Source organism: Diabrotica virgifera, chromosome 7 (genome assembly GCF_917563875.1).
Source record: "Diabrotica virgifera virgifera chromosome 7, PGI_DIABVI_V3a".
Taxonomy (NCBI): domain Eukaryota; kingdom Metazoa; phylum Arthropoda; class Insecta; order Coleoptera; family Chrysomelidae; genus Diabrotica; species Diabrotica virgifera.
Genome location: NC_065449.1, coordinates 24339507 through 24458727, shown reverse-complemented (window position 1 = coordinate 24458727; position 119221 = coordinate 24339507). Strand labels below are relative to the sequence as shown.

At 32.8% G+C, this 119221-nt stretch overlaps 1 protein-coding gene across 1 annotated transcript; it reads right to left on the bottom strand.

The window, feature by feature from the left end:
- Window positions 1–3144: 3144 nt before the first annotated feature.
- LOC114324796 (serine protease gd) lies at window positions 3145–86448 on the bottom strand. The gene is made up of 8 exons (XM_028272644.2): window positions 86147–86448; window positions 61914–62133; window positions 54184–54340; window positions 46731–47031; window positions 26889–27154; window positions 20051–20245; window positions 17882–18133; window positions 3145–3884 (listed from the first exon to the last, which is right to left on the bottom strand). The coding sequence occupies exons 2-8, from the start codon at window positions 62121–62123 to the stop codon at window positions 3685–3687; spliced, it is 1581 nt and encodes a 526-aa protein (XP_028128445.1). The 5' UTR covers window positions 62124–62133; window positions 86147–86448; the 3' UTR covers window positions 3145–3684.
- Window positions 86449–119221: the final 32773 nt, after the last annotated feature.

Genomic DNA, 119221 nt, shown 5'->3' with positions numbered 1-119221 from the left:
ACGTCCGATGTGGAAGTAGAAACCATAATAAAGTTATTTTTTCAAGTAAATTGTGGCTTATTTCCCCATTAAAATAGTTACAATAATTACAAAAATGCCACAAAGAAATAGCTTTTTCACAAACAAATAAGTATTTTGTTTTATTATATTTATTGTTTTTATTATTTACTTCAACTTAAGATTATAACTTAATTCTTGTTTTCTATTTTGTTTTTATTTATCTTTTGTCTTGATGTTTTTATTTATTTACATTCAATATTAATCTGTTTTCTTGTATAATCTACTTCGCAATAATTATGTGATATATTGGACTTAAAATGAATTCAAAAATTTTTTGTAATTGGGCAACAATGTCAACTTAGATCTCTGATGTAGATAATGAAGAGCAACGGTATCTACAGTTGGAAAAATGAAAGAATAGGGCTTTTCATTGATTGTCATTTGTTTCGAGCTTCTGTCATGTGTCACATAATATTAATATATCTACGTCACATGTCTTTGGTTTGTATTATTGTATATACCAATAACGTATGTCGTAGATGTATTAATATTATGTGACACATGACAAAAGCTCGAAACAAATGACTGTGAATGAAAAGCCCTATACGCTGTGAGCTTCGCTGGTGTCGCTCCTAGCGGATTACTAATCAACTTTCACTGGTAATTTTTAAATTTATTATTTAATTGTTATCGCTTATTATTTACAACGCAAAAAAGTAATTAAATTATAATCGATTTTTTTAAGATTTTGCTAATCATTTTGACGTTCTATTAATAAAATATGAATTTCTTACTTCGTATACTTTCACAATTATCGTGTATATGGCGGTAAGATTAATATATTAATTTATAATTAGATATTACGGAACATTAAAAAAACTTAAATTCAGTATTTAAAACGTAAGTGTATTTAAGGTAAAAATATATAACACAGCTTTCACAAACTAATATTTTTTATAATTAATGTTTTTAATTTTAATTTTAAATTAATCACTTTGACATTTATGTCAAATTTCCAGTAATCGTTTACAGACTTGTCACTAGTGGCGCTCGCGAATTTGTAAATATTCCTTCTACGTACAAGCTCACAGCGTATACCCATGAACGATCACATCAATCACTTATTTTGTATTTGCTATCTTTTTCTATTTTAGAACAAATAGAAAATGATATAAAAACCTTAAAAATAAAAAACTGGAGAAAAAAAGCACGAAACAGATCAGAGTGGAGAAGAATCCTGGAACAGGCCAAGACCCAGAAAGGGCTGTCGAGCCAATGATGATGATGATGATGATCTTTTTCTATAACAAACGTTTGTGATTTATAGAAAAAGACAGCAAATACAAAATAAGTGATTGATGTGATCGTTCATGGTTATAGGGCTTTTCATTCAGTCATTTGTTTCGAGCTTCTGTCATGTGTCACATAATATTAATATATCTACGTCATACGTTATTGATATAACCAATGATACAAACCAAAGACGTATGACGTAGATATATTAATATATGTGACACATGACAGAAGCTCGAAACAAATAACAATGAACAAAGCCCTATAGGGCTTTTCATCGATTGTCAATTGTTTCGAGCTTCTATCATATGTTATATAATCTGTGTATAATATTAATACAACACGGATTATAAGACATATGACAGAAGCTCGAAACAAATGACTGTAAATGAAAAGCCCTATTCTTTAATTTTTCCAACTGTATATTAGTAATTGTATTATTAATCGGGTTAAGCATATTACCTGTGTGATATAAGCTATTGGAACAGCACAGTCTCTCAAACGAACAGTTGAAAGTGAAGTTCTGTCAATATCTTTTTCTAAAAAATGTTTTGAACATACTGCTCTATTAACAAATCTGATCAATACTTCATGCCTTCTTCGCAGGATCTTCTGGAAAGCTAAAAATACAAAATATATGCATTACTGAGCATTATTAACAAATTTTAGTTTTAAATAAAAAATATGATTAATGAACTCACAAAATATTATACAAAGCAGCTTAGAAATTGTTTATTAGTATAGTCGTTTCCCTAGACACAACTGGCTAGTGATTTTAGTAGGTAATTTTTTTGTTTTTGGCCAATTTTGCCAAAATTACTAACTATTTAGTTATTATTTTTTTGCCAATTTTACCAAATTGTCAAAATTATTTACTAAAATCACTAGCCAGTTGTGTCTGAGACTAAGTTTAGCGAACCGACTATACTATTCATACTGTGTATTCATTAGTTGGTACTATTATAGTGTGTGGTCTACCATCCTGTTTATAAACGCATACATTAGCAAAAACGCAAAAAAAAATTTAATTTTACAAATAATCCGTTTGTTATTATCTCTATTTACTATTTTAGTTAGGAATAAGCAAGTTTGTGGCTTATTCGCAATTATTAAAATAATAAATGGATATTTTCTGAAATAGGGGCATGCCTTTGTTTACATATTTGCATACAAACCTTTGAATGAAACGTTATTCCTGCAGATTTTTTATCTACATTGCTTCTGCTACTCCAACTGATTTTATGCACTATGTTAATAATACTATTAAGGTTATTATAAAAGTATCCGAATGAAAAAAATATTCTTAAAAAGCACAAATAAAAACAAACAACGATCACGCACGGCAAGGTGGCCAAGGCCAAGCCAAGATGCATGCCAACAAGATGGCCGAAGCCCGAAGCGCCGAAGTGAGGTCATTCGTCGTTTTTAGTCACGTGATGCCCTCTCTAAGCACCATGCACAAATACATGCGTCGTGAATTTGAAAATGAACATACAGGAACATTGGTAGTATGTTCACAGAATGTCTTATGGTAACATTCCAGGAATAATTTAATCAGATGTTCACCGAATGTTCCCTAAATGTCCAGGACATTCAAATATTGATAGAACTTTGGTAGTACATTCCTGGAATGTTGTGTGTTGTTAGGGATCGTTCCACTAAGATGTTCGTTGCCCTCTGTTGTTATTTCTTGTTGTTTTTATCATCGCATTTTTAAATTTTCTCATTCTTCTTCTATTGTTTCTGTTATTTCATGTGCATTGTCGTAAACAAAGTCATGTTAATTTCCAACGCTCAGAACGGACAAGGCACGTGAAGAAGAAGATATGGATGGTATAAAATAAAAAGCAGTACGTTCTAAAATATTTATTAAATCTAATATCGACGCACTCTTACCTTAACCTAAAAATAAATACATTTATTGTACAAAAATGTACTGCCTGAAAAACATTGTAATGCCATCGGTGTTTTGGTTGATTATCTACTATTTGGACCACAAATTTTGACAAAGATTTAAGAGATTTTAAAATACATTTTGTTGATTGATTTTATCGATTGTCAAAACTTATATTCCATATGTATAATAAAATCGTTTTTCAAAATATTTTTTTGAAAATAGCTCTATAGCTATTCTAGTATAGTCCTAGTTGAATTTAAGCTGGGTAATATTTACTTATATGATCATATCATCAAAAAATTACATTTCGTCATACAATGCAACATATTGCATTACTTACGAAGTAATATTCTATAAGAAATTCTAAATAAATGACACGTTCTATTGTAGCCTCATTTCTTACAAAAACAGAGGCAAAAACTCAACATACAGCCTGCAAATAATAAATGTCCAAAGTATTCTATAGATCACAGTTTATCTAGACTACACTCAGTTTACGTCAAGTGGTCTCTTATCCAATCCAGGAATTTGGCAACATCACAAAACACTGAGTATCTGTTTGACAAATCACATACTCCGTCTTTGTCTGGAATAGCCGATGCTATACCTCTTAGATAGTATGCTCCGTCCATGGATATGAAGAATCCTGCACCAGTGTCTCCTGTGCAGGGACCTGTCAGTGTTTCGCCGCTTTCTAAATGAAAAAAAAATATGTTAATAAGTTACGTAAAACGCCAAAAATCTGGAAACATAATAGTTATTTATGTAACAAGTGCACTAATTAGGTTTTTATGCTGAGGGAGCCAATTTGTGTTATGTAGGATGGTATGATGAGTTGTGTATAGTTGTGTCGGTATGGGTAGGTTTATGAAATATGGAGAACTGATGTTGAATTTGTTTTTAAGTCTGAGAATTTTTAATTCTAGAATATATAGGGATTTATTCTGTTCTGCTCCTATTGTAAATTGAATGTGAATATGGAGTGAATTAATATAAGCTAAGTATTGATCAAGTCGCCCGTTGACAGCCTACCATAGCATATTCCATAGATTAACCGAAGTTGGCATGTCAAAAAATAACATCATTTAATATCATTAAACAAAGAGCAGTAAACACTGGATACAAGAAACAAAAACTGCGTAAGAAAGCCGTGAAATTATTCTTTCCACCACCAGAGAAACAATCCAGTACCTTCTGCAGGCAAAATGTCAACTAAAATAGCCAAGTACATAAAAAAAAGAATAACACAAGCCTTCATGAGAGAAACAACTCCAGCAAATATATTACGAACAAGTAATATAGTAATAAGAATAGTATATATAAAGTACACGGGTACCTCGTCAAAATAGCCCGTTGAAAAAGCTCCAACAAAATAGCCCCGACATAATATCCCGCACAAAAAACAGCTCCGACAAAATAGCCTGCAGACAAAATGGCCGCGAAACAATAGCTAGCCCACAAAATAGCCCCGACAAAATAGTCCCGACAAAAAAGCCTCCTTCAGAATTCATCATGAAATAACCCTAACAACACAAAACATTCCAGGAATGTACTATCAAAGTTCTATTAATGTTTGAATGTACTGGACATTCAAGGAACATTCGGTGAATATCTGATTAAGTTATTCGTGGAATGCTACCACAAGACATTCTATGAACATACTACCAATGTCCTATATTTTAAGAGAGGCCATTTACTATTCAATTTGCATTCATTTTCATATTTGCTGCGCGTGTATATGTATTTAGGCAATCCAAACCACGTGACTTCTGGTTCTGGTTGGCACATGTTGGCATGGCATACAGGTTACAGAGGTTATGTTTGTAATATCATTTCATTTCATCATTTCACTGTTTATCGTCATATTTTGGATTCATTTGGATTTCGTTTGCTGCATTTTGTGAACTTTATAAACTGTACCACACTGCAAAGTGATTATTTAAGGAAATTATTATTGTAGACACCAGATGTTTAGAGAAAGGTAGGGCAAACAATGTTTATCAATGTTCATTTTTCTCTGACATTTATCAATATTGATGAATTTTGCAAGCAATAACATTATTTATTTTATTGTTTTAGATATTTATTGAAGCTGAAAATAATTGGGGATTTAGATCCATATACAATTCAGTCAGAATTGGATTTTACCATAAAGTGCATTCCACCAAATTACTATTATAGATATTATAGATGAAAGCATAGAAGAGCCTTCAGGCACATAAATATTTTACAGCTGGATTTGTTTTTAAAGTTGGAGTAAAGTTGGAAGTCACAAGCAACAACTTCGTAAGTACCTACAAGAATATTGAGGAAATCCAGCTCCTGGATACTACTGGGCAAACTAGAAGATTGAAGAGGACAAAGCCTTTTGAACTAGTTTGAGTGATAGTGAAAAGCAGAGCATAATGCTTGTGTGCATGTGTATGTTAGAATAGTGCGGTTAGAAAAGCAGAGCATAGTGCTTGTGTGCCCGTTAGATTAGATAAGAGACGCTATGGGTAAGCTCTTCATTTTAAGGAACAGTAGTAATTTAGGTTAAATTAAAATTGCTCATTGGTCAGAGTTATGACATTGTAATTCTAATGAACAATTCAATACACTGAATCGTCATCGTAGTGATGATTATGGAAAAAAAATATATGACAAGATTTTGTGCAATAAAAATGTTTATATTTATCAAGGATGTATTATTTGGTATGGCTACATATACAGTCGGAAAAATGAAAGAATACCCATGAATGAACATATAAAACACGCTGTATTTTCCTGTCACCGTGTCACAAAGAAAATTGTCCAGTGCAAGTAACAATAATTATTACATGTACTTGTGCTGACCAGTTTCTTGTGTGACACAGTGACAGGAAAATACAGCGTGTTTTATATGTTCGTTCATGGGTATTCTTTCATTTTTCCTACTGTACTTCTGGTATATCGTCGGTGATGTGACAATACCTCCTATCTGCTTTTTCATGAATTTTGTAGGAGATGAAAAACTTGTTTGGGCCACCTCGTGTTGTCATATATTTTTTGATTTGTTTTGTAGTAAATTCAACTATCTATTTACTACAAAACAAGTCAAAACCTACGTATGAAAACAGGAGGTGACCGTAAAAAATATTTTTCGTCTTCTGCAAAACTCATGAAAAAACATATAGGAGGTATTGTCACATCACTGACGATATATTTCAGAGAATGTCTAAAAAATATACTTTGAATGTCCTAAGAACATTCATGGAATGTTTCAACAAGACATTCAGTCTAAACAATATACTGTGAATGTTCAAAGAACATTCGTAGACATTCATGGAATGTTCCAACAAGACATTCAAGGAATGTTTAAAATGCTGACACAGCACTTTCCTGGGACTTTCCAGGGACGTTCGTGTGATTTTGGGGACATTCCAGGAATGTTTTCAATGTCCTGTGTGTACCTTCTAGGAACATTACTGGAATGTTTTGTGTTATTAGGGAATCCCTTAAAAATACATTTTTTCGGAAATGGTATCTAATTATCCTCTATTCAGATGTTTATCTTAACTACATTAAATAAAAATGGTCTTTTCAGAGAACTCGAACCCTGTGTCTTCTGTTAGGAAAAACCAGGAAAAAAATCCTGGTTTTTCCTCGTGATTTACTATGGAATCACTAACACGAGAATTTTACTGTTACCACTGCGTGTGGTTGTCTTTTTAAAGACGGATCACATGCTATGATTTTTTTGTGACGGATATTATTAAGTTTAAGTTGATTTCATGCAGTCGAATGAACTATATCTTTCAATAAAGTCGTCCCAGGAACGCAACTCTTAAATATTGGCAATATATTTTTAAAGTCTTCTACTTTAAAATGTATAATATATGTCTGAATGGCCGATAGGAATGAGTCAGATTAAATTAAATTATTAGAAGAATTTTTTTTTACTAAGCAACAACATTTTTGTTTAATTTATTAATATTTTGTATTTTGACAACGACGTCCGAAGTGGAAGTCGAAACGTTAATAAAATCATTTTTTAAGTTAAATTGTGGCTTATTTCCCAATTATAATAGTGATTTATAAAATAAATGGTACTCCATTAAAAGGTAAACCGTTTTATTGGGGGTGTTTTCGCCGGGGATGTTTTAGCCGGGGCTATTTTGTGTGCGATCTATTTTGACTGGGCTTTTTTGGCAGGGCTGATTTGACCGGGCCATTTTTACGGGTCACGAAAGTACACAGAGGTGTATAAATACATATACTTAAATGTGGTGACTGCTGCCCAAAAACTTACATTGGTCAAACTGATAGAACCTTTAACAAACGTATAGCAGAACACAAATAGCTTTCAATAGTGTAAAAAAAACTACCTACGCACTTTACCTTCTAGGTCATAATTAGGTATTATTTTAATGACCAATTTCAAGTTATCCTAATTCATAATAAAGGTCTTAAGGTATCCTTATTAGTACCTATGGAAATTAACAAATTAAAAAAATACAGACATAACTAGTGTTGGAAAATCCTGAGAATGAAAAATGAAAAATCGGAGAATATTCTCGAGAGAATTCTCGAGAATATTCTCGATATGGAGAATTTTCTGAGAATGAACCCCATGACGCACTTAAGAATATTGTTGGAGATGAAAATAGTGTTTTAAAAATCATGATCTTATATACAAAATTATGAGACGAAACAACAGTGTTCTTTCCCAGCAAACAGACCGACGTGTTAATTACGTGAATTTTGGGTACATTTGTCACCAATATACGTAAATTGATAACGTGAATTTCACGTGAAAATTTGGTTGGAATGTCACATTGAAAATACGTCTTTAAATTACGTGAATAACTCGTCTTCAATAGACGTGTGATTTACCTTAAATAGCAATAAAATGTTTCGGGAAATTCACCTTGCAAATACGTGTTGATTAACGTATCTTTTAGGGAATGTATATATTAGTATTCACGTGAAAGATACGTCCCCGGTTCACGTAAATAATTCGACCTTAATTAACTTATGAATCACGTAGTTATTATCCTCATAGTATGATATAAATAAAACAAGCATATAAAGTATTAACAATGTATTTATTTAGTAGAATTTAGAGACTTTAAAACATTTGTCCTGTATAATTATTATACAAGATAATGAACCAAAAATGGCACCGACCTAAAGACACATTAAAAAATTTGCCAACACAAAACACAACACAGGTCACTTTTAATTTCGAGGAGGACACTTCGACACTTTCTTGTTTTTTCTAATTGCATCATGGCACTTCAACCCTCGAGCAGTGAGGTAAACGTTAATACGAAAGACATTACTATAAATAAACCCGCCTAAAATAAAACGAGGGAAATAAAGCTCTTCACGTTTCACTTTTTGTTTTGTTGTGAGAAATGTGAGAAGCCAGAGAAGCTGATATTAGAGGTAATGATCATCGATTATAAAAATCGATTATTTTTAAATTACAGTTAAACTATTCTACTTATTTTAAATTAGTATTACGAATTTTCTTTTTGTTTTTAAATTTCTTCTACTATTAACTAATTGGTCTTACTAAAAATCTATTTCAATACCAGAATAATATAAAAAAAATAATCCTATCGAAACGTATCTATTATTCGATAAATCGATTAATTTAGTTTTCGAACCAACTTTGTTAGTCACGTGATGGTATTTAAAGGAGGAGACGGAGGAGAAAGGCATCCCTCCGACACACAAGAATCTCTCAAATGTTCCTGTTCATCTTCCGGCCACGTACTCTACCGAAAGCCCAAACACAAAAAGATTCATTTATCGTCTGCTCTAATGCAAACATGCATTGACGAACTCCCGGTAGAGTACGAAAACATCCTCGAGGCTACCCCGTTAGCCTTCCGTACCCACCTATAACATATCCTCTTCCCTACCCCGAACAGGGAGAAGTTGGTTTTTTGCGGTTTCCCAACTTCATTGCACAATTATACCTGTTCGTCCCAAGAAAATAGCCGCAACTATTTTCACCACTCGAACGCTCACTGTCCACGCTGCGCTCAAAAGCCACCTCCTGACCGCCGACGAGGGACGCAGGTTCGCCTGTCGTAGAGATGCATCAAGTCAAACTAGTTTGATTTTATTCAACAAACTTGACTTGACTTGAAAATCAAACTTTTTTTGTAAAAAAGTTTGACTTGACTTGATTTCGATATCTTTAGGTTTGACTTGAAATCAAACTTCTTCAAACAGTTTGAAGTTTGAATATCATATTGGCAACGTAATTATTTCCAATTCTAATTGAGAGCGTACGGATTTTGTTGTGACTTATTTGGATAGGTCTGAATCTGTATTCTGCTACTCCGCAAATTAGTTTGTAGTTCATATTTTTTAGACGTCCATATTTGGCTTGTTTATTACGTTCGTTTTGAAGTGTGTGGCTTTGGAAGATAATATCTGAATTTGGATATTTTTCGGTTCAGAATAAGTACCAGAACAAATTAAAGAAGAAGACGAAGAAGAAAAAGAAGAAGAAGAAGAAGAAGAAGAAGAAGAAGAAGAAGAAGAAGAAGAAGAAGAAAAAGAAGAAGACAAATTGAGTCTGATATTGAAAGTATTTCCACTGCAAAAATTAATAGAAACAATCTATAGTCGAAGCAGTATTAATTAAGAAAAATAAATATACTGATTTATTTGATGTTGTGGCAGGTGATTTCAAAGCAATGAAAATTGAAAAGTGCATACATACTTCTATTATATAAAAATAAAGAACAGCGTTATAAAACCACAAATAGTGAACTAATTATTTAAAAGGACTACGTTATGCATAACTCGATCAAGCGCCATTTCTTTAAAATCGAGATAACAGCGGATTCTGGTGACACATAGCTAAAACTATCTTGGAAAAATCCCTGTTATTGTCACGTTAACGGTTACTAAGAAAAACAAAAATAAACCAAGCGACATTCTGTATATTAAGGGATTTTAGTTTTGCATAACAAGACTATATTCATAACTGCCATTCATAATTGCCATATCCATAACTGCCATTCATAACAGTTTCGCAATTGTAGACTAATATAAGCGCCCACTTTGGTCTGTTTATGCTAAACTAAGCGTTTGTCCAGAATAACAGTTTTGTCCCTATTAATGTACATTAATTTTGAAGTTTCCGTCAAAAAATGATGGATTTTTTTTAAAGTGAAAATGTTGTGTTTATTTATAATTAAATTGAAAAATACAAATAATCTATATAAAATCTTTATATTATGTCTAACGTGCTATGTACTAAGAATATAGTATAAGTCATAAAATGGACCTTTCGGGATTCTTCTATATTTTGAATTTTGAATGTTTATTAATCATTTCTGTACTAAGAGTATAAATCAATAGCCTGTTTTTCATGTATAAATATTGATTTTATTCCAACAGTACAACTTTTAATTTCAAAAGTCTGCTTTGTAGGTGCAGGTCAACTTATACTGTTAGTACCTACTGCTTTCACTTTACGCAGCTTGACTTTAGTACACACCACATGTTACGATTCTCTGTTAGATTCTGGGGCGTTAGTATTGAAAAAATGTAGATAATCCAAATTTGACCATAAAATTTCAAGGAATTAACATGCTTAAAAAGGGGTTGGTAGGAAAACAGATTTTTGAGGTTCTTTGTTTTCTTGCTTTTTAACTTTCCTAAACCTTTTTTTATGACTTTCGTCCTGTCGTTGAAGACGGTGCCGGTGCGGTGTTTATTGTTATGGGTTATAAAAGCAGAAAATTATAAAAATATGTAGCTAGATCCCATTTTAACCAAAAACTGTTCATTTAGTATTTTTTTTATTTAATTTTGTTGTGCGTGCTTAAAATAATTTACTGTGAAAATGTCAGTGTTCTATTGTACATGATTTTTAAAAATGAGTAGAGGGAAACAAATACTAAAATTATTGGAACTAAAGGATGATTTATATGGCACTCAATGTATTATTAAATTTCTTATCTTAGTTGGCAACTGACATGTCTATCTCAACAAAAAAATATATAAAAAAATAATAAAATAGAGGTAAATACCCTTTTAAATATACCTTTGTAAAAGGTATATTTAAAAGACCCTAATAATAATTACTTTATTAATTGGACAATGAAGAAAAATGTGGTCTAGATCTTCTTCCTCTCCACACTCACAGTATGGATGTGTTTTAATGTTGATTCGATGTAAATGAGTTCCAAATATACCATGTCCTGTTCTCATTCTTATTATGTTCGTTAAGTGTCTTTTATCAATATATGGAAACTTTTTAAACCATGGTGTATCCATGTTACATCACAAAACAAAACGTTTTCGGATTACCAAGTAATCCATCATCAGTGTTAAGCCAATGACATGCATGCGTGAGCCACCAAAAAGTTATGGGTAAAAACCCTTTAAAAGGTATAGTTTAGACACTATACCTTTTAATATGTGAGGTTCATACCTCTCATATCACATCCACGTGGGTTAGAGTCCTCTGTTGCCCTGGGTAATATTCAGGAATATTTGCAATATCCAACTATTTTAAACATAATATGTAGTATAATATAAGATCTTATACCTTTTAAAGGGTTTTTACCCATAACTTTTTGGTGGCTCACGCATGCATGTTATGGGCTTAACACTGATGATGGATTACTTGTTAATCCCAAAACGTTTTGTTTTGTGATGTAACCCTTATTAGGGTCTTTTAAATATACCTTTTACAAGGGATCCTGTATTTTTTGTGATTTATGGTATACAGCCATCTACAGGAATTTTATTTTCCTCGTGGATTGTTAAAAAAATATATCTACGAAATAAATTATTTTTCAAACTCTTTCAAACTAGTTTGACAAACAGTTTGAATTTTCAAACCTGTGCGATTGACCAGTTTGACTTGACTTGAATTATTTGTCAGAAGGATTGACTTGAGTTTGACTTGAAATTAAGTCAAACTCAAGTCAAGTTCAAACATTCAAGTCAAACTTGTGCAACTCTAGCCTGTCGTTGTACAAGGGTTTCTAGGGAGACTGGTCGAGAGCAAAGCACGGACAGTACACGTAAATGTCTATATGGAACCAACAACAATCCATCAAACTTTCTTCTGTTGACTTTTTAGCCTTCTGGACACCACCGTCCGGCACAACCCAGGAATCCAAAAAACACCAGGATACGACACTTGCCCCAGTGTGTTTTTCGGACTGTTTGCTTTTGCTGCCACATTTTACATTCACTTCAAACCCTGAAGAGGACTAAATCCTAAACGGGGACACTCATTGAACGCATTTCTACATAGCAATTTATTCTATACACGCAAATCAAACAATGAGAAGAAGGAGAAAGGCTTGGTAGTACTTCATCACCGCGCGCGATTTGAAAATAAGACTCAATATCATTTTAGCTCCTTTGATATTTTTAAAGAAAAAAATAGCTTCAAATCAAGGTTGGATTGAAATAGTTATGCTAAATGATCTTAAAAGCGAAATCATAAACTTTTTGTTTAAATATTGGTATTATTTACATTACTTTTACGTGAAATATATCTAATTTTTCGACGTCCATAAAATACAATGAGTAAAATTCAAGCGATACGTATTTAACCAACACCGTTGTAAAATTTTGTTTCCAAAATATTTCTCAAAATTAAACCAAAGGAAGTTATTTCTGTTTCGTGATTATTACGTGAAATAAACGTACCTTTGCGATGTAACCAAAATTCACAAATATTATAAAAAACATGTACTATATTCGTCATTATGATTTTATATTATTCTAATGTCAAACATGTATAAAGAAAGCACTAATATATTAGGTGAATGATTTGGCACTGTAATACGTTTTTTTCCCGTCATAAATTAGTTACGTATTCATACGAGTTACGTATTCGTTTAAATTTGCCGTAAATTTAACGTAATTATCACGTAATTGGGCTCAAGTCTGTTTGCTGGGTTGTATATAAAAAATACAAAAACAACAGACAACACAAAATTTCTTTGATAAAAAAATGAAATTTTCTTCTTACCAGCAAATAATCGATGTGGTATGATAAAAGATGAGACCTCAGATTCAGAATCTGTTTCTATCATTAGCTCATCCTAGTCATCTCCAATCTGCATTTCAATGTACTGATGCGTTGTGTAATTTTGTTTTTCACGAGTGGCCAGCTCAGTCATGGATTGGTCTACGTTTAACAATTTTAAATTGTGAGCAATAAAAGTTACCTTACGAGCCCGTTCAGCAGTGAGCCGGTTTCATTTAGAGGAGTGGATAAAAAAACCATAAGTACTGAAACTTATTTCAGTCGCTGCACTGGATGAAGGCATGCTTAATATATCAACTATATAATATACTTAATATATTTTATTTAATTTTGTTCCGAAACATGTACCTTTTCACCAAATGATTAAGTCTAGTTTTTCAATTGGGGTGTAATGCTAGTTCGCCTCCATGTGGTGCACCCTGGGTAACGCTAAATGAACTAGCAAAAATTTGGCGGCAGACGAACGAAAAACAAAAACAATATCCTGCCAACATCACAGATCACAAACAGAAATCTTATCTATACGTAAATATACGATGGGAACAAATAAAGGTTCTTCTCAGAACCAACTGACTAGAGATCTCGGACCGTGTATCCGAGTCTGTCACCTTAACATCGAGGGCATAAGCCAGGCAAAATGCCAAGTGTTGCAAAAAATCCTACACGATAACGACATTGACCTGGTTGCCATACAAGAGACCCATACTGAAGACAAAGTCCAGCTTGATTTAAGGGGAAAGATACCTGGCTACGATTTACTGGGAGCCACCTATGATAAACATTACGGCGTCGCAACCTACATTCGCTGCAATATAGAAAATGGTTTCCTACTTTCTGCTTCCAATGAAAATAATATACATGAAGTAGTCACCAAGATTGGAGATATTACCGTAGTTAACATATACAAACCTCCAGCCACTACATGGAACCCAGAAGTGCTAAAGACTCATCCACATCCTACTATATACATCGGCGACTTCAACAGCCACCACGAAATGTGGAAGTACACCACGAATGATGAAAATGGGGAGGCACTAGTAGAATGGTCCGAAGAGCAAAACACATACCTAGTTTTTAATGCCAAAGACAGAGGAACATTTAAATCAGCTGCATGGAGAAAAGAATATAACCCAGACCTATGTTTTGTCTCAAAAGATACCAATGACAGACCACTAACAACTGCGAGAAGTGTCCTTGCAGACTTCCCACATACTCAACATCGTCCGGTGCTTATCACCATCGGAATATCAATTCCAATAATTAGATCATATCTTCGACCCAGGTGGAATCTTAGAAAAGCAAACTGGAAGAAGTTCTCTGAACAACTAGACCGGACCTTGAGCTGGGTCCCTCCAACCAGCAAACATTATGAGAGGTTTGTGGGCGCAGTAATAAGCACTGCCAAGAAAACCATCCCTAGGGGGTATCGCAAAGAATATGTGCCTGGATGGACTGAAACATGTGAAGACTTATACACGAAGTTTCTCGAAAGTGGTGACCGAGAAATAGCCGATGAGCTTTTACACAACATCGATACAGCTAGACGCCAAAAATGGATAAAGACTGTCGAAAACCTTGACTTCAAAAAATCAAGCCGGCAGGCATGGTCCTTGTTGCGGAAAATTTGAGGAGCTAACCAGCTGGAATCCAGAGAGTCTAAAATGTCTCCTAACAAGGTTGCCTCCCATATAGTATCTCTATCCAGAGCTCCACGAGATCGAACACATACTACCAACGTGAAAAGAGACTTAAGGGCATTAAAACAAATGAACAGAACGAACTCCGAATATTCAGCAAGAATACTTATTTCTGAAATCACACGTGCGCTGAAAGAAATGAAATCAGGTAAAGCACCTGGCTTTGATGGTATCCATCCAGAGTTCTTGATACACAGTGGTGCATACACGAAACAGTGGCTTGCAATGTTCTTTAATGATATACTTCAGTCAGGTAACATTCCTTTCTCACTTAAGCGAACAAAGATAATTGCAATTCCGAAACCGGGCAAATCAAACGATAAGCCAGAAAACTACCGCCCCATAGCTCTACTCAGCATGGTATATAAACTATTAGAAAAGCTTCTCCTCAACAGAATTAGTCACAGGATACTAGAAAATGTCCCCATTGAACAAGCTGGCTTCCGCCCTCATCGAAGCTGTACGGACCAAGTGCTGTCATTAACAACTTTTATAGAAGCTAGTTTTCAAAAGAAACAAAAAGTTTGGAGACAGGGATTAATATATAAACTGGCCCGCATTATCCCCTGCAGAAAGATAATTAACCTCATTGACAACATGCTGACCAACAGAGCCTTCCAGGTTATAATGGGAAAGGAGACGAGTAGACAGATGAAACTTAACAATGGTCTTCCACAGGGTTCTGTCCTTGCCCCTTTACTTTTCAGCATCTATATTGCTGACATGCCTGAAACCGAATCTCGGAAGTTTGGATATGCTGACGACTGGACCCTTGCAACAAGCCAGCAATCTTTAGAAACTACAGAAATCACTCTCACGAATGACTTATCCATCCTCAGCGAATACCTTAAGAAATGGAGACTACAGCCAAGTACTACAAAAACTGAAGTTGGCTTTTCATCTAAACAACAAGTTGGCAAACAGAGAATTGCGAGTGTATTTTAATAACAAGCTGTTAAAACACAATAAATACCCGAAATACCTTGGGGTTACTCTAGACAGAACGCTCACATTCAGAGAACACCTGACTAAAACAGCAGCAAAATTGAAAACACGCAACAATATAATACAGAAAACTCTGCGGCACTACATGGGGGTCCACAGCATCAACATTAAGATCCACTGCTCTTGGCCTGATATATCCGGTGGCAGAATACTGTGCTCCAGTGTGGCTAAATAGCAGGCATACCCACCTGGTCGACACCCAACTAAACCGTACTATGCGTATGATAACAGGCACAATTAAGCCCACCCCTACAATGTGGCTACCTACCCTTAGTAATATAGCACCACCCAACCTACGCCGCGAACATGCATTGGTTAAAGAATATAACAAAATAATGGACAGTCGCCAGCTTCTAGTCCACAACGACATCCCCGATATTCTTGGAAACCGTCTCCGATCCAGGTTACCCCCTCTACAATCTGCTCAAGCGCTGCAGCAATCCAACTTTGACTTAAATACCCGATGGAGAGAAGATTGGGAAAGTAGGACAGATCCGCATTACCATAGTCTACCGGACATCATAGGGAAACCTGGCGAATTTGAACGTCCCCGTAAGATTTGGGCAGCCCTTAATCGAATTCGAACAAACTGTGGAAGATGCGCCGACTCCCTCCACAGATGGGGTAAACTCCCCTCGCCTTCTTGTGACTGCGGCGCTGCAAGACAGACGATCAGTCACATTGTTCAGGACTGCCCACGCAGAGCATACACAGGCGACCCTATAGACTTTGTAATGGCAACCGAAGGGTCAATCGAATATATAAAAAAAATTGGACATCTGTTTGTGATGCATTGTATAATGCATAAATCTAAATATATTCTGTGATATACTTAAGCCATACGCTAAATAAAAAAATAAATAGTTTTTCAATTGATTTTACAACATAATATGGTTTTCCAAAAAATCCCTTCTTAGACTGATAAAGTGCCAAATCTGCCATTATTTCAGCCCACTCATCATCATATTTTAAAGTTGCTAAATTATCTACAAACTTAGTTTCCTCAACTTGTTCTTCTCTGCTTAAATTATAGCGGTACCAAAGTTATTTGAAATTCCGACCCAGTTTACATTTGTACCACTTTCGTTGCACCCTGTATATCATGATCGTTGGGACCGCGTTATTGCGTGGAATTGAATTTGTGAGTTGTTTTCGTTCTCACAGTGATCGAGTCGATAAATTATTATTTCCTCGCATGATGTGTGTTTTTGTTGATCGTACATTTCTTAGGATTTTTAATGGTGAATTGGATGATCCGATATTGTTTTGTATACGTTACCTTTTGCCATCAAATAATTTTAATGGTTTTTCCAGACTGAAGTCTGAAGTTTTGTTGATAGATAGTACCCATTGGAATCGGATTACTGTCATACCGACTTTCAAGCTGTGGGAAGTGTTTATGTTAACTCATAAGTGTTTGGCGATAATAGCTCAGATAGCACACGTGTTGAATTTGTTAATTTAGCAATTTTCTGTGGGAAACGCGAAAGCTTTGGCTGATGTCGTTTTGTAATTTGGATTCGTCAAGAAGAGGATTTATGAGTTCAGAGGGTGTGGCTAAAAGTATGTTAGGCAACATCTTATTGGCAAGGATTAAATTTATTGAGTGTTTTGAATCTGCAATTGGTTATTGAGTTCTGTTAGAGAGTTCTGTGGTAGAGGTCATCGAGTAGAGTTCAGGAGAGAGCTATCTTGCCGGGCCTCGGGTCGCAAATGCGGTTACCGGCAAACATAGAGTGAAGTTCCAGTTAAGTTTGTGTAATTTTGTGGCAGAAGTTTTTGTGTTTGAGTTTGTTCCAATATGGCTTTAGCAATCTGCAGGCCACTGCGTTCAGCTGTTCCTAAGCGAACGCGATGTTTTTGTACCACTATTGGTAGGTACCATATTTCCTTTGATGCAAGCAGAAGTCAAGAAGTTTTCTTTTACGATAGCTGGTACTAGTTTACATGTTAACAAATTTAATTATTTTTGCCTAAATTACTTACTTGTGCAGAACGTTCTATCTGACGTTACGTCTTGGAATCCCAGGGGACTTGTCAAACATTCGCTTTGAGCTACAATGGGCATGTCCGCTCGTTTTGCTCTCAAAACATGCTTCAAACCTTCTTGGGGAGAGTTCTCGTCTTGGCCGAAACCTGCTATTACTCCCATTTTATTGACCAGAGGATAGAGATCTGTGTTGTCTGTTTTCCATAGACATACTGGACTTAGGACATTGGAAAATTGTACTGGACGATCTGAAATATAAATTAAAATATAAAACGAATTTCGTAAAATTGAAAAACTTAAATCTATTCGAAAAGTTGTTTATATTTACACTGTGTGTCCAATACCAAATATTCAGAATTAATATCCGATATTGAACAATACATTTTTATCACCCCGTACATCACACGAACCAATTTGTTATCATATTTAAACATGTGCGGGATATTTCATTTGTTTAATTGTTGCAATTTATAAACAATATTTTGGAAATGGACATAATTTTAGCTGACTATTAAAAACCTTTGTTCTTTTGTCGTGTGGACTATGACCCAATTCATGTTGCCAACAAGAGATAATACATTTCAGAATCATTCTCAAGAATCACTTCAACCAGGCCAGAAGTGCCTTTAACTTTATTCACTAAAATCAATATGTAGCATCAAATAGAGTCTTCAAATAATTCGCGTACAAGCAACATACCAGTACATCAAACTGTCTCTCGGGGTTGTAGGGTTTACTACCCTGGTGTCACTCGATATCAATAAAATTGGTAAGTGCTATTGGTGTTTAAATAAACTGAAGATCATCCTCCACTGAGCCCGAAGATTATACACTCTGGCTAGAAATATTTGTGGGACTTTTCAAAAAAACTTTTCATTTCTGTAGATATACTGATTCATATAACATTTATTACCAAAAATCGACATAAAGAAGTTAAAGTATTTTTACTCTAGCAATTTTATTCCACTGTTTAACAAATCCAGATCCTAAGTTTATAATATGAAAGATACACAACACAGAAAAATTCAGATGATATGATGAAGCTAAAAAGGCATGACAGACTTAGTACCTAGTAATTGGCTCATACGTCATACGTGCCTTCTGAAGATGAAAAACCAAGGTAATGGATTTTAACGACAAATTATTGATGAACCTCTTAGAGAATATTGGTGCTAGATTCAATTAGGTGGCTTAAATTCTAAAATCACACGAAAAGTTAATAGCGGACGGTTTATTTTGAGAAGAAAAAAAAAACAACAACGGTGAAAGGTTAATCTAAAAGATACTAATTTTCTGTGATTATATGGACTTAAAGATAATCGATGGATACTATCAGCACAATGATACCTATAAACTCACGTGAATCCAATTAATGAGAAATTGAAAGTCAATTATCGTCTACTTAGTATGCAAGAAAAACTCCAAAAGAAAGATTAGTAACGTTAGGATCTATCGAGGAGCTGAGTGTGGATCAGATCACCATTTGCTTAATGCGTCACTACTATTTACATTTACAGAAATAAATAGTAAGTTAACTTATTGTTTTTCTTGTAGCCAACCGTTTCCACTACCATTTTCTTTAAGGTCTCTTTATACTTGTTCCACAGTTCCTCAACAGTAGTTTCCTCTATGTCACCGACCGTTCTCCAATTGTTCTGCATTCGCTCTCTGAATTCATTCTGTATGTTATTTCCATCTCTGATCCAGTGCAGTATTTTTCTCTATTCGGTGTTTTCTTTGCTGCTGCTCGCAGTTTAACGGTAAATTTTGCTCTCACTAACATATGGTCGGACTCTACATCCGACCCTCTCATCTTACATCTAATAGTGATTTCCTCCATGGTCTATTTATTGTAATGTGTTCTATTTGGTTTTGTATTTCCCCTCCTGGAGAAATTCACGTTATCTTGTGTATGCGCTTGTATGGATACTTTCGCCTATCTAAGTTGTTTTGGGCACAGAAGTCAGTAAAATTTCAGTAAGATTTCACAGCTAAATTTCTTTCCTATTTGGCAAATATCTCTGACTCTCTATAAACTCACCATCTCTGTTGCTTGTATTCTGGTCTCACTCTTTATTTGCGCATCTCAAAGACAAAATGAATTTTGTTATACAATATTATGTGTCATGTTAGTTTATAATTAATTCAAGTTGATTATTACTTACCAACTGAAATAATAGCAATGTCCCCATGAGCAGACTTTGAATTTTGCATAAAGGACGGATGTACATCCACTCGCCTAGCTTTCCTCGTTACAGCTCCATTACTGTTCCAGTTATCTAAGTTGTTGGTACCCATTACTAAGAATATTTCTTCGGTTTTTACCACTTGAACTTTATAGTACTGAACGCAACGAGCAGCTAAAAACAAAAGGAAATAGAATAATTGTTTGTATGTTATATTAAATAATGTTTAAGTTTCTGACAAGATTCTGAAAATGACTGACCAAAATAGACCATAAAACTCACAGGAAGGAATAGAGCTAGAGACAGGAGCAAATTCATTCAACGAACAACATTAGCAATATTGAAAGGAAGCTTTTAATGCTAAAATAAGTAGAAATGTTTGTAATAGCTTTTTAAGTAGATATTAGTTAGGCCAAGTACCAAGTACCTACCTAATGAGTAAAATTTATAGGGTATTTGTTACAAGTATACCTACTTACTTAGGTACCCAGTTTTTTCTGCGAAGTTTTAGAAATACAGTCAATACATATGTAATTGATAATATTTTTCATCAATTTAAAAAAGAATGCAAGTAAAGTGTGAAAGTGAGAAATATATTAGAAAACTAATTGCAAAAGCATAGACACGGGTCGAAACTAGCATTAGCATTCATTAACCTAAGAGCAGTATTTGACACGATAGAAAGACAAATTACAGGGAAATGCTTGGGGAAAAGCACTTAAAAAGAGGTAAAAGAAAGAGTACAACAAGTGACAGGGAAAAGATCGGAAGAATTTAATTGGAAGAGAGGTATTAAAAAGAAGATAGTCTCAGTTCTTTGCTATTCATAATAGTAATGAACAAATTGATAATAAATATGGAAAACAACTGTGAAAACAACTACAGATAATAATAGGATAGCATAGCTTACAACCGATAAAAATAGAGCCTTTAATGTATGTGGACGACACGTGGTACTAATAGCAGATTCCTAGAATATAATGCAGAAACTAGGAAATAGTTATAACTTATGAATACCTATACTTGGAAAATATAATTACTGAGACAGAAAAGTAGACTGAGAAATATCAAATAGAGCTAATATCTCAAATAAGTTATACTATGCGTTAGCCCTAATATAGTCCAGAGAAATAAGATTTTTCTCGTGACACATCCCCCTCCAGGCCCAAAACAAATTTTTTGAGTAGTATGGACATCTAGAATAATAACCTATATATTTCCTGCAGCCGATTTTGATGATATACATATTTATAAACGAATAAAGATAAAAAACGGAAAATTTTCGCTTTTTTCGTCTATTACTAAAAAGTAAAGCATTCTAAACAAATTTAAGAATAAGAAACACATAAATCATATAAAAAACTTCAATATGGCGTTCACTGAATAATATGTCTATCCTTATTGGTTGCTTAAAAAATAATAAATCATAAATTTTGAATCACTTAAACCTATTTGTAGTACCATCAATTCTCCTTGTAGTGAATTATAAAAATTTTTATTAAATATTATATAACCATTTGCAAATAATAATGACACATTTATAAAAAATACACAACATTTTCTAAAAATATTATCAAATATTGAATTTAATCCAAATATTTTAGTAAGTTTTGACATAAACAGTTTATTTACAAATGTGCCATTAGATAAAACTTTTAACATAATCAAAACGAAATTAGAGAATGATAATATATTGACAACTAGGACCAGACTAAATATATCAGCTATAATGGAGTTATTGATATTATGTACCAATAATACCTATTTTCAACTAAATAATGAATTCTATAAACAAAATTTTGGTCTAGCAATGGGCTCTTTTATCTCCATTATTGGCTAATATATTTATGGAGGATTTCGAAACTAATATCATTTCTAAACAAAATTTAAAACCCACAGTATGGTGGATATATGTAGATGCTGTGTTTTCAATATGGCCTCATAGATCAGAATTGTTGGATACATTCCTAAATATTGTAAACGATCAAGAAGAGACAATAAAATTTACAATGGAAAAGGAATATAATAACACTCTGCCTTTCCTCGATGTTTTAGTCTCAAAGAAGGATACTGGATATGAAACTCATGTGTATAGGAAACCAACACACACCAAGACTTCCGTGCTAAGCCTAAAGGCGGGAACTGATCTTTTAACGAAAATGAGATTTTTGTATTTTTAGGTAGAATGCGGTATTTAGTATATATTTATAAAGTCTTTGGAGTTGTAGAAGCATTATATTTTAAATAAAATTGCAATTTTGTTAGCGGTATCTACACTTTTCAGTTAAAATACTAAGCCATTTGGCGGAAAATGTTAAATACCTATGGGCCTAGCACGGCAGAACAGATATCTCAATTACAAATCAAATTACAACATCAACGTTAAAAAGGGAATCATTAAATCCTTATTAGATAGAGCCAAAATTACTTGTTCTAACGAAAATTCATTTTTAGAAGAAAAATATTTGTTAACATCTGTTTTATTAAAAACTAAAATACCTTGTGAATGCGAACAATTTTATTTAGGTGAAACATCAATACCATTAGACGTTAGAATAAGTGAACATCAAACTTATATTAAAAATAGAGAATTTGATAGATCTCAAATATGTCAACATGCATGGGATAATGAACATAGAGTTCAGTGGAGAGATTCAAGTATAGTCCTAAAAGAAACAGATAGTAAAAAGAGAAAAGTGAAAGAAGCGGCTCTAATTATGCTAAATGAAAACAATTGTGTCGCAAATTCCTCGGTAGAATGCAGTAGGATGTGGTTACCCATACTAAAAGAGGAAGTCAATAGAAAGAAAATACCACGATTAGTAAGTCATTAACATATCGAGTTAGTACATATTTTATATTTTAGTATTATTTATATAATATCTATGTATTATTAATATTATTTATAACTTAAAAAACATTTATATACCTACATTAAAGTCAGAATTTGGTATTAGTTTTGAGAGTAAACTAAATGTAAGCCCAAATACTTACGATGTCGGGATAGTATCACGAGGTTTTTCCTGGTTTTCCCTCGCGATTTACTATGGAATCTCTAGCGCGAGAATTTTACTGCCATCGTTGCATTTGGTTGTCTTTTTAAAGACAGATCACATGCTATGATTTTTATGGGGGATATTTTTGAGTTGGGGTTGATTTCATGTAATCGAATGAACTATCCTTTAGTAAAGTCGTCCCAGGAACGCAACTCATTAATATTGGCAATATCATTTTAAAGTCTTCTACTTTAAAATGTATAATACATGCCTGAATTGCCGATATAAATGAGTCAGATTAAATAAATTATTAGAAGAATTTTTTACTAAGCAACAACATTTTTGTTTATTTAGTATTATTTTGTATTTTTACAACGACACCCGACTTGAGCGTCGAAACGTTAATAAATTCATTTTTTTAGTAAAATTGTGGCTTATTTCCCATCGAAAATACTTAATCATAAATTTTGAGTTAATATAAGTATTCATAACTTATGTAAAAATTAACTTAGAACCTTCTTATTACACGGAATGCCGAGATCTCTGGTATTTAAATCATATCCTAAACAAAGCAATTGGTAAAATAGTTTAAAAGTTATTTAATTTGTTTGTCCCAAATTCATTTTTTTGCAACACTGTAAGTCAGAAAATTATGAGGTTACAGTAATACTTCGGACATGACAAAAAGTAATTTTTCTACAACCACTATTCAAAGTGCACTTTTCTGCACGGTTTTATGTTAGCAAACTTGATATTTTCTCACAGTATAAGATATTTGACATTAGTGTGCAGAAAAGTGACGTTTCTGTGCCGCAAAGTGACGTTTCTGTGCCGCAAAGTTCTTTTCTGCACAGTTGACTACCTCATTCTGAGTAACGTTATATTCTGTTTACATCCGTGAACTACCGCATTCTGAGTAACGTTATATTCTGTTTACATCCGTGGTTAAACTTTAGACAAATATATAACCTATAAGACAATTATTATATTTAACTATAGCATAGAAACTAAATTATGGATGTTACAACTGTTTTATTTTACAATTTTATTCTTATTAAATATTTTATAATTATCAAATAACCAATAAGGATTTAGCAACCTGTGCAAGAGACGTCGAATGAAGTAGGTTTTGTGTAAATCCGTGACTGCATAAATATAATGTCGATAATGTGTAATAATTGTTTAAATTTAAACAAATTAAGGCAGTGCATTAATTTTTTAACTGACTTCTGTGCAATTTATTTAGGTATAAGGAATTTAAATTGATTAGTAGGTATTAATTAAATACAGTTTAAAATTTATCACATAGGTACCTATTATAATTAATCGTCGTTTGGAAATTGTGATTTTTATTTTTAGGAAAAACTGTGCTTGTAGAAAAAGTATAGTGTGAAACACGTGCAGAAAGGTAATTTCTCACTCGTTTGAATTGCGGCACTCGCTTGCGCTCGTACCGCAACTTTTCAAACTCGTGAGAAATTAGTACCTTTCTGCACTTGTTGCACAATATACTATTAAAACAGTGTAAAATTATTTTGCAGAAACATGTCGATTTTTTGCTTACTTATAAACAATTAGAATAACTTTTTAACCGTTACCCGTAGACAAATTATTTTTTCATATTTAGAAAGACTGAATTTTTATACTCATTTAGAAAGAAAACAATTGTCCTAGGACAATTAGGGAGAAAGTTAGCCCCCCCCCCACTTTTTTAATTCACATATTCTTGCAAAATAATTTTGCAGTATTTAGAATTATTTTTTTTTTCATTTTCTTTAATTAAATTAATAGTGTAAATCTTCTTCTTTTATAAACTATCCAAAGTATAACTGTAACTTCATCATATTCTGACTTATATTGTTACAAAAAAATGAATTTGGGAAAAACAAATTAAATAAATTTAAAACTATTTTACCAATTGCTTTGAAATTTAGGGTATGATTTAAGCACTAGAAGTCTCAGCATTCCGTGTAATAACAAGGTTTTAAGTTAATTTTTACATAAGTGATGAATATTTATAAAAATTCAAAATTTATGATTTATTTTGCAATTTTCTAAGCAACCAATAAGGATATACATATAAAGCAAACGCCATATTGAAGTTTTTTATACGATTTATGAGTCTCTTCTCTCAAAGTTTAAACTGCTTAACTTTTTGGTAATAGACGAAAAAAACGAAAATTTACCGTTTTTGATTTTATTTTTTTTATAATTATGTATATCATCAAAATCGGCTGCAGGAAACATATAGGTTATTATTATAGATGTCCATACTACTCAAAAAATTTGGTTTCGGCCTGGAGGGGGTTGTGTCACTAACGGGATATTTTTTTCCTTATTTCTCTGAACTAATATTGGGAAAAAGAGAACTTACATGAGAAACAAGGATAAAAATAACATAACAGTGTTATTAAGATATATTAAATAACAGATAAGTGAAAATTGGACAATTCTGAAAAAACATAAGAGAAGCATAAATTTAATGGAAATGAAACACGTACAAAGATTAGTTTAAATAAAAAATCGGATAAGTTAAGCAACGAGACTATTAGGATATAACCAATTAAGAACCAATAATGAATAAAATAGAAAGAGGAAAATAAACTGGTTTGGGCATTTGATGAAGATGCAACCCAATAAAATTACAGGAAATGTCCATGAAGCAAAGGACATCGTGAAAAAGAAAAAGAGAAAGACCAAGTACAAAATAAAATGGTTACAGCAGATAGTAGAGGCGGGAAAAGTTAAACAAAAATCACTCGAGAAATTGAAAATAATGGTAGAAAATAGAAAAGAATGGAAGATATGGATTGAATGCTAGTCCAAATCCGACACCATAACCCAGGCAACCAAATAACGTTTACAAAACGTTGAAAAGACGTCATAATTATCACCAACCCAAGTCAGTTTATCACGTTTCTTCGACGTCGAAAGTCACGTGAATTTGTCCTACCATAATTGACGTCATTTTTATCACTTTTTAAATACGTGATATCAAAAACGTTTTTATGTCGTTTTTTTTCAGATTTATTTTTCATTTTATGGTTTTAAAAATACAAAATAATTATTCATATAGGCATTGTTAGTATTGCAATTTTTTCATTTAACTGTTTTAAATTTAGCCCATAGGCTAAAAGTAAAACCAAATAGAATGCTCTCTAAAATGTATAGAATTACAATACTTTCAATGCAACAAATTATAGAATTTTCACTTTTTATATAGGTATACATACTGTGTCAAAACTGAAACAACATATAAACTAATAAATAATTTATTACAAATTATTTAGCATATCATAATTTAAAAATATATCCACTAAATCAAAAACAATCATATAACCTCAAAATTCCAAGAAGATTTCAAGAAGAATTAGGTACTGCATTAAACTAACTTACTTGAGCAAAAACAAATAAAAATCTCTTAATTGACACGTTTCTTCAACTAAATATATAAATGAAAAGTCTTATATTACCACACAAAGCACGTAAACAATAAATGAAAAATTTCTTAATTTTATATTAATAACCATAACGGTATAAACGAAATTGTTTGGAGTCAATATAAGATTTAAGCTCCTCCTAATTTTGTAACGTAGGACTTAAGACTGTCTGAAATGAAAACGTTTTTTAAACATATTTTAACGTCATTAATCTTACGTATTTAAAATCACCTTTAAAAGACGTATATACGACGTAATATTCAAACACGTGTAAATATTCAACGAAAAACTGATACTTCCTCGACGTTATTGACGTCACTTGGTTGCCTGTAAACAGGGTAAAAGAAAGGAGAAAAAGAAATAAAGTATGAAATATATTACCTGTGAGAACATGTTTATCTGAAATCAAAGTGGCGGAGCATTTGTAGTCATATTTGGATCCCCTCTTCCAGAAGAAAGCGACCAGCCAAGGGTATTGTCCAATTTCAGTGTCAGTAGCTCCTAATATAAAGGGTACTAATTCGTTTTTCTTTTGTTCGTTACTTGCCACTCCGCATTTGAAATCGCTATTGAAAGATGGAGATGTAAATGTTGCCGGTGGGGATGGACTGGTAAATGGTAATGTGGTAAAGAGGTTGTCGATAAGTCTGAAAATGTACAGAATTGGTCAATTTGCTGTCAGAGTTTTTGTTCTTCTTTCACATAAATAGCTGCTTGTTCAGTTTGTTCAGTTAATTTCTTTTAGACAAGTAAAAACGGCGGGAACGTTGGAAAAAAAATTCCCATGAGATTTTTTTGCATAATCACGTTCGTGAGATACCCCAGAATAAGGTTCAAGAAGTCGCCCACGCGAAAAGTGGTCCAAATGCGTTTTAACAATTTTATTAATAAAATTAAAAAAATCAGTATTTTCGAGACTGGCAAATTTTTTTTAGGTTTTTTGAACCATTCTAGACAAAAAAGGTCTCCTGTAAGTTTTCTCTAAAATTGATCTTTTTCGAGCTATAAGCAATTTAAAATTTGAAAAACGCGAAAATGGCCATTTTTAAGACAATAACTCGGTTAAAAATTATTATTATGAAAGTAGAAAGTGATCAAAACGAAGTTTAAAGCCCCCTACATCACCCTGTAGAAATTTGTATCATTCATTTATTGCTAAGCTATTAGTTGTAATTATTAACAATGAGCGATAAGATCGTATTGACGCGGCAGTAAATGTGAGTGCGAGTAAGATGCACTATTGGACTGCCGGAATGACATCTCTCTTGCACTCATAATTGACAGCCACCTAATACGTGCATGGCGCTCATTATTATTACTTAAAAATAACAGCTTAGTAATAAAATAATGACAAAAATTTCTTCAGGATCTTGGAAGGGGGGTTTTAAACTTTTATTTAGTCACTTTCTGACTTTCATAGTAATAACTTTTAACCGACTTATTAAGCCTTGATAATCGCCATTTTTCGTTTTATTCAATTTTAAATTGCTTATAACTCGAAAAGGGTCAACTTTAGAGAAACATTATAAGAGACCTTTTTTTGTCCAGAAAGGCCCAAGAAACAAAAAAAATTATCAGGGCCAAAAATATTAATTTTTGCAATTTGACTAAAAAAAATTGTTAAAAAAAATTTGGACCACATTTTACGTGGGCGACTTCTTGAACCTTATTCTGGGATGTCTGACGAATGTGATTATCCAAAAAAATCTCATCGGAATCTTTTTTCTAACGAACCCGCCGTTTTCGCCTTGTTTAATTATTAATTATTATAAAATTAATATCAAAGAACAGACTGGATTTTATTCGCTATTGGAATAATTGGATTAATTGTCTATAACTAATAAAAACTATTTTTGTTTGTACTTTTTGTATTTACAAACCATAAACATCTTATGGAAAATATAATGTCACTCAAATTCAATAAAATTTACATGAATAAATTCTTCTCGAAATTACGTTCATTTCATATGATAGCGTCAACTCTGAATTTTGGTTAATAACGGCCACTCATAAATATTATTACCCTTCGGATGACCAAGCGGGGGAAATTTGGACCCCAGCGTATGTTTTTCTTTAATAAATTCAAAAGTATTTTCAATTTTTAATTCATTATTTTTTTTATTTGACTTTAATATCATTCTAGATATCCTCATATTTTGAAATAAAAAAATTCCCTATATTTTACGAATAAAAAATATATTCTGAAGTTGATGTTTAGTAAAATACCGTCTATTATGTGTAATTCCAAGTAGTTTTACGCTAATGACGTCGACTTTGCAAAGTAACAAGACACTTACTCAACATACACACTACACATGACACTAATACTCATGTTGTGACTGGCTGAATGACAAAGTCCATGCCATAACAAAAGAAAAACAAAAAAAACTTCATTTTATTGTTAATTGTCATTTTTGACCTGGGGTCATTTCCCCCCCCCCCCCTTGTCATCCGTGTAATATAAAAAGATTGGTCATCGGAAGGTTAATAGTCGGTATTGAAAACAGCTTTACCAACGTGAGCTAAGCCGATTAGAGGAACTACATATACATTTTGGTGCGTCTGACCAAATTTTACCTACTTCATTATCTATAAGAGTAAGTCTCTGAATTAATATCTGCAGAAAGACTTACAAAGTGCCGATTCACAAAATTTCTTTTTTCTCTCTACTCACGTACATAAGTACCCATTTGATTTTATATTTAATTATATCAATTTACGTCGTTGTTACTCAAAATTCAGAGTTAGCTCAATGATATGAAATTATTTTAATTTCTAGACGAATCTATTCATGTAAATTTTATTGCATTGTGACATTATATTTTCCATAAGATGTGTGCTGTGACCTTTTAGTCTAGGAGCTAGTGAACCCTCCGACTAACGGTCTTCCTGTAATTCTAGAAATTTGTATAGTGATAATTCATAGCACACCAAGGCTAAAAACCATGACCTGGCAGGCATCAGCCCTGCACGTGTATCTACCAGGTGAATCGAAAAGTGCATAGTTTACGGTAAAATAAACTTTCTCCTGTAAGGTTTAAATTTAAGTATGTGTTTGAGTAAGTCATTTAGAAGAAATGTGTACAATGACAGGCGATTCTGAACAGCATAAGACCTTGCCAGGCGAGGGGAAAGATTAGAGTTTTTTCCTAAAATTATTTTTTTTGCATCGAACAAAGTTTTTTTAGAGTTTTTAGATCATTCCAAACAGAAAAGGTCTTTAGTGACTTTCCTCTTAGGTTAATAGTTTTTGACATATAAGCGATTAAAAATTAAAAAATTGCGAAATCGGCCATTTTTATCCCTGAATCGGACATCTAACTAAAAATTTCAATGTTGCTATCACACAACCCCTACTCTCATTTAAAAAAATCATCGATTACGTCATCACGCCCAGATGGATGACGTCACTAGTATTATATATATGCCAAAAAGTTCTAATTTAAAAATAAAAATCGACCTATCTGAGAATTTCTCTTCAAATTTGCCCAATATCGAGATAATAAATTTATGCAAACTCAAACGTCCTCACTTATACTACAGTGTCGTGCCTGCTTGATTAGCAATTAAAAAACAAAGGGGATTTCGATATTGTATTGCAAAAAACTCTTCGGGATTTCATCAGTCGATGTTTAAAGAATATTTACCTACCTTGGAAACATTGAAATTTTCAGTTTAATGTCCGATTCAGAATTAAAAATGGCCGATTTCGCAATTTTTAAAATTGAATCGCGTATATGTCAAAATCTATTAACCTAAAAGAAAAGTCACTAAAGACCTTTTCTGTTTGGAATGATTCAAAAAATCTAAAAAAGCTTTGTTCGATAAAAAAAATTATTTTAGGAAGAACCCCTAATCTTTCCCCTCGTCTGGCAAGGTCTTATGCTGTTCATAATCGCCTGTCATTGTACACATTTCTTCTAAATGACTTACTCAAACACATACTTAAATTTAAACCTTACAGGAGAAAGTTTATTTTACCCCTAAACTTTGCACTTTTCGATTCACCTGGTAGATACACGTGCAGGGCTGATGCCTGCCAAGTCATGGTTTTAAACCTTGGTGTACTATGAATTATCATTATACAAATTTCTAGCCTTACAGGAAGACCGTTAGTCGGAGGGTTCACTAGCTCTTAGACTATTTATAAGTATGTATATTTTTTCAAAGCTTAATACTATTTAAATTTGTAGTTCCAAATTCATGGCAGGTTAATTTTCAAACTTTCCTCAAACGGTTAAACTTTTCATTGGCCTTAAATAATGGAAATAAATACTTCTTATAAAATTCTAATTCATAACTGCTTTAAAAAACTGAAACAAACAACTAGTTATGGTTACTTCTTCTAATATTCACACTACTTTTCCAAACGAAATATATATAGTAAAATTTTTTGTATACCAAAAAAACGATTGGGACACTAGCGGCAATTTTATAATTTAAAGGCACTTTATGATAGGTCAATTATGTCAATTAAGATGATAACAGGATTATAGCGCCTCACGCTCTCCAGCCCAACTAAAACTATACTAGATTTACAATCAAGATGCAGTAGAAATAAACAAACCAAGACACGTTAAATGTCACTCCCGAATCATAATTTACAATATATAAACTTTGGAAATAATGATTTGCGATTTACAATGTATACAGGGTGTAACGAAAATACAGGTCATAAATTAAATCACATTCTGGGACCAAAAATCGTTCGAATGAACCTAACTTACCTTAGTACAAATATGCACATAAAAAAAGTTACAGCCCTTTGAAGTTACAAAATAAAAACAGGCAGAAACATCTTAAAAAAGAATTATAGTGAAATTTGTGCACCCCATAAAAATTTTATGGGGGTTTTGTTCCTTTAAACCCCCCCAAACTTTTGTGTACGTTCCAATTAAATTATTATTGTGCTACCGTTAGTTAAATTCAATATTTCTAAAACTTTTTTGCCTCTTAGTATTTTTTCGATAAGGCAGTTTTTATCGAGTTGCAGCTTCTTTTTTAATATGTTTACATACAAATTTTATGATGGTTTTGTTCCTTTAGACCCCCCAAATATTTGTGTATGTTCCAATTAAACTATTACTGCGGTACCATTATTTAAACACAGTGTTTTTAAAATTTTTTGCCTCTGTATTTTTTCGATAAGGCGCCTTTTATCGAGATGTGGTTTCTTTTTTAATATGGTTCAAAATATACCTAAAAATGTAAATCATAAATAAATTTTCATATTATTACCAAGTCTCCATAATCGTACTTAGCCATATACAAAAATATGCCGTGCATTTGACAAATATTCAAAAAATCTCGGTAAAAACTAACTTTTCGAAAAAGTACTAAGAGGCAAAAATGTTTTTAAAATATTGTGTTTAACTAATGGTACTACAATAATAATTAAATTGGAACGTACACAAAAGTTTGGGGGGGGGGGTTTAAAGAAACAAAACCCCCATAAAATTTTTATGGAGTGTCCAAATTTCACTAAAATTTTTTCTTAAGATACTACTACCATAAGAATGCCACATGTATATTTTCAATAAAAGATCTGTAATAGTTTTCGATATATTGGAAAAAATCGATTTTCATTTTGTAACTTCAAACTTTTTTTATGTGCATATTTGTACTAAGGTAAGTTAGGTTCAATCGAACTAAACTGCGCGTCATAGAAAACGGGCACCCTAAGAAATGGGTCATATTTAATGTCGCGTATCTCCTAAACCTGTTGTCCGATTTAAATGATTTTTTGAATATGTTATAGCCCTATTCTTTGTCAATATCTCTGTAATAATATTTTTGCTAAACAGGTAAATTTTAATTGTATACAGGGTGTACGAATCAAACTGTGTTTTTTTCTCAAAGTTTGCAACACCCTGTGGAATATTCTAGCATTTATAAAATACTGAAATTAATACCCAACTATAGCCTCAGGTTTTCTTAACATTCTGTTTTTTGATTCATTCGCTTATGTTGGATAATACAAAAGTTATGTACTGTAACAACTAGCCATGTTCTTCATCAGTACAGGGTGTTATAAGTCTAAGGGGTTTTAGGGACTAAATAAGTTCGACAAACTTTAAGGGCTAATTCTGCATTAAAAATAATGACAGTTTGCTTTATAATCATATATCCGCAAAAACTTCGTTTTCGAGATACGGGATGTTAAATTTTTTCTTACAAACTGATGATTTATTTATTGCTTTAAAACGGGTTGAGATATGCAAATGAAATTTGGTAGGTTTTAAGAGATGGTTATTGCGCATTTTTTGACATTCAACTAAGAATTTTATATTCACTATTGGAGCGCATACGGGTAATATGACCGATCATATTATCCGTATGCACGCCAGTGGTGAATAAAAAATTCTTAACTGCATGTAAAAAAATGTTCAAAAATTACGTCTTAAAACCCACCAAATTTCATTTGCATATCTCAACCGGTTTTATAGCAATAAATAAATCGTCAGTTTGTAAGAAAAAATTCAACATTCTGTATGTCGGAAACGAGCCATTTGCGGACATATGTTTATAAAGCAACCGGTCGTTATGTTTTTATGCAGAATTACCCCTTAAAGTTTGTCGTACTTCTTTAGAAACACCCTGTACTGATAAAGAGCATGCCTAGTTGTTAAAGAACATAACTTTTGTATTATCCAACATAAGCAAATGAATCAAAAAACAGAATGTTAAGAAAACCTGAGGCTATAGCTGGGTTTTACCTGGGGATAGTTGAGGGACTAGTTGAGGGATATTGACAAAGAATAGGGCTATAACATATTCAAAAAATCACTTAAATCGGATAACAGGTTTAGGAGATACGCGACATCAAAAATAACCCATTTTTTAGGGTGCCCGTTTTCTATGACGCGCAGTTTATTTTTGGTCCCAGAATATGTGATTCAATTTATGACTTGTATTTTTGTTACACCCTGTATACATTGTAAATTATGATTCGGGAGTGCTCCTAGTAGCATTTAACGTGTCTTGGTTTGTTTATTTCTACTGCATCTTGATTGTAAATTTAGTATATGTCGCATCAGCGTGCTATCAGAAGCTGTAGGATGGTGTAGACCATTGGAGGGAATTAGAGTGGTTACTCATCTACTCTGATCCCTCCCCCTTGCTCCAATGAATTGTAACACCTACATGCCATTTTTAAGGGGTGTAGGTACATGTCTCATAGGCTGGGATCGATTCAATTGCTTGCTTGTATTCTCTTTTAGAGAACATTCCTATTGGTATATCTACAAATTATGAGATCTATAAAACAAAAAATTGTATGACCTGTATTTCTTTTTGGTTACATAGTGCGTTACATAAATGCGTTATATACATAATATTGAATGATAATAAAGTGTGAGAAAAGATAGCTGGGAAGAAAATCATTTATAGTCCAAGTAATGAAGCTTAAAATAGGAAAAAACCTCGCAATTTTTACAGAATGGATCGATTTGCTTGAAAATTTGAGAATAAGTAGTGGATAGTCCAAGGATCAAAATCTATATGATGCCAAAAGGCGCTTTTACCATGGGGGTGGTTGCCACCCCATGTCGGGGGTGAAAATTTTTTATTATGTTTTGACCGCAAAAGTTGGTAAAAACATTCATTCTAAGCAAAAAATGTTCTATATATTTTTTGGATAAAATTAATAGTTTTCTATTTATTCTCTATCGAAAGTGTTAGTTTTATATTAAAAAAATTAATGTTTTTAATCAGTTTTCTGCAAATAACTCAAAAAGTTTTTGTTTTATCAAAACAACTTTGCTAAACATAAATGTACCTTTTGAAAAAACCGTATCAACAAAACCGTTTTTTTTTAAATTTTCTTTAAGACCAATAGTAATCGAGCTATACTCTATTATATGTTAGGTCTTCTTCGGCAAATGCTAAATATTGTAGTTTCAAAGTCAAAAGACGGGAAAAATATGCATTTTTCGAGGATCACTTGTTTAAACTATTTTGAAGTATTTAAAAATATCTATCTTCAGAAATAAAAAAAAGTCTTTAGCTCAAAAATTAGGTGGCTTATAATGAAAAGAATGTCAGACCCCATATTTTTCAGAGAAAAAGTGATTGAAAGCAAACCCCTAATCACCACCCTGATTAAAATTAGTCATTGACCTTATTTCGTCTTCTTTGCGTATGTATTATTAATAGGTTCTAGAAGTTTAACTGGTTTAGAATAATTAGTTTTTTAAAAAATGGAGTCAAAGCAAATATCGAATTTTTGAAGCTTGTTAAAAAATTCCCTTTTCTTCAGAATAGAAAGATTATCATCAGAGATACAAAGAATATTTAAATATAAAATTGTAGCTTATTTAATTCCCAAGAATTTGGTTTGCAAAAATTTTCTCTACGGTAAAAATTGAGTGAGCTATTGACAATTAAAACTTCTAATAATATGCAAAAATCACCTTTACCAACCCTTTCAAAGTCACCACTTTTTGCGACTGAGGATTTTAAAAGGATTTGGTATTAATAGTCTTATAGATCTTGTAAAAACTTACAAAATTATTTTTTAACAAACTTTCCAAGATAAAAATTAAAAAGGTTACGGTTAAAAAATCAATATATTTATTTCAAAAAAAAAACAAGAATGTGTGTTTACTTTGTACGCACGTAAGAAGTTATACTTCTACTACATATTATGTGATTTTTAAGACAATACCAAAAATTTAAAAAAATAAAAGAATAAAACGCACACAAACACATTGAAAAATGCCACAAAGAAAAAATGATTTCTGAACGATAATAATTGTTGGCAAAAATTTTAAATACGCATTTTCTGAAAAAAAATTATATAACAAATATACTTACAATCATAACATGCATAAAAAAATAAAACTTACATCGGGAATTGAACCCTTGAATTTCGTGCCGCTTTGACTCGTAACCGAAGCGTAGACTCACTCGTCCAATCCCACATTATTTATCATGTGGAAAAATACGGTAACTGAACGTTTTACTGTTCGACAGTTGTTTTGAAAATTAAATTATGTAGTTTTTTGTGGAAGAAAATATAAAAATATAACAAAACAGTAAGAAAACAATATATTATATGAAGATTGGTAGAACTTTTGTTGGTAATCAAATTAAGTATGCAAATCAAAGCATTACATACCTACTAGATAAATAAATCTACGCCAAAAAATCATAATTTAAAAATAAAAATCGAACCTAATTTGGGATTTCTCTCTAAAATCCGCATTCTTGAGAAAATAAATGTATGTATTTCAACCTAATCCAAATGTATAATTACAATATGATTATAATAAAAACTATTTGCCAAATTAGAACGAGTTTTTCTTGTCCAAAATATAGGTATATGAAAACTATTTAAAAAGACAGTATAACTATTAACTAACTTTTGTTTGTTGTTTCTTTTCACACAAATTTTAAAACGCAACAACCATAAATAATCTAACTACAGCTGTGCCACAGCCGCCATATTGAATAATTTTTGACATGTCATTTGAACATCCAATCAGAACAAAGTTACAATGCGCATGCGCCCGGTCGCTAGGTTTTCCCATATAAAAATTTACCCTCTATCGCCGGTAAAGAAGTATAACTTCAAAAAGAAAGAAATCCAATTGGAAGCATAATAATGTAAGCTAGCTTTGCTTTTAGTCATTGCCCTTATTAATTCTTCTTTATTTATGTATTATTAATAGATTTTAAAAGTTTGACTGGCTTAGAATGATTAGTTTTTAAAAAACTAGAGTTAAAAGTGAATAACGACTTTTTGTAGTTTGGTAAAAAATGCCATTTTCTTCAAAATAGAAAGATTAGCATCAGATATACGAAAAATTGTTTTTATATGAAATTGTAGGTTATTTAATTCCCAAGAACTTGGTTTGAAAAAATTTTTTCTACGGCAAAAATTGAGTGAATGGTAAATGAGTATATATCGAAAATCACTGATTTTTTCTGTATAAAACTAACACTTTCGATGGCGAATAAAACGAAAAGTAATAATTTTATCAAAAAAATGTATAGAACATTTTTTGCTTAGAATGAATGTTTTTATCAACTTTTGCAGTCAAAATATAATAAAAAATTTCCACCCCTAAGATGGGGTGGCAACCGACCCCATGGTAAAAGCGCCTTTCGGCATCATATAGATTTTGATCCTTGAACTATCCACTACTTGTTCTCAAATTTTCAAGCAAATCGATCCATTCTGTAAAAATTGCGAGGTGAAATGCTTCGGTTCCTGGACTATTAGTCAAAGGTTTAATTAACTGTTTCTACTGTGACTTATGAATTAAAATATATAGTTCTGTGGCTTGGTTCTAAAAGGGCCAATGTCAAATTTTTGTTTCTTTGTACAGCTTTCTTTTGAATTTAATATTGACCAAACAAAATGCAAAACATTGAAATTGGCCATTTTAGCACCAAGTCACATAATGTGGCTTAATGCTAAAAGGGCCAGTGTCAATTTTTTGCATTTTATTTGATCAATATTAAATTCAAAAGAAAGCTGTACAAAAAAACAAGAATTTGACATTGGCCCTTTAAGCCCAGCCGCACACCAAAGAAACATGAAACGAAAAACATGAAACATGAAACGAAAAACGTGTTTCATGAACCTAAAACACTGCTAAACAAATCTCAAAGTCCTCCTACCAATGAAACGAGTGTGATTCATGCCCATGACACATTTTTATTTTCGGAGAGTTTCATAAATGGCCGTCATGTCGAGAGGATGGATAGGTCAAGAATGCCAAAGAAGATACTATTAAGAAAACCAGTTGGGACAAGGAGACGAGGTAGACCAAGAAAAAGATGGCACGAAAAGTTTCAAGAAGATATAGGATCGATGGAAATTACAGACTGGAAAGAGAAAGCGAAAAACAGGATACAGTGGAGAAACATAGTGCAGCAATTTTTACATAGACATTAAATCAAATTATATAATAAATATAAGACATTAGTATATATTGTCATTTGTATTATGTAAAATTGTTATTGTTAAGTTGTAAAGCCCTAGGCCTCCAAGGCCTGTAGAGCACGTTAAATAAATAAATTCATAAATGGCCGGACGTTTATTTGTTTAGCACTGTTTATTTCCATGAAACGTAATTTACGTTTCATGTTTCTTTGGTGTGCGGCTGGGCTTATAACCAAGCCACAGATTTATTTTAGATAATCTATCGTCAAGTTAAATCTTTAACTATGTAAATAATGAAAAGCTTTCTGTTTGGCTTTTTATCACTTTTAGGCACATTTTAACAATCATGTTTGGAAAAGTTTATATGAAACAATCTTTTCATACTATATCCACCCACAATTATTATAAACAGAAGTATGGTTATGTTAATTGACAATATTAATAAAATAAAAAGTTAGAACTTTACCAATAATTATAAACATTCTATTTTTAAACACATCTTTATTATAAAGGGTGATTCATTTAGAGGTATGTACTTTTTTGGTGAGGATTTGTTGGGAGATCGTGCATGAATCGTATCACCTGACGTTGTATTTTTATTCAGTATTGTTTGGCAAACCAAAAATGGTTAAACACTGGCCGGATAGAAGACAAGGAAAAATACAGAAACGGCTTCAAAAAATTTAAACAGGACGTATGGCAGATAAAAAATGATTCATGGGAAAAGAAATGTAATGAGTTGAAAACATATATAGGTGGTAGGAGAAGTAGAGAATCGTGGAGGTTTATCAAAACATTGAGATCAGATACAACAGAAAATGTAAGGCTTGACAACATAACAACAAATACATGGGAACAGCATTATAAATCCTTGCTGACTGAAGACCGCCCACAATACATACAAGAAGAATCAAGCCCAGTAATAGTAGAAGGTGAAGAAATAACAATAACAACAGAAATGGTACAGAAAGCTATCTCACAATTAAAAAATGGTCGGGCACCTGGCCCTGACAATGTTCCCGCAGAACTAATAAAATCAGGTTCAAAGAAATTAATCCGAATGATCACAGAATTCCTTCACAGAATTATTAACGGAGAACAAGTTCCAAAAAGCTGGAAAGAGGGCTGGATCTCTTCAATACACAAAAAGGGAAGTAAAAGTGATGTCAACAATTATAGGGGAATAACTTTAACAAGTACAATGAGCCGTTTATATGGCAGACTACTGAAAACCATTATTTGCGAAGAATATCAACCCTATGAATCCGAAGAACAGTGTGGTTTCAGGGCCGGCCGATCTACGATTGATAATATATTCTGTCTAACACAGGTTATGGAAAAAAGACTAGAACGTGGGCAAGACACACATATACTTTTTGTCGACCTAACGAAAGCATATGACACAGTGCCCGTGAAAAAATTGTGGGAGGTTTTGGACAATACACACATATCTGCAACTGTCATCAAAGCCACACAATGCCTCTATAAAGATTCTATGTCAAGGGTAAAGAGAGGTAACCATCTGTCATCTAGCTTCCAAGTAACAAAAGGCCTTAAACAAGGGTGCTGCTTATCTCCCATTCTTTTCAATATATATACCGACGGTGCTCTCAGACTTTGGAAGCAGAAATGCAGTGGTATGGGTATACCAATCGGAGACATAACATTATACACTTTGAATTACGCAGACGACCAGGTGGTAGTTGCCCAAGATAAGGAAGACTTAGAATATATGACCAGAAAATTGATGGAAGAATACAGGAAATGGGGTTTAGAGGTAAACATAAGGAAAACACAATATCTACACATCGGTAACCAAATACAACAGGAGGGCCTAGATCTTGACGGAAGTGACTACATCAGGGGTTGTACAGAGTATATATATCTAGGGATTAAATTAACAAATAGTGGAAGAACGGAACCCACTATAGATGATAGAGTGACGAAGGCTAGAAAGGTTACTAGAGCCCTAAACCCTGTCTTATGGCAACATAACATAAATTATTTAAATACAAAAATGAGGATGTACGACGCTATTCTGAAACCAATTTTAACGTATGGCTCCGAAGTGTGGCAAATGACAAAAAATCCGAAAATAAGCTGCTTACTACTGAAATGGATTTTTTCAGAAGATCTGCCAGAATATCGAGATGGGACCATGTTCGAAATGAACAGATCAGAGAAAAAGTAGGTAAGCAGAAAACAATAGTGGACGAGGAACGAAACCAACTTACTTGGTATGGACACGTCCAACGAATGGGAGATGAAAGATTACCAAAAATTACAATGAGATGGATACCGCCAGAAAAACGGAAAAGAGGAAGGCCACCGACCTCCTGGAAACAAGGAATTACAAAAGCCATGTCAGAAAGAAATCTTCAAGAAAATGACTGGCTAGATCGACAGGCTTGGCGATTGGGTACCGGAAGGCGTAGAACGCTATAGAACCGGTTATATATATTGTTTGACATTTAACCCTAGAAAGACGTAACTCGGTACATCGTCTAGAAATTATTTAGCTGTATTACGAAAATAGGCGTTCAATCAGGAATGTGCTTCGTGCGCTTAGAGCAAAAAAAATGTTTTAGGATGAGGCCCGTTTTTTACTTAATGAGGATGTGAATAAACAAAATGCCCGTATTTGGGTTGATGAGCAACCCAAATAGGTTCAACAGTTGCCAACACATTCAGAAAAAACCACTGTTTGGTGTGGTGCCGGTGTCATTGTCGGCGTCGGTCCATGTCTTGGACCGGCCAGAATGTTACTGTGAATGGAGACCATTATCGCGCCATGATAACGGACTATTTGGTACCAGAAATTGAAGTTCGTAGTTTAAGTGACACCAGGGTTGCCAGATGAAATTTCAGAATATCCCTAGACGGGGGCTTCAATTTCCCCTAGAAATCCCTAAATCGTATTAATTCGACCTAAAAAAGAAGAAATTGACAGATGACAGCTGTCAATTTAATTTAGAACCTATTAAACACTATGTTTAATCCACTTTAATCATTGATTAGGTAATGTTTTAATGTTTACTTAGGAATATTTATGTCAGGGAACAATAAATAATGACAATAATAATAATATTTGAACAAAAAGATATTTAATAACAACAAAAATGGCGCCAGCACAGTTTAATAAATCCCTAGATTTCAAAAAAAAATCCCTCCAGAGCTCCAAAAGCTTCAAAAAATCCCTAGATTCGGGGAAAATCCCTAGACATGGTAACCCTGAGTGACACTTGGTTCCAAAAATATGGCGCCAACTGCCAGACACCCCGTGAAAGCATGGCTTTACTGAGAAAACGGCTCGGTGATCAATTTATTTCACGCTTTGGACCAGTGACTTGGCCGCCTATATCCTGTGACATCACACGTCTAGTCGTTTTCCTCTGGGACTATCTCAAGTCCAAAGTCTACATGAATAAACCGGCTACAATTGAGGCATTGGAGGCCAGTATTACTCGAGTCATTGGTCAAATACCAATCTAAAAGCTCGAACGCGTCATCGAGAATTAGACCTTCAGAATGGACCGTCTTAACCGCAGTAATGGTCAACATCTGAAAGAAATTATATTTAAGAAGTAATTGTAAAGAATGTTTCTTTTTTACGACAATAAAGATTTTCAAACCCCCTCTGTGGCTCAGTGGTAAGAACGCCTAACCTTTGGATCGAAAGTTCCGAATGGTAGTGAGTTCGAATCTCACCAGGGTCAGGAATTTTTTCATTTATTATAAATTAATAAATGAAAATAGTTTCTGTCCTTGTGGGATCGGTACTCACCGGAGGGACCGCAGACGTTCGGATACAATTAGCGTCTCTGTGCAAAGACAATGACGTCGACTTTGCAAAGTAACAAGACACTTACTCAACAAACACACTACACATTACGAGGGTTTAGTATCAAACAACGTTAACTACAAAAACATAAAGTGGCAGGAAATGCGAAAAACTGTTTTGAAACGTAATATCGGCCAACAAATTTGTGATTACGGAGGCAAAATACATTACAATAGAAATCTGTAAATTTATATAGTATTATTATGGTTTCTTTGACATATGGTAAAAATTATTACAGGATATTGTTATTCTACAGAGAAAAAATAGAATTTTTTTCTAATAATGACCTGATAACGCTTTTTGATATTACCGATATATATTTTTTGTAACCGTTAACGTCGCACCTGATAATAATAGTTTTACTACAGGGTTAGCACTGCTGGGTGAAAATGTAAAAATGTAATTTCCCTAAAATGTTGAGAAAATTTCACTGATATTTCCCCTTTTTTTTCAGGATATCCTTTAACTTAAATTCGCTGATATTTTCAAAATTTCAGGATATCCAATGCAGCACTAACCCTGTATTATAAAAAGTGTTATAAGTGTATTTAAATAAAAAACTTTACTTTTCTAATAACATACAAATATTAAACTTATGAAATGTCTAAATACTTATAGGTACCATCTTTAAACGTCTTCATCTTCTGAAACATTTTCATTATGATCATCACCTCATCCTTGAAGATTCCAGTAAACGAAGTGATATTGGTCTTTAATTTTTGCTCACAGAGTTTTACTAAACCTTTTAACTTTTTATTATTAATCGTTAACGGTTTGTCATATTTTCTTCTTGGCACAAGTTTGTTAATTGAAAATGTTAATTGAAAAAGTTGCTTTCTCTGTATTTTTAATTTCGTAAAGTTGTCTGATTTAAAATTATATTTGAAATAACTGTGTGCAGTGTCTTGTTTTATAATATGTATATTGTAGCCAAACTATGTTCAACCATTTGACAACATTTCCTTCAATTTCAGTTTTTTTATTTTTAATCATTTGAATTTGAAGTTCTTTAAAATTCAAAATGTCTTCCTGATCTATTTCAACTACTTCGTACTTTGATTTCTTTAAAGCCATTTTAATCACTGTACATATACCATCCCGATGGATCATAAATTTCCAAGCCTTTACTCGCGTTTTCGATGTGGGCATGGACCATATCACGTTCCATTTGGGAATATCCGGGCTCAAAAAATAACTGGTCGATTTTTGAATTATTTATTGTTTCAACAACAAACAGAAACATTTTGGCCCGAACAACTTTCAGACATAAAAGCGAAGTCTTTCCCAGTAACTTCACTTTTCATTGTATTTGTAAGGCAAGAGGCTACCTCAGAAGATCCACGACCCGCTAGTGCTTCGCGTCATACAGAGTTTTGTGCTACGGATGGACATTTTTCTGTTAAACACTGACAAAATCAAAATATTAAATAATTACGACAAATATATGCGTAACCGGCAATAAGAAAATAACATATATGTTTTCTTTTAACTTCGGCAAAACTAAAAAATGTAATGAGTAATCGGATTATTGTAATCATGTAATGAGTAATCAGATGGTAGAATCAAACAATATCGAAAATAAACAAATGTGTTTAGCTATCCAGTATCAAAATGACGTTTTTCAAACAAATACGAATTATAATAATAACGCTGTCTACAATTACAGCTTAAAATATTAGTGTCAATAAACGTTAACAGTCGATAACTGTTTTTGATGTATCACGAAATTCACTGTGAAATAACGTTATCACCTCTTAGACGTTTTTGACATGAACAATTTTTTCACAATTGGTAGTTAACATTTAATGTATTTTGTAACCTGCTGCAGATAGAGATACAGGTTTTTGTTACTAAATGAAGTCGAAAACGGTGAACTCGATTATAGATATATCTCAGTTTCACAAAAAATGTAGATAACGTTGTTTGACACTAAACCCTCGATTACACCTGAGTTAGTGATAAATTATACAATTACGTAGCTAAAGGTTCTAGTCATAAACCAAGGCCAGAATCAGAGTAAAAAAAAGATTTTCAAATAAAATTCATTTTTTTCATAGTTTCTTCTTTTTTAAAAAAGTACCTTTAAATGAATCACCCTTTATAAAAACATTTTAAAAGAATCATCAATGATTTTTTTGAAAAATCATCTAGGCCTGGATCCCGCGTACCAAAAAAAAGTTGATTATTAGCAAGCTGAAAATTTGTTAATAGCTTAATGGTGTCTAGTCGGACAACCTTTAATGTACGGGAACACTGGAACAGGGGAAGTTTTAATTGTGGAGCAGGTTAAAAATTTGGAACGTCAGACTGCGAAAACGTCCCATGTATTTTGTCAAACAGAACTTCCAATTGATTTGTTACACTTTTATTAAACTCTCATGCAAGAATCAGATTGCTATTTATCACCAACATAATTCCTGTCATTTGACATGTTCTACGTGTTCCACTTATTCAAATGCTCAGTTGGTGCTAAATACCAGTCTGATTTTTGCATGAGAGTTTAATGGAAGGGTAACAAATTAATTGGAAGTTCTGTCCGACAGAATACATGGAACGTTTTTGTAGTCTGCCGCTTAAAATTTTTAACCGGTTCCATAATTAAAACTTTCCCTGTTCCAGTGTTTCCATACATCGAAGTCTGTCCGACAAGACACCGTTAAGCTATTAACAAATTTTCAGCTTGCTATTAATCAACTTTTTTCGTACGCGGGATCCAGGCCTAATTATTGTCATTTGATTTAATAAAGATTTGTTTAAAAATTGAACGTGTGAGGTTAGAATGTAAATAAAAACTTAAAATTATTAACATTTATCACAACAAAAAAAGTTTTGAATTCACTGTGTACTTGGCGTGCAATCTTCTCCTTTTGACATCATAACCCTGGATGGGTCTTTGCCTATCTGGCTATGTCTTTCCATTCAGACCTCTCTTGTACCGTCTCTTCCATTGTCTTACATTCATAGTTTTAATTCAGTTTCCATGTCATCCAACCTTCTCTTTCTGGGCCTTTTGTCTTTCTATCGGCTTGAGTTGTAAAATTTTCTTTCTTTGTTATTTTTCTATCTTCTTTTCCCTGGACATGTCTCAGCCATGACAGAGTCTTTGACATTTCACAAATCTGACAATATCATTAATTCCATTAAAAACTTCCATTATTGCATTGTAAATCCAGTTTTTAGATCAATTGAAATTTTAATCAAAAACTACTCAGGCGTATAAACTAGGGATGGCGGTTTTTGACAAAACACCGGTTTTCGGTTATACCGGTTTTTTTTGCTTACGGTTTAACCTGGCGGTTATAACCGGCCAAAAATAACCGGTTTTTGGAAAAACTGGTTTTCGGTTTTTTTTAATCCAATAGGTTACAAAGTTACATTTACAATACACTTTAGTTTGCGATACTCCATTCGACTCGATATCAATATGATCAAAATTAGTACTAAGGAAAGAACATGTATTACTTTTAACACGTTTGTATATTTGTAGAATAGGTACATTTTAACTCATTTAAAGGATCCCCCAAACCAACGCGAAACTTTCGCAACCGCAACCTACGCGGTATCGCGGCGAATCGATAGGCACGGCGGATTATGAACGTGTTCAGACCACTTTGCGCGGAATCCGCAACGGTCGCGGCAGAACAGCGTTCCTTTCATGAAACGCTGCATGCACGGTTTTTTCCGCTACCGTTGTAGTTTCGCGTGTTTTAAAATGGGTGTTACAGAAAAACTCATTGAAATTGTTAAACAATATCCTATAATATATGATTTAACGGACGAAGATTATAAAAATATAAGAAAAAAGGATAAAGTCTGGAATAGTATAGGGTCAGAATTAGGAGAAAATGATAAGTTTTCATTATATATTATAATATTATTATAAATTTGCGTGCATAGAGATTACGCCCACTTAAAAATTTGGTCATTTTTGATGTCTTGTATTTCCTAAACCTGTTGGCCGATTTAAAAATATAATTTGTTCACATTTGTATGGTGAATAGTCGCGTCGGCTTCCGCGTCAATATGGGGAACCCTTGTCCGCTACTGCTTCGCCTGCGAATGTTCCGCTACGGAAAATTCGCGTCGCAAAACTTTCGCGTCGGTTTGGGGGATCCTTAATACTTCCTGTAAGTATGAGTGTATCGTTTTGAAAACGTAGCGAAATTCTTGGAGATTCGTATTCGTAATCAGTAATTCGATATTCATAGTCAGTCAGAGCATTATTTTTGGTAATCAGAAAAAGTCATTCACCGAATTCACCCACTTTCAATGTCAAGAGTTAAGTGTGAAAAATAGATGATGTTTGCGTCTAATTCAACCAGATCACTTCTTATGTAAATATTATGATTAAAAATACCCTTTCAAGGAAATATTATAATAAAACTTAATAATTGTTTCTGGCTGATGTGAGATTGCACTTTCAGTTTGCTTCTGTATTTTATAAAATAAAATAAAATTTCAATTATGGTTTTGTTTAGAATAAATACTTGAGAAAAATAATTATGATTGGGATCCAAAATAATACCTAACCTAATCCTAATCACCGTAAAAACCTAATAACCGGTTTTAACTTTAAAAAGAAAAAACCGGTTATAATCGGGACAAAAAACAACCGGTAAAACCGGTTATTGCGAAGTAAAAAAACCGGTTTTAGGTTTAAACCGGTAGGTTTTTCCCATCCCTAAGTATAAACTGTATGACATTTGAGAAACAACCATATCAATAATTTTCTCCTATCCCTGTTTATTGCCTAACTCTCTTTTGAAGAAACATTCTACGATTTTCGATGTGCAATAAAGCTGATCATCCCTAGATAACAGCCCAGTATAATTGAGCATAATTGCCGTTCCGGCGACCTAATGAAGAACAGCATTGTTTAGTATTCGAAACCGGTCGCCCAGGTTAAAATAAATTGATTATCTTATAATTATTTCTTTAACCTTGTTAAATAGGATGTGTACCAGAAAATACAAAACTTTTCCCTAGATGCATTAAAAATGTTTAATAGGTACATACACGGACATATAATCACAAAAAAAGCATGAATCATTGACTGATAATAATAAAAGACACAAGATGTATAACAGAGTAAGCTTATTTGATATCCATTGTTTTTTCATCTAAAAATGAAAACTTCTAATATTTTTTGACATTTTATGTAGGAAAAATGAGCCATTCTATTATATAGATATAGGTATTAAATTCTTTTTTAAGACGCTTGCTAAACTTGCAAAATTTGCGCTAAAATATTTACGGACATTTTTGCTTACCTCATTTTTATATCAATATAAAAATTTATCAAATTTGCTATGCGTTTATACTACCTTAGTTGAATCCATTTCTACCGTTCCAAAATACCCACATAACGTGTAATTCCCACCTCTACGTTCTACCTCACAGTCATAATTTTAACATACATACCTCTGATTATTAAGCATGTGCATAAAAAAATAGAATTTTATCAGTTTTATAGTAAAATATTTCGATATACTTCTGATCAATTAGACCCGGATCAGCATCAGTAGGGTTAGGACCGGGAGGTCGTTGGTCCAGAGTAGGTGTCACCCATGAGTCAGGCTGCCGTACTGGAATCTCAGGCTGTGTTGGAATGTAGATGGATGGAGTCGGCTTTGGTCGAGGTGGAGTTGCTTTTTCATTTGGCCTTTTGACAGGAATATCGTCATCTGAAGAATCTGGCTTAGTTTCCTTTTTGTAGAAGCCCTTTTCTCTTCGAGAAAACTGGAAGCTGATTTGCGACCAAACGTTAGTTATTCCGGGTTCTCCTGGTATTACTAAAAGTAAAAAATGAAGAATATATTAAACTTACTAAGGAAGTAAAACTTCACTTGTAGGTAGATGGTATATAGAATTTATTAAAATTTTTTTTACCTAAAAAGGTCGAAATTGAATTTACGTGGGTACATAACTAGTACAAAAAACACAAACGTTTTCGGACCAATCAGTCCATCATTAAAATTAAATTAAAATTTTAATTTTATTTTCACATAAAATATAAAACCATTTAGTACTTTAATCTCAGTTATCTTACACCATAGTAATTTACTCTTAATTTTGTTTTCTTTTCCCCGTCTAATTTACATGAATTCAGGCAACCAGTTATACTCTTAATTCTACTTTGTGATTTTTAATTAACTTAAATTGCATATCATAACAGTAAAACTCCATATTTATTCAATAATTCTTTTACCTTATATTTATCATTTAATAAATTTCCTTTTATTTTTCTTTAGTTTTTTCTTTATTCTTTTCTTCCATTTTTATAATATAAAGTAACTGTATACACATAAAATTCCCTACCTAGAAGGTCTTGTCAATATTCTTTTAATGTCATATTTCAGTCTGTCAGTTTGAAGCCAAGATGAAGACTCCATTATAGTCTCATTACATTTTTATATTATTTTAACATTCGCTTTTTATTTTAACATTTTAACTTGGCCTTTTTATACAGTGGTTTACTTATTTTAGGTTTTCAACCTGATGATGGACTGATTGGTCCGAAAACGTTTGTGTTTTCTGTACTAGTGATGTACCCACTTCAATTCAATTTGGATCTTTTTAGATCAAAAATTTTTTAATAAATTTTATATACCATCAACCTACATATGAAGTTTTACTTCCTTAGTAAGTTTTTTATTATGGTATACAGCCAATGAGAGGAATCTTTTCCTTTTAATTTTGAAGAATATATTATTATTACAATAGATTATTATGTTGGTTAGTTAAATGTTGGTTAAAGCATTGAGATACAAAGAGATTATTTTATCAAATCTTTAAAAAGGGTAAACCCTGTAGTTGTAGTTGCCTGTATTCCTTCGTTAAGACAACGTATAATGAAGTAAACACTTCTGTTGTATATAGGTATATGAATTAATTAAAAAATTCCTTAAAACTTATCCACAAGGTAGTGCAAAATTACAAAGCACAAAAGGTTTTCTGTCAAAACTGACCATCATCAGTGTGAACCTGGAAACAAGTAAACCACTTAAATTTAAAAGCAAAATGACGAAATTTTGACAGTTGAAATAATAGAAAATGTGGTTACTTACGTCCAGTGTATAAGTATATGAAACTAGCCACTTCATTCATTGTAAAAACCTCTAAATTACATTATTGATATATGTATTTAACATTGTAAAGTAGTCGACATTAAGTCGATGTATTAAGATTAATGGAATACCATATGGATTATTTTCTCATTAAGTGTAAATTGTAAAGGGTGTCTAAATATGCTTTATGGATTACTCGAAGGCTTTTGACAATGTAAGACCTGACCAACTAATAGAAATTCTCCAAAACATAGGAATTGATGATAACGACATCCTAATTGTGACAAGTCTACTGGAATCAGATAGCCAGGGTAAAAGTTGTTAATTGTGTTCTATCCCCTCTCCTTTTAATATTCGCTCCGAACCAACTTAAAAAACTGCATCACTGGATGAATCAAACGGAGGCATAAACATCAATGAAGAATTGACAAACGATATTCGATATGCAGACGATACAGATACTTGCAGTATTACCTGCAGTATTGATGAACTTTAGCATCTTATGGACAGGGTACAAAGAGCGAGTAAAGAAAGAGCACTTAACTACAAAAAGAGGTTCCTATTTAAAATCTCAAAGTTGCCCCCATCCATACCCTATGGACTGGGTATGGGAGTCGTGTTTGGTGCCTTTAGATGGATTGTTCTTCTCCTTTAAGTGTCATCTCCGCGACGAAGGTTGGCAGCTGCTCTGAACAGTTCCTTGCGCTGCATCCAAAGCATTTCCTCAGATTCTTCAACCAGGAAACGCGTCTTCTTTCTACACTCCTCCTACCTCTATTTTTTCTTGAATTATGATGAGTATCAAGATGTTATATTTTTCGCCCCTCATCACATGTACGAGTTATTACAATTTCCCCTTCCTCTGCCTATTCTCCTTAACACTTCTATATTCGTGACTGTAGGTTTGTTCTAGTTTTCTAGGTATCAGTTTAAAACGGTTTGAAACCATCAGCGAATAGTCGACCAGGCAGCGCGAGTAGAGGGGATAGAAGTAGCACTGGTGACTGTATTATGTTCTCTCACTGACCAACTGTTTGCTGACGGTTTCTGACTAGTTTGACTATTTGCTAGAACAAACCTTATATCTACCCATGAAATCCTTCACACTTTTCTAAATGTCCACATTTTAAACGCGTTAATTCGATTAATTCGATTTAATTCGATTAATTCGAAGAAGATAGATTATTTCAAAGTATAAAACATACGTTTTCAGTTTTTTTTTATTGATTTTGCCAGATATTCGATCGTCCTGCTTCTTTTGGCACACCCTATATATTTCTCTTCACATAAAACTCTATCGTATCACATTTCTAAAGTTGATTGACTTTTAAAATTAGAGGAAAAAAACATTGATAACTTGAACGAAATGTATTTATTAAACAATACGATTTCAAAATACATTTCATGTATAAATTAATGAGAATTTAATGGATGTTATTTTAAATGCTAATCAATATTTTTGAAAATATACGAAGAAATTAAATTCCTGTAGATAGCTGTATACCATAAATCACAAAAAATAGTTAAGTTCCTTTGTAAAAGGTATATTTATAAAAAATCCCTAAAAACGGCTACATCTAAGAGCATTTTCGGAATAATGATACCATCATCAGTGCTTCATACAGGTCATATTACATGTTTGAGCCACTAAAATATGTGGGTAAAAACTCTTTAGTTGTTATAAAATTTATAATTGTTTACATTATATTATAAAAATATGTGTGATGTATAAAATTCAAGAATAAAAGACCGCTAAACGCCGTAAAAATGAGTGGCGCATACAACATTCCAGCTACAAAAGATCTGATATGAATATTACGTGGCGCTAAAGTGTATTTTCATTTTGATGCAAAATAAAATTTTAGTTTTATTTTAGAAGATTTTTCCATAATATTTGCTAAATTTGAAGTAAAACGCGCCAAAAAAATAGTAACTTTGATACAGTTTGAATTTTGAAACTCTTTTGTTGCTCGTTTACGTTAAATTTAGCAAGTATTATGGAAAAATCTTCTAAAATAAAACTAAAATTTTATTTTGCATCAAAATGAAAATATATTTTTGCGCCACGTAATATTCATATCAGATCTCTTGTATGCAACCTAAAGACCAACTGGGAGCTATTCCGACAAAAACTTGATGAGAACATTGAACTAAACGTTCCACTCAAGACACCACAGAACATTGATGAAGCCGTCGCAAATCTAACAAAAGGAATTCAAACAGCAGCCTGGCACGCAACTCCCAATGTTGCCGATAATAAATCCAAAGGTGATAATCCAATTATTGTAAAAGAAAAAATCATAGAGAAACGAAGACTTCGTAAAAAGTGACAAAACAATAGAACTGAAATCAATAAAAGGAATTATAACAGAGCAGCATCTGAATTAAAAAGACTACTACACGCAATAAGGAATCAGAACGTACAAGAGTACCTCGAAAAACTAACACCTACGGAAGCAACAGATTATTCTCTATGGCGTGCTACACGAAAAATGAAAAGACCAATACAACAAATACCTCCGCTTAGAGACTCTGCGGGAACATGGGCCAGAAGTATTAATGAAAAAGCAAAGGCCTTTGCTGAACACCTAAGCAACGTCTTTAAACCTTACAACATGGACCAAAACGACGAAGATAATAATGAAATCTTAAATTTTCTTGATATACCTTTTCAAATGGATCTTCCAATAAAAAAATTTAAACCTAAAGAAATCCGAATGGTAATTATGAATGAAATCAATCCAAAAAAGGCTCCTGGATATGACCTCGTCACTGGAAAAATCCTGCAAAACGTAACTAAGAAAACAATCATGGCAATAACACATATATTTAATGCAATACTTACGTATGCACATTTTCCCAATCAGTGGAAAGTAGCAGAGATCATAATGTTACAAAAACCAGGAAAAGACCCCAAAGAACTGAACTCATATAGACCCATTAGTCTCTTACCTATATTATCTAAGCTATTTGAAAAAAATGTTTCTACGTCGATTAGAACCAATAATAGAAGAAACAAGATTAATTCCAAAACATCAATTTGGTTTTCGTAGCAAACATGGAACAATAGAGCAAACACATCGTATAGTCAAACAAATCAGCAATGATCTAGAAAACAAGAGGTACTGTAGTGCAGCTTTTCTAGATATCAGCCAAGCATTCGACAAAGTGTGGCATACAGGACTCCTCCATAAGCTGAAGAAAAATCTTCCGTATCAATATTATTTAATTATAAAATCGTATCTGACAGATCGCTTTTCATTAGTAAAACAACAAGATGCTCGCTCAGAACTATTTAAAATAAAATCCGGCGTCCCATAAGGTAGTGTACTTGGTCCCTTACTATACCTGTTATTTACTGCTGACCTACCTACAACTAGATCGACAACAGTCGCAACATTCGCGGATGACACAGGTATTATCGCATCTCACACAGACCCCCAAAGAGCTTCGCATAACTTACAAGTCCACTTAAATAAAATAGAAAAATGGTTAAAAAAATGGAAACTAAGAGCTAATGAAACAAAATCGACCCACATGACATTTACCATGCGAAGAGAGAGCTGTCCACCAGTATACATAAACAACAAACAATTATTACAAGTATATACAACCAAATACCTGGGCATACATCTAGATAAAAGACTAACATGGAGAAAACACATATTCACCAAAAGAAAGCAACTTGGACTCAAACTTCAACAAATGTACTGGATTCTGGGTAGACATTCAAAACTGTCAATTGAAAATAAATTAGTGGTATACAAAGCCATACTTAAACCCATATGGACCTATGGCATACAGCTATGGGGCTCAGCCAGCAACTCTAGCTTGGAAATTATACAACGTTTTCAAAATAAGGCATTAAGAACCATAGTAAACGCTCCATGGTACGTCCCCAACGCAGTAATAGAGAGAGACCTGAAAGTTCCCAGCATCAAAGAAGAAATCAGCAAATACAGTGAAAAGTATGAAGAAAGACTTAGTGCGCATCCAAATGATTTCGCGAGTGAATTATTAAACACGGAGGGTGAAGTTCGCAGACTTAAGCGTTATAAACCAACTGACTTACCAAATAGATTTTTAGATAAATTAGAACTATTTTAAGTTTTACTTTATTTTACTAGTAGTACTATCTATACATTTGTTGATAATTTAGAAAGGAAAGTTTTCATTAGAATTCTTACCTACATGTCATAGCCTAAGAAAGTCATAACTTTAACTAACTGATTGTTCCTAACGGAACAGATTGTTAAATAAATTGGAGTAAAAAAAAAGATCTCTTGTAGCTGGAATATTGTATGCGCCACTTATTTTTACGGCGTTTAGCGGTTTTTTATTCTTGTATCAGGAGTTTTTCAAAGTTTTTTTATAAATTAAATGTATGAAGTTGAATGCAATTTTTCTCGATTACACGTTAAGCTTTATAAATGGTCGCCTTTGTCGCATTATCTCCCAAATAATCTAGTGTCCATCGAATGTACACTAGATTTTTTTCTATTCGAAATAGACTGAAAAAAATTATTGGGATGGCCGGTTAATGAACTCGGATGGCCCGTTGCCAGATCAAATTTAGCGTCGTAACCACTACAACTACATAAACGGAATAATCGTTAATTTTATTATACTTTTGTAGCTTAATAACTTCTAAACGGCTTAACCGATCTTGATCACTAAACATGAGTTTGAAACGTATTGACAAGTAGTATCTGATGGATCTAATGTCAAGTATGATAACTGAAGCTATTACAGGAATTATTGAGCTTGAAAAACCGTTTTTCCCATAGGAAATAGATTTGATCATACTTATGAAGCCTATAACTTAAAAATTCGAATTTTCCCGTATATGAGGTATACACCGTCAGATTCGTCTAGATTCCTTCTGCAAACGCTCAGTTATCTGCGCAATTCGTAGGTTGAAATTTTGAGCAATTGTCGAAAAACCAAAATTTTCAAAGTATAGTTTTTCAGTTTTTCGGCGATACTGAGCCGTGTGTATGTCTGATCCTGACGGCTTAAACATCATTTGAAAGCTAAACTCAACATTATTGATTTGGTGTATTTGCGGTTCTCCTGTCTCTTTGTGAACCGAAGATATATACCCCCAAAAATATACCGTTTTGTACTTACCAAGTCCTATAGTTGGCTGATGAATGGTCAAAAGTCACAAACTACACCAGTTCTAAATCGGCCCTGACTCCCTCTTCAAACACAGAAAAAAAATTCAGATCGGTTTAACTTTTCCAGCCACATACACACATATCCTCTATCCACAAACATTTTCCCTTTTTTAAATAGAAATTGAGTCATATTTCTGAGCTCGGTAACTTTTGAATGGTATAACCGGTTTTCACAATTAGACATGCGTTGGAAAGATAATGATCAGTACTATTAAAAGCCGCAAAGGTCGGACTTAAATTTATTTTCGAAGTTTTTGAGAGTTTTGGGGACGAGAACTGCCGTTCTCTGGTAATTCCTGGACTTAACTATCAGGCATCACATAACTCTTCCCATGTGGGTTGCAATGTCCAGAGGGTAGACCTCACATAACGGACTTATTAACGTTCATTATCATCATCAGTAGCTATAATAACTTGTTAACGTTGCTAACTTTGTTAACGTTGCTACTTGAAGTCCGTTATTTGAGGTCTACCCTCTAGACATTTTTATAATATAATGTAAACAATTTAAAATTTTATAACAACTAAATGTTTTTCCCACATATCTTGGTAACACAAACATTGTAATGTGATCTGTACTAAGCACTGATGATGGAATCATTATTCCAAAAACGTGGTAAAATATACTACGATGGTCAAATCTTGGATGAGTGGTTACAATAACTGAAGAAAATATGATAGTTTCTGAAAGACTTACCTGGTTCAGCAGGACCACTACAGTATATTCTATCGTTATATGTGAGTCCAGTTATTTTAGGTATAACGTTGGTAAATGGAAAAAATATGTTGTATATAACGTGCGACGTACCATCGTTTAGTTCATTTAGTTCAGTTAATCTTTCCAGTCTTAGTTTCTGCAAAAAAGTTAAGTTAAATAATTGAGGGGGTTAGAGGTAAAAGGGTTTAAGTGCACTTTTTTAAAATTTTACTCTAAGTAATTTAACTCTTAACTCTAACTAATTTAAGCATATTTCGCCCTACAGTCGCCATCTATCGCCATTATATTTAGTTCACTGAAAACAATTGCAGTTTGCTTTGGTAGTAAACAGGTTTAACCATGCGCTTGAACCGTTTCACCACAAAACTATTTTTAGTACTCTGTAAAAACAAATAGTAATAAACGGGTTTAGGTGCGCTTGAACCATTTTAGCACAAAACTATTTTTAGTATTCTGTAGTGTGTAAACACATGTTAATACAGGATTATATTCGAGTAAATAAATATTAGATTTATGACCAATTTTGAAGACTAATTAAGTATTATGCAACTTGCCAGTTGTAGTTACACTGTGGATAACAGCTGGGACAAAAATGATTAGTAATGTAGGATTGTAAATAGTTTACCTTATATTTTAAATTCCCCTGTATATCATTTTTCTTAATTATTAGTACGAGAACGGGATAAGGGTCTCACATATGGACGTTGGCCCAGATGTGCAGAACGAATTGGGGATTACGGCGACGGTAGCGGACTACTTTTAACTTTATAGTTTTAGTTTATTGTAAAAAGACGGCGGCGGGTCGGTACATACTTTGAACCAATTTTAATTGGGTTCTTTCACAGGAAAAAGGAGATTAGCCTAAGAGGGTTGGTTTTAGCGTAGGGAACTAGAACGAATACAGGCGGTCGATTTTACCAGCATAAACGCGACGGACGTGCTCTTAGGGTTAATAAGACGTAAAAAGACGAATTAAGACGGGTATTATATTGATTAGACGCAAATTATCTATAAATACATTTCTTTTTTGTAAGAATAAGAACACGTAAGATTTTAGTCGCAATTACACAACACTATTACATTTCGTCAATTTAATAGTATCAATAATTTAGTCATCTATTTTATTAATTAAAACTGTTAAACATCAAACGGACTTTTATTACGATTGTCTTTAAAGAAAACCTACAGTAATATATAGTTAATATCTGCACTTGAACCGATTTACCAGTACCATTTATCAACACCATGTACCGATTCAAGTACATTTTTTTAAAATTGAAAAAAAAGGAAGGAGTAGTGGTAGGAAGAGTAGTAATATACCCTTATATTTTTATCATTTTATGGTACAATGTACAGGGTGTCCCAAATTGGTATGTTTTGCAGTGTATACCGAAAACTAGAGGAGATAGAAAAAAAGTAGTTAGGATGTCATGACTTCTTTTTTCGTTAAAGTAACGATTGCCCAATCAAATCATCAATAGCTCCTTACATTATCGAGATACTGGGCGATTATTAAAAAATGTCGAAAACGACAGGGTTACAGATCTTTTTTATTAAGAAAAATTTTAAAAAACTTTATAGGAACTTTTGATAGATATATTACGGACGGATTCAGTGGCGTACAAAAAATTTTTTTAGGGGGTCTCGCTAAGGAAATATAAACCATACTTATGTTTTTTTAAATGGGACACTCTGTATATTTTGAAATTTTTTGTTTACCTTTTTAATTCTCTTTCATCTGATATGACATATCATATATCTATGTTCAGTTGTTGGAGCTACCGTGCAAATAAGTTGTTTATAGTTAACGTCAGGTTAAAGGCACTTAAAAATAACACACTCGGTAACATATTTTAACATTTTAATACTAGGGTACCAATTCTTGACATTTTTAAATAAAATCAATCAACTTAAAAAAATAGGAATAACGAATTTACCAACAACAAAAAACTACTTAACTACAAGAATTAATTTTAGAAAAATAATAACATTAACATAAACCAACAAACAACAATAATAAACAACGTAACAACTATAATTAATTTTACAAAAATATGAAAATCATAATAAATTTTCAAAATACTCCCCGTTTTGTTGTAATAATAATTGACACCTTTTTCTTACAGATCTTACACAATTGAGTATATGCAGTGCATATTATGCACTGGTTTTATTTTTCTAAATGCTTGATGAATGCTTTGCAATAATTCTTCCTTTGTATTAAATTCAGTTTTATAAATGTTGTTTTTTAAAATCCTCAAATAAAAAAATCAGGAGGATATAGTTCTGGTGAACGAGGGGGCCACCTAATAGGACCATAAGTTCCAATCCACCGATTATGAAATTTTTCATTTAAATAATTTCCAACGAATTCTGCATTATGGGCAGGTTCTCCATCTTGTCGCCAAAATGTATTCCGATCAGCCAAATATTACTCATCAGAAATGTTATTTAAATTAGTTTCAAAGATGTTAGTTTATCGTCAAATAGGTGATAAACTAATTTATTATGCTTGACAAAACAACTAACGTTAAAACCGAATCTGCCTTGCCTCCTGGTCCCTTGAACTAAGTGGGAATTTGAGTCATTCCAATATTGTTCATTGTGTCGGTTAAATATTCCTGCACTGGATATGCGAGCTTCATCGCTAAATATTACCTTTGAATAAAAATTTGGATTTTCATTACATTGTTCTGTATACCATTCTGCAAATTGTATCCTTCTCAAATAATCGTTAGGATATCAATATCGTGTCAATTATTATTACAACAAAACGGGGAGTATTTTGAACATTTATTATAATTTTCATATTTTTGTAAAATGAATTATAGTTGTTACGTTGTTTATTATTGTTGTTTCTTGGTTTATGTTAATGTTATTATTTTTGTAAAATTAATTCTTGTAGTTAAGTAGTTTTTGTTGTTGGTAAATTCGTTATTCCTATTTTTTAAGTTGATTGATTTTATTTTTGCTAAATAAAAATGTCAAGGATTGGTACCCTAGTATTAAAATGTTAAAATACGTTACCGAGTATTTTATTTTTAAGTGCCTTTAACCTGACGTCAAGTATAAACAATTTATTTGCACGGTAGTTCGAACAACTCAAAATAGATATATGATATGTCATATCAGATGAAAGAGAATTAAAAAGGTAAAGGAAAAATGTCAAAATATACAGGGTGTCCCATTTAAAAAAACATAAGTATGGTTTATATTTCCTTAACGAGACCCCCTAAAAAAGTTTTTTGTAGGCCACTGAATCCGTCCATAATGTATCTATCAAAAGTTCCTATAAAGTTTTTTAAAATTTTTCTTAATAAAGAAGATCTGTAACCCTGTCGTTTTCGACATTTTTCAATAATCGCCCAGTATCTCGATAATGTGAGGAGCTATTGATGATTTGATTGGGCAATCGTTACTTTAACGAAAAAAGAAGTCATGACATTTCAACTACTTTTTTTCTATCTCCTCTAGTTTTCGATATACACTGCAAAACATACCAATTTGGGACACCCTGTACACTAGACATATTTTAGTTTAGTGACTCCTAGAATTTGTAAAACTTAAACAACTTTGAAGCTGATTATCTCAGAACTATCAAAACTGCACTTAAACCCTTTTACATCTGGCCCTCTCAATTATGACGAGATTGTTTGGACTTTAAAATATTAATATCATAAAATTATATCGATACAATTCCAAAATTATAAATCAGTCATTCCCTTACGTACTTTTCAGTCTCCCCAGACCCCATCAGAGGGGTTACATGATCAACTCTGAATCGAAACGAAACCAAACTGTCTATTTAAGGCAAGCGTCCACAGACCCGCATCGTACGCATCGGACGTATCGTACGCAACGGATTTTAGTTTGCCTTGTACAGAAACTTATGTAACCGCGTCCACTGATCCGCATCGTACGGATCGCATTATCGATTGTCAAACTAAAATCCGTTGCGTACGATGCGTACGATGCGGGTCTGTGGACGCTTGACTTTAAGCCGAATTTAAGAGAATAAATCAAATTTTTCTGAAATATTTACGATATACAGTGTGGCGCAAATTTGCTACATTACAATCATATCATCAGGGGTCGTATTTTCGAATTAAATCGAATATTTTCGCATACGGGTTAACTCGAATGAAAAATTTCGTATACCAACGTGAATGTGTATTTTTGAACGTCCTTCGAACACTGCAAATTCGAATAACATTGAACTTATTTGTCATCTGAAGAGTCGCAATGTTGCCATACTTTTTTTGTATATTTCTTGTATAATTTCAATCAATGGTAGGTATATCGCAGTATTAAAAATAAAATGTTATATTTGTTAGATATACTGGGGTATAATGTACAAGAATAAGATTGTATAAGAACGTTTAATATATAAAGATAACGACTTATGGTCTGAACAAATTATAAAAAATGCCATTTTTTGGGAAAAGTTGTTTAGCAGTTATTTTAAGTGCAATTGAATCTTAAGAGTGCATAGGAATATTAGTAATATCGATTTGCAAAGTCCGCAGAAAGTGTGCTATTTTGTTTAATATTATTTTTGTATCCAGTATTTACACTGAGATTTTACTATTTATTTTTCAAAACTTTACTTCAAAGCGATTTTTTAAATGCACCTTTATATAATGTGATAGTATGAAAAATTGAGGATATGGCAACGGTGTCATATGTCAAATTTGGAGCTTAGATCCAATGATAAAATGCGTACATAAAGTAAGGTTAGGTTATATTTTCAAGGCATAATCGTACAACATGTTCTTTCTTTCTATTAACCTTTAACTACACGCGCTGGCGTACTTTGTACGCCAGATATAAGAATTCTACTGGAAATATATTTAAAAATTTAATTTTTGACCTTGCTTATTTTTCTTACCTATCACTGGAATGTGCTTTACAATTTGGTTTTAGTTTCGTTATAATCGGCGTGCTGGAAAGATCGTAATTTACATTTTATTATTTGTTGTTTCCGGTGGTGGACAATATACCCCAGGATTATATTACTATAAGTCGTAATATAAGTACATATTTTAATTGTTTTTTAGTCATTATGGCAAAAAATATATTTTTCTTTGTAAACAATACTTTTTCTCCTGTAAAAAATCACATTTAAAAAAATTTTTTATTAGTAATTTTATTTATCATGGAATCCAGTTATTCCATGATTCCAGTTATAAAACCCAATTGGCTTACTTAAAAGGAACTCCAAGTATCCACTGATGCCGAATAAGGTTTGTAACAAACAACTAAGTGTATTTTTTCAAAAAAAATTAAACAAATCCGCTGTTTTTAAGTGTATTTTCTTGTGGCGTACAAAGTACGCCACGCGTGTAGTTATGTTATAACTTGATGCGCGGGTAGTTAAAGGTTAAAGAATTATTTAAACCAGCCATTGAAAATAAATTTCAATGTAAAAATATTGTAGACAACAACACAATTAACACTATCAGCTAAAACTATCATGACAGCTGAAATAACCTTGAAATGACAACAATAATTCGTATACGAGCATCACGATTCGAATGGTTCATACCCATTCGAGTCGTCGTATACGAAAAAATTCGTACACGAAGTATTCGAAAATACAAGACACCGGATTTCAAGCGAAATTCTTCTAATTTCGTATGCGAAATATGCACGAATGAATTCGAAAATAGGACCCCAGTTCTGAGACGGTGGAGGAAGTTTTTTAAAAACTTAAGTACCTACTTACGAAAGAATGAATAAGTTTTCCGAGGCTTCAACAATTTGCAAGCAATACGGATGCTGAGACTAAGGAAGATGAGGGAATTTTACAGCGCGGTAAAGTTCCAACGAGAATGGTTCCCTTCTTACTCCAATCAGAGTAAACATGTAAATCAAAAATGAATAACCATTTTCAATTTCGTTGCAAAACGAAAATACAGCCAAACCATATTCTAGTCCAATCAGAGAGTGCAGCAAGCACCCCTACCTACAAAGCTTAAAAGCAAGTAAAGCGGCGGGATCTCTTAATGACACAATCTGGAAGAAAAAACACTTAACACGAGACACAAAAGCAAGAATCTATAAAGCAGCAATTAGACCTATATTGACTTACACGGCGAAGACAAGACCTGACACATCTAAAACGAGACAACTACTAGAAACAACAGAGATGAAAATACTCCGACGAATATTAGGGAAAAGTCTGTTGGATAAGGAGAGAAGCGAAAATATAAGAAGATCATGCAATGTAGAAGACATAAATGGATGGGTGACAAAACGGAAACAGGAGTGGAAAGAACACGTTAGTAGAATGGCAGAGGATAGGATAGTACGAATAGCACGAGATAAGTCACCAAATGGACGAAGAAGTATTGGCAGACCAAGAAAAGAAACAGGCTTTAAAGCCTACATTAAAGAAGGAAGAAGAAGAAGAAAGTACCTACCTACGAAAGTAAATATCTTTGGGACATTATCTTTTTGTGGAGCTGCTCATTGCATATTAATTACATAATTTATTTACTCCAGCTTATTCACAAATCCCAACGTGTAATGTAATGTTTTGATTTATTAATTTATTAACTGCATTATTAGTAAAAAAAGATCTAAAAAAGATGTCTAACGATAATCTAAAAAAAGATTTTTTCTAATTTTATTTTACGCAACAATGCAATAATGATTATAAATTTTATTTGTGAATCATGAGGTTTTTCCCATCACTAAGATTTGTGTCTCGCAGTGGTGTCTCTACCATTTATTGCTACTGCAAAATTATTTTAGTCATATTGCGGAAAACACTTTTTAGAATCAATAGAAAAACAAGAAATAACTATTTTTCTGTAGAATTCACATATCTTTAACTTGTTCTCTCCGATAATAGTTTATTCATGTTTATCTGATTCGAATTGATTAACATAAGGACTAGTATGTATAATCACAATGTGGTAAAACCGCAATGGTATGTGTAATACAGTACACTACTGTAATGTTTGTGGTTAGATATCTCTCCTACAAAATATGTCGCAATATTTGTTTATTTATAATGTCCTGTGAAATATCATGTTCTTGATGAATGATTATCAACCATAACTGTTGCGAATAATGAATGGATCATTATCATCAATGGTGCTACAGCCCTATGAAAGAGCCTCGACGTCCCCAAGTCTATTACGCCAGTCAGTCCTATCCATTGCCAACCGTTGCCAGTTTGCTGCGCCTATTTTTCTCCCATCCTCATCCACACCATCCTTCCATCTGAGTTTTGGACTACCCCTATTTCTACTACACACAGGTTGTCCTGCTAGATGTCCTGCCCATCTTAGTCTTATTCTTATAAAAGATTAATGGATATTATCAGCAATATTTGTAGTGCATTGGGGTTCTTAAAAATTGTCTTGTCAATTGACTTTTGACGTTTTATAATCGGATGTCGTTGTCAAAATACAAAATATTATCAAATTAAACAAAAATTATATTGCTTAGTAAAAAATTTGTCTAATAATTTATTTAATCTGACTCATTTATATTTATTTTTTACACTAAGCAACAACATTTTTGTTTAATTTAGTAATATTTTGTATTTTGACAACGACATCCGATTTGGGCGTCGAAAAGTTAATAAAATAATTTTTTTAGTTAAATTGTGGCTTATTTCCCATTCAGAATAGTTGATAACAATAATTAAAATATGCATAAATAAATGTAGAATAGAAAAAAAAATAAAAAATGCTTACCGGTTGGGTAAAACTTCCCAAGAAAGATGCATTTACACTAAATACTAACAACTCGGCGTTATCGTATGGTATTTGCGCTTCTCCGTATATTCTTCCTTGTGGATCTTTGTAGTACTGAAACATATTAGGGCATGGATTGGGAGGAACTCTTATACTCAGTATCACTGGCAGACAAATCAGTAGAACAACAAGCCCATATTTGTGCTTCATCTTGAATTATCTGAAAGTAAAATACTTATTATAAACAAAAAGTTTCTAGCTTTTAAAATAAACAACAGTGCTGTTGGGTGGACCGAGTACCTTAACAGTAACTGGTCCCAAGCCCGAAAAAACGCAGAGGGAATCTTCAGCAAGGTTAGAACCCTACTGATGGACTATAAATACTTTGATCATATAGATATGTTATGACTATATATAGTTATGACTTGTATCATATAGTTATGACTTGTAAAAACGGATTCAACGATGACGACAAATGCGAGAAAATTAAAAACGAAAAATGTTCTTCGAATCGGTATGTGAAACGTAGAATCAAAAATAAACAAGAAATAACGAAATAAGAACTTCCGAAAAATATTGATATCGGTGCGCTTTAAAAATTATGTTAGATAATCAAACGTTCCACAATGGTGTTGCGAAAGAAACCAGAGCCAAAGAAGGAGTCCCGCTATTAGTACACCAGATATTTCCAAATCTAATAGAAGACTGTAAATATGTCACAGAAAGAATAGTTCGCATAATAGATTAAACTAGACGTCAAGGCAATCTAAGGACAGATAACGCTAGAAACAACAAACAAAGAAATAAAAATACCCAAAAGAATAATAGGGCAGTCAATGAGGATTTTCCACCCCCTCTCGGGGGTGGAAAATTTTTTGGTTAAAATAACCACGGAAGTGGCTAGTGAACCTTATTCTAAGCAAAAACTGTTTTATAATTTATCTTTTGAAAACTTAATACTTTTCGAGTTATTCGTGGTTGAAAATTGGCCATTTTCATTGAAAAATGACACTTTTTCGGATGGTTTTCTGCGAATCCCTTAAAAACTATGCTTCTAACAAAAAAACTATTTCAAATATTTTTGTCGCTTATAAAAAAAAAACAAAGAGAATCGTTCCTTCACAAATCTTCTAGTTGTAATACAAAAAGAGATATGGTGGGTGAGAAGAGGTTGTTTTTTGGTGAAAGCTCAAATCGGTGTATTCAACTTGAAATAATAGAGAAACGGTCGATATAAGGTGTATAATACTACCAATACCTTTTAGAGCACAGTGGAACCTCGATAACTCCGATTAATAGGGACCGCGGCCGATCTGGGTAATCCAAATTCCGGGTTAGCCGGAGAATATAGTAAAAATTAATAAAACACGGTATACTTGTAGATAAACTCCGTTATAATTGAAATAACATGAAATATATATATGCACAGTACCTACACATCTGAATTACTAAAAACACGCAAACACAAACCTAAGCAAACGGAAACGAACAATACAAGACTATACTACACACAATACAGTCAAAATCGGAACGATGTTATGTTATTTAAGAACAGTGAAAACTAAGACCATTGTTTAAAAAAGAATTTTTTAAATAATCTGTTAGTCTTTTTTAAACAATGCTAAGACAGTTTGAAATAAATAAAGGAATGCTACAACAGGTGCCTGTTGTTTCCGATAAACGGAGACAATGAATGTCACTCTACTCTGCCACCGTGTGCCATGAGGCATTTTTACTATCGTATAAGAAGTTCAAATTACACAAATACACATTATCTCTCAAATATTAAATTACATACATTTTTATTTTTGAAATGTTTGTCTGATGAAAATCGGTCCGGGTTAGCAGGACTTCCGGGTTATCAGGGGCCGACTTATCGGGGTTTCACTGCACTTGAAAAGAACTTTAAAATGAGCAATATTAAATGTCAATTACATTCAACCTAAGCGAGATATGCTGCAAAATATTGATGACTAATGTATTTTAAGAAAAAATGGGAAGTATATTTTAACCCCTAATCCATCAGAATTTAAATACATCGTTTTCCTTTTACAATACTCTTTATTATAGTGTTATTTCTATGTTAAAAAAGTTGTACTGGTTTAAAATGAATGGTTTTTGAAAAAAATAAGGTAAAATTATAGAGCGCAGTTTTAAATTTTCTTAAAAATCTTCCTTTTTGTCCATGTAGCTCGAAAATGATAAATAGGGTTTTTTTAGATAAAATTTTTTTTTATATTTCATCATTACTGTATCTCTTATTGTTTTCAAGTTACAGGGAGAAAAAGGCAGCTTTTTAAGAAAATTTAAAAATCGCTTTATAATTTGATCTTAATTTTTTTTTCAAAAACCATTCATCTTAAACCCGTCCAACATTTTGAACATATAAATAACACTATAATAAAAGGCATAGTAGAAGGAAAACGATGCATTAAAATTCTGGTGGATGAGGGGTTAAATATACTTCTCATTTTTTCTTAAAATACATTAGTCATCAATTATTTTGAAGCATATCTCGCTTAGTTTGAACGTAATCGACATTTAATATTATCAATTTTAAAGGACTTTTTAAGCACTACAAAAGGTATTGCTAGCATTATACACCTACAATCGACCGTTTCTCTGTTATTTCAAGTTGAATACACCGATTTGCGCATGCACAAAAAAAACAAACTCTTCTCACCTACCATATCTCTTTTTGTATTATAACTAGAAGACTTACGACGAAACGAATCTCTTTGTTTTCTTATAAGCTACAAAAATGTTTTATATAGATTTTTTAGTGAGATGCATAGTTTTTAAGGTATTCGCAAAAAATAGTTCGAAAAGGTGTCATTGTTTAACGAAAATGGAAAATTTTCAACCACGAATAACTCAAAAAGTATCGAGTTTTCAAAAAATATATAGAACAGTTTTTGCTTAGAATTAGGTTATATAGCCACTTCCGTGGTTATTTTAACCGAAAAATTTTCCACTTACGAGAAGGAGTGGGAACCACCCCCAAGATAAAAGCACACATCGGCATATGGTAGACTTTGAATTAGAAGATAAGTAGAGGCTATTCCCATAATGTCATTAAAATCTATGCAGTAGAATAGAATTCGGAGGTAATATCCTATTCTTACTCCCATTGACTGGCGTATAATACGAATTTATAAGGCCAGTATAAAGCAGATAATGACGTATGCATCAGAAACAACACCCGGCATAGACAAAACACACATAATGCTGGAAACAGCAGAAATAAGAAGAACCGCAGGAAACACATTGATAGGCAGAATAAGGACTGATGATATCAGGACAAAATGTACTGGTACAGGGTATAAACGAATGGATACTAAAAATAAAAAAGAATGGAACAAGCATACAAGTAAAAAGGTGGATGCAAATGTCGTTAAGATAGCAACGGACAAATCACCAAGGAGTAGAAGTATTGGCCGATAGCGAAAGAGATGGAGTGACAATCATTCATAGAGGCAACAACCCGCCAATGAACAAGAAAAATTGCTTATATTAGAGCAAAAAGAGATGGCATGATTGAGAGGTCGGGAGGCTTGTCCCCGAGGCAGTTTGGTTTCTGTAAAGGGAGAAGCACGATTGATGCAATCGTGAGTGTATTCGACGCATTGCGCAATAGAGGGGATGAACACCGTTGGGCGGCCCTGTTGTTGTTCGATGTTAGGAATGCATTCAATATGCTGCAGTGGAACGAGGTAATGAAGGCAATGGAGGAGAGAGAGTGTCCTGGATACCTGATGAACGTGGTAGCGGAGTATCTGTCTAAAAGAAGAATTATGGTGGAGAAAGGCACGATCGTGGATGTGACGGCAGGTGTTCCCCAGGGATCTGTCTTGGGCCCGACGCTATGGAATCTAGCATATGACGGGATTCTGAACTGTGAATATGGAGAGGGTACATCTCCCTTCGCATTTGCAGGCGATCTCGCTGTGCTGGTAGTGGCACGGGACGAGCCAGATCTTAAATACCGGGTACGGAAAGCAGGCGACGTCGTGAAGAAATGGATGACACAGCATGGACTGAAACTCGCGGCAGAGAAGACCGAGGCCATCATTCTGAAGGGGAAAAGGAACAGGCAAAGTGTGGAGCTACAATGTGCAGGAGCGTGTCTAACACCCAAGAAACACGTAAAGTACCTAGGAGTGACGTTGCACCAGAATGGAAAATGGGGGGAGCACGTGCAGGTGGTGACCCGGAAGGCTGCAAACAGTGCGGCTGCGTTGGGGAGGGTGATGCCCAACATTGGAGGACCCAAATCCGAAAGGAGGAGGGCCTTGCACGGTGTTGTGCAGTCGATCGTCCTCTATGCAGCCCCAGTCTGGAGTGAGGCGGTGGGGATACGGGCCTACAGGGGGCTCATTACACGAGTGGACAGAACAAGTCTGCTGCGAGTGGCATGCGCCTACAGGACTGTGTCTGCCGCAGCCTTGTGGGCCATCACTGGATGTGTTCCGCTGCATGTGTTGGTAGTAGAAAGAAAAGAACTGTATGAGAGAAGAGACCTTGAGCTTACTATGGCCGAGAGAAGACAGGAAAGAGAAAGGTCAATTAAAAGATGGCAGCAAGAATGGAACAACATGGAGCATGTGGCACAGTGGACAAAGATGTTGCTTCCTAACTTAAAAGATTGGATGGACTGTGGTCATAGGCGACTGGACTATTTCCTGACGCAGGTGCTCACAGGACACGGGTGTTTTAGAGCCTACCTCTCTAGGTTTGGAAAGGCTGACACTGACGAATGTCTATACTACAGACACCCGGACACTCTTACACATACCATGCTAGAGTGCAACAGATGGATAGCAGAAAGAAATAGAATGGAAAGAGAGACAGGTGTGAATTTTTTGACAGTGCGAGAAATTATTGAGAGAATGATTGAAAATAAAACTGGTTGGACTAGCATACACAACTATATCCGTGTAGTGATTAAGAAGAAAGAAGAGGAGGAAAAACTGCTGTCCCAACGATAGGGGTGAGAGGGAAATATATGGCGAGTAGAAGGCAGAGGGAATAAGTTTTGACGATAGGCGAATAAGTGAGATATATTGTATGAGACAGACTGTGGGAAAGAAGCTCCAATTAAAAAAAAAGCCCAATTTTGGGACCAAAAAAAGGGGGAACGGGGAAAATGAAGGGCTTCCTTGCTTACAGTCTGTGGATAAATGAAGATAAATTGCTTCGGAAGCGATGTCGACCTTGCAGCGGCCATTCCGTTTTCGGAGCGCTGGATGACAGAGGAGGGTCTGGTTTAGCAGGTAGGCATTCGGCGTAGCCTCGGCGACGAGAGAGCGTTTTAAAGCACCTCGGGAACTATCGCTGGTACTACGAATAATGAATCCTGCACTAAGGTCAGTCAGGCGGCGTTCTGGACTGAGGTGTCTTTTGAAGATTCCATATCCCCCTCTTTAAAGACGAAAAAAAAATAAAAAAAAGAGCAAAAACAGATGAACCAATCTGCAGCGCTATTCTGTGGATCCACACAGTGGCTTAAATAGGCGATTTTGTAGCACTGGTGACAGTGGATCCTCTCCACTATTATGGCGTCCATTACAAAATCATTGTTTAAGCCACTTTGTGGATCCACAGAGTAGCACTGCAAAGTGTCTGTTTTTGCGCTATAGGAAGAAGAAGCAGAAGAACAGAAGAATATAAATTCTGTTATCAGAAACTTTAGTTATTTAAACCAGTGTTTCAGGTTTTATTGAGGTATTTCTTAAAAAAGAATTCAGTGTTTTTTTTTAAATTTTAGTTTTTTAAAAATACCAAAACTTTCTAAAATAAAAATTTATTTATGGTTACAGCAATTTTATTTATGGATTTACGACTTGCACAACAGTTGAAATCTAAAAAAGACCGGTCACAAGCAGTTTTATTGTATTAATGTTATTTCTTTGTGGGTTTTACATTATACACAGTGGCGTACTGAGCATGGTTCCGCGGGTTCCGTGGAACCATGGCCCGGGCCCCACAGGGGCCCGCTCTAGCGCCCTTTTTGCTTCTTTTGTTTCTAACTTGATATGGACATTTTGAACCACACAAGTACCTACATAGTACACACTAGGAAATCTAACTGCTTAATAAATTTTAATTTTTGTCTAGGTATCTATAAATAAAAACGAAGAATACCTACCAATATCAAAATCAAAAAATTTAAAAAACAATATTTATTAAGAAACACAGGGACTGGATAAGTCCGGAATTGGATGAAATAAGCAACTTTTTTTCTATACCATTTTTTCACTAAGTCAATACTTTTCGAGTTATTTGCGAGTGAAAATGTTTATTTTTCAACAAAAAACCACGTTGCAGGCGGTTTTTCGCAAATCACTCAAAAAGTAAGTATTTTATCAAAAAATAGTTATTTATGATATAAGTGTTAAAAGTACACGTTTAAGGCACGCATGTGAAAGTTGGCAGAATGAGCGAAGCGAATTCTGCAATTCACATGAGTGCTTTAAAAATGTACTTTTTAACACGTATATCATACAATATTTTTTCTACAAACGTCTTATATATCAACAATTATAATTTGTTCATTCTCAATTACAGGACAATATCTACAAAAACTTTTACTTGGACTTAACTGACATTCCATTTTTAAATTTTTCTTGACATTACATCAAAACTTCCTATACTGTCAATACGTAAATCATAACAAATATAGAATAACATCTTACTTTTATTGTTGTATATTCTAACAAATTTTAATAGTTTTTTTTCTATAAACGTGTTACAAATAATGCAATAATACAGTTTAAATTAAATTTTAACGCTCGTATGGAGTGCTAAAAATTGCATTTTTAACACGGTTGTAGAAAAATATTATTAGCAAAAATATAGGTTATAAAAAATGAAAAAAAAAATGGTGTATGTATAAGGTCTGTAGACCCAGTTGAAGCACAGTTGTAGCTAATGAAAAGTGAGTTCTTACTAGTCAAATTCCAAATCGAATATTTCAACGTGAAATAACCAAAAATCAAGCATTTTTCGGGGAAAACTCGAATTTTTTAAAGTATTTGAAAAAGGCTTTATTTTTGTTTTTTAAAAAAGTCTCTAACATCAAAAGTAAGTAACTTACGATCAAAAGAATGTTGGTTCATTTTTTTGTTGGTAAAAAAAAATTGTGAAAATCACTTCCAATTAGCATCAAAAATTAAATTAATCGTTACCGCTTCAGAAATTACTTTTTATTTTTTAATGAACATTAAATTTTAATGTTTATTAAAAACTTTGATATACAATGTGTGTTTTATTGGGCGAGCGGGCCCGCATCCCAACTGGAACCAGGGCCAGCTGATCTATCAGTACGCCACTGATTATACGGGGTAGACGGACGAAACGAAATAGAGGCATTATTTGAAACTACATTTTTGAAAAACTAAAAAACAAAGTATTTTTTGAAAAAACTGTAAAAAATCAAAAATATGTATATACACAGCAACCGTAACAACTAAATCTACGGGCTGGTGTTTTTGGTGATCAATTGATGAGACTATTGCTTTTACCTGGCAATTTGACTAGAGAAATGTTTTACAATCACTGGAAGATATATTTGACTTGACTAATATTACTGAAAATGATCAACAAGGTGATAAAGATCTTATTTGACCCTCATTCCCATTAAAAAATGTTGGATTGATTGTCACCCTGGCTTAGGATTGAACGTAAAATAATCAAAAATACCGGGAAAGGGTGTGCCCCTTTAGAAATAACAAATTTACCTGTGGCTGGGTTTTCAAAAAATGTTAAAGTTCCTGATTTTCAATAAAGATAGGTTATTTATAATATTCTTCTTCTATTTATTTTATTAGTAGAGTAGGGTACACTTAGCATCAAAATTAACGCACCATCTTAAAAATGGGACATTTTTGATGTCTCGTATTTCCTAAACTTGTGGTCCGATTTTAGTGATTTTTTTAATACGTTATAGCTTTATTCTTCAATAATAAGGATGTAATAACATTGTTGCTAAACAGATAGGTGTCATTGTATACCGGGTGTAACAATGATAGTGTGTTTTTTCCTCAATGTTTGGAACACCCTGTGTAATATTCTAGCGCATATAAAATATTGAAATTAAAACTCCACTGTAGCCTTAGGTTTTCTTAACATTTTGCTTTTTGATTTACTCGCTTATGTTGGATAATAAAAAAGTTAGGTACTTTAACATCTAGGTTTCTAAATCAGTGTGACAAACTTTAAGGGGTAATTCAGCATAAAAAAATAATGGCCGTTTGCTTTATAAATATATGTCCGCAAATGCTTCGTTTTCGAGATACGGGATGTTGAATTTTTTCTTACAAACTGACGATTTATTTATTGCTCTAAAACCGGTTGAGATATGCAAATGAAATTTGGTAGATTTTAAGAGGTATATACATATTGCGCATTATTTGACATACAACTAAGAATTTTATATTCACTATTATATAATTTTATATACAACATAAGCGAATGAGTCAAACAGCAAAATGTTAAAAAAGCCTAAGGCTACAGTGGAGTTTTAATTTCAATATTATAAATACGCTAGAATATTCCACAGGGTGTTCCAAACTTTGCGGAAAAAACATACTATCATTGTTACACGCGGTATACAATGACACTTATAAGTTTAGCAACAATATTATCACATCGAGATTTTTGAAGAATAAATCCATAACATATTCAAAAAATCACTAAAATCGGACATCACGTTTAGGAAATACGAGACATCAAAAATGTTCCATTTTTAAGGTGGTGCGTTAATTTTGATGCTTAGTGTATATAGGTATATAGGAATTCAGCTTGTTGGTATGATTTTTAGAGTTCAAATCTTTGATGATCACTCTACTACTATTAAACTATTTTTGAATATAATATTCTACCATATTCATAATATATCACAATATTTGGTTTTAATTTAAATACCAATAACAATATATTGTGATTCACATTTCACATCTATCACGTTTAGTACTAATGTCCAAGAATATTATTCTTGGTTAAAATATTCAAAATTCAAAATATATATGAGTCATATACACATAAAGAAATTAATATTCTTCGAGATGTTTTTTAATATGTTTTATATTTAGAAAAATTAGAAATGTCAAAACAAATCGTTTGAAATTCTTCGAGATCTTACGATCTTACGTAAAGAAGATGGAATAATTTACTATGTCTGAAAAATATTAAAAAGGGGATTTACTTCCTTAGAATTTACTGTTTAAACGAAGATGTGCATAATTTCAAGTTAGGTCTAATTTTTGACTTTTCTGTAAACATTTGTTTACTACTTTATTGTAGATTATTTGTCATCCAAAATGGTGCCAAAATGTCATTTGTCATCCAGGTTTTTCTGGATAACAAGGTTTCCCTTATAACCATTGTTTTAAAATTGTACCTCTAAAATTATAATTATAAAAATATAATTTCAGAAATGACGTTAAATAAAATAGGAGAAAGAACGTAACCTTGACGCACCCCATTTCTGTATTTCAGCATATTCAGACAAAGCATCTTTTATTCTTATATTGGCGTTTTGTTTAGAGTTTAAATTTTAAATAGTCAAAATGCTGTACAAAAAGTTTTTAAAACATATTATGAAAGCAAATTAAGCGAATAATCAAAACATAAGAAATTATTTTCAAATTATAACTCAGGGTAGCATGTAATTTTCAGGTATTGTTAGTTTTGGAAAGGTCTACAAGATTAAAGTCCCCTTTATCTAAAATCTACAAAAAAATATATGAAAGGTAGTTTCAAAGGTTAAAAACCAGACACTAGTTAGTTCAATATCCTTTACATTATAAATAGATAAAGATAAGAAGGAATAATTAAACTCATACAAACATATACAAATCACCAAACAACGATTTTCCCAAGACAGTCTTTCATACAGATATTAAACAACTTATTTTGATACATTTGGTAATAACAATATGTAATAATGCAATAATGTCCTGCAACACGGCAAGTTCTAAAATTATCTTTGCACGATTCATACTGCAAATACAAAATAAAATAATGCTACAATATAGAATAATGCTATAAAATAATGCTAAATAATATTGTGGGTACACGGTGGTCGCTCGATGAGAAAATATCTCAGGTGAAGCGCACTGATTGAAACAATCGGGCCATACTAAGTCAGCTGAACCACTATCTAAATAGACGAGTCTATTCGATTGTAGAGGAAGGATAATTAGGAGACTAGAAGGAACTACAACATGTGTAATCTACCAGGGAGAAAGTTGCGAGCAATATTCTGGAACGGCGAGAGAAAATCTCATGACCAATGCCGGGTTATAAAAACTGAAGCCATGTGCATTGGAGGGACAAAGTAATCTATTACATTATACGATGGGGTAGGAATTAAACACTGTGATGAATACAAGGACCTAGGCATGAAGATAACTCAATATGGAATAATCGAAGCTGCTATAAAAGACGGAAATATACCGGTGGACAGCGGCGGTTTCTCCATTGGTTCACTTGTGCAGTGAACACCCAATCAAATTTCATTAAAATACATATTTTTAAAAATCTCATAAATATCATTAAAATATTTTTTCTTAAATCTCATAAATATCATGGTATCATTAAAATATAACTCTATTTATTAATCACATAATTTATTTGCACAACACCGCTACGCTAGATGCACGTGGAAGGTGCAGAATTCAAATTGAACCCAGCCACTATACAGTAACCCTATAGAAGAACGAGAGCTTTTAAATCCGTGAACCAGCGATTCTCCTATCTTAAAACATTGTGGGTTTGTGCACTGCACACAGAGACCGGGGCGGAGGGTTTCGATTCACAGTTTGGCATTTTCTATTGTGGGAATTTATTAAATACAATATTGGTAGGTAGTTTTTTTTAGGATGGAGCCTTATTCAGTGAAGTTTATAAAAGAAAATGCAAATAGTTTTGAAAATCGACTCCTTATAAAAAGAATGGACTAACTTGGCCGGAGATAAACTTGGTACAAGAATGTGCAATAAGAAACAAAAAGTTTAAACATTGTGTTAAAGTTGAACAATATAGAAAAACTTCGTGATTATCCGGGTGTGATAAACTACATTCTTTATTTTGTTTTCCATGTTTAGTGTTTTCAAAGAATAAAACTATAAAATCAATGAGAAAATCCCAATAGTTGGCTGTATACCATAGTTTAAAAAACTTATACAGAAGTAAAAACTTCAAATTGTATTCTGGTAAAAAATCGTTTATTTAAAAACTATCTAAAAGTCATCCACATGGATTGCAAAACGTTTTCGTTCTAATCAGAACATCTTCAGTGCATTCCGCAAAGTAGTTGTTACTAGCACACCAATGAAGGTGGTAACTTCATAATATATGGCTTACATTATAAATTTTAATAAAATATTGTGATTACTAGTCGATGTTAAAAGATTAAATTATGTATGTGCCTAAAGAGCAACATGCTTCCTTGCTCGAAAAAACTAGGTACTTGCCATTTCAATTATTGGTGACGTCATGCATTTGGTCTGTGCTAATCGAAATGCCAAGTATCTAGTTTTTTCGAGCAAGGAAGCATGTTGCTCTTTAGGCACATACATAATTAATTTAATCTTTTAACATCGACTAGTAGTCACAATATTTTATTAAAATTTATAATGTAAGCCATATATTATGAAGTTACCACCTTCATTGGTGTGTTAGTTACAACTACTTTGCGGAATGCACTGAAGATGTTCTGATTAGAACGAAAACGTTTTGCAATCCATGTGTATGACTTTTAGATAGTTTTTAAATAAACGATTTTATACCAGAATACAATTTGAAGTTTTTACTTCTGTATAAGTTTAATAGAACTATAATTTCAATCTCGGTCTTGGGATGCCGTTAAAATAAACGGATTTTTAAACAGTTTTGACAAAGCCACTTCAATATTCGTAACTTCTGCGTCCACCTTCACCACCGAAGAAGCGCCATCATTCAGTAGGTATCTGCACAAAACAAAAAAAGTGTGTGACATCCTGACTAATCGGGTCAAAGATAGGTTTCATTTTACAGAACATCTTTTGGCGAGGCCCCAAAAATTTTTCGCCTGTGGCGCTTATTCACCGTTTGTATAATTACATTCTTTCATTGAACACCCTCCTTAAATTACTACGAGCCGCCACTGCCGGTGGAAAAGACATATCCAAGATGAACGGCATTATGTGGGTCCAAGTAATATCTATAACGAACAAGTAGCTCATATACAATACCATTTAAAAGTGTAATCATCTCTCTCTCTCCTGTTGTTTCCCCATTACTGCGGATCGTGATTTCTTTCAATATTCCTAACAATGTTTCTCCATTGGTCTCTATCTTCAGCTGCTCTAAGAGCTTCGCAGAATGAGTTTCCAGCTGAATGCTTTATTTGGTCAGACCATCTAGTTGGTGATCGTCCTCTTGATGTTCTCCCCGGAACGTTTCCAGAAACAATTAATCTCTCCAAACTGTCGTCACCTCTGCGAACCACGTGACCAAAGAATTGCAGAATTCGTTGCAGACAAATTGTGGACAGCCTTTTTTTAATATTGAGTTGGTTTAGAATGGAAACGTTTGTCCTATGAGCTGTCCAAGGTATGCGCAGCATTCTTCTCCAGCACCACATCTCAAAGGCATCAATTTTTTGGCGCTCGCATGTGCGAAGAGTCCAAGTCTCTGCTCCGTATAGAAATATTGAGAATACAAGGGCATTCAGGTAAACATATATGGCAGTAAAATTTGGCCAATGAAACACAGAACAGAGAAAATATTGCTAGGAACAGAAATGGACTTCTTTTTGGAACAGAAGAGAGCGGATACCAAATGAGAGAATACGAGAAATGATGGAAGTCACGCATACAATAATTGATGACATAAAAAGAAACAACTAATATGGTACGGCCATGTACAGAGAATGCCAGATGACAAGATTCCTAAATAGATTTTGACATGGACACCAAACGGAAAAAGGAAAAGAGGAAGGTCAAGAAGAAGCTGGTAGGAGGGAATTGAAAAAGAACTAGAAGAAAGAGAAATCCCTCCAGGACTATGGTTAAAGAGAGAAAAATGGCGGTTAGAAGTTGGAAGGCGTCGGAGAATGCTGTAAAGTAAACCGATAGTACTAATAGCACGTAGTAGTTGTCTTTTTAGTTTTGCATATAGCCATAAAAACAAAAAATATATAGACTTAAAGTACTTTATTGCTTTTCAAAATATGTCCCACCAAGAGATACACTTTTGCGTACGTTCAAAAAAATTGGTAAAACAGTTATTCCAGTCTTCAGCTGACACCTGCAAAATGGCTGTTTTAAAGGTATCGATGGGTTCTTCTGGCGACTGGAATCGCCGCCCACGCATTGAATTCTTGATTTTTGGGAACTTGAAGAAGTCGTTGGGACTTAGGTCGGGGCTATACGGTGGATGGTTTAACAATTAGATGTTTTGAAGATCCAAAAACTCGATTGTCTTTTGGGCAGTGTGAGCACTTGCATTGTCATGATGTAGGATGATTCGCCGTTGTGTGTTGCTTTCTGGAGTTTCGCGATAATTTCTGGTAAACAAACGGTTATTTACCAATCAGAAGTAACCGTTCTTCGATCTTCTAGAGCAATTATTGCCACATGACCAGATTTTGACACAAAAGTTGCGACCATTTTCTTTGACACACTTCGAGGACGGATCACTTTTGTTGGTTTTTCCTCATCTTGAAACACCCATACAGCGGATTGGCGTTTACTTTCCGGTTGGTAGGAGTAAATCCAAGATTCATTGCCACTAACAATACTATAAACGTTTTTTGAGCTTCCTCTGTTAAACCGTTCCAATGTTTTACGACACAAATTGACGCGAGCCGCTTTTTGCTCTTATGTGAGCAAATGAGGGATCCAACGGGAATCCAACTTCCTAACACCAAGTTCTTCATGCAGGATCTGTTGGATCGAAGTCTTTGAAATGCCCAATGATGCCTCTATCTCCCGGTATGTTACACGGCGGTCATCCTTAATTAACTGACGAACCGCATCAATGTTTTGCAGCGTGATTGATGTTTTCGGTGGACCTGGCCTGGATTCGTCGCTGAGACTGGAGCGACCACATCGAAATTCTCAATACCAGCGGGAAATAGTTGACTGGTGTGATGCTTCATTCCCAAACACAGAAACCATTTCAGCGTGACATTGCTGTTGGGATAATCCTCTTCGAAAATTGTAAAAAATTATTGCTCGAAAATGTTCTCGGGTAAGATCCATTTTTCGACTGATTTGCTAATTTCAAAAATTAACTGTATCTACACGACTTGTTGTATTGCAATGAAATTCTGGATTTATGTCAACAAAAGATTGAGGTTACATTTGTGTCGGAAGATTTTAGTGGTCGCGCCCTCTAAGCGGCTATATGCAAAACTTAAAAGAAAGCCACTATAAGTGAAAAATAACAGTGAAAGTTTAGTCTTTTGCGTATTTTATTTATTAGATATCAATTTGGATATCACCAAATTGATCAAGAGCAGTTTGTTGTAGATGCCTGTATAAAAAAGTGTCACGCAAAAGTCTTTAGTCCTGTCGCGAGGGGGGTACAACGGTCTCCTTAATTCAGATGGACTTACCCAAGTTTTTTTATGTATTTTGACCCGTAGAACACGAAGTTTTTGGGTAACAGTTGATCCGGATGTCGATAAGTTTGTTATAAACAAAGAACTTGAGGAATCACATAACAGCGATTTTTCTCAAAACAAAACATTGTTTTGTATTTTTCGGGTCATTCTAAGCAAAAAATGTCTTTACAAGTTTTTTCGTAGGATGCATAATTTTAGAGATAAACGCGGTTGAACTTTCCAAAAATCGAAAAAGTGCAATTTTTGAACCCGAATAATTTTTTATTAAAAAATAAAATAGCAATTTTGCTTACTGCATTTGAAAGTTCAAGTCAAATTCTATCGATTTTGATTATTTGCATTGCTAAAAATTAAGTTTTAATTTGTTAAACAAAGCCATAAACACATAGTGTTTCCCGTGCCCAATGCATGCGTTTTAATATACGTAATCCACGTAGAAATTAATTGTATGTATGCGCGCCTACTCGTTCGACTTCAAATGAGAAATACATTGAAAACATCATTCAATCACTGTGTGTTCATAGCTTTGTTTAACAATAAAAAAAATTAATTTTTAGCCATGAAGGTAATCAAAACCGATAGAATTTGAATTGAACTTTCAAATGCGGTAAGCAGAATTGCTACTTTATTTTTTAATCAAAAGTTATTCGGGTTCAAAACTTGCAATTTTTCGATTTTTTGAAAGTTCAACCGCGTTTATGTCGAAAACTATGCATCCTACGAAAAAACTTGTAAAGACATTTTTTGGTTAGAATGACCCGAAAAATACAAAACAATGTTTTGTTTTGCGAAAAATCGCTGTTATGTGATTCCTCAAGTTCTTTGTTTATAACAATCTTATCGACATCCGGATCGACTGTTACCCAAAAAATTCGTGTTCTACGGGTCAAAATACATAAAAAAAAACTTGGGTAAGTCCATCTGAATTAAGGAGGCCGTTGTACCCCCACTGGCGACAGGACTACTTCTTATTTGCTAATTTCTCAGGTCTATATTCCCATTCCTATATCATTAATATGAATTAAAATAGGTTTATAATATGAACTTTAATACAGTAAAAAATTGTAACCAGTATTTAAAACATAAACAATTCTGTATTAATTATATTATTATCCCTATAGCTAATTGGTTCCCACCAGCATCACTGACGTATTTGTGACGTCGTTAATTTTTTTAAAATAACTTGATTTGACTAGCCTACTGGTTCAAGGAAGCAATCATCGTCGGCTCTTCGTTTACATTTTTTCACGAACATGAACTTAATCGTGTTTTACCATTGAAATGTAAACAAAACATTGTTATTCTGAACGAGATTCCCGCATATGATTGGATCAGTTTAACGCTTTCAGGAGAAATTCCACTTAAAGAGAATACCTTTTTTGGATTACCTATTTTGAATAATATATGCGGAGGATCTTCTTATTCTGATGTCGAGAGCCTGGGCCGGGTACTGAAAAATTGTACTCGGGTACAAAGTACCGGGTACTTTTCATATTTGAGGAACAAGTACATAGTAACGAGTACAGTGCCCAAGAAAAGTACTCAGAGAACAATACTCAAAGTATAATTACCCGAATTTCTCGAGTACTTATTTCGAGTACATTCGAATATAGAACCCGAAAAAAGGTAAGAAGGTAATAATTATCTCTGAATCTCTAAGCATACCTATTTATGAGTCATGAAAATATAAAATAACGTACAATTTCAAATGACATAAAAAAACAAGAATATTAAAAATTAATAATCTGTATAACACCACTCACACTGACTGTTCAATTTTATTGGCATTAAAGATAACTAATTTTTCAAAGTTTTGATCAGTTAAAGCATTTCTTCGAGTGCTATTAATTATTATAGCATAAGAGGATAGGCCTTCTACAGGCGCAGAAGAAGGCACGCATGTATTATATCTTATAAAAACTTTTTGAAGTTATACTTCTTTACCGGCGATATGAGGGTGAATTTTTATTCAGCACAGCTGTAGTTAGATTATTTATGTTTGTTGCCTTTTAAAATTTGTGTGAAAAGAAACAACAAACAAAAGTTAGTTAATAGTTATACTGCCTCTTTAAATAGTTTTCATATACCTATATTTTTGGACTTTTGGACAAGGAAAACTCATTCTAATTTGGTAAGTAGTTTTTATTATAATCATATTGTAATTATACATTTGGATTAGGTTGAAATACATACATTTATTTTCTCAAGAATGGGGATTTTACAGAGAAATCCCAAATTAGGTCCGATTTTTATTTTTAAATTATGATTTTTTGGCGTAGATTTATTTATCTAGTAGGTATGTAATGCTTTGATTTACATACTTAATTTGATTACCAACAAAAGTTCTACCAATCTTCATCTAATATATTGTTTTCTTACTGTTTTGTTATATTTTAATATTTTCTTCCACAAAATTTAAACTACATAATTTAATTATATTCAAAACAACTGTCAAACACTAAAACGTTCAGTTACCCTATTTTTCCACATGATAAATAATGTGGAATTGGACGAGTGAGTCTAGGCTTCGATTACGAATCAAAGCGCCACGAAATTCACGGGTTCGATTCCCGATGCAAGTTTTTATTTTTTTATTTTTTTATGCATTTTATGATTGTAAGTATATTTGTTATATAATTTTTTTTTTTCAGAAAATGCGTATTTAAAATTTTTGCCAACAATTATTATCGTTCAAAAACCATTTTTTCTTTGTGGCATTTTTCAATGTGTTTGTGTGCGTTTTATTCTTTTATTTTTTAAATTTTTGGTATTGTCGATGTATAACTTCTTACGTGCGTACAAAGTACACACACATTATTTTTTAATTATAGGAAATTCATTTAACGAACTCAAACAACTTTTTTGCCGTCTAGAAATTAAACAAGTTCTAGTTCTATTTTGAGTGTTTTGATTGTTTCATTTTCAAACGATTGAGACTGATGAGATTGGTTTCTTGTGTCTTGTTTAGGTGGATACTCTGGTTTATTGAAATCGAGAAAGCCATCTGGGGTGGTATCACTTGAATCTCACTTAAAGTTAGTTTTACAGCAACGTTAATTACTATATTTTTCAAAGAGTACATAGAAAATTCTGCACTTTTTAAGACATTACCAACGCACTTTAAACTTGGGATGGACAATTGCAGATATAATCGCCTCTTCCGATGACAAATTACGTAGGTATTTCAGAGAATCTTTTCTCCAAGCTCTGTATAAATATTTTTCAGAAAAAGTTCACCGCCAGAACCCAGTGTTTGAAGCTGTAACTTCTCCCATTTATTCCTCAAAGATAGCAGACTTGTAAGTAAGTACCCGTAATAGACAAATTCTTCTCCTTGCAGAACATTGAGGGTTATAGCGAGAGGTTTCAAGACCATACAGTACTCCTCTAAGTACAGCAACTCGGTCTCTCTAAATTTTTTTATACCAAGCCTCTGAAAAGGAGACGGTAGCTTTTCTTTTTCACTTAAAATTTGGGAAACCGAGTCATAATAAAAGTTCCATCTTGTTACAGCTAGATAACTTAATAACTTTTGACGAATGGACTGATACTTAAAACGGCGTTTTTTCGTGTAGCTATTACTCGGAAAATGTAATCGTATAATAAACGTGGGTACCGGGTATTTTATCCCATATGGGACGGGTACGAGTACCGAGTACTTTATTGAAAATGTACTCGGGGACTGGGTATTGAGTACCCACAATATACTTAGGGTACAAAATTCGGGTACTTGTACCCGGGTATTGCCCAGCTCTGCTGGTGTCTTACGTTTCCAAAGTGTAAACATTCATTTTCCGTTTTCGTTGTTTGTGTGTAAATGGGCATCAGCAAAGCGCATTGGCAATGGAATCCATTCTTTACCGTCTCTGTCAGTACATCCATAACCAAACTAAACAGATAGGAAATCACTGAATTGCCTTGTTGCAAACCAACCGTCACTGGAAAACTTTTGGTCCATCCGACGTGTAAGTCCTTACTTTGGTTTACTCTACCTCATACATAATCTTTACGAACCTTACATACGTCTCAACAACCCATTTCTCCTTCATATATCTCTATAGCACTTGTCTAGGAACTAAGTGTACGCATTCTCAAGATCTATAAATACCAAATATAACTCTCTTTTCGTCTCGCCGTAGTTCTCCATCAACTGACTTAAAGCAAAAAAGACATATCTTGTCATTTAGGACAATTCCTTATTGTTCCTATTTTTCTTTGTTATAAAAATATAATGTCATAATATTATGACTGAAATCTATTGCAATAATTATCTTTCAACGTCACAAACTATGGTCCTATTTCCTAGCATTAACCCAAACTCTTCTATCGATGTCTTTCTCCTTAACATTCGTTCTACAGTTCTCTCCCAAATTTCAATTGTGCCGACATAAAAGCTTTATCCCTCTATAGTTCTGAACAATTTACAATCCTGAATGCCATTTTGGTGCCCATTGCCGTCAGCTTTAATACATTTTGTAATTGCACTTTCTTCTTTGTCTTCACATCTTGGAAGTTGTGTTACGACTTCTAGATCATCTTGTAATGAAGCTTCTTCAAATTGTAAATCTGGCCTCAACTTCTTCCATGATTTTGTAATTAAAGTCTAAGGGCTGTTGTCCCAGGCCTCAGCCACCCAATAAATGAGATCTTTTACGGTGATTTTTTTCAAGTTGTCAGTAGTGGACGGCATTCCTCGCCTTCTAATACAGTCCGTACCAAATTTTTTCTATAGTACAGTTTTATAAACTGCAAAATACCCTGGTCCATGGGTTGCAATGAGGTGGTCATATTTGGTGGTAGGAAAACAGCTTTTCCACTTCCGTGTTGAATATCGAAACGGATGAAACAAATTGTTTTTCAAACCATTCCTTAAAAAATGCACTACTATTCATCTATGCTTTCCAGGCTAACTTTCGGATAATCCGAACCGGCTGTCCCCCAATTAGTTCGGATTTGCGGGGTTCTACTGTATACATACTGGTCTTCAGTTTTGATGTAACCACAAACAAATTCCATGCCACTGCAAAGTCAACACACAAACAATTTATATTGTTGCCTCTCATTCTACTGACTGTTTTTTCGTTTTTTGTTTATATAGGAAATTAAACAGAATTAGTAAAGATCTATCATCATATACCATAAACGTAGAACTAATGTTTATAGAAATTATAAATTACAATATAATTTTGTTTACAATAATAATCGATGTTATAATTATATTTTACGATGAACAAAGAATTTTTTTGATAATTAACATATTTTAAATAAAGGTGCGCAAATAGCACAAGGTAAAATCAAATTTAAATTCCTTGGTTTTGACTAAGTACCCAAGCTATTCCTCCAATTATATCATATATTTTTGCAATCAAAAAATGATTTTTGGAACTACCAAAAGTTAATAAAATAGTTATTTATGAAACAGTTCGTGAAATATGCTTTTTGCGAACGCACGCGATTTTTAGAGCACGAGCGACAACGGAGCGAGTGCTATACATCGCGTAAGTTCGCAAAAAGTACTTCACGCACAGTTTCATACAATATTTTATCTACGATAAACAAATAAAAAAAGCTGTAACTCTTCGTCACTGGAATTCATTTCTATCCTACAATTTTTAGAACTTCGACATTTAAAAATTCTAACTACTTTCAAACCAAAAAACTGTCAAAACTTTTGTTGTAATTCATTGCTCATATGGTCATCACCATGACAACGCGAAAGTTAAGGATTGTCACCATGACAACTCGAAAGTTACAAACAGTGCGAAAAAGTAAATCCCATTTAAAATACATTGTTACTTCACGCACACTTTAAATCCTTCACGCACTGCTATCTATAATGACAGTTTTCACAAACTAAAACTTATACATAATATGACATAGAGTAGATAAAGATTCATTTTGTAAGTGTTAAAGCACATATCGGTCTTGAACATAATGAGAATGTTGATATTCTGGCGAAGAAAGTGTAAAAATTTTGCCTAATAAACTTCCTGTAAGTTTTTGTGATGCAGTCTCTTATATTAAAATGAAATATCTCACAATTTGGAATGAATATTGGTTACATCATACTTATCCCTACCCTTCTAGGTACTGTAGTATACAAAAGAAAATACCGAATAGAACGTGGTTCCAGCTATATAATTATTCAAGAAAATACATCATCACAACTTTAACACATCTTCGTTTTGGTCACGCCTGTTATCCTACACACCTGATTTAGATCATATTTTTTTTTTGAATGCAGAAATATAAGAATAAAACAGATTGATTTATTCAGCAGCTACATAAACTTAAGATACCGGCTCTCTTTAAATCAGTATCTTAGCTAATGGGCAAGAGAGTATTTATAACACATCAGTGATAACTCTTATAATTGATGTTTCTGTCAAGTACCAAAATAGTTTTGTAGTGTCAAGTATTAAAAGTATATTATGTGGGTATATGTGTATGTATGTATATGTTTATTGTATATAGAGAAAAAAATGTGGTGAGCAACTTGGACATAGCAAGGCAGCTTTCGAATTGAGTAGGAAGCCGCGGAAGACAACAACAGATAAAAAACTTGCTATGGAACTTTGAGGACCTCACCGTCTTGTTTATTATTCTTATATTATTGTTATTGTTGGTAAATTTTTGTAAATCGTTTTTGAACACACCTATGATGTTGAAAGGAAGCTATAATTAGCTATAATCAGCTTAGTACCATCTTTTTAATTTCAGTACTTAAATTACATCTCAACTGAACTAACCTTCGTTATTGATATTTTTTGGAATTTATGGTCTTTAAATTTTTATTCTTTTTGATGTATTAGTCATGTTGTGACTGGCTGATTGACATATAGTTCATGCCATTAAAAAATCAAAAAGAGAAGAAAGAATGTAACGTCTTCTGACTGATAAGTACACTGAAAAGTCCCATATCCTATGTTAATGCAAAGTGGATATGGATTAGGTTTGGGGAAAGGTTTGGTAAACGGAGAGATTTTGTTTAACCTTCGGATGGCCAAGGGAGGTAAATTTTGACCCCAATGTATGTTTTTATTTAATAAATTCAGAAATATTTTCAATTTTAAACTCATAATTTTTTTATTTATCATTATAGATACCCTCATATTTTGTAATAAAAAAAATTCCCCATATTTTACGAAAATTTTTTTTTTTTTTGAATTTGGGGTCAAAGACGAACTCCCTTGGCCTTCCATGTTCCAATTTTATATTAAGTAAATACCGTCTATTATGTGGAATTGTTTGTAAGAAACATTCCAATATTGAAAAAAAGTTGTTTGTTAAACCTGTGGCGACGTAAATTAGTGTATATTTCAAAATTTCTTTAGTTCTATGTTCAGAATGATGATTCCTGTTTTGGTTCAGTTGTGATTGAAATAATGTTTTACTAATGTTTATCTATCATTTATTGATATAATACTAATATTAAAATTACGAACACATTATTTTATTTCTTCAAACAACTTATTTCTTTTGTCAATTTTCATTTTTGACTTGGGGTAATTTTTTACCTCCGTTGGTCATCCGTGTAACAAAAAAAGTTGGTCATCGGAAGGTTAAAAAAACAATAAAATCCTTTATAAAAGGTATATATTTAAAATCCCTAAAAAGGGCTACATCACAGAACTAGTTTTCGAGTGGTTGACCAATCATCATCAGTGCTTACCTAAAATGAATATAACCTGGTAAAATAATGCAAAGATTTTGAAATTTTGACTACGATTACGAAAAGTTGTAGGTTATACTCACGTGAAATTTACATGCTAACCATTAAGATATATTTTTACAAAATCTGTGGGTCATAGCCCTTTATAAGTGATCCGTCAAGGAAACATCGGTTAAAAATGCTAACTTAAGCATGGATGTTACAAATATTTCGTTAATACGCCCCAGGTACCATCTGAGCTATGGTTGGACCTGTTCACATAGTGGCAGTATGGCAGCAAGTGACAATGAAATAGATGGAGACTCCTGAACGATGACATGACAGAAGTGACAGTACCACAGGAAGTTGAAAAATTAAATATTTAAAGTCTATGATGTACAGCTAGTTAAAATAAGAAATTATGTAACAACACTCACTCCATTGTGAAAAATAATCATTAAATGCTGCCATACTGTCACTATGTGAACAAGTCCAAACATATCTCAGATGTTACCTGGGGCGTATTAACGAAATATTTCTAACATCCATGCTTAAGTTAGCATTTTTAACCGATGTTTCCTTGACGGATCACTTGGTAAAGGGCTATGACCCACATATATTTATAAAAATATATCTTGGTGGTTAGCATGTAAATTTCACGTGAGTATAACCTACAACTTTTCGTAACCGTAGTCAAAATTTCAAAATCTTTGCATTATTTTACCAGGTTATATTTATTTTAGGTAAGCACTGATGATCGGTTAACCAATCGAAAACAAGTTTTGTGATGTAGCCCTTTTTAGGTATTTTAATATGCCTTTTATAAAGGATTTTATTGTTTTTTGTATTACATGGTATACAGCCAACTACCGGAAAACTTTTTCCTTGTGAATTTTTAGATTTTGTTTAGTTTCATTTTGCTCATAAAAAATGTATTCCTTATATTATAAAAGGTCTTTGATGAAATCAAGTACGAATAACGGTTAGAATGTTAAAAAAACATCGATTCCAATGATACAAACACAATGCTTGAACTCTATTGGAACCAAAATGCATTTATTAGCACGAAGATGAGGGAAACTGAGACCATAAAAAACAAAAGAGCAGTTAGACAATTCGGTATACTATCGTCATGATTATTCATCAACCTGAATTCAGAAGAGGTCTTTTCGTGAGCCCTGGATGAAGCAGAAGAGGGTATTCAAGTGAACGGAAGTATTGTTAATAACATGCGATACGGTATTAATTGCCGAAAGCGAACGATGACTAGAATATCCGTTGAATAAGGTAGTGGCCGCTGGTAACAAATATTTACATTTAATGCAAAGATAACAAAATCTCCAAACATAAACACATTGGTAAATAACAAACTAATTGAGCAAGTTGAAAAGTTTAAATATCTAGGATGCTGGATACATAAGACCATTGGCTTGGAACAAGAAGTAAAATTTAGAATAGAACAGGCCAGAAACTCATTTCTAAATACCAAACAAGTTTTGACAACCGAGATATTGGAGTAAAAAAAAACTATGTAATCACAGATAAAATTACTTCTGCCTCGAGTACCTTCTCCTATGGAAGATCGGCAATAATTTTAGAAAAGTCTTCTATGTTTCGGTCTCTCTCAGCAAATCTTTCGACACTAGCCGTCCAATCTCGTATGCTTGTAAGCAGAAACATTATCTTCATCCTGTTCTATGTCATGTCTATGTCAGGCTATGTCAGGTAACAGACATTACAGACCAGCCCTCCAAACCTTAACAAGGAAAGCCCAAAATATAGAGAAATCTGCAGAGTCAACGCCAACTATCAGAGAAGGCATCTAAAGAAGAATTTTTCTTTTTTCCTTTGTTTATAAATGATACAAGATAATCATAGTTATTAAATCATCTTTATAATTTCAACGGTCTCAAAAATTAAGAAAAAAGCAGTTATAATAACTAAAAATAAAAATAAACACAGTCTTACCTCTTTTATGTATATTATTCTTGTTTAATATGTGTACCTATAACTTCACACCTTCAAATGTTTCTTTATACTAATCACCATTAAACTATCCGAAACTGCTCATTAGAATAATTTGTATTCCTTAATTATCTGATTAAATATTTACTATTGTTCAAACTTGATTTAGCAAGATACCACTAACCTCTAACCTCAAAACAGTTTGCTTCGCGAATATAAATAAAAATAAAAAATGCTCAAAACCGCGAACTAAAACGCAGTAGGTTGTTGATGTTGAAACTGTGAAAGAACTGTCGGACTAACTGGAACTGACTTTACTGAACACTAAATTAGTAAAATAAGTACTTATAGCACAGGAAATGTGGCAAATGACTGGGAACATATTATAATCTTTTAGTTTCGTTAAAGATTTGCACTCCACAGTGTTTTTCATGTGTAATTTATAAACACTCTTCTTTAAGCAGTAGTAAAGTGGCTGAATAAGTGATAAATGTTGTCTTTTATTGTATTGTCATTATGCTAAAATAAAAAGTAAATAGTATTTTTAAAACTAAAATAGAGAAGGTCCCTCTAGCCGAAAGGTTACACCAACTTACTTGCTTCATTATTAAAACGGGTGCTACGACCAAGTATTTTAGAGTATTAGAGTATTTTTCGCAATCGAGTCCTATCAAAGGAACTCCGCTATTGTCGGTACCGATTCCGGTTGATAAAGGAGGAGGGTGAATAGTTAGTGACGGATCTTGGTGGTACTAGCTGCGAATTACATTATCTATAACAAAATCCTACCCTGGATTGTATGGCTTTTCAGATAATATTCTACCGCGAGTATGGTTGATGGGGGACCCGAATCCGCTGCTTTTGCATTGAACTCTCCCACCATCACGCATTCTCCTCTCATATTCATCACCTCCTCCATGATGTTATCCATTTTCCTCTGGTATTCGCCCGGCGTCACATTAGGAGAGATATAGCAGCACTTCAGCCGCAATTCCTACATCCGGACGATCATATACCCTTCCTTTGCTTTTATTTTATATACTGTCACATCTTACTATTCAGTCACATCTACAAACCAGTCTTTCCTCTTCACCTCTGTTGGGTTTGGGTCCACTGTAACCAGCATATCTATGTTCTTTTTCACGGCAGCAGCCTCGGCCAGATCATGGGATAACTTAACCGTTCCCATATTGGTTTGGAGTATCCTCAACCAGACGATTGAACCTAGGACACTTCCTCTAGTTTGCTACGTACCCGGGCATATTATAATTGAGACATATTCTTTCTCTCTTGCTTAATCGGCCAAATGACTCTCGTAACCACATTGGAATCAACACCCTCCTCTATTTTTAACCTTTGCAGTTCCGTTGTATGTGTCCAAAGGTAAGACATCTCGTGCATTTGGACATCTCTACCTTTATTTCTACCATCCGACAGATGTAAATCCCACTCGTATCCTATTCATATTAACGACTTTTTCAGCAGCTTCTTCGTTCACATCTAACATGGCGTTCTCCTTACATTACCAGTACTGTTGACTACGTAAGGTCTGCTTTCTTGGCCACTTTTCTCATAGTGTTAAGTGGGATTTCATGCACTCCCAAAGATCCTTCCTTTGACAGCGCCCTCTTTTGCCATCACTCTGTACACGCATTCTTTCCCCGAAAGTATTTTTTTTACTTCTTCGGCCATCCCTCTTCCTTCGCCCAGTTCCAGCGATATCCACTGGTCTTTTGTCTGTCTTATTCTGTCGACGTCCACATATTTCCTTCCTGACAGGTTTTGCTTAATGTACGAAGTATATACACTCCCATCGAACAAGGTTGTAACTCAAGTTACATCTCTTTTCAGATTTCAACACAGGCGAATTCAGCAAAAAATTGCGCACACGTCAATATAAACGACATAGTTTAATTCTCAATAGTTTGACTAATACTCCATTGAAAAAAGTTGTATTTTAACTTACGTGTGCTATTCTAGAGAGTGAAAAAGACAGTAACACTGGATACTCCCTATGTTAAATATTTACTTTCTTTATAGTTGACGATTAACAAGGTTTTTAAATGAGATACAACTTTGTTGCACGTATGTTTAATCTAAAAAGTATTCAAAAATATGGTGCATCTCATAAGTCAATTTATCGAAATAAAAGTAAAAAGGATCTACGGACTTTTTTTTCTTTTTTGATAGTTGCGGTGGACAAAATAAGTATAGAATAGTGTTTGCTACGTACTTCTATGTAGTGAAATAGTTTAATATTAAAATTACACGACATGTATTTTTTGAAATAGCACATTCAGAAAACGAGGGTGATTCAATGTATGCCCTTATAGAAAAACCAAAAAATATTAAGTCGTATATGCTCCACACCATGATACGATATGCCAAAGCATCAGGCAAGCCTAAATTCGTAACTGAAATAAATCAGAACCAGATTCTAAATTTTAACCTATTTAAGGACACACATGATAATTTTGAAGTAGATATTAATAGTAAAAGAGTCAAGTAATAAAGTAAAATGGTTTAAAATTAAATATTTACAGATTCGCAATAAGAATGCGAAAAATTTGAGATATTGTATACCATTTTTTTTTCATAGTGATAGTATATTAACGTTATTGTAAAATTTATAATTTCCAATTAAAATGGTGTAAACTGTGAGTTGATATTTTGTTTAAATATACCATAAAAACTAATTTTCCCCTAGCTTTATTGAAAATAACTCAAAACATACAACCTTTTAATAGTTGAACGGAGAGTGTAAAATGGTTGTTAGGCGAGTTACAACCTTTTTCTACGGATACTCATGTTTAATCTCAAGGTTGTATCTCAATCAAACTGAAGATTAATCCCTCATTATGTTATAAATATCATATCACATTAGTGTAAAAGAGTCTAATCATTTCGCTACAAATTTTTAAAAATTCATGTTTTCGTTTTTTGCCTCTCCTGTAAAATCGCTAAAAATGAGTTACAACCTTGTTCGATGAGGGTGTCGATATGACGATTATTTATCAACAAACGAAAATTTTTTAAAACAATTTGACATACTGTTACACGCTTACTGTCTTCAAATACTGACCCAATTGTGTCCTAACGGAATTCCGAAGTTGTTTGCAAGCAATAAATCACCCGACCCTTTTTTGAATGGCTTTGACGCGACATACCTTTTTAGTAGTTTTTATTTCCTGTGTTGATTAATTATGTAAACATTATTTTTATTCTAGAAAAAGTTTTTGAAGATATTCTTCTTTAGCGGCGAATCGATTGAGGGTAAAATTTGATTGATCCGCGCGCATGCGCACACCGACAGTATGGTATTAATCGATATACGGGCTCTGATTGGGTGTTGAAATTTTGAAATGATCTGTCAATAATTGTTCAATATGGAGGTTATCGGTAAACAAAAATATTGTACAATATTGGTTTTTATTGATGTGTGGACAGAAATAAAATCAAATTTATAATTATAGTGACTTTTTAAATAGTTTTGAAAAGCCGCAGGTACGTAATTCTAAATGTTTCAGTTGGAAATACCTAATAGTTTCAATACCTATCTATTTGGAAATTGTAAACAAAATAAGTAGTTACCTATTAGTAGGCAATGCTTTAATTTACATAATCTGATTACGAACAAACTTTCTACAAATCTTCATCTCATATATCGTTTTCTTACTCTGTATTTTGTTTTATTTTATTTTGACAAAAATCAAACTAATAATTTTATTAAATTCATATAAATTTATGATGTAAACGTTTAGTTTGTGTGTATTCCCACATGACGTATACGCGAATGTGGTGCAGTTTGAAATACCGTCAACTTTCGTACGGCGCGGTAGACGTGAAGTGGGTTCAAGCCCCAAGCAAGTTATTATTTTTTTATTTTTTTTATAGATTTTATGATTGTAAGTATATTATTATATAATTTTTGAAGATATTCTTCTTTTTTGAAAGTGGTAGATAAGAAAGTTAGTTTGATTTTTAAATAAAATAAGTACAAATAACCTTTTATAGTATATTAAGTATGGAGAACGGTAAGGGTTTTATACCGATCGAAGACAATTGTTTGGAGGAGGAGCGGAGCGACGACTCCAATTATTGTCTGAGATCGGTTACCCTTAACGTTGGACATGCTTATAACGTTTTTTGCACGATTGATACCATTATAAATTATAAAATTAAACATTTTCGTCATATTCACTAGTTTCATTCATTTTATCAAGATAGATACTTTGGTTGTTAGGTAGTAACTAGGGTGCATAACAACAATGAAGAATTGAGTTTTTATTTAGTTGTCAATAATTTTAAGTATATAAAACTTCGTCCATTACAAGTAAAATCAAATCATTTGTTCTTGAGATACCCCAAAGGAAAACGTTGTGCTCAAGTAATAGGGAAAGGGACAATCGGGGGCTGGCTTTCTCAAATTGCCAAATTCTTAAATTTGCCTAATCCCGAGAACTATACTGGCCATTCGTTCAGGAGGACATCAGCAACGCTTTTGGCTAATAAAGGTGTTGATGTCCACGGATTAAAGCGTCATGGAGGTTGGCGTTCATCGACAGTGGCAGAAAGCTATGTAGAAGATTCTCTTCAAAATAAAATAGATTTTGCCAAAAAAATATTGTGCAATACTAGTAATACTACTAATGTATACGATTCTGCAGGAGTTTCTGTTAGAAGTGAAACCACAGCCCAAACAAGTGGGATTTCATTAAATAATTTAACAAATTGTACCATAAGTTTCAATATTAATAAATAATTCGTTAGTTTTCTTTATTCTTTCAAAAAATAAATTAAAATTAAGAGATTTTTTAACTCGACGGTAAGTGAATTACTTACCGTCGAGTTGGAGTACTTACCGTCGAGTTGGATTACTTACCGTCGAGTTGCTAGTAAATGTCACCTACTGACGTAAAATATGTCACGGTAAACAGTCAAAAATGATCAATCGTGCAAAAAGTATATTTACTTCGTTTAAATTACCTATTATATAATAGAAGAATATCTTCTTACGTGCGTACAAAGTACACACACATTCTTTTTTTTTCATTATTAACCCTTCGAATTATTCCGTAACAATATTTTTATTCGAAACCTTTCTATGTAGAAAACTGTAAATATGGTAAAATGAGGAAGACGACGAAAAGACCCAGATGCAAAGCGACGGTCTAATTCTAATATGTAGCCCGTATCTGCCAAAAGAGGTTTTTTACAGTAGGAGGTTTTTTCTGTTTTTTACAATACCCCGTATCTTCAAAAATATTCGTATATAAATTACAGCAATATCCCGTATCGGGAATAGACTATGCCCTACCATGCGATATTCTGAGTACAAACTCAAATTATTATATGGGGAATTTCTTTTGAATTTTAAAGTTATTCAGTTACGGGATGTTGTATTAGATGACCTGTATTAGAGGTTTCTAGAATTTTTTCAGATCTTTCTAGAGGTTTAGATCTGGGTTTTGTCTATATGTTATAGTCAAAGCCCGAATTTCAGGCACTCCTAGGTTTGACTAGGCAATCCTCAGGTCTGACTGACGCTCTTAGTCAAAGCCCGAAATAAATTACAGTTTCGGCCTTTGACTAGTCAAACCTAGGAGAGACTAAGTTGATCAGGCAAAGGTCGAAATTTAATTTTATGAAATCGGGGTTTGACTAGTCAAACCCCGATCAGCTTTTAAAATGTCGTAATTTGTTAGATTAGGTTTAATAGAACGTTATTTTTTATTTTAATGTTAATTATTTTTATATTGTCGCAATTAAAATAAAAAAAAATAGTGTTTATATTCACATGTTGAGGCATTATGGCGTTTAGAGTTGCACAATACGTTAAACCTTTTACACTTACATAATTTTGAAGAGCATTTCTTATTGCAGTAGCATTTTATCAAGCCTTGTCCTGAAAATTTAGAATTTTTTGTAATAATTTCTCTTTGAGACAGTTTATCGTCTGGAATATCTTCGAAATTAAGAAAATTCTCTTTGCATTCTCTTATTTGATTTCTTGAAAAAAGTGTGTTTATTGTTCCTAATTTCGTATCAACTCTATATAAAACGCCAATTATTTTATTTCATATGATATCCAAAATATTTCGAGCATCGCCTTTGACCCTATCAAAGCTGGGGAGAGGTATTGTTACAGTTTTTCCGATCGAAATTGAAGGACATTTTTTTTCACTTAATAATTGTTTCATAGCATTATCCTGGGCATGAAGACCTTCAATCGCCTTTCCTTTATTTATTTTAATCTTTTCTGTCTGTGCAAAACGCATGCATGTACCTTTTCTGTCAAAACCTTCATAGTATGCACCAAGTGTGCTGTCAGCACACACAACATGTACCACCTAATTATAAATTATGCACTTGTTTGACCATTTTCTTCCTCCTAGTGACGACGGTCCAGGGGCTTCCTTAGTATTATGGTGATCCCTAGTTTTTTCTCCGATTGCAATATCTTCTTTCACAGTTAACGATGACATTCCAATTCCATCTGTTTGTGCTAAAATAAAATTCATATACATACTTAGTCAAACCAAATTATTACGTTTTTCAATAAATCAAATAGAATTTTCTTAATTTCGAAGATATTCTAGATGTTAAACTCTCTCTATAAAGAGAAATTAGTACAAAAAAAAAGAATGTGTGTGTACTTTGTACGCACGTAAGAAGTTATACTTCTATTATATGATTATATGATTATAAACGAAATTAATATACTTTTTATTTATATTTTATTTAAATATTAAATTAATTTATACTTACTACTTCTCAAACATTTTTATTAAAACAGTGCCAAAAATTAAAATAATAAAAAAATAAAACACACACAAACACATTAAAAATGCCACAAATGATTTCTGAACATTAATTATTGTCGGAAAATTTTTTAACTAAATACGTATTTTCTGAAAATAAAATTATATAATAAATATACTTACAATCATAAAATGTATAAAAAAAAAATAAAAAAATAAAAGTTTCTATTGGGATTCGAACCAACTTACCACGCGGCTGGTATTTGCGTTGTATTGGGATTCACTCGCATTTAAACTTCGCCACAGAGACAGCTTGTCATTATATGCGAAGATCGTCTAACTAAACAGATTAACCTTTTGACATTTTTAACTTATGTAAATCAAATTATTTTTATTTTGAATTGAAATGATTTAGAATTGAAAAAATACAACAAAACATAGAGTAAGAAAACAATATATTAGGTGAATATTATAGAAATTTTGATGGTAATCAAATTATGTAAATAAAAGTATTACATACTATTTATGTATTTTGGTAGGTTCAAGGTAGGTATCGGAGCCCGTATAACAACTAATAAATTTCGCAATCACTTGCGTCGTGCAAAGTGGCTATGTTCAAATATCATAACAAAATTTGATCAACTATTTATAAAACACTTACCAGTAAAAGATTCTTTAGCTTTGAATAAGCGAGATCTGCGGCGCTCATACTAGTCACAGTTTGATGAGCTTTCACATTGGCATGCAACAATCATCTCTTCTATGTAAATAAGTCCAAAAATATAATATGAAAACTATTTAAAAAGGCAGTATAACCATTAACTAACTTTTTGTTTGTTGTTTCTCTTCCTACAAATTTTAAAACGCAACAAGCATACATTATAACCAAACCACAGTCCCACAGCTGTGCCACAGCTGCCATATTGGATAATTTTTGTCATGTCATTTGAACATCCAATCAGAACAAAGTTATAATGCGCATGCGCCCGGTCGCTAGGTTTTACCATATAAAATTTCACCGTCATTACGCCCGTAAAGAAGTATAACTTCAAAAATCTAAATTTGGAGGACAAGGCTTTATAAATGCTACTGCAATAAGAAATACTCTTCAAAACTATGTAAGTGTAAAAGGTCTAACGTATTGTGCAACTTTCAATGCCATAACGTCTCAACATGTGAGAATAACCACTATTTTTTTATTTTAATTGCGACAATATAAAAATAATAAACATTAAAATTAAAAAATAACGTTTTATTAAACCTAATCTAACAAATTACGACATTTTAATACCTGATCGGGGTTTGACTAGTCAAACCCCGATTTCGTAAAATTATATTTCGACCTTTGCCTGACAAACTTAGTCTCTCCTAGGTTTGACTAGTCAAAGGCCGAAACTATAATTTATTTCGGGCTTTGACTAAGAGCGTCAGTCAGACCTGAGGATTGCCTAGTCAAACCTAGGAGTGCCTGAAATTCGGGCTTTGGCTATAACATATAGATAACTGTTTTGTTAATCGTTTGCCGCGAAAATCGGAAATTCAGTTTTTTGCAGATACGGAGTATTAGAATAATACCGTCGAAAGTTTACTATAATAAAACAATTGAAATAAACCAATAAACAATATTTTAAATCCTAGACTTTTCGCCGAAAGAAACTGCCTGAATCTCCGGCTTTAACAATTTATAACCACAAAGAAAACGAATATGTAGAAGAAAGTAAAAAGGACAACGGTCACGTATCCACTCCCTTTTCATTTAGGAAAAAGTGCCGAAAGACGGTTTCGAGTACTCAAAAAAAAACTTTGAATCTGGGTCTTTTCGTCGTCTTCCTCGTTTTACTAGAGATGGCGCTGTTTTGCGTCTCAAAAGTGGAATTACTGCATCGCGGTGATTTCCCTTAAAAGGCAGGCTTGTTGATTTTTGGTTCAAAATTGCGACTGAATAGCTAAACTGATGAAGCATGAGATGCAGAAATAGCTATCTGTAGATGGTGGTCTAACTCTGAATCAAATAAAAACAAAACTGCCTTTCCCCCTTGTTCTTCTTTACTCAGATGTTTGAGTAGTCGAAACTGTCTTTCTGCACTTTTTCCTAGACGAAAAGGGAGTAGATACGTGACCGTTGTCCTTTCTACTTTCTTCTATATTCGTCGTATCCGTGCTTATAAATTGTTAAAGCCGGAGATTCAGGATGTAACCATAAAGCAGTTTCTTTCGACGAAAAATCTTGGATTTAAAATATTGTTTATTGTTTTATTTCAATTATTTTAATTGTTGTTTTATTACAGTAAACTTTGCATCTGGGTCTTTTCGTCGTGTTCTTCGTCTTACTAGAAATGTCGCTGTTTTGCGTTTCAAAGGTGCTGGAATTACTGCATCACGGTGATTTCCCTTAAGAGGCAGGCTTGTTGATTTTTGGTTCAGAGTTGCGACTGAATAGCTAAACTGATGAAGCATGAGATGCAGAAATAGCTATCTGTAGATGGTGGTCCAACTCTGAATCAAATAAAAACAAAAACTTCCTTTCCCCCTTGTAAATATAATATTTACACTGAACCAAAAAAGTACGTAAATATAATGAAAAAAACATTGATTCAAAAACCGTGAGCATTAATTTTCGTCCAAAGATCAGTATCATTGGTCCAATGTAAGTAGATACATTAACTAATGCTCAAAAACATTAACCAATAAAAAGTTCGTTAATATTACGAATTGGATACATTAACCCAAAAAATGATGTTCGTTAGATTAACGAATTAGTTCATTAATTATATGAACATTAGTTTTTAATTTGATGAATTAGTACGTATATTCAATGTACTTTCTAGTTAAAAATAAACGTATCGGTACATTGATAGAGCGAAATATATGCATTATATTAATGAATGTAATCATTCAATTAAAAACTATTTTACATTGTTTCGTCGTATGAGTACGTAGATATAATAAAATATTTACATTAAAATAATGTACTTTTACATTACTTCAATGTGTTAAAACGTATCGGTACATTGATAGAGCGAAATATAATATGCATTATATTAATGAATGTAATCATTCAATTAAAAACTATTTTACATTGTTTCGTCGTATGAGTACGTAGATATAATAAAATATTTACATTAAAATAATGTACTTTTACATTACTTCAATGTGTTAAAACATCGATATGATCACATGTGGTTACTGTGAAGCCATAAATAGGAAACGGAAAGTAGGAAATAGAGTTGATGAAAATAATGTTCAAAATAAGTTTTATAAGTTTTAATGTAACTATAAACAGGTACACTGAGTAACATACAAGTAGTTAATAAGTAAACAAAGTGTCGACTTAATATCTACACAAGTATTACAAAAATAATATAGGTTGAAGCAACGATTTTTTGCAGATTCTCAAATTATAATTAAGTATTTTTAAGTTTAAAGAAAAAAAAACATATATTTTTAATTAATACACAACTTTTTATCATTTAATTTGGAAAAAACTGAATAACTAAATATATGTGGCAGAAATTCATTCTTCTTATTTAATACAAAAATCAAACAGGATGAAAATATCTAAAAAGTTCTGAAACTTAAGCAAATTTTTGTTTCTCAATAAGTATATTTTAATAATAATGAACAATATAAAAAATTATAAATATGTAGAATCAATATTTATTGCAGATAATTTCAGACTTATTTGTTATTAGATTATCTAAACTATTTTTCTGGATTTTCTTTTAAAGCTTCAGATCTTATATGGACTTTTGAAAAAGAGCAATTACCTTGTTTTAAAAAAAATATATAATATTCAATAAAATTCCAGAACATTTCTGACTCTGAAGGAAAATCCAGATTAAATAAATAAAAAATGTATACCTGATATCGTCAAAATATACCTCTGGCAGTAATTAATGGTTGAATGTCATTTTTCTTTGATTTCAAAAATGTAATATGGTCTTACACTTCTTGCTGGGTCTTCCCGACGTATAAGAATGATTCCTGGGAATCTCTGATGGTATATTTTATTATATTTGTTTGTCCATTAAGATATTTTTTTAACCATTTTACTAGTTAACACAAAATATCCATGTAGAACCCAAAAAAGAACTGCATGTTTGCCATCGACAATTAATATTAACAATTATTATAAACAAATAAATCTAAATAATGTAGGTACATAGTTGTATTTTTGGTTGCTATTTTTATTACAGAAATATTTTAATTTATCCTGAAAAAATTTATTTTGATACTACCGACTGCGACTGCGGGAGTTAATAATATTTTTCAATTATTTACGTTTTAATCACATCAAGGTTTAATTTACTAATCTTTTATAAGATTATACCATTTAGAAATAACATTTTCAAATAGTCCCTATTTTCTTTTATTTATGTCTTGAATTAGCTTTTCAAAAAATTTACAGAGAACAAAAATTAATTAATACTAGATAAGTAGGATTGAATAATGAAATATTTACCTTGCGTGATGTCTTCATCCTTTTCAAATAAAATTTATTTGTTTTTCCTTGATATAACTTTCACACTGAAGAAAGAAAATAATTCTTTCGAAATTGCTGTCCCATCCATCAATAAGTCAATTTCCATTTCCAAATGCAACTCCAAAGTCCATATCAATCTGCAAAATAAAAATAGAAATACAACTTTTTTTTACAGAAATCCAATTTAATAATTTATTCATTGTTAACAATATATGTAAGTACATACCTTAGAAAAATCAACCAAATCGCAGAACTTTTCTTCTCTATTAATGTGGTCTGTGCACTGTGCACTGTGCACGTTGAACAGACAAATTACTAGTGCCAAACCAGTCTTAGGAGTCTACAGTCTACAGGGTTGATTCACTGTTGTCACGTGACTTTTCTGCACCAATAGACACACTTCAACATTTCAAGAAATGTACAGGTTTATGTGCGAGATTATTGTTATAGTCTGTTCGCTAAACTCAGACGCAACTTTCTAGATATTTTAGTCGGTAATTTTGCCAATTTTAGTAAAATTGGCAAAAAATAATTACTAAATAGTTAATAATCACTAAATAGTTAGTAATTTTGCCAATTTTTGCAAAATTGGCAAAAAATAAAAAAATTATCGACTAAAATATCTAGCCAGTTGCATCTGAGTTTAGCGAACCGACTATACAATGTATTGATCATTGATTCAGGTATATTACATTAAAACAATGATCTCGCTTCATTAAATTGATGTACTTTTACATCAGTTCGGTTTACTTTAACAGAATTATATTTTATCTTAAACATTAAATCAAGAAATGCGTTCATTGATTCAATAAACGAGGTCATAATTTGAAGAACACTCTACATTAGTGCAACGTTTTATATTCATTAATTTAACCGCATAATCCTGATGTATAGTTTCATATATACAATGAACAAATTATTAGTATTATGAAAAAAGTCATTGGATCGATAAAACGATTCATTGAATTAATGATTCTATTCATTATTTTTTAATGAATAGAATTACATTGTAATAATGAATATGGTCATTACTTAATGACTACGTGTTTATTGTATTAACAAAATTTTCATTGAATCAATGTAAAAAAGTCAATGATTGGCGTTCATTGGTACTATGTACAATATTTTTTTTAGTAAGGAGATGATTTGGAACGTTTTAGTGTAATTCTTAATAAAGCCGAGATAGTGTGAAATTGGTATTCGTCGCTTGTTTTCTGTAGCGCGATCGGGTTTGAAATGTAGCTTGTAATATTAAATAAATTAGCTATTGTGTATTAGATTTTTTCTACGAGCGTGCAAAAATGTCTACTTTCGCGCACGCATTTTAGTTTAGAAAGTTTCACTTTTCCGCACGCGTGTTACTTTTCCGCACGCGGTTTTTACTTTTCCGCACGCGTGTTAATTTAGATATGTTAATATGGCCTTAAAGTAATTATAATACATGCAATAAACTAATATTTAGATATTATTTACCAATTTATTTCAAATATATCTTATTGTGTTCCTGTTTTAATGAAATTAACGCGACAATTCGATGAAATAAAATTATTTTGACATAATATTCGAAAGTCAAATCGGTAGACAATAACAGTCGTCATAGAAAAAAGTGTTGTGTGATTTGGTAGAATGCGATCTTACCCTTCAAAAAATATGTCACGTATTTCAGCACCTGGAAAATTGGAAGGATACTACAAATCTGGCCTCCACATAAGTGGTCTGTAGCTTCGACATGATAGGTGTGAAATTTTAAACGTTCTTGCTGTTGATTGGATAGGAAGGGTAGCGTTATCTAGCCTCCACGCTAGGTACACCATAGCCTCCATACGGTACTTCCAATATTTAATATTATTTTATTCAAGTGAACAATAAAGGGAAAACACAAACAACTTTTGTTTCTTAATTATTTATTTATACAATAATGTGACATTTTACATAGAAATATGAGTATTTAATTTCGATTAAATATATGTTTACTTGTTGAATTTATCGGCTGCACACAATAGCTGATCGGCCATTAGACCCAACAACAAAACGCGAAATAAAATGTGTATTTTAAAACTGTTGGATAAACAGTACCTACAATCAGAAAAACTTATCTTTAAAAAGGTACTCGATTATGAAATAACAAAAATATCAAAAAACACGACTGAATATCAGCTTTTTATGGTGACACAAACTAAACACAAACACCAAACACATCACATAACCGACCATATAAAATAAGTGAACGACAACGAACGAACGAACACGAACACAGGACACAGATTACAGATTCACAGATAGCGCAGGTTTTGTCAAAAGTCATGTTCCACCAATCACAATGCCGACATCAGCGCCTCTGACTAAACGGAAGGAAAATAAATACGAATACATGTTTTTTATTAGAGTTAGCGGGGCATGACAGTCGTTTTGAATCATCGTCATGGAAACCAAGATCGTCGTCATGCTAACTAATTATATTGAAAGTTTGGTTTTGACAACCTTGTCAAAGAATTAATTTGTGTATGTATTTTTACTAGTAATACCACTAGAGGTCAAATTATTTTCGGAAATTTTTTTGAGATCATGAATATTTTGAAAATTTCCCGAGTCGCAGACGAGGGAAATTTTCTAAAAATATTCATGATCAAAAAAAAATTTCCGGATATTAATTTGACTTCGCGTGGTATTCGGTAAGAAAATTCCACACCAAATTTGCATTTGAAAATCCAAAGCTGCATGAACAGATTAATAGCGCGCCATAGCTTTGTCAGCAATTATTTAGGCTTTCAAATTCGTAATTTCTACTCATTGTAGTTGCATGGGAATACCATTTCAAGATAGAAAATAGTATATTCTTCAATTTTACATAAGTTTTGAGTAACTACAAGTGATAGAAAATGAATCAAAACTAAATTATGTAAACAAATAAAAACCAGTCTGTCAAAAATGTTTTGTTATTGTAAACGTCAAAAAATTTCCACTATAATTCGCTGTTGGGTACCCCACGAGCAAAAAATTTCCGATAAAATACCTCCGTTGCCATGGTGATCTGTCAAAATAACGTATTTTGATTGGTTCAAAATTACAGGTGTGGAATTTTCATATTAATTAAATTAATTGATTAAGATTTGGTAATTTTTTAAAGACTCTTAGAAAAAATATTGTTCGAGAGCCGGCGATAACGGGCCTGCAAGGGATGCATTGCAGGCGGGCGCCCCTGTTTGGGGGGCGCCAAAGTGAGCTCTTTTTCTGCTGGTTTTATGTAAAATACTAAAATAGAAAAATTTATTTTTTAAATGTGGTTTAAATTCATCGTAATATCCTAATCTTTGTTTGTTAGTTTTGCATATCACATAATATACAAAGATATTATGCAATGCGGCATAGAATTCTTACCATGTAGTAATGTAATATATTGGTCAAAGATATCATATTTCAACCAAACAACTTTGATCTTAATGAGAATGCTTTGTTTATATTCTTCAAATTTCTTGCAAGTTGTTAGTTTTGTATCAGCAGTTATGAGAGGAAATGAATGATTTCTAGTAAAATAAACAAGATTGTAATACTGTTTTCTTGCCGCCTGCGCCTGTCTAATTATTTAAGTATTATGTACCTATTAATAGGTATCAAGTTAAGTATTAATCCCATAAAAACATAATATTTAAAATAAACATTTTACATAAAATTTAATTTAGAGCTCTTTAGATTTAGTATTATTTCAGGTGATTATAATGCAGAATAAGTTGTACTCTGCAGTTAAAGAATCTAGCATTCAATTAATATAAAATTATATTTAAGTAGGTACTACTCAGTACTATTATTAATTTACGGTTAAGTTATTATTTTTATTTAGTTAAATAGAAAGCTCTTCTAGCTACACCCAAAATCAGGTGGTTTAACCACATAAAGTAATACAGAGGATGTGTTCCATTACCCAGTGCATCCAAGGTAACGTTTAGTACAAAGCCTCCTAAGGGTAAAAACATGCCGAAGATACATGGATGAGCGCGGTGTAGGTCGCGATCGCGGTCGCTACATCGATATCAAAACAAACCTTCATTTTCTTATGAGATCGCACATACCAAGGATGTGTCACTCGTTCACCCTCGCGACCTTGCATCGCGGTTTACAGCGATGTCGATGCCAAAACAGGATACGGAAAGTATCTTCGGTAAGGGTAAAAACATGCTGAAGATACAAGGATGAGCGCGGTGTAGGTCGCGATCGCGGTCGAGGTTTACATCGATGACTGGCAGAACATACCGAAGATACTTTTCGTATCCTGTTTTGGCATCGACATCGCTGTAAACCGCGATGCAAGGTCGCGAGGGTGAACGAGTGACACATCCTTGGTATGTGCGATCTCATAAGAAAATGAAGGTTTGTTTTGATATCGATGTAGCGACCGCGATCGCGACCTACACCGCGCTCATCCATGTATCTTCGGCATGTTTTTACCCTTATTTGTTATGTACTGCGATGGGGAGGGGTGGTGGTACAGCTTGGGAGTCAGATAGATACGGGGTTGGGTTACGCAGTGACCGGTGTGATCTTCAGACATGTGGGTCTCACTGTTCCATTTGAACACACATAATGTTCCCGAGGCTGGGGTTGTACGAGTATCTGTGTGTATGTGTGTGGGGCGGGGGGGCGCCTGTGCTAGTTTTGCAGGCGGGCACCTTACAACCTAGCGCCGGCACTGTGTTCCTAACTCTTGCAGAAAGTCTCTTTTCCGCACTCGACTGCTTGCCGAACTCCCGCTTCGCGTCGTTCGGCAAACTGCAGTCGCGTGCGGAAAATAATGACTTTCTGCACTTGTTAGGAAAATAACTATTGTGTATATGAGAATAGATAAATCAGTGTAAATATTAAATAAATTAAATAAGTGTGTATAATAAAATAAGATTAATTAAGTCTTTTTTTAATATAAGTTAGTGTCTAAACCTAAATCAGTAAAAATAAATCAGTACAGCCAGTCGTGTAACAATACAAAATGTCTTTAAATAACAGACGAAACAAATATATAGGTACATATTGTTCTTATATTTAATTTCAAGGTATTTACAAAAATTACCGCGCTATATTTTACCATAGCGATCAGGTTTTTCCGATTTGCAGGATCTGGTTTGTAAATTTTTTAGTTACACAGTTTCGTACTCTGCTAAGACGCCCAATCTACTGTTTGGTGAAGACTTTCTTAGAATTGTGTGAGCGCGTTACGCTGCATTAACTAGAGAAGTACCTTTTTATTGACGACAGTCGGATTACCTATCACGGATCACGTCCTTTGTGGTATTCGACTTCTGGTGTAGGTTGACTAACATGATAGGAGCAGTATCTCAACTCGGCATGACGTTATTGGCGTCGAATTTTTTGGTAAATTCTAGAAAGCTTGTCTGGGAAACTATTTGATTATCAAAATTAATCAAAATTGTGTGGCAAATTAATTTATTAGTATGTAACTATGTAGCACGAACAGAAATTATGTATTAATTTGTGGTTTATTGAATTTACATATCGTCGGGTTACAAGCAAAACACACTAAGTCAAAAAAGTGACTTTTGAGTTATTGCAGTTAAAAATTTGACTTTCATCTTATTCATCATTTAAAGATCCGCGTTAGTTTTTTAATAAAATCTCTGTTCGGTATATCTTCACAAATGTTTTAAAAATAATCTTTTATTAAAAAAATAGTAAATTTAATAAAGGAAGAGCTATAATAAACTAGTTTTTGTGAACGTCGCAATGACTTAATGTGTTTTACCTGAAACTGAAAAATTAATGTATTTTGCTTGTACTTTTATAATCGCATTGTTGACTTATTCGTCGAGTTTAAATTTTGGTCTTATAGAAAGTACTTAAACAACCTCATAGAAAATCAGTAAAAAAAATAAAAAACGATTTTTTATTAAGTAAAACTAATATGACAGTATAAAAATTATTTGAAATATTGAGATTTTAATTTATACTATCTCTTCATCCTCTGAATCACTAACAGATGATGGTTCGGCTGCATTGTCCCTTACTAAGGTTGAAGTTGGTAGATAATGATACCAACAATCAAGAGCAGGAGGTACAATATTTTTTTTACAAAGTTTCAGCAAGTCCTTTTTTTGCTTCAGAAATTGACAACTGCTTAGGAATGGTCAGAAATAAAACGTCCTTTTTAACGTTTCTCTTGATAAGAAGTGTTCGTTTAAAATTAACATGTATAATTTTATAGTTATCTACAAAATTCTGATTATATTAAATAATGTTAGCAACTGTTTTTGATACCTAAAACATTTCACGTTTAACCAATTAACAATATGTCCTTCAAAGTCCTTGTTTTTATTTATTAATATCATTTGAGCCAGTTTTTTCAAATCCAGTAATTCCTTATGTTCAATTTTTCTTGTTTTGTAAGCAGATTTATCACCTTTTCTGTTTTTTCTTGCCATTCTAAAGATATTCTCGTATGCATGTTCACTAAAAATATCTATTTTGTGCTTGGCGGTTTCGATGACACTATGCATAGTATCCACTTCCATGTAGGAATGCCCACTATCCATAAACTTCTGTTCAATGACATCAAGGGTTGGATGGCATTGAACAGTATGAAGCAATACAGCGGCTATTTAACGATTCGATTTTGGCCTTTACACGTATCAGAGAAGATAGTTAAATGCATCACATTTTTTCTATTATCTGTTAATGATTGTATATAAAGTGACAAACAGGTACCAATTTTACCGCTACCTCTTTTTCCATTTACTTCTGTCCAAAAATAACAAAATGCGTTATTGGGTGGAGCAGCACAACAATGGGTGGAGCAACAAAATGCATAAATTTTAAAATTTTATACCTATGTTTAGTTTCCGTAAATAATAAAGCAACCTAATTTCAGGTGTTGGAATTTGTAACACACTTTGCATGTCACAGGAAATGGATATTATGAAACCACTGTCACCAGTTGCTCTCTGTTAGTCAGCTTCTTTTTCGTTCATTGCTGGATCTTTTCTTTCTAAATGCATCTGATACTTTTGTTCCATCTTTGTCCTATCCTCTGGAGCGGCCTATTCATATTCACTGCAAGTCATACATTGATCTTTCTTTGGTTTGAAAAATGAAAAATTGTATTCCTTACAAAAGATTCGTCTGGAATAGTCCACAGTACATCGTCCTTTTTGGAAGATTATTACAAAAGTCCTAAAAATGGTCTTAACTGCTTCGTTTGAAGCAGTAACTCGAAATTGAAAATGGTTATTCATTTTTCATTTACATGTTTACTCTGATTGGAGTACGAAGGGAACCATTCTCGTTGGAATTTTACCGCGCTGAGCAGATGGGACGTGAATTATAAATTGTAAAATTCCCTCATCTTCCTTAGTCTCAGCATCCGTTATGGCTTGCAAATTGTAGAAGCCTCGGAGGTGTGACCAGAGAAGGTTCTCATTGTTTTCAGTCTGGTGGGATATAGAGTAGCATTACGCTGTTTTATATGCCATTAGACTGAAAACTTAGTTTTTTGCTAGCAGTTGCCGCTAGGGCATCTATGCCATTTCGTTCGTTGCAATCCGTGACTGCACGCCGGGGTTTGTTTTGGTTGAATCAGAGAGAGGATGAGTCTCTCTGATTGGACTAGAATATGATGCGGCTGTATTTTCGTTTTACAACACGAAATTGAAAATGGTTATTCAATAGATAACATTACACTGGAATAGATAACATTGCCACAGAACTACTGAAAGCAGATAGAGAAACATCGGAAGAAATCCTGCATGTACTAATAAACAGAATATGGCAGGAGGAGAGAATACCTGATGATTGGAAAAAAGGTATAATTGTAAAGATACCGAAGAAGGGAGATCAAACGAATTGCAACAATTGGAGAGCAATAACACTACTTTCTACAGTGAGTAAAGTCATGACAAGGATGATACTAGAAAGAATGAAAGAAACTATAGACCAGTTGTTAAGACCAAACCAAGCGGGCTTCAGAAGTAATAAAGCATGCACAGTTCATATTAACACATTAAGAAACATTGTAGAACAAACAATAGAATGGCAGAGCCAAATCTATATAAATTTTATTGACTTTAGACAAACCTTTGACTGGATTAACAGAGAAGAAATGTGGGAAATATTAAAGAGATATGGAATTCCATTAAAATACATAAGAATTATCAAAATGTTCTATGAAAACTATACCGCACAAATCATGCACAATGGGAAACTCACAGAACCAACCAACATAGACAGTGGAGTCAGACAGGGGTGTATTCTATCTCCAACCATATTTTTGATCTTAATCGACTGGGTCATAAAGAAGGCAACGAAAAATAAAACAGGAATTAGATGGAATGCTTTCGGTCAGCTTGAAGATCTAGACCTTGCAGATGATATATATCTGGTGTCCGAAAAAAGACAACATACGCAGAAAAAAACAGAAAAGGTGACAAAAGAAGCAAGAAAAATGGGACTAGAGATTAACACAAGAAAAACCAAACTTATGAAGATAAATACGGAAAGAGAAATGGGTATATTCATTGAAGGAGAAGAAGTAGAAAATGTACAGACGTTTTACTATCTGGGAAGCATAATTGACGCTAGCGGTGGAATAGAAGAGGAAATTAATGGAAGGATAAATAAAGCCCAAAATGCGTTCTACACCGAGAGAACAATTTCTTTTCTCCTAAAACACCGATTTCTTTGAGCAATATTTCTTAAAAGTTAACATATCGTATTAACTTAAACATACCGGTTCACATATAAAGAAATGAGTTATTTAAACACAACTCAATAATTTCTTACAGATAATTTCTTCAATACTAAGAAATGCATTAATGGTTACATTTAATTTTCTTATCCTAAAGTTTTTATTTCTTAAATTGAAAACTACACATATTTTGCAGTATAAGAAATATAATGTTAAGTTAATTCATATTTATATTTGTGAACAAGAAATTTTCTTGCAATCAAATAAATATTTTAAACCACAAGAAATAATTCTTCAGAAATACCCTCTGTAGTAACTGTGGTTATAAAATAAAAACTTTGTCATTAATGCCCAAATGTTACTTGCACAGAGATTTTCTTCCACAAAAGAATTGCGCAGATTAACTATTTATGATTTAGTCGTCAGTGTTTGTCAAGATGGCGTGATATGTTCATGTTCATATAGATGGATGTTGGATTTATTGGTGTACTTTAAAAATTAACGGATATTTTGAAGGTACGTACATATATAGGTATTAAATACAAGTAAATTGAGTAATTTAAGATGTAATAATAATATTGTTGCGTATCCGAATGGTTAAAAAAGAAACATAATAGTATCTTTATATGCTTTTTAGGTATAATGATGGACGACTCTGAAATAAAGGAGCTTATTATTCTAACTGGGAAATATGCCACAATTTAAAGCTGGGACAGAATGATATAATATATACCTTCAGAACAATATTAAGAAAGGAGTTATTAACCAACTGTCGGGCCTTCCAGAAATGGTAGAACTTCATACATGTAAGTACCTTTTTAAAAATGTGTATACTTATGTATCAACTATAATAGGTTTCTTGAATGTATCGTCTTCTATAAAAATATACAATACAACGCTATATCAAACATGGCGGGTGCAACGCTGAGGATTTTTTCTGTCAATTTATTTGAGATAAAGAAATCAGTTAGTCTAAAAGAAATATATGTTTATGGTTAAGAAATATTATTGCCGAAAACCGTGAATTAGTTAATATGTATTAAATGACTTAGATGTAAACTAATAATACTTTCCCGTAATAAAATTTCTTAATGATTAGATATGCTGTCTCTTTTAGATTATAAAAATTAAGAAAATTACATATTATTATGTCTGCTTCAATGTTTTACATTGTTTGTATTTTCCCTCGTGTTTTAGCTAAACAACGTTTATTGTGTGACTTAATATTATACAGATAAATAATTAATATTTCATTAACAAAAAGAAAAAAATAAACAAAGATGTGTAGGTTAAATAATGCCATGTTTGAACTAAATATGATTGATTATTATTAGTATGTATTAATAGTTCTTACGTGAGGCCGTGTATTTGTTTTTTTTTTATTTCCTAAATTTGTCAAAATAAATACATATATCTTTATAAAAAAAAATTTTTATTAAAGCAAGTTTACTCTTTCTACATAACGATTTTGTTTTAGTGAACTGCTGATATACAAAGTGCTATTAACAAAAGAAGGAAAATTTGAGGAAGTTGGATTTGCCTCTCCATCCTTTTATTGTTGTGTAGAAGCCAGTGGTTTAAGAGTGGAGAAAATATTTGTATGTAATAATAACGTTTTATATCTTGTTTTATTAATAAATAATGATTTTACCTTAACACAATGATTTATTTCGCCGTATGTAATATCACTTTATTTTCAAGAAATATTAACTTAACTCAAAATATACGTTTATCTCTGCGAAATATATTTCTTAACATTAAATAAATAAATTATTAATAGTAAAATAATAATATTCCTTACTAAGAAATATTATTGCTCAGAAGAATAGTTTTCTAATGTGTAGAAAATATATTTTTATGACTAATAAAATTAATTAACATCAAGTGTAATTTCTTTCTGATAAATGGGTTTGAAGTTTGCCAGAAAGTGATAGTTCAATCATGTTTAAGATATATTTCTTTGGCTATAGTATAATTTATTTGAAATATTTTAGAAAATTATATCTTATATACAAAGATATATTTCTTAGGCAATATGCCAAGTCGATCTTTCTTAAATATTAATAAAGTTTCTTTATGTCAAGAATTTTTTTCTCTCGGTGTATTTGCTGAAGAAAACATGGGAGTCCAATAAATTAACAACCAAAACCAAAATCAGGATATTTAATACAAATGTAAAGAGCATTTTGCTATATGTAGCAGAAACTTGGAAAATAGAGAAAAAGATTATACAAAAGGTTCAAACATTTGTAAATAGATGCCTTAGACGAATATTGCAAATATATTGGCCAAATCGGATAAGTAACAAGGAACTTTAGAGAAAAACTAATCAATAGCCGATAGCCAAAACGATAAATAGACGCAAATGGAAGTTTATTGGACACACATTAAGGAAAAATGAAGATGATATAACCAAACAAACCCTGGATTACCAACCAACTGGAAAGAAAACAAGGTAGACCAATGACATTCTGGAAAAGAAATATTACCAGAGAGCTAGAAGACAATGGGTTAACATGGAAAGAAGTGAAAGCCCTGGCCAGAAACAGAGATGAATGGAGGGGGACTGTAGAGGCCCTATGTTCCAAATGGAATCAAGAGGAGTAAAGTAAGTAAGTCAGTATGTAAGGATGACTACATGCGGAGTTGATTTGTAAATGTGATTGTAAACTATTTAACACCGAAAGTGAATCAGAAAAAATTATGGAGTATGAAATATTATTTTCCATTATAAATTCTATAGCTTTCAAAATAGCAAACGCTTCTGCTATAAAAATGCATGTTTTTCTACTTAATTTAAATCTGCGTTGTACTTGCGGTGGGACAATAAACGACGCACCTGTACCATAAGGATCTTTTGATGCATCTGTGTAAATAGCAGTATACATTTGATATTTGTTTAATATCTGATTGATATTTTTTTGTTAATATAAAATAATATATCCTATTTTATGTAGGTAATAGTCGATCTATATCAGCCATTCCTAAACAATCGAGTTTTTTTTTAATTATTATCATTGTACGTAACCTGAGCAGCGGAAATTCCTTTCTGTAAATCTATGGAAAATTGTATCCTTGACTTTAAAGATAAAAAACCATTACTTATTAATTAATTTTGTCAGATTGATAAATTGTTATTTCATTTCAAACGTTCAATAGTAAAATATAAATGTCAAAAATATTCATAAAATAAATCACATTGGTTTATTTTTTTCTTCAATTTATAATGGTATGGCGACTAGACGCTGAATCATATAATGCCCAGTAATAATTAAAATAATACCACAGAGGATGACAAATGGGAGAATTCTATCCGGATATAAGCGTTTTTCTACAATTATGACATGGAAGAGGTGGGCAATTTCGGGCAGTACCCAAAAACAATAGGTTATTTATTGAATGATGATTTTGATCCTCGACCCTATTGCAAAATTGACTAACAATTAGATACACATACAACATTCACACTATTATCACTTACGAAGTGTTGCATTTTATTTTGTAAAGCTGTGTGCTACTGCACAAGAACTTTATTCCGTTTTTTGCAGTCACTTTTGTGCTGCGTTGTCTTTGCAGTCTTTTTTTAACCACTGTGATGTTTGCCCTATATAGGGTGAGGCAGATAACTGGCCTATTAGAAATATTTAGAGAACTAAAGGCAACAGAATCATAAAAATTGGAGTGAAGGGGTTTTGAAGGGTGATCTATTTAATGAAAATATTTTCATCAATTTGCCACTTCCGGTTATACCGGAAGTTGCTTAAAATTTCGTTTTTTTTAAATGGGACACCCTGTATATTTTTACATTTTTAGATTCTACTCGATGTCTTCTTGCTTAAAATATACGGTTTTGTAATGTTATACAGGGTAGTTTAAAAGCTAATTACACTTTATTATTATTTTCGTAGCAACTTTCACACCTTGTAGAATTGTAGTAGTTGGACATCAGAAACTCTATTTATGTTAAAATGATTTTTAATATAGTCTACTATTATTAAAAATTATTAGTATAGCTAAATGTTCAATTTTAGTATACAGGGTTGGTCGAAACTCGGAATGAGGATTTTCTGAATTTTCTTAAATGTAACGCCCTGTATTTTAGTATTGCAATGAAAAGCCATTTTATGGTACTTTTTTAATTCTTAAGCATTCCCTATACCTAAATGCTTTAATTTGTTAATCGCGCCAAAAATTTTAACTACGTAGGTATTTTGATAGCTCAACCATTATTATCAATTTTAAATATCAGTCTAGATTATTATGTATTTATTTCCGAAAAATTATTTGTGATTGAATATTTTCAAGGCCAACCTAATAAAATTTCACGTATTTTTTGTTGAAATTAATGTTTGGCTTCAATCACCAATAACTCACAAATTAAAGCAGTTAGGTATAGGGAATGCTTAAGAAATAAAAAAGGAGCATAAAATATCATTTCATTACCATAATAAAATACAGGGTGTTCCATTTAAAAAAACTCAGAAAATACTCTTTCCGAGTTTCGACCAACCCTGTATAGTACAATTCAACATTTAGCTATACTAACAATTTTTAACAATAGTATTGAAAATCATTTGAACATAAATAGAGTTTTTGATGTTAACCTACTACAATTCTACAGGGTGTGAATATTGCTAGGAAATTAAGAAAAAAAACGTAATTATCTTTTAAACTACCATGTATAACATTACAAAACCTCATATTTCCAGCAGACATCCAGGAGAATCCAAAAATGTAAAAATATATAGGATGTTTCATTTAAAAAAACGAAGTTATAAGCCACTTCCGGTATAACCAGAAGTAGCAAATCGATGAAAATATTTTCATTAAAGAGATCACTCTTCAAAACCCCTTCATACCAATTTTCATGATTCTGTTTCCTTTAGTTCTCGAGATATTTCTAATAGGACTTTTTATCTGCCTCACCCTGTCCGTCACATTCCAGACAAGAAAGTTGATAAATATGCTGTTTTATTTAGCTATTTTGATAGTTTTTATAGCCTTTATCTAGTTTATGTTAAGAAAAGATTTAAATTGCTTCCCCTATGCTTTCCCTAATATGTTTGTTTTTATTTAATTCCAGCTTTTTGTTTTTTCTTATCCTTAGAGTGTCTAAAATAATATAGGTCTGGATCCCGCGTATGAAAAAAAAGTTGATTAATAGCAAGCTGAAAATTTATTACCAGCTTAAGGGTGCCTAGTCGGACAAACTTTTATATATGGGAACACTGGAATAGGGGAAGTTTAATGTGGAACAGGTTAAAAATTTGGAACAGTCAGACCACGAAAACGGCACATGTATTTTGTCCGACAGAACAGACTTAAACTCTCCGAACAGAGATTAAACTCTCATGCAAAAATCAGACTGCTATTTATCACCAAATGGGCGTTTTAATGAGTGGAACATGTAGAATATGTCAAATGACAGGAATTATGACAGGTGATAAATAGCAGTCTGATTTTTGCATGAGAGTTTAATCTCTATTCGGAGAGTTTAAGTCTATTCTGTCGGACAAAATAAATGTGCCGTTTTCGTGGTCTGACCGTTCCAAATTTTTAACCTGTTCCACAATTAAAACTGCCCCTGTTCCAGTGTTCCCATATATCAAAGTTTATCCGACTAGACACCCTTAAGCTATTAACAAATTTTCAGCTTGCTATTAATCAACTTTTTTTTCATACGCGGGATCCAGACCTAATATCTTTTAGATGTTTTCTAGATTTTAGAATAAAATGTAGTTCCAGAAGTACTAAACGTTTACTTATTTTATTTGTTTACAAATTTATTTTATTTGTTTACAAATTTTTTAAAATACGGAAATAGAAAAAAACGTAACATGGCAGTATCTAAGGTGTTATTATAGGTAAATACACATACCGCCTCATTACAAAACTGGGTTTTACCTGTTTAATTTATACATATATTTAAATAAAGATCAAGTGTTACGCACTAATAGGTATAGCCAAAACGTAAAATACATATCTAATTTTTCGTTTTTTACTTTCAATTACCAGAGAACGGCAGTTCTCGCCAGTGGCGTACACACACAACCCGCCCCCTAAGCGCGACACTATTATATACCTGAAATTTTCGATTTTCTTAATCTAACTGAATTGAAAATTGAGCCAACTCACATCTTAAACTTCAGGAAAAGGCTCACCCATTCATATATCAACCATCGATTTTGGTCCAAGGGTGTGGATTTTACGGCCCTTCCTATTTAGAGTCTGTTTTTCGTTCTCGTCCCCAAAACTCCCAAAAAATTCGAAAATTTAAATCCGACCTTTACGTTTTCTAATAGTACTAATCATTACCTTTCGAACGCATGTCTAATTTTGAAAATCGGTTATACCATTCAAAAGTTTCCGAGCTCAGAAATATGACTCAATTTCTATTTAAAAAAAGGGAAAATGTTTGTGGATCTGTATGTATGTGGAAAAGTTAAACCGATCTGATTTTTTTTCTGTGTTTCAAGAGGGGCCAGTGTCGATTCAGAACCGGTGTAGTTTTTGAATTTGGCCAACCATAAGCCAGCTATAAGACTTGGTAGGTACAAAATGGCATATTTTTTGGGGTATATATCTTCGGTTAAAGAAAAGATAGGAGAACTACAAATACACCAAATCAATAGTGTTGAGCTATGCTTTCAAATGGTGTTTAAGCCGTCAGGATCAGACATACACACGGCTCAGTATAGCCGAAAAACTGAAAAACAAACTTTGAAAATTTTGGTTTTTCGACAATTACTCAAAATTTCAACCTACGAATTGCGCCAATAACTGACCGTGTATAGAAAGACTCTAGTCGAATCTAACGGTGTATACCTCATATCCGGGAAAATTCGAATTTTTAAGTTATAGTCTTCATAGTTATGATCAAATCTATTTCCTATGAAAAAAAATCAGTTTTTCAAGCTCAATAATTCCTGTAATAGCTTTAGTTATCATACTTGACCTTAGATGCATCAGATACTACTTGTCAATATGTTTCAAACTCATGTTTAGTGATCAAAATCGGTTAAGCCGTTTAGAAGTTATTAAGCTACAAAAGAATAATCCAATTAATGATTATTCCCGAAATGGTTTATGTAGTTGTAGTGCTTAAGACGCTAAATTTGATATGGCAACGGGCAATCCGAGTATATTTACCGACCATTCCAATATTTTTTTCAATCTATTTAGATTATATATTATAATATTATATAATATAATTGCCATATTATGGTACAATATCATAGTTTTTGTTATTGTGCTTGTTATCAAATTAACTTAGAGAATATGGAATTCTGATTGTTAATAAATGATTATATAAAAAATCTAGTGTACATTCGATGGACACTAGATCATTGGGAGATAATGCGACAAATGCGACCATTTATAAAGCTTAACGTGTAATCGAGAAACATTGCATTCAACTTCATACATTTAATAAATGTATCTTCATGTAACTTCATATAAATAACTTTGAAAAACTCCTGATACAAGAATAAAACCGCTAAACGCCGTAAAAATGAGTGGCGCAGACAATATGCCAGCTACAAAAGATCTGATAATATGAATATTACGTGGCGCGAAAATGTATTTTCATTTTGATGCAAAACAAAATTCTAGTTTTATTTTAAAAGATTTTTCCATAACTTTTGCTAAATTTCAAAAAAGTTTCAAAATTCAAACTGTATCAAAGTTACTCTTTTGTGGCGCGTTTACTTCAAATTTAGCAAATATTATGGAAAAATCTTTTAAAATAAAACTAGAATTTTGTTTTGCATCAAAATGAAAATATAGAATATTGTATGCGCCACTCATTTTTACGGCGTTTAGCGGTTTTTTATTCTTTTTTTGTATTATACCATATAAAGACTGTATTATAACATTTCTGTCAAAAGATATAAGAAGTGTACTAACAGCATGATCACAGAAACTAAGAAGTTATTTGAGCACTTAAAAAACTAAAGAAAGTTCAAGCAAGTGTACCAGATGCTATCTCTTGAGAAATGTGGAGAGCCTTAGTAGATACATGTCAATGGATATGAATAAATGATATATGGATGATAATGGATAAAAAATAAATGCAAATAAAATAGTAATAATGATGATAAGAATTGCAATATGTTAGTTAAGAACAATACTCGTCAGGTATTTGCCGATTTTCCGCAGATGACAACGAATTCAGGATGAGTCGTTAAATCCTGACGCTATTTATTCGCTTCCAGTATCATATTGTATTTAAAAGTACGATATCTCTTGTTAAACTGATTTTGGTTTTAAAATTTATATTAAATGTGGCGAATAGTACTGTTTGGCTAACATTTAAAGTACCACATCCGTCCAAACTTTCTCTAAGAAATTCAAATAATATCTTAATAAAACTCAAAAGTTTCTCTAACCCAATTGTAGGGGAGCAAAGTATGCTAAATTTGCAGTCACTCGAGCGTTATGGGGACCTATTAGGTTGTGATTATTATGTCCTATAATCAAAAAAGTTAAGTAAAATTTTCCATTTTAGGGGGCGTTTTCCATTTTTAATTTAATTTTCCATTTCCAACAATGGTTTTTTCCGATTATAGCGCCATCTATCCACAATTCGAAAAAATGTCTCGACTAAAAGTTGCTTATTTTTACGTAAAGAATCCAAATCTGCAATAAAACTTTGAGGGTCCCTTTTAAGATTTTAAAGTAAGCCCCCACCCCAAATCAGTGGGGGGTCGTGTTTGGGATCATTCGATTGCTTTTTCGAAAACATTTTGAAAGTATATATTGCAGTTTTTCAATCTGATGTTCATTTTGCGAAATATCGCGGGGTTTGTATTTAAATTTTTTAATTTACCCCCATCCCTCTCCGTGGGGATTATGTTTAGTACCATTCGATAGATTTTTGAAAAATATTGAAGACGTATTTTTTAAAAAGACTAAGTTTTCACTCTAATGGCATATAAAACAACATAATGCTATTCTACACCCCACCAGAATGAAAACAATGGGAACCTTCTCTGGTTCCCATTGAGAGAGACCAGAGAAGGTTCCCATTGTTTTCATTCTGGTGGGGTGTAGAATAGCATTATGTTGTTTTATATGCCATTAGAGTGAAAACTTAGTCTTTTTGGTAGCAGTTGCCGCTAGGGCATCTATGCCATTTCGTTCGTTGCAATCCGGGACTGCACGCTGGGGTTTGTTTTGGTTGGATCGGGGAGAGCAGCATATGTGCCTCCTGATGAGAGACTAATAAGTTTCGAAACCGGTAGAGGTGCTTGCAGCACTCTCTGATTGGACTGGAATATGGTTCGGCTGTATTTTCGTTTTGCAACGAAATTGAAAATGGTTATTCATTTTTGAAATTGAAAATGGTTATTCATTTTTTACGTATTTTTTAGTTTTTCGATCTGACGTTCATTTCGCGAAATATTCGCTTTTTTTTGTGAAATTTTTGACTCACCCATTTCCTTACGCCCCGCTCAAATCGACAGATTTTTGCAATATACACTCTTTTGCATGTACTTAACTTACCTTATCTTAATTTGACAGTTTCGAGTATTTTTAAGGATAGATTTTTTTTCGGGTCCCCCTTCCGAACGAACTTCCCTCTGTTAAGAGCCAATATATGCTAGAGGTACATCTGCAGGGTACCAGGTTTCTCCCCATATGATAATCTGACGCGCTTGAGTAACTGTAAAAATCCCTGCTTGGGCTCCCCTACCACAATTTGTATATCGAAAATAGAAAAAATAATTTATTTGTGTAAAAAATTGGATTAAAATGAGGTAAAAATTATTTTTTTAAACATTTAAACATTAATCGGGTCTTACCGCATTTCTTTCCATTGTCCCTTTTTATACAAGATATCTTCTGCGTTGTTAATACATGTCAAAATAACTTGAAATATCATTTTTTGTTTGGTCCACCAGTGTTTCTTCTGCTTTTATTCGAGTTCGTACTTCCTCAATGCTCCTCTATATTTGTAAAATTCTTGCGCTTCTTATAAATCCATTTATATCATTAAGAGCCTTATTTTTAGGCTTGCATTAACAGTCCACACTTTTGACCCATAGCTCAAAACTGATTCGAACATGTTCTGCAAGGCTATTCTTATACATATTCTTATTTTCATTTAAAATATTTTTATTCCACTAGAATAATTTAAGACCTTCTTAGATTTTCCTAACATAAATTTTGCATTGCTGTTTATTATTACGCAATAAAACTTATACAAACTTAAAAAGCACCTGGTCCCATTCATCGTGAAATTATAAAGCCCTTAGAAAAAGACAACCTTGGTCTCATTACAAAAATCGTCAATAATATATACAAAACTTGCAAAAATTCACAAAATTTTCTCCTAAATCTGTACACCTGGCCAATTCCAAAAATGCTAAAAAATGTAACCACTTTTTATTGAAAGTTATCTCTGAAAATAATTTACAACAGGGTAACCCCTGGAAAACTTTGGATATTTTGCCGGATTTTAAAAATTTCATGGGCTGACCACATTAAAAATGAAGAAGTTTTAAGACCTACCCATGAAAGAGATCGTGAACTTGTAGAGATTATTAAAAAACGAAAAACATATTGGACATTTTGCCAAAGTTACGAGAGATATAACTTTTTTCAACTTATAATGGAAGGAAAAATAGAAGAAAAACACAGTCATGGCATACGAAAAATGACATGGCTGCATCGTAACATTCAAGAATGGATACGTCTAGACCTTCAGACACTATTAAAAAGCCTAACGACGGTTAAACTGCAAAACCTCGTAAGTCGATTTTTGGTCCATTATAACTTTTATACTTTGTTGGTTGATACTTTTACATAGGTATCTTTTATACTACGAAAGCTTGTAAGTCAATATTTAAATTTAATGGTACTAGCGACATCTACAAAAACCTCATAAGTAAGATTTTAAGTTACAAAACCTTGTAAGTTGCATTTTTATGAGACAAAACCTCGTAAGTTTAATGGTCGTTTAAGATTTTAATTAACAAAACCTCGTAAGTCGCTCCTTGACAAAAAAAAACAATTTTACTGAATTTTACTTAATGGTAATGGAATCGTTACCTAAAATGAACCCTACACACACAAAACGAATAAATTGAATTATTACTATAAAGAAGCCAAAATGTTTTTCCTCTCTACTGTAAAGTTACATAACTGACTTACGAGGTTTTGCAGTTTAATCGTCGCTAAATTAGAGATTAGTTTTCAGAAGTCATCGTCAACTTTCATTAGAGATTTAAAGAAGATGTAATATGTACTAATTTTTCCTTTGTTCTTTATAATTGCCGATGTCTTCGATATTTTATTAGCACATAACATTATGTGCTTATAGGCATTAATTACAACTCATGTTAACTGTTTTCTTCGGCACACTTGAATTAATTTAGACTATGGGCGATTCATTATTTTTATTGTTTACTATCTTCTCAAGTAGTGAAATCCGTATACAAATCAAATAAGTACAGCATCGAGTCATCGAGTGCCAAAATGTATAAATAAATACGGACAATGTATGCAGACGAGTTCGGAGAAAGTATTGAATATTGTAGTTGTTGTCCTTAATAATTCACATAATATTTAAAGTTTCACGTGTTCAAGACATTACCGGTTGAAAACAACAACGATGTTAATTTTGAACTTGGAATTCTGCTTTCTTTTTCCTTATTATCGAATCAAGGCAACCAATTTAATCCCTGTTACGTAAAAGATAGCCTTTTAAAGATAATCACGTCATCTGTTATTGCGAATTTTTTATTATTTTATGTAAGAGATTCCATAAATATTTGGATATAAAAAAATTTGCATAAAACATACAAAAATCACAAGGTTTTATAGAAGTTAATATTCATTAAAAAAAAAACAAAATAACGTGAACTGGAAATAAATAAAAATAAAAATGAACACAAGATTTTAAAATTGATTATAAGGGTGTATGATTGTATAAGAAAAAACCTGAAGGCAACAGGCTTAACGTTTCAAAAGAATCAAAAGAAATATCACCACAAATATGCAAATACAGTTTTTACTTTACGTATAGAGTGAAAATGATGAGTAAAATGCTGAGGCATTGTCGAAATAAAGGTGTTCGTAACATCATCCTGTAGCTTTTAAAGAGTGCGTATTTTGCCGTTTGCCTTATACGCCATCACTTAAAACGACGTCATCAAAGCAGTTAATGAATTTGTATACCTGGGAGCGCCCATGAGGACTGAAAATACACTACCACAGAGATAAACAGCGGAATTTGCATGGTTAACAGGTGCTATTTTGGGCTCAATCTCCTTCTTAAATCTTCAATTACCTTTATCGAGAAATACAAAGGTAAAACTACAAAACAATAATACGCCAAGGCCTAACATATGGTTCAGAGACCTGGACTGTAACAAAAAATAATAAAAACAAGTTAAGCCAATGAAGTTGAAGCACGACAAATTAAATAAATATAAAAATATACTTAGACATTAACAAGGGCGCCCCCAGGGAGGGGCCAGGTGGGGCCATCGCCCCCCCTGAGAATTTGGCGAAAGCGTGTAAAAAATATTTAGCTCTCTCTTACTTTATATTATAAAATAAATTCCATATTAATCATAATCGCTCACGAGATATGCCAGTTTAAATGTATTTTTTCTCAATCCCTTATCCCTTCTGACTGAGACGCATATGTTTGGATGGAACCGCATCGTTTTCGGTGCGCATGTCGCATGCACTGATGATGTCCGGTCTAGGCTTATCCAGTTGAGAAATGAAATAGGTGGGCTGAACGGCCGATCTGATACGTCTAGTAGTACGGTAGTGCTCACAATAATTTATATACTGTTATTCATAGAACTTATATTAACGTGTTAAAAGTGTTTTTTGTGCAACGTGTAAGTATTATATAATATACTTTATTTCTCACTTGTCCTTAAATAAAATAGGCTTATTTTTACGAGGTAGTTATCTATTGTGTGTAAAGGTAAAAAATACTTTTTTATGAATTAAAATAACATCATTTGCGTCTATGAAGTACAATTACAATATTTATTTCAAAAATTGTGCTTGAAGTAATAACATTTTTTATAAGTACCCTTCCTACTTTAAGAAAATAAGTTATTCCTGTATCGCAGTTGAGATATTCAACTGTGCAAGGTAGGTATTTTAATCTACAAATTTTAATTAAC

Bases quoted from the DNA above. Each gene is read 5' to 3' on its own strand.
- LOC114324796 (XM_028272644.2), bottom strand. From the start codon at position 62,123: ATGAAGCACAAATATGGGCTTGTTGTTCTACTGATTTGTCTGCCAGTG. The intron at 47,032-54,183 runs GTAAGTCTTTCA...TTTTACTTTTAG, and splicing joins TAGTGGTCCTGCTGAACCAG to TAATACCAGGAGAACCCGGA. The intron at 20,246-26,888 runs GTAATATATTTC...TTTTGTTTTTAG, and splicing joins AGATAAACATGTTCTCACAG to CTGCTCGTTGCGTTCAGTAC.